We start from the raw sequence: 144,179 nt of genomic DNA on the forward strand, positions 1-144,179 counted from the left end.
CAAATCTGGAAACTCCTGACACAAAACATCCAAGAAATTAAGGACACCATGAAAAGAAGAAATCTGAGGATAATAGGCATTGAAGAAAGAGAAGACATCAGACTCCAGGGCCCAGAAACTATTCTCAACAATATCATAGAAGAAAATTTCCCCAATCTAAAGGAAGAAATGCCTATAAACATACAAGAGGCCTACAGAACACCAAATAGAATTGACCAGAAAAGAAAAACTGCCTGCCATGTAATAATCAAAACACAAAACAGGCAGAACAAAGAAAAAAATATTAAAAGCTGCAAAGGAAAAGGGCCAAATAACATTTAATGGTAAACCTATAAGAATTACACCTGACTTCTCAGCAGAGACCACAAAAGCCAGAAAGGCCTGGACAAAGATCCTGCAAACCCTAAGAGACCACAGATGCCAGGCCAGACTACTTTACCCAACAAAATTATCAATAACCATTGATGGAGAAAACAAAATATTCCATGACAAAAACAAATTCAAACAGTACCTATCCACAAATCCAGCTTTACAGATGGTACTAGAAGGAAAACTCCATCCCAAAGGGTCAAGCTACAACCAAAACTACCCAGGAAATAGATAACTATCCCATGGCAAAAACACAATTACACAAATGCTCGACTGGAAACAACATCAAAATTAAGACTCTTAACAGTCACTGGTCATTAATATCTCTCAACCTCAATGGCCTCAATTCTCCAATAAAAAGACACAGACTAACTGAATGGGTACATAAACAAGATCCAACATTCTTCTGCATTCAAGAAACACATCTCACCCATAATGAAAGGCATTACCTCAGGGTAAAAGGTTGGAAAAAATATTCCAAGCAAATGGTCATAAGAAGCAAGCAGGCATAGCCATTTTAGTATCGAACAAAATAGACTTTCAACCAAAATTAATCAAAAGGGATGAGGAAGGACACTTCATACTCATCAAAGGTAAAGTCAACCAAGATGACATCACAATTCTGAACATCTATGCTCCCAATACAAGGGCACCCACATTTGTAAAAGATCTCCTAAAAAAGCTTAAACCACACATCGATCCCCACACAATAATAGTGGGGGACTTCAACACCCCACTCTCACTGAAGGATAAGTCATTGAAACAGAAACTAAGCCGAGAAATAACATCATTAACCAATGCCATGGGTCAAATGGATCTAACAGATATCTATAGAACCTTTTCACCCAACAAGAAAGAATACACCTTCTTCTCTGCACCCCATGGAACCTTCTCCAAAATTGATCACATCGTAGGTCACAAAGCAAGCCTCAATAGATACAAGAGGATTGAAATAATACCTTGTATCCTATCAGATCACCATGCTCTTAGGCTGCAATTCAACAACAACAGAAATAACAAAAAGCCTACACGTACGTGGAAACTAAACAACTCTCTGCTAAATGACACCTGGGTCAGGGAAGAAATAAAGAAAGAAATCAAGGAGTTTCTGAAATTCAATGAAAATGAAGAATCAACATACCCAAATTTGTGGGATACATTGAAAGCAGTGCTAAGAGGAAAATTCATAGCACTAAGTGCCTTTAAAAAGAAATTGGAAACATCGCACATAAGCATCTTAACAACACAACTGGAAGCCCTAGAAAAAAAAGAAGCAGAAACACCCAAGAGGAGTAGACGCCTGGAAATAATCAAAGTCAGGGCTGAAATTAACAAATTAGAAACTAAGAAAACAGTCCAAAGAATCAACAAAACCAAAAGCTGGTTCTTTGAGAAAATCAACAAGATAGACAGACCGTTAGCCAAACTAACTAAAAGGCAGAGAGACAGTATTGAAATCAACAAAATCAGAAATGAAAAGGGAAACATAACAACAGACACTGAAGAAATTCAAAGAATCATAAGATCCTACTTTGAAGGCATATACGTCACAAAATTTGAAAATCTAAGGGAAATGGACCATTTTCTTGATCAACTTCACTTGCCAAAGTTGAGTGAAGAACAGATAAACAAGCTAAATAGTCCCATTTCCCCTACAGAAATAGAAGCAATCATCGATGGTCTCCCACCCCAAAAAAGCCCAGGGCCAGATGGTTTCAGTGCAGAATTCTACCAGACCTTCAAGTGTGAGCTAGTACCGATACTCTTCCAGCTACTCCAAAAGATAGAAATGGATGGAATATTACCAAATTCATTCTATGAGGCCATAGTCATATTTATACTTATACTCCACAAAGACCCAACAAAGAAAGAGAATTTCAGACCAATTTCTCTTATGAACATCGATGCAAAAATACTAAATAAAATACTTGCAAAACGAATACAAGAACACATCAAAGATATCATTCACCATGACCAGGTAGGCTTCATTCCAGGCATGCAGGGATGGTTTAATATATGGAAATCCATCAATGTAATCCACCATATAAACAAACTGAAGAGAAAAAAACACATGATCATCTCCTTAGATGCTGAGAAAGCATTTGACAAAATCCAACACCCATTCATGTTTAAAGTTTTAGAGAGATCGGGGATACAAGGCACTTTCCTCAATATACTAAAGGCTATATACAGCAAGCCAATAGCCAAAATCAAAGTAAATGGTGAGATATTCAAGGAAATTCCTCTAAAATCTGGAACAAGGCAAGGCTGCCCACTCTCTCCATATCTCTTCAATATAGTACTCGAAGTTCTAGCCAGAGCAATAAGACAACAAAAGGAGATCAAGGGGATCCAAATGGGAAAGGAGGAAGTCAAAGTTTCCCTATTTGCAGATGATATGATAGTGTACATAAGTTACCCTCAAAATTCCACCAGAGAACTCCTAAAGCTGATAAATACCTTCAGCAAATTGGCTGGATACAAAATTGACACAAAAAGTCTGTAGCCTTCCTATACACAAATGACAAGTTTGCAGAAGAAGAAATTAGGAAAGCCACACCCTTCACATTAGCCACAAGCAATATAAAATATTTAGGCGTTACTCTAACCAAAGAAGTGAAGGACTTGTATGAAAAAAATTTCAAAACTCTGAAGAAAGAGATTGAAGATGACCTGAGAAGATGGAATGATCTTCCTTGCTCATGGATTGAGAGAATTAACATAGTAAAAATGGCCATCCTGCCAAAAGCAATCTACAGATTCAATGCAATCCCTATCAAAATACCTACACAATTTTTGAAAGACATTGAAAGTTCAATTCTGAACTTCATATGGAAAAGCAAAAAACCCAGAATAGCTAAAACAATTTTGTACAATAAAAGATCCTCCAGAGGAATCTCCATACCTGATCTCAAGCTGTACTATGAAGTAACAGTAACTCAAACAGTATGGTACTGGCACAGCAAACGGCTGGTTGGTCAGTGGAATTGAATCGAAGACTCAGATATGAATCCACACACATATGGTCACTTGATTTTTGACAAGGAAGCCAAATCCATTCAATGGAAAAAGATAGCATCTTCAACAAATGGTGCTGGTCTAACTGGATGTCTATGTGTTAAAAAAAAATGCAACTGGACCCATATTTGTCACTTTGCACAAAACTCAAACCCAAGTGGATCAAAGACCTCAACATAAAACCAGAGACACTAAGTCAGATTGAAGAAAAAGTGAGGAAGAGCCTGGAACACATTGGCACAGGAGACAACTTCCTGAACAGAACACCAACAGCCCAGGCCTTAATGTCAACCATTAATAAATGGGACCTCATGAGGCTGAGAAGCTTCTGAAAGGCAGGAGAAACTGTCAACAGAGCAAACCGACAGCCTACAGATTGCAAAAAGATCTTCACCTACCTTGCATCTGACAAAGGTCTAATATCCGAAATATATAAAGAACTCAAGAAATTAAACACCACCAAATCAAATAACCCAACTGAGAAATGGAGCTTGGATCTAAACAAAGAATTCTCAACAGAGGAATATCAAATGGCTGAGAAACAATTAAAGAAATGCTCAACCTCCTTAGTCAAGAGGGAAATGCAAATCAAAACAACTCTGAGATTCCATCTTACACCCATAAGAATGGCTAAGATCAAAAATTCAAGCACACCACATGCTGGGGAGAATGTGGAGAGAGGAACACTCCTTCATTGCTGGTGGGAATGCGAACTAGTACAGCCACTTTGGAAATCTATCTAGTGCTATCTCATAAAAATGGGAATAGGGTTTCCTCAAGACCCAGATATTCCACTCCTTGGAGTATACTCAGAAGATTCTCCACCACACAACAAGAACATTTGCTCAACCATGTTCATAGCAGCCTTATTCATAATAGCCAGAACATGGAAACAGCCTAAGTTTCCCTCAGTAGAATGAATAAAGAAACTGTGGTACATTTACACTATGGAATACTACTCAGCTATTAAAAACAAGGAATTCCCAAAATTTGCCAACAAATGGATTGAACTAGAAATGATCATAATGAGTGAGTTAACCCAGAAGCAGAAAGACTCACATGGTATATACTCATTTATATCTGGACCACTAGCCCAAGGGGCATGTCCCATGAAAGTCTTCACTTACCAGGAAAGTGGGAGAGAGGGGAGAGCATCCTATTGGGACTGTAGGTAGAGAAGCATGGGACAATGAGGAAATAAAAGGATCCAGATGGTCCTAAAAATTTACATGAAGAATATTATGATGGGCGGATCTGGGCCCAGGGGTCCTGCTCAAACTATGGCACTAGCCAAGACAATACATGCAGTGAACTTTGAACCCCTACACAGATATAGCCAATGGACAGGACATTCTCCTGTGGATAGTGGGGACTAACTTTCACAAGAATTCTGGTGCCCCATATTTGAAAATGTCCCCTTGATGAAGAGGCCTGGTGGCACTCAGAGGAAGGATAGCAGGTTACCAAGAGGAAGAAGATACTCTATGAGCGTATACAGGGGAAGGAGGTCCCCCTTGGTCACAGTCAGAGGGGAGAGGCGTAAGGGGAAAGCGGGAGGGAGGGAGGATACAAGGGATAACAATTGAGATGTAATATGAATAAATTAATAAAATATATTTTTAAAAATTACTTCAGAAAAAAAAACCTCATTTTTTCCTCCCAATGGTCAATTCTAAACATTCTTGACATCAGGCAGTCCAACCTAAATGAAAACTCAGTCATACAATTTTCTCTACATAATTGACAAAAAATAAGAGAGAGAAACAAACAAACAAACATTCCTAAACACACACAGTGCACAAATCCCAGGAGTTTAAAACTTGGTATTATTTCCTACACTGCATAGTGTTTTAAAAGACGCAAAAGTATATTCACAAGCCAAATCATTTTTTAGAGACAGGGTCTTACTGTGTAGTCCTTGCTTGCCTAGAACTTGTTATGTAGAGCAGGGTGGATTTAAACTCAGAAAAGTCCACCTGCCTTTACCTTCTGGGTACTAGCATTAAAGGTATGTACTGGCCTGTCTGTAACCACCATTATTTTAACCCCCTCCCCCGCCTCAAATTACAAGAAATGATTTATTACAGCTCCAAATTTTGCTTTTTAAGCAGAAAACAATCAGGATTACTTCTTTATTTCTTTTCATATATGGCATGAAAGAGATTCATTCTCACTTATTAGTTTTTAAAACTTTCCTCTTGGATTGGTGAGCCTTCTTGTGTGCTTACAGCATTTTCTCATTGTATCTATGAATACTTGCACAGCCATGATAGGACAATGGTCTGGGCATTGCAGCAACTCTTGTGATGATACTTGTCTCAGGATCGTAACAGAGAACAGTGTCTGTGGCTTCTCCGTTTTCTCCTCTTCCACCCAGGATATAGATTTTATCATTACACACTGACATACCACAGTTTTCCTGTCTGCCTAATGTGTTTTGAACATGCATCCAGTAGTCTTTAACTGGATCATAACAATAGACTGCTGAGGTCAGTCCTCCAGCAACGTAGATCAGGTTGTTTAAAAGACACAGCCATTATGAACCTCTTGGCCACTGGGATAGGTGCACGAAGCAGCCATGAATTGGTTTCTGGATCATAACACTGAACCTTATCAGAAGAAGTAGTATCCTTAGGTCCTCCACCAATCACAAACAGCTTCCTTACACAGCTGGTCACTGCAGGGGATCTCATTGCTTCCTTAAGTGGAGCAACTTCTCTCCAGCGATTTGAAAAGGAATCATAACACTCGACACTTCTAAGTCTGTTTTGCCCATCATAGCCTCCAACAGCATACACTTTTCCAAGAAGGACCGCCATCTTGTGACGCCACCTTCCCTTATTTAGAGAGGCAACTCTGATCCAGATATTTAACTTTGAGTGATAAACCCAGACATCTTGGCTGTAGATTCTTCCACCTGAAATAAGAATATCGTTCTTTAGTGCACAGACGGCATACTCTGATTTGGTAAATAGTGGAAGCTTCGCCAGGGACGTCCATTTCTCTGTTACTGGATCATAGCACACAGTGAATGGATTATTAAATCCTCTGACTTGTTCACCTCTTCCAACGGCAACTATCACCTCTGAGTAGCCAGTAGACCTGCGTGGCCTTGGGGACCTCATCTCATTGCCGTATATGTGATACCTTCTTGCTTCCTGTAGGAGCTGGTAACCTTCCGGGGAATTCTGGATCAACTCGTCCACCTCAACTGTCTGAAGAAAGAAGCTGGGATGCGAGAGGGGGAGCCTGATGTGGGTCAGGACGTCGTGTAACAGTGGTCTTCGAAGATGGACAGCTTGGTAGACCCAGTGCATGGCAGCCTCGAAAACCACCTCTTCTTTCTGAATCACAAGGTCGTCACTGCGCATGTAATCAGTAAGTTCATCTTTGTCAAGTTCAAGAAACTTCTCGTGCTGGGACACATCCTCGAAAGTCTGTAAGGCCATGGCCTTACATTTTCTAAGGAGATTCTCGAGCGCGTGGGTGTCAGCAAAACGCTGGATTCCTAAGCAATTGCAGGGATCGAGCTGCTCCTCTAAGAAGGCAGCACAAGCGTCACAGAGAGCTCTAATCTGAAATAGGCTGGAGGACTCGAAGAGAGACTGGACGTTCTTTGTTGTGATCTTCACCTTCAGGGTATATAGATACTGCAAAATACATTCCATAGCTTCAGCTAAAATGCCTTTGATCTCGACCAGCGTTTCTTGGCTCTCCCTGTGGTCGTTACAAAACATGAAGTAGTTGCAACAGCCTGAGAGAACAGCTCGGTGGCACAGGAACTCTTTTCCTTCCACACGGATGATAATATCTGTGAAGAGGCAGCTGTCTCGGAACTCATTAAGTAACTGGAGTATGTTTTCAGCATGGGAGGATCCTGAAGAGAAGGGAAAATTCTCATGACCTCGCAGAGATTTGTGGTCCATTTCAAACACTTTAAGCTTAGTTGCTGGGGAATCATGTACCCCAAGAGCCTCTCTGCTTAGTTGCGTCCTAATATTAGTACCATTGTTACATCAGTTGACTGTGAAATTGTTGAGAAATGTCTCTTTAGGGATCTTCTTTAGGTGGCTTCTCAGTATTTGCTTGACCAAAGCCCCAGGCAAAATACTTGTGTTGTTAACATTTCCACACCTCTAGGGGAATGCTGGAAGCTGCACAAGAGCAGCAACCCTGTGATCTTGGTGGTCTCTGTTGCGTGTCTGGGGTGTCCTCCTAGAGCTGCTAATCCCAGCCACTGCCCTAATGTTTTTCTTAATCTCTTTGTTAAGTTCTGAAGATTTATTGTAGAGATTCTTTACCTCCTTGATTAGATTTATTTCAATGTATTTTATTGTCTTTGATGCTATTGTAACTGGGAGAGTTTCATGATTGTTTTCTCAATGTGTTTGTTGGTGGTATATAGAGAGATTACCTATTTTCCAAACTTGATTTGATAGTCTACCACTTTACTGAATTAGTCTGTTGTTTCTAGGCATATTTGGGTAGAATTGTTCTCTTATGTATAAGTATAACTATTTAACTTCTTCTTTTTAACTTATATCTCTTTAATTTCCTTCTCTTGTCTTATTGCTCTGGTTAGCTCTTTCAGTATGACACAGAAAAGGAGTAGAGATAGTGGATAGATCTGTCTCATTCCTGATTTTGATAGGACTGATCAAATTTTCTCTCTCTCTTTTTTTTTTTTTTTGTAAAGTGTCTGTGGATTTCTTGTATATAGCTGTAAGTGTTTATTGATTGTACGAGCTTCTCAGTGGAATTTTAGGGTCACTTTTGTATACACTTATATCATCTGCAGAAAAGATACTTTGACATCTTTCTTTCTTATTTTTATGTGTTTGATCTCTTTCCTGTGTCATATTCGGCAAGAGAAGACTTCAAGAAATATAGTAAATAAATAGGTAGAGAGTGAACAACTTTGTCTTATTCCAAATTTTAGTGAAATTGCTTTAAGTTTCTTTACATAAGATTGCTGTTGCTTTGGATTTTCTATAATCACCTCTATTATTTTGAACCATGTTCTTTGTATCTCTAGTCTTTTCAGTACTTTTGTTTTATGTTTTGTTTTTGGCTTTTAATACTTTTTATTGTTATTATATAGGTCGTTTATTGTGTACTAGCTTAAGGACTTTTCTGAAAATTTTAATCCCAAGTACATAACATAATACAGACATGTTCATTTATCTTTCAAACTATTATATTTGGCCTTTAATTTTTCCATGAGTAATTTTGTTGTTACCTCAATGACCAAATCTAAATTTTGTCTTGACTATTCTTGATGCATTTCTGACCCTTAAACCATTGTGTCAAGCCACATGTGATTGTGTACATCAATAATCCTAGCACTTGGGAGGTGGAAGCAGGAAGATCAGGAGGTTAAGCCAAGGCTCTACTCAATATAATACACACCCTCACAAAACAAAACAAACAAACAAAAAACAACCAACGACTAACCCAAGAAACAAACCTGTAGAGTCAAAGAGGACTAGGGACACAGAGCATTTCTTTAAGTGTTTTTGAGCCATTTGATATTCTTCTGTCGAGAATTGTCTGTTAAGTTCTATGTCCCATTTTTTTATTGAATTTTTTGGTTTAGTGCTGTTTAATTTCTTGAGTTCTTTATAAACTATGTCAGACGTAGGTTTGGGGAATATCTTTCCTCAGTATGTAGGCTGTTGTTTTATTCTGTTAACAGTGTCCTTTGCTTTATAGAATCTTTTCAGTTTAACAAGTCCCATTTCTTAATTGTTGATCTTAGAGCCTGAGCTGTTGATGTTCTCTTCAGGAAGTTGTCTCCTGTGCCAATGAGCTCAAGGTTCTTCCCCACTTTTTCTTCTAACATATTTAATGTATCTGGTTTTATGTTGAGGTCTTTCACAAAATTGGACATGAGTATTGTGCAGAGTGATAAATAAGGATCTGTTTGCATTTTTCTACATGTAGACATTCAGTTAGACCAGCACCATTTGTTGAAAATGCTGTTGTTTTTCCATTGTTTTTGTTTTGTCTTCTATGTCAAAAATCAAGTGTCCATATGTGTGAGGATTTTTCTGAATCTTTAGTTCCAGTACATTGATCCACCTGTTTGTATTTATGCCAGTACAATGCCATTTTTATTATTGTTGCTCTATAGTACAGCTTGAGATCAGGGATGGAGATATCTGAAAAAGATCTTTTGTTATATAGAATTGTCATAGCTATTCTGGGTGTTTTTTTTTAATATGTAGTTGATAATTGTTCTTTCAAGGTCTATAAAGAATTGTTTCGGCATATTGATGAGAACTGCATTGAATCTGGAGATTGCTTTGGTAGCGTGTCCATCTTTACTATGTTAATCCTAACGACTCATGAGCATGATAGATCTTTCCATCTTCTGATATCTTCTTCAATGCCTTTCTTCAAAGACTTGACTTTTTTCATACAAGTCTTTCACTTCCTTTGTTAAAGTTACACCAAAATACCTTATAGATTTTGTTTTATTTTGATTTTGTTTTAGTTTGTGTGTGTATGTGTGTGTGTGTGTGTGTGTGTGTGTGTGCTATTGTGAATGGTGTTGTTTCCCTAATTTCTTTCTCAGCCTGTTTGTCTTTAGTATAACAGAAGTATAATGATATTTTTAAATGATTTTTTAATTAATTTATTCTTGTTACATCTCAATATTTATCCCATCCCTTGTATCCTCCCATTCCTCCCCCCCCCATTTTCCCATTATTCCCCTACCCTATGACTGTTCCTGAGGGGGATTACCTCCCCCTATATATTCTCATAGGGTATCAAGTCTCTTCTTGGCTACTTGCTGTCCTTCCTCTGAGTGCCACCAGGTCTCCCCCTCCAGGGGACATGGTCAAATGTGAGGCACCAGAGTACGTGAGAAAGTCATATCACACTCTCCACTCAACTGTGGAGAATATTCTGACCATTGGCTAGATCTGGGAAGGGGTTTAAAGTTTACCTCCTGTATTGTCCTTGGCTGGTGCCTTACTTTGAGTGGGACCCCAGGGCCCAAATCTGCCTATCATATTGTTCTACTTGTAGATTTCTAGGACCCTCTGTATCCTTTATTTTGCTATTCTCCCATGCGTCTCTCATTTAGAGTCCCAATAGGATGCCCTCCCCTCTGTCCCAGATTCCTGGTAAGTGAAGGCTTTCGTGGGACATGCCCCTTGGGCAGATATAAGTGAGTATATACCATTTGATTCTTTCTGTTTCTGGGTTAACTCACTCATTGTGATCATTTCTAGCTCAATCCATTTATCCACAAATTTCGGGAATTCCTTATTTTTAATAGCTGAGTAGTATTCCATAGTGTATATGTACCACAGATTCTTTATCCACTCTTCTATTGAGGGACACTTAGGCTGTTTCCATGTTCTGGCTATTATGAATAAGGCTGCTATGAACATGGTTGAGCAATTTTTCTTGTTGTGTGCTGGAGCATCTTCTGGGTATATTCCAAGGAGTGGAATAGCTGGGTCTTGAGAAAGCCCTATTCCCAGTTTTCTGAGAATAGCACCAGATAGATTTCCAAAGTGGCTGTACTAGTTTGCATTCCCACCAGCAATGAAAGAGTGTTCCTCTCTCCCTACATCCTCGCCAGCATGTGGTGTCACTTGAGTTTTTGATCTTAGCCATTCTGATGGGTGTAAGATGGAATCTCAGAGTTGTTTTGATTTGCATTTCCCTGATGACTAAGGAGGTTGAACATTTCTTTAAGTGTTTCTCAGCCATTTGATACTCCTCTGTTGAGAATTCTCTGTTTAGTTCCAAGCCCCATTTCTCTATTGGGTTATTCGGTTTGGTGGTGTTTAATTTCTTGAGTTATTCATATATTTTGGATATTAGACCTTTGTCAGATGTAGGGTTGGTGAAGATTTTTTCCCATCTGTAGGCTGTCGCTTTGTTTTCTTGACAGTGTCTCCTGCCTTACAGAAGCTTCTCAGCCTCATGAGGTCCCATTTATTAATGGTTGACATTAAGGCCTGGGCCGTTGGTGTTCTGTTCAGGAAGTTGTCTTCTGTGCCAATATGTTCCAGGCTCTTTCCCACTTTTTCCTCTAAGTGGCTTAGTATCTCAGGTTTTATGTTGATGTCTTTAATCCACTTGGATTTGAGTTTTGTGCAAGGTGATAAATATGGGTCCAGTTTCATTTTTTTACACATAGACCTCCAGTTAGACCAGTACCATTTGTTGAAGATGCTATCCTTTTTCCATTGAATGGATTTGGCTTCTTTGTCAAAAATCAAGTGACCATATGTTTGTGGATTCATATCTGGGTCTTCGATTCGATTCCACTGATCAACAAGCCTGTTGTTGTGCCAGTACCATGCTGTTTTAATTACTATTGCTTTACAGTACAGTTTGAGATCAGGTATTGAGATTCCTCCGAGCACCTTTTATTGTACAAGATTGTTTTAGCTATTCTGGGTTTTTTGTTTTTCCATATGAAGTTCAGAATTGAACTTTTAATGTCTTTAAAAAATTGTGTAGGTATTTTGATAGGGATTGCATTGAATCTGTAGATTGCTTTTGGTAGGATGGCCATTTTTACTATGTTAATTCTCCCGATCCATGAGCAAGGAAGATCATGCCATCTTCTCAGGTCATCTTCAATCTCTTTCTTCAGAGTTTTGAAATTTTTTTCATACAAGTCCTTCACTTGCTTAGTTAGGGTAACTCCTAGATATTTTATATTGCTTGTGGCTAATGTGAAGGGTGTGGTTTTCCTAATTTCTTCCTCTGCAAGCTTGTCATTTGTGTATAGGAAGGCTACAGACTTTTTTGAGTTAATTTTGTATCCAGCCAATTTGCTGAAGGTGTTTATCAGCTTTAGGAGTTCTCTGGTGGAATTTTGAGGATCACTTGTGTACACTATCATATCATCTGCAAATAAGAATAATTTGACTTCCTCCTTTCCCATTTGGATCCCCTTGATCTCCTTTTGTTGTCTTATTGCTCTGGCTAGAACTTCGAGTACTATATTGAAGAGATATGGAGAGAGTGGGCAGCCTTGCCTTGTTCCCGATTTGAGAGGAATTTCCTTGAATATCTCACCATTTACTTTGATTTTGGCTATTGGCTTGCTGTATATAGCCTTTATTATGTTGAGGAAAGTGCCTTGTATCCCCGATCTCTCTAAAACTTTAAACATGAATGGGTGTTGAATTTTATCAAGTGCTTTCTCTGCATCCAAGGAGATGATCATGTGGTTTTTTCTTTTCAGTTTGTTTATACGGTGGATTACATTGATGGATTTCCATATATTAAACCATCCCTGCATGCCTGGAATGAAGCCTACTTGGTCATGATGAATGATATCTTTGATGTGTTCCTGTATTCGTTTTGCAAGTATTTTATTTAGTATTTTTGCATCTATGTTCATAAGAGAAATTGGTCTGAAATTCTCTTTCTTTGTTGGGTCTTTGTGGAGTATAAGTATAAATGTGACTATGGCCTCATAGAATGAATTTGGTAATATTCCATCCATTTCTATCTTTTGGAGTAGCTGGAAGAGTATCGGTACTAGCTCACACTTGAAGGTCTGGTAGAATTCTGCACTGAAACCATCTGGCCCTGGGCTTTTTTGGGTTGGGAGACTATCAATGATTGCTTCTATTTCTGTAGGGGATATGGGACTGTTTATCTTGTTTATCTGTTCTTCATTCAACTTAGGCAAGTGAAGTTGATCAAGAAAATCATCCATTTCCCTTAGATTTTCAAATTTTGTGGCATATATGCCTTCAAAGTAGGATCTTATGATTCTTTGTATTTCTTCAGTGTCTGTTGTTATGTCACCCTTTTCATTTCTGATATTGTTGATTTCAATACTGTCTCTCTGCCTTTTAGTTAGTTTGGCTAACGGTCTGTCTATCTTGTTGATTTTCTCAAAGAACCAGCTCTTGGTTTTGTTGATTCTTTGGACTGTTTTCTTAGTTTCTAATTTGTTAATTTCAGCCCTGACTTTGATTATTTCCAGACATCTACTCCCTTGGGTGTTTCAGCTTCTTTTTTTCCTAGGGATTCCAGTTGTGTCATTAAGATGCTTATGTGTGATGTTTCCAATTTCTTTTTTTTTCTCTTTATTAATTTATTCTTGTTACATCTCAATGTTTATCCCATCCCTTGTATCCTCCCATTCCTCCTTCCCCCCGCCCCATTTTTCCATTATTCCCCTCCCCTATGACTGTTTCTGAGGGGGATTACTTCCCCCTGTATATTCTCACAGGGTATCAAGTTTCTTCTTGGCAACCTGCTGCCCTTCCTCTGAGTTTAAAGGCGCTTAGTGCTATGAAGTTTCCTCTTAGCACTGCTTTCAATGTATCCCACAAATTTGGGTTCGTTGTTCCTTCATTTTCCTTGAATTTCAGGAACTCCTTGATTTCTTTCTTTATTTTTTCCCTGACCCAGGTGTCATTTAGCAGAGAGTTGTTTGGTTTCCACATATGTGTAGGCTTTTTTTAATTTCTGTTGTTGTTGAATTGCAGCCTAAGACCATGGGGATCTGATAGGATACAAGGTATTATTTCAATCCTCTTGTATCTGTTGAGGCTTGCGTTGTGACCTACGATGTGATCAATTTTGGAGAAGGTTCCATGGGGTGCAAGAATATTCCTTCTTGTTTTGGTGAAAGGTTCTATAGATATCTGTTAGATCCATTTGATGCATGGCATTGGTTAATGATGTTATTTCTCTGCTTAGTTTCTGCTTCAGTGACCTATCCTTCAGTGATGTATTCTCTACTATGTATTGGATGCTTGTTTTTTAGCTGATGGGCTTTGGGAAAGTATTCGGATCCTGAGGGTTTTGACCTAACCAATGGATTAAACCCTTGATGGCATTATTGAGAATTGGGAAAAAACCAGAATATGGTGCCAAGTTGAAGTGAGTAGGATGTTGTTATTAAAGTTTTAAAAAATGCCCAATCATTCAATTTTACCAGTGAAGACTCAGGAGCCAGATATTGGATGAAATGAAAATCTACTAGCTTAGAGAGGCAGAGAAAGCAAGCAGATGATCTTCCTACTCAGCTGCAATGACTACCTTAGTTTATGCTTTTACTATGCATATATAAGGGTTCCTTTATCCTCTGTAAAATTGGTTATATATAATTTCAGTAATGCTCATCCTGATTGGTTTGAGAATGAGTCTGAATATAGGTTTGATTTGCAGTTCCCTGATTTGTGTATTTCTAATTTGCCAATTGTATACTGCCATTTTCCCTGTTCTATTTCAAATTTCCACCGTCTCCCAAATGAGATTCATAGCATCTGTTCATGCTGCTTATTATGATGTAGGAGCATTATTAATTAATTCTTGGAATTCTCAGTGATTTCTGTTTACATCAATATATTGCTAGAGCAATGTCTCTTTTTATCTCTATCTCTTGAAAATGGCAAGGCTTATATTAGCTGATGGTTACAAATATATATGTAAACTATTAATGATTCATCAAAGTGAATACTTTATAACTTTCAGGTTATTAATTATAATATATATGTAAGTGAAACAGTTTTATTGAGAATTGTTTTTATGATTATGTATTGGTCCTCTTTAGATCTTAAAATGATAACACGGCATAACTCTGACATAAAAGACTATGTCTAGATAATAAGGTTCATTAATACTGAATATCCACATTTAATGTCGTTATTCTAAAGATCATTCGAGTGAAAACTCAGTAAATAACTACCAAGAATAGCAGCTAATGTCAAATTGAGTGGTCTTTGTTCTTAAAGTAAAGTGACTATCTAAAGTGTAGGTAAATGATGGTGATAAATGGAACTTGACAAGAAGGATTATGGGAATTTTAGGTTCTCAGGTTTTTAAATGGTGTCTTACTTCCAAAAACTAGAGTTACTTTCACGAAAAACTACATGGCTGTCTTGAAATTTCATGCCTATAATCCCAGCCCTTGTGGTGGTAAAGGCAGGAGGACTAGGATTTGAATTAGAAGCCTAAGCCACATGAAACCTTGTCTTATCTTCTTCTCCCTCCACAAAAGTACTACTGTTGGGGATATCAAAATCATATGTACAAGCTGGATATTGTAGGAACTGTTACCCTATTATTTGAGGGCTGAGGGAAAAGGATTATGAGTTGGCTATAAAGTTTCTTACCAGTCTTGGATACACAGTGAATCTCTTATTTAACAAACAAACAAAATATAAAAATATGCATTGGAGAATCTGTTTCTTGTTTTACTAAAACTGTATAATTTATTTATCATTAACTGTTAGGTTAAATGATGGTTAGGCAGCTAAGAAAAATGGGTCATTGATTTATGCAGTAACCTAAGGCTCCACCATTTTAATTACCAGTGTTTTCTGTGACTAGCCTTGTGTTACTCATTTTTACCTTCATTCCCTTTGTTTCCTTCATTCTTCTTCCTTCTACCTCTATGTTTGTCCATTATCAGAAAAGTAACACCTACTTTTATTGAGATTCAAGATGTTCTCAGAAAAGTAACACCTACTTTTATTGAGATTCAAGATGTTCTCAGGAAAAGGTTTTTGCATGTTTACTTTGCGATTTTGCAATGTTCTAAAAAATGGTGTCCTATTCTGCTCTCTTTACTTAATTTTAATTTTATTTGTTTTCTCTTGTGAGACAAAGTTTCACTCTATAGCACAAATTAATCTGGAACTCAACTTGTAACTTACTGTTGCCTTAAACTCAATATTCCTCCTGTGCTGCAATTAGCATCATGATGTGCCATGCTCATCTTGGTGTGCTTTAATTTTAGAAGCTACAAACATAACATATTTATAGAAAAGAGATCATATGAATGTCAGCTTTAAAGTAATTCATGACAAATATTAAAATATATTATGACATACAATTTTCTGCAAAAGCCAATATCATTGTCATCATATATATATATATATTTTACAGCTTAACCCAATCTAAAAACGTGCAGAGGACGACTACAGTCAATGCAAACAAAAAACACACTAAATCCTGGGGATTAGCAAGGGATTTCCCACTTACTATCCCATATAGTCCCTCAAAACCTAATCTACACCTAAGATAGAGAGGTTATGAGATGGAAGGTCTGTTTAGTTTTCCTCAAACTGGAACTTGAATAAGTCAGTTTCCTTTAGTTATCCCTTTCCCCTGTTTTTCAGTGGAGAAATATGCAGTAGAAAACCTGCTGGTTCAGTACAAATAAAGAATTTGCAAATATTCTAAATGTTAGCCTCTCCATAAAATTTTCAGTGAACTTAGTGTTCATCAAATCAGTGCATGTCAGTCACAGTGAAAACAAGGAGCCAAGCAGTGGAGTTCGTCATCAAAGCTTTTCCTGTCAAGTCTTAACAAGGGAAATGCTCTGTGCAGAGGCATTAATAATTTTTGACTGATTTAGGTATACTCCCTGCAAACCTTTTCAGTATTTAAAGAATGAAGATGTATTACTGAAACAAAAATATGAGCAAAATATATTGTATGGAAATAATTTAATTTTAAAAAAGAAGGAAAAATCAGATTTCTCAGTGAAGAGAATCCACTTCCCAGTGATTTTTTTCCCCTTTCTTGATAGATGTGACTAAGGCTAAAATCCTTTTCCATGTCAATCAATGGATTTCCCACTACTTTCTTTCTTTCCTGGATCCTGGGTCTAAATCTCATGCCAGAACAGAGCATCCTATGATTTTTCTGCAAAGACAACAGTGAGGTACACTCTTCTGCTAAGTTCTAGCCAGCAGGGTGTGTTTGTTTAATTTATTTCTAATTCATTCTCCTTTTAATGTGGACTTTAATAACCACAAGATTGTATTAGCATGTTAGTTCTAAAAGAAACCATACTTTGCACCCCAAACTCTTAAGTAACTTTATAAAAAATTAGAAATAACAGAACATATGATTCAGTTTGAAACAATGCTTATAGATACACAACATGCTGAGAGAGTGTCAGGGAAAGGAAACCAATAGAGACCATTGTCATGCAATCTTTTCATTTTCATCTATTGTTCTCTATAGATAGCACATTTGAGGTCCAGGGAGAGATGATACCTTGGCACATTTATGGCTTGATAGTGCTGTTCTGACTCATAAACCACAAATCATGAATTTTGAGTGCAAACAAATAGCATGTATGAATAGTTGTTTTTTATTTTTATGTTTTGCAGAACTAGATATACTAATTATAAGAAAATGGTAATGGTCAGAACATAGGTCAAAGGGGAGCACCTAAGAGATGCTCATCCATATTCACTTAAATGGAACTGAAATTCTATTAACCTTAGACAGAGAATGTAATTGTTATTAATTTATTTATCTTATATATATATGTACTCTATCTGCGTACACACCTGCAGGCCAGAATAGAACATTAGATCACATTGTAGATGGTTATGAGCCACCATGTAGTTGCAGACAGCACTCTTAACCACTGAGCCATCTCTTTAACCCTGAGAATGTAAATTCTAAAAGTTTAAAAATAGAAAACAATCTGTTATCATTCGTTAACTCATCCATTTCTTCAAAGATATTTTCTGAGCACATTTTGTATATGAAATACTGTTAGGCCACTGGGCTATAAAATTAATTATCCATTTTTATTATGAAGAGTATTAGAATAACCAGAATAAAGAAACATTTCTGTGGATGAGGAGGAGGGAAGTTATGTGTTATGTGGGAAAAATAGAATTACTTTTGGTATTTTTGCCTATTTAAGAATTGGTACCTAGTGCATGGCAGATTGTCAATAAATATCCATTCAGTTGACGAAATGTTTTTTTCCCCATTCTTATAATTCAAAAATCAGGTTATCAGGGTATGGTTTATATTGGTGTACTAAGAAAATTAAATGGGAGGATAAATTTGAAAATAGTTCTTTCAACCATTGAGAAATTGAATATCTTTTTGAAACCAGCTGGGATTTATTTCTTAAAATGTATTTATTACTTGCTTGATATATGTCTGTTCAGATATTTTCATGTTCCAGCATTTTGCTAAGGGATGAGTAGCAGTGTTAGTCTCAACACATGAAAAATAACTGCCATTATTGAAATGGTTTCCATAGTATGCTGGTCAGGAGTAAGTAACAAGGAAGGGAATGGCTATCTTGATGGGTTTTAAGGTCTAGCTAAAAGAAAATTTGTCATAATTAGTGTTATTATTTGTGGGTTTAATGTAAGCTAGCACACAGAATATAGGGAAAAGGTGAAAGAATACAAATAAAACAGTGAACTTCTGTCAAGTAACCTGGTAGAGGTAGCTAGATTTCCCACAGAACTTAAAAGACTCATGTGCTTGTAAGAGAAACAACTTTATTATTACAGATACTTTTTTATACTTATTATTTATTGAAGAGGGTTGTGTGTACTATAGCATATGTGAAGGGCAGAGCATAACTTGAGGGACTTCTCTCCTTCCATCCTGTGGGCCCCTGTGACTGACCTCAGGCAGTCAGGCTTTACAGCAAGCACCTTTACCTACTAAGTCCTCTCACTGGCCCTGGAATTCCACTTTTATATCACACCAGTGAATACTTATTTACTGCATATCTGTAAGTAGAAAGAATTATCTTTCTTCCCTGGTGTCCATTCCTTCATTAGTAGTTGTATAATTCTTTGTCAGTGAAGAATTAGTTATGATTACCAAAGATATGTTCATATTTTCTGACTCAAAGTTCACATTTGGACAGCTATGCTACTTTTTAAGCCTTTAAAAAATATTCTTTAAGCTACTAAATGTGTATCACTGTGATTATGAGAAAAAGCAAGGAACATTTTCAGGTGACAAATATGTTGTCTTTACTTTAAAATATATGCCATTTTTGAAAATGAGTCAGTGGGCACACAAATAATCTTATTATCTGTGAATATTTTTATTCTATTAGTAAATATTTTTCTATTATAGAGACAAATGTCTCTGTTCATGCCTATGCATCTTTAAACCATTATAAAAATGGAAAATATCAAATGACTGAGAAGCTATTTTCCTGAAGTCATGAGGCTTGACATAAAGGATGATATATAGAGATGACTGATAATAAAGTAGCTTTTTTTGTTTTCAGGATTTCACATCCATGATAAGATGTTTACCATTGTACCTGAAAGCTGCCTCATTATTGTAGGAGTGATTTGCATTGTAAATAACAAATACCAATCATAAATAGAAAGAATATATTTTTTCTTTTTTAAAAATTTATTTATTTATTAATTCATTCCTATTATATCTCAATTGTTATCCCATCCCTTGTATTCTCCCATTCCTCCCTCCCTCCCACTTTCACCCTATTCCCCTCCATTATGACTGTGACTGAGGGGGACCTTCTCCCCTTGTATATGATCATACGGTATCAAGTCTCTTCTTGGTAGCCTGCTGTCCTTACCGTGAGTGCTACCGTGCCTCCTCATCAGGGGGATGTAGTCAAATATGGGGGCACCAGAGTTCATGTAAAAGTCAGTCCCCACTCCTCACTCATCTGTGGAGAATGTTCTGTCCCTTGGCTAGATCTGGGTAGGGGTTCGGTGTTTACTGTACATATTGTCCTTGCTTGGTGCCATAGTTTGTGCAGAACCCCTGGGCCCAGGTCTGCCCATCATAATGCTCTACTTGTAGGTTTCTAGGACCCTCTGGATCCTTATATTTCCCCATTCTCCCGTGCTTCTCTAACCGAGAGTCCCAAAAGAGTGTCCTCACACCTATTCCACTTTCCTGGTAGGTGAAGACTTTCATGGAACATATTTCTTGGGCATGTCTAGTTATAAGTGAGTATATACCATTTGAGTCTTTCTGCTTCTGGGTGAACTCACTCATTATGATCATTTCTAGTTCAATCCATTTGTCCACAAATTTCGGGAATTCCTTGCTTTTAATAGATGAGTAGTGTTCCATAGTGTAAATGTACCACAGTTTCTTTATCCATTCTTTTACTGAGAAACACATAGGCTGTTTCCATATTCTAGCTATTATGAATAAGGCTGCTATGAACATGTTTGAGCATACGTCCTGGTTGTATGCTGGTGCATTTTCTGGGTATATTCCAAGGAGTAGAATCGCTGGGTCTTGAGGAAGCCCTATTCCCAGTTTTCTGAGATAGTGCCAGATAGATTTCCAAAGTGGTTGTACTAGTTCGCATTCCCACCAGCAATGAAGGAGTGTTCCTCTTTCTCCAGATCCTCACCAGCATGTGGTGTTGCTTGAATTTTTGATCTTAGCCATTCTGATGGGTGTAAGATGGAATCTCAGAGTTGTTTTGATTTGCATTTCTCTGATGACTAAGGAGGTTAAGCATTTCTTTAATTGTTTCTCAGCCATTTGATATTCCTCTGTTGAGAATTCTCTGTTTAGTTCTGAGCCCCATTTCTCAATTGGGTTATTTGGTTTGGTGGTATTTAATTTCTTGAGATCTTTATATATTTTGGATATTAGACCTTTGTCAGATGTAGGGTTGGTGAAGATCTTTTCCCAGTTTGTAGGCTGTCGGTTTGTTCTGTTGACAGTGTCTTCTGCCTCACAGAAGCTTCCCTGCCTCATGAGGTCCCATTTATTAATGGTTGACATTAAGGCCTGGTCTGTTGGTGTTCTGTTCAGGATGTTGTCTCCCGTGCCAATGTGTTCCAGGCTCTTCCCCACCTTTTCTTCTAACCAGTTTAGTGTCTCCAGTTTTATGTTGAGGTCTTTAATCCACTTGGACTTGAGGTTTCTTTTTTGTTTTTATTTTTTAGTAATTTATTCTTTTTTAAAATTTTTATTTTTTTATTAATTTATTCTTGTTACATCTCAATGTTTATCCTATCCCTTGTATCCTCCCATTCCTCCCTCCCTCCCATTTTCCCATTATTCCCCTCCCCTATGACTGTTCCTGAGGGGGATTACCTCCTTCTGTATATGTTCATAGGGTATCAAGTCTCTTCTTGGCAACCTGCTGTCCTTCCTCTGAGTGCCACCAGGTCTCCCCCTCCAGGGGACATGGTCAAATGTGAGGCACCAGAGTACGTGAGAAAGTCATATCCCACTCTCCACTCAACTGTGGAGAATGTTCTGACTGTTGGCTAGATCTGGGGAAGGGGTTTAAAGTTTACCGCCTCTATTGTCCTTGGCTGGTGCCTTACTTTGAGTGGGACCCCTGGGCTCAAATTTGCCTATCATAATGTTCTACTTGTAGGTTTCTAGGACCCTCTGGATCCTTCTACTTTGCTATTCTCCCATGCTTCTCTCATCTAGAGTCCAAATAGGATGTCCTCCACTCTGTCCCAGTTTCCTAGTAAGTGAAGGCTTTCGTGGAACATGCCCCTTGGGCTAGTATGCAGATATAAGTGAGTATATACCATTTGATTCTTTCTGCTTCTGGGTTAACTCACTCATTATGATCATTTCTAGCTCAATCCATTTGTCCACAAATTTCGGGGATTCCTTGTTTTTAATAGCTGAGTAATATTCCATAGTGTATATGTACCACATTTTCTTTATCCATTCTCCTACTGAGGATTTGAGTTTTGTACATGGTGACAAATATGGGTCTAATTGCATTTTTTTTTTACACATTGACTTCCAGTTAGACAGCACCATTTGTTGAAGATGCTATCCTTTGCCATTGAATAGATTTGGTTTCTTTGTCAAAAATCAAGTGACCATATGGGTGTGGATTCATTTCTGGGTCTTTGATTCATTTCCATTGATAAACCAGCCTATTGCTGTGCAAGTACCATGCTGTTTTAATTACTGTTGCTTTATAGTACAGCTTGAGATCAAGTATGGAGATTCCTCCAGAGGATCTTTTATTGTATAGGATTGTTTTTGCTATTTTTTGTTTTTTGTTTTCTATATGAAGTTGAGAATTGATCTTTCAATATCTTTAAAATATTTTTTAGGTATTTTGATAGGGATTGCATTGAATCTGTATATCTCTTTTGGTAGTATGGCCATTTTTACTATGTTAATTCTCCCATTCCATGAAAAAGGGAAACACCTCCATCTTCTGATGTCATCTTCAATCTCTTTGTTCAGAGATTTAAAGATTTTTTTCAAACAAGTGTTTCACTTGATTGGTTAGAGTTACTCCTAAATATTTTACATTGCTTGTGGCTAACGTGAAGGGTGTAGTTTTCCTAATTTCTTCCTCTGCATGTTTGTCATTTGTATATAGGAAAGCTTATGACTTTTTTGAGTTAATTTTGTATCCAGCCACTTTGCTGAAGCTGTTTTTCAGCTGTAGGAGTTCTCTGGTGGAATTTTGGGGGTCACTTATATACACTATCGTATCATCTGCAACTAGGGATAATTTGACTTCCTTCTTTCCCATTTGGATACCCTTGATCTCCTTTTGTTGTCTTATTGCTCTGGCTAGAACTTCAAGAACTATGTTGAAAAAATGTGGAGAAAGTGGGAAGCCTTGTCTGGTCCCCGATTTTAGAATTTCCTTGAGTATCTCTCCATTTAATTTGATTTTGGCTATTGGCTTGCTGTATATAGCCTATTATACTGAGGTATGTGCCTTGAATTCCTGATCTCTCTGGAACTTTAAACATGAATGGGTGTTGGATTTTGTCAAATGCTTTTTCTACATCTAAGGAGATGATCATGTGGTTTTTTCTTTCAGTTTGTTTATATGGAAGATTACATTGATGGATTTCTGTATATGAAACCATCCCTGCATGCCTGTAATGAAGCCTACCTGGTCATAGTGAACGATATCTCTTATATGTTCTTGTGTTCGTTTTGCGAGAATTTTATTGAGTATTTTTGTGTCAATGTTCATAAGAGAAGTTGGTCTGAAATTCTCTTTCTTTGTTGGGTCTTTGTGGGGTTTAGGTATCAGTGTGACTGTGGCCTTATAGAATGAATTTGGTAATATTCCATCCATTTATATCTTTGGAGTGGCTTGAAGAGTATCAGTGTTAGCTCTTCTTTGAAGGTCTGGTAGAATTCTGCACTGAAACCATCTGGCCTGGTGCTTTTTTTGGTTGGAAGACTATCAATGATTTCTTCTATTTTTATAGGAGAAATAGGGCTATTCAATTTGTTGATTTGGATACTATTTCTCTGCCTTTTAGTTACTTTGGCTTCTTCTTTAAGCATTTTCTTTCCTGTTTTTCTTCTGTCCAGGTCTTTACCATTGTTTCCATTTTTATCTTCAGATTTTAAATGGTTTTATTGATTTCCTTCAATTGATTGGTTGAGTTTTCCTTGATTCCTTCCAGTGACTCTATAGGCTTCTTTTATGTCTTCTACCTGTTTGGCTGCCTCTTCCTGCATTTGTTTAGGGATTTTATTTGTTTCCTCCATTATCATATTAATTACTAGGGATTTGAGGTCTTTTTCTTGTATTCTAATTGTGCTTGAGTTCTCTAGGTGGCTTTCTTTGCGATAGTTGGGATCTGGAGATGCCATATTGTTTTGGATTTTGTTCATGTTTCTACACTGGCCTTTAGTCATCTTGATGTGTCTGGTGTTGGGAGGTATCTTTTGGGTTCTTTTACTGGTCGTTGAGAGCAGTTTGGTGGTGAGTACTTTTAGATTGAGGTCTTTTGCTTGTGGTGGTCAGGAAACTATTCCCTGAGTGAGGCAGACGCCCTGGTTTTGTCTCCTGAAGTCTTTATTTCACACCCTGGGTTCCCCACTGGGTCAGCCAAGGTAGGTGCTGGTGCTCTGCAGCTCCAGTATCAGTTTGAGGTAGAGTATGTAGAGCCAGTTGTTCTATGTTTGGCTGAGCTTTGACTATCCTGCCCTCGGGCCCTGGGGCTTGGGCTCCTAGGCTCAGGCCACCTTAGACTGCCTGAACCCCTGTTGGCTTCTAGAAGTTATTTAGGTTTCTGCCAGCTCCAACCAGGTAGTGGAGCCTATGTTATGCCTGCCAAGGAGACAGCCACTACTGCCTTTTGATTGTTGTTGGTTGGCTAGATATTTGCTCTATCTCCTCTGACCTGCCCAGCCACTCACAAGAGTATGTGAATCCCAGCTAGGCTGTGGAGCCTGGCTAGGCTGGGACAGTTATGACCAGTTGTGCCAGGGTAGTCTTCTGGGGCTGGCTGTTTGGTTTCTGCCCAGCCCTGGTCAGAGGGCTGTTGCAGTCCTTGACTCCTGGCAGTGTCTCTGGTCTCAGATCACACCATTATGGAGGTGTATCCCTGATTTCAGCAGCTTGCAACTTGCAGGCAGGGTCCAAATCAGGTTCTGGGGGCTGGATTGCTGTCCATTGAGTTTCCTTCTCAGAGCTTGCAGCAGCTGGGGACTGTACCCACCGCTGACTGGGTGCCCGAATGGCGCCCAAGCTTTCTGTGGGCTTGCGTGGGTCAGGGAGGTCGTTCTGAGGGTCCAATCCACCCTTGTAGCTTTCCCTAGTCCAGGAAGTTTCAGGCACCCCCGTAGCAGATTCAGTCCCAAAACTGAGTTCACCCGCCAAGCAAAGCTGCCGAGTTTCCTTTTGGGGCACGCAGCAGGTGGGACCATACCCACTGCAGACTGGGTGCTCAAATGGTGCCTAGGCTTTCTGTGGGCTGTGTTGGTGAGGGAGTGGGTCGGAGGCCCCAAACCACCCTCATAGCTTTCCCTAGTCCAGGAGGATTGAGGCACTGCCACCGCAGATTCAGTCCAAAATACTGAGTTCACCCGCCAAGCAAGGCTGCCACTCAGAACTTGTCACTTAGAGTCTGGGTCCTGTCTTGGCTCTGGGGGACTAGTCTGACATCCTTCCTGGGATGCTGGATGACCGGAGGTCTAACTAACCTGTGGTCCTAACTGTATGGATATCTCTCAACCAGTTATCAACAACACCTGTGGTCCGTGGGTCCAGTTAGCGTCTGTGGTCTCTTCTCTGCAAATCAGGCAGCATGTGTATTCATCACTACCATCTTGTGAAACCACATATATTTTTCTTATATTTACTTCCACCAATAGTCCTTGATGCATGATAGTTTATGGCCAGTTGGCCCTTTTTTGAGAACATAGGCAACTTTCTGTTACATGATATAGTACGAATAGTGTTGAATGCATTTGAGATGGGCTATTCTTTTTGTGGTTGGAAAGTGAAACACTTCAAATTTCAAGATGTGTCATTGCTCTGTAACCTTTGTTTTACAGTTTGATTGTTGATGTAAATCATGTAGTTGTGATAGCTATATTTGAAGAAATAATATGCATGAGAAGTTTTCTAATTTGGTATTGGAGGCTCCATTCTTAATACTTTCAGGTAAAGAATTGAGTTCCTTTAAACTTATCCTACAATTTAGATAAGAATTGAATCCTGGTTTAGGCCATTATTGACAAGATTCGCCTTAGAATTAAGTATACAGATTGAGAGAATATGGTACAGCAGCTATCAAAAGTTATAGTGAATTTTGTTACCATATTCATATGTGAATTCATTGGTTGAAAATTGCGATACATCTTCTAAAGAGTGTTGTCTTTGTAGTCATGGCAGATAAGTGTATCTAATTCATGAAGGATATTTCCCTAGACCAGCAGAAACTTCTTATATAAAATCATGGGACTCTAAGTAAGAGAAATAGAGGAGATGGGGAAATAGAAGGACCCAGAAGGTCATAGAAACCTACAAGAAGAACATCATGATGGGTGGATTGGGGCCCGGGGGGTGTGTCTGCTCAAACTATTGCATAAACATTGAACCCCTACTCTGATCTATTCAATGGACAGGGCATTCTCCACAGTTATGTGGAGAGTGGGGACTGACTCTGACACAAACTCTGGTGCCCCATATTTGACCACTTCCCCTTGGTGGGGAGGCCTGATGACACTCAAAGAAAGAATAAGCAGGCTACCAAGATGAGACTTGATAGCCTATGAGCATATAGTGGGGGAGGAGGTCCCCCTTTGTCTTAGACCTAGGGGAGGGGAATAGGGTGAAAGTGGCAGGGAAGGACAAATGTGAGGATACAAGTGATGGGATAACAATTGAGTTGCAATCTGAATAAATTAATTTAAAAAATTAAAAAAGTATGCATAATTGGAAAATGATTTGCATAAATATAACTTGTTATGGGAGAGGTTTCCAATGGTCTTATGTTGAGGAGGAATAGAGAGTTAGAGGACTTGAGAGATGAGGACCAGCAAAATCAAAGGGTGATAGACCACAACTGGACACTTCTCTGATTGTTACAATGGCTCTGTCTTTCTCAAGCAGGCGCTCTATAAGGAGTTCAAGTCTTTCAGTGAACTGTCATAGATAAAACTGGCAGATATTTTTGAAGTGATAGGAAATTCTTTTTAGCTAGAATGAGAAGAGTTTTAATTGGCCTCTTATTTGACGTGTCTGCCGCTTTTACCACTTCCTTCACCAAAACCATCAAGATCACTGAATCCCTCTTCATATTTTAATATAGTTATCCTTCTTATCTGACCTCTGAAACATTCCATTTCTCTGGCATTATAACCTAAGTGTCTGAGCAAGTCTCTAATATACATAATTTCTTATATATATTAGTCTCATTTTCCCACTGTAAGTCTTCTAGATATAGGAGGAAGGTACTTTTTATGTTTTATTTTTCTAGGATATTCTGTAATAGAATCCCACATTATAACAGGTGTGATTTATTTGTTTTTGTTTTTCAATGTAGGGTTTCTCTGTGTTATCTTGGCTGTCCTAGACTCACTTTGTAGACCAGGCTGGCCTTGAACCTACAGTGATGGACCTACTTCTGCCTCCCATCTGAAGGGATTAAAGGCGTGCGCCACCATACCTGGCTACAGGTGTGATTTATAATCAAACTTATGGGCTCCATATAAAGGTTGAATTGCTACATACTGATTACCTTGCCTACAGTGGGAAGAAGAAATATGGATCCTTCACTGCATGATGAAAATTGTGTGAAATTGGCATAGTGCTCTCTAAACCAACATTTTTTTTTCTAACAGATTACTGTGTCTAAGCACAATAGAGTTCCTGTGGTAAGTAGTTTGATGACATAGCACCTCTGTAGTTTTACCATCAAATATTCTTATATGGATGAATTTTCTGCCGTAACACTAACAAGACTTTATCACTTAAAAACCACACAGAAGAAGTTTTTTTTTTCTAAATTACCCCTGGCATTTAACCAGTGAAGGAGAGATAAACCTGTTTTTTAGGATCCCAAGTGCGGGATTGGAACAGACTCGTGAGAGAACAGGTAAGGTTAATTCACTAGAAGAGCAACCATCTCATGCAGGAGCTTAATTGTTGCCAGCTGAAAAGAACCCATGAACTGACTCTGAAAGGAGATATATAAATAAGCTCAAAACTGGAGGCGGGGTTTTTGGAGACTTGGGATAGATTTGGCTGTTCATCGCTGCACTTCAAAACGCTCCTAGAGAGCCGCTCTAGGGAAGGCTTTGGGGCTTCGGTTCCTGCTGAGGTTCTGGGTTTTGGTTATCCCAGGTTCCAGCAGAAGAAATCCTGCGGCTCACTCCTGGAGAATTGTTCCTTGGAACTGATATCCTTAAGGATTTGCTGTTGTGTCCATTAATCCTCATTTCCTATTGTTTTGGTTAGTTGGGTTGTAAGTGACATAGGCTCGGTCACTAAGTTGTTAATAAAATATATTGGTTAAGAAAATTGAGCCTACAAACCAGTGATGATGAACACTCATTGTAAAAGTAAATATTTAAGACTGAATGGCCATAGAGTAACCTAAAGTGTGATAACGTCCAAATGCTATGTTATGGTTTAGAAAGTAGATCTCATTTTGTGTAATAGAAATTAAAAATGATGTTTTCAAATGTTGTAGGCTTTCCAGAAGTTTAGAAATGTGGATTAGGATTAATTTAATTTCCAAGGATCTAATGCCTTTAGATTAATCTAACTTCAAAAAGGATTTGCTGTGAATAATAAATATCATGGCATAGTGATGTGAATTTGTTTTAGGTTGAAATATAGTAGACTGAAAGCAAGTACTCAGTGCCTAGATGGTTATATCTAAAGTTGTTAATAAATATAGTTTGGTCTTTAAATAAACTAGCCTTTACTGTCTGCATTTACAGACACAAAAATTAAGATTAACAGATCATAGTCTCAAAGGAATCTTATAAAACTAAAGGAATAAAAAAGATGCTACTCTTTTAAAAAAGATAAGCCTGGGGAGATTTACTTTTCAGAGGAATAAAATAGACTTGACAACCATATTTTCCATATATTACATTCTCTGAAACTCAAAAGAGAACTACTAATAATCTCTACACTGCCAGATGCTCAAAAGATGTAAGACACTTAATAGATAACACTTTTAACACTCTGGATCATCCCTTGGAGTAGGAGGACTTAATTCAAATTGTTACATTCAAGTCCCCAATGGAAACATAATGACTCTTCTCAGAGCTTCAGTTCCTTTATCTTTAAATGTCTATAAAATAAATATTTTCAGTATAAGAGTAGACGACAAAATAAAATATTATAGGAGCTGAATGGCATTATATATGAAAAATAATTTTTTGATATTTTTAGTCTCATTGGTTGTTTTTATTTTTTTGTTATGTTGAGAGGGAGGAGAGCATGAAGTTGGGATGGTAAAGTGAAAAGAAAAAGGGGAAGATCTGAGAATAGTTGCCAGGAATGAAAAATGGGGTCAAAATATATTGTATGAAAAATGTTTAAGTATAATGCAGCTGTAATCTTTCTTTGAAAAGAGTTTCTCTGCCTTTCATTTTTTGAAGCATGAATCACCTGCACTTATTTAAACATTGATCACCTTTTCAAAAATGAGTTGTGCATGCATTAGTTTCTACCTGGAGAATTATTAGTTTTGAGACTAGTCAATAGCATGATTGATTTGTAGTTTGGTGTGTGCTAGAGGATAAGGATGAAGCCACAGTACTGCATGAAAAGTAATTAAAACTTTATTAGGAGAACTGTGAGACTGAACACTGTTTTCAGCCTAAGACTGAAGTGTCCAGACATCAAGAGAGCTGTGTTTAGCAGTGCCATATTGCCTTCATTGTGGAAACAAATTTGTCCCTTTTAAATGATTAATTGTTTCTAAAAACAGTAAGTCCAAATTTAGTTATATTTCAATAGCAGAGTATATTAAATAACTTCCTACTTTAGACATTTTTTGAGAAATAAATTTATTCTCCAGTACCATAAATTGCTACAAATGCAATTTATTTATGAAAATTTGTTTTTATAATGAAAATGACATTATATACATATATCTTCAAATTATTAATTACTAACTGTGAGAATATTTTTAGATTAATATCTGAGGTTAGGTTTCTATTTAGAAACTTGAATATAATTTTTAAGCACCTTGAAATTTTGTTTTAAGCTTCTACAAAGCATGGACTTTTTTCAACTGGTTTTCAAATTGTTCTGTATTTTAGACAGAAAACTTTGCTATTTTGCTACTGTTGTCTACTAGAATAAGGAGGAGAACATTTGCTAAAAATAAGCTGGAATCAGAGTACAAAATAAATAAAACTAGAAGTTAGAGCTGTAGTATATATTTAATTTTAATGATAGATATTTCTAGTTAAGAATATACTTAAAGCTATCAAATATAATCATGGAATATCACAAAAATATATCCTCATGTTTTCAGCATTGGTGAAACCTGTCTGTCTTTTGAGTAGCTAAAGGAATAATTTTACATTTATAAAAAAAAAGCAGTTAAGCTAGCTTTATGTAAATTTGACATAAGTTAGGGTTATTTTGGAAAAGGAAACCTCAGTTCAGAAAATGCCCCAAACTAGACTGACTTGCAAGGAAGCCTGTGGCAGATTTTCATAATGGATGTGCTAGGGCCCGGCTCATTGTGGGTATTGCCATATGAGTGCTATAGGAAAGCAGGCCGAGGAAGCTATAAAGAGCATCCCAGTAAGCAGTGTTCCTCCATGCATCAGTTGCTGCCTCCAGATTCCTGCCTTGTTTGAGTTACTGCCCTGACTCCCTTGGATGATGGACTATATGCTGTGAAATGAAATAAACAATTTCTTCTCAAGCCGATTGTGGTCATGGTGTTTCATCAACAGGAATAGAAACCCTAACTAAGGCAACAGGTAATCACAAGATTACTCTTGCTCGCCAGTCCTACTTTTCAATTAAAACTTTCCAAGACCAGAATAGTATCTATTTTTTAAAAAAGTTTAAGTGTATTCTTATCTCATATATTACATTCCAACTGCAGTTTCCCTTCCTTACTCTCTGCCTAGTAGTGTCATCCTGCCCCACTCTTCTGCTCCACTCCTTGTCTCTTCAGAAAAGGGCAGGCCTCCATGGATATCAAACAAATATGATACACCAAGTTGCAACAAGACTAAGCACCTACCTTTCCTTGTATTAAGGCTGGAGGAGCCAACCTAGTAGGAGGAAAAGGGAAAGTATTGCTTTTTTGGTCCTTGGTAAAGACTTTCAGTTAGTAAAGAATTAGGTTTGCCCAACTCTTTCAGTAGTTGAACTTGTAATGCCAATGATGCTCTGAAGAAAAAAAGCTGCTGTTTTTTTCTAGAGCACAGCACAAAAACATGATTTGGAGCAAGACTTTCACACAGTAGGTAATTTTTGAACTTTCTTTGGTGCATTTAATTATTTGTGTGTGTGTGTGTGTGTGTGTGCCACATAATGGGTGTGGAGGTTACAAAACAATTGTAGGAGGAGGTTTTCTCCTTCCATGTAGGTCTCTGGGATTGAAATCAGATCATAAGGCTGGGCATCATTGCCTCTAGCCATTAAGCCATCTCAGATCTACACAGTGGGTCTTAATTGTCATTTTTAAATGAATGTCAAAGTAAGTGTATGAATGACTAGGGGAGTTCTTAATAAAATGCTATGGGGCCACTTTTGTGAAAGAAATTACTAATATTACTCATGATTCTATGACTCACACATCCCACAATATAGAAAATAATCCTAAGAACTTATTAGATGGCCTATGTTTCTATACTTAAGGAAGAAGGTAAAGGGAATTTCCTAAATATCTGCAATGAGTCAATGTCAGACATGACCTTTTATTTTAGAATTTAATTACTAACAAACACTTTTACTCATATGGCAAGTCAATACTTGCAACTTTAATTAAAATTCAGTCTAGTCTTAATGAGTCTGATAATCAATAAGAAAAAAACTTGAAAAAATTAAGAATGCACATAAAAAAATAAAAGTTAATTTTATTAGGAGAGGAAGATGCTTAAACATTTTATTTTTTAAAATCATATTTGGATGTTAGAGTTGTCACCAAGGAATGATCTAGAGAAATCATATATGGGTACAACTCTACAGAAAGGGAACTGTGATAGATTAATAAATTGTGTTTTGACAGTGTGAAATATTTTGTTGTTATCTAAGTCAATGACATTTAAAGTGTGGGGCATAGACATGGGTTGGTTCACAAACTGTTGGTTACCATAGAAATAGAAAACTTTTATAGTATTCAATATTCTGCTAAGCATAAAAATGAATTGGAGTTTGTTTTTTATGTCTCATTAAATCCATGTTTTTTCAATAATTCATTCTTATTAATAAATAAAATCTGATATGTTAGGGCTCTCTCTAGGCCTGTGAGGATCATGGCCATTGTTCCTGATGGAAATGAACTTCGAGGATCAGCTGTGGGGAGGCAGATCAACTTTATTCTAGGAGTGGTGGGAATATATGGAACTTTGTCGAGGTAGTAGGAAAACCCAAGGTGAACAAAGGTCATTGGCTGAGGGGCTAGGGTACTGAGATGTCCCATTAGCATAGGGTGGAGTCATAGGTGCTTGCAGAACAGATTCTACCAGAAAAAAGGGAGCTGAACCTGTAATTTCCTTGAGGGCTACATGAGATTTCTCAGATTGAGGCTGTGGGGTCTGGGATCTACCCCAGGGAGAGAAGAGGAAGCCTCTTTGACAAAGGGAGTCCACCATTTCTCAGTAAGCTCAAGGCTTCCCAGTAATGCTACACTTCTGCCTTAGCAGCAGCGTTTCCCAACACTGATCTTTCAGCTAGTTTGAGCAGCTGTTGTTGAAAAATTTCATTTGGGAAATAGTTACTCAACATCTTTATTGGGCTTTACAATGCACAATGCATCATATTTGGAAATGGTCATATAAACAAAAATAAGGCTAAGTTGTCTTTGAAGTGAAGGTGAAATGGATGGTAGGTGCTTGATTGTATTGTTTTGAAATAGGCTCTTGGTTGATAACTCAGTAAGGCCTGCAACTCACTATGTAGCCCAGGCTGGTCTTAACCCAAGGATTGTGATTATAGGTATGTGCTTCCACACATAGACTATAGGAACATTCAAGAGACTGAATCCTGTAGGAAGAGTAATATGACTATAAAACTGCTGTTTGAGGTTTCAGTCCTCCCTGTCCAGATAGCCATTCTGAGCTCCCTTTGGTGTAAGACTCCCTCTCTACAGCAGGGCCTCTGGATCTCTGCCTGACTCCATCTGGACAGTGTCTTTAGACATAGATGCCACTAACCACATTTGATGTATGGCCCTTGACACAGCTCCATGCTAGCTCCTCCTTCCCAGTGGCTATAGAATAATTAGGTATTTTGTTCCTGTTCATACGTTAGGAGCATTCTGCCAAATGTAAAACAAGCATCCTTAAAGTGCCTGGTTTCCACCAAGTACGAAAGCCTATCATGGGAGCCCTGAACCCACTCACCAAAGGCTATATAGCTTTTGTTCTACCTGAATAAAGTTGAACTATCTCCTGAAGTGATTAATGGAGTCTTTGATTTCTGTTGTGCTTATAGCCTTTGAGGCACTGCATCTCATCTTCTGCTCCTCTTGCCTCTGTGGGATGGTGGACATAGCCCTTCAAGGAAAAAGATATCCACAAAACTTTTTTGATTATTGTTAGGGGAAAATTATTTAATTGCTATGATATGTAAAATGGGCACAATACATAGTTCTTTGCAGTTGGTCTGAAAATTAAGTCAGTGTTTTTATAATGACATGAATAATGTCTGCTATACAAGACATATTTGGTCAGTATTACTTGTTAAGGATGATAACCACCTAGCTGTATGAGTAATTATATACAGGGCATATGTGACAAGACTCTTGTAGCTACATATACATTTCTATGAGTAATACAAGTGTCACAAACAAGAAAACCTTTGAATTGACCTTTGAAGAATAAGTATCGTCTGGGCACAGAATTATATGAGACTCCAGAGTGCTTAATTTTGTAAAGCTATTTTAGCATTATAATTCTCTAGAGGAGCTCTGTCGATTATGAGTAATTATTATCTTGAAGAATTTTTCATAGTAAATGGTACTTGATGAAAAATTGTGAGACCCAGAGGGGATGAATGGCACCAAGGAAACAGTTTTCCAGACACAACAGGACTGATGCCCATATGAACTCATGGAAACTGTGGCAGCATGCACAGGGCCTTCACAGGTTCATACCAGACAGAGTCCCAGCACTAAAAGAGGGAAGTAGACACAACTTTCATCCCTAACCAAGAATCTGTCTCCAATTGATACTCTCTTGCAATGGAAAAAATCGTTTACTCCAATGGAGTCTCACTGAGTATAGTAACCACACTTCAAGGTAGCCCCTTTCCCAAGAGTAAATGACCAACACAAGTTCAATGCTGTAATTTTTTTGTCTCATATTACTATGTCTTATCTTTTTTTAAACTTACCTTACTGATCTTTTGTTTGCATATTATGATTTTTAATGTGTTTTGGTGTGTGTGTGTGTGCATGTGTGTGTATTTCCTGTGCTTTCTTTTTGTTATTATTCTTTTTAAATTTTTGATTTGTTTGATTTTTTGTTTGTCTTGTTTGATTTCTAAAGAGAACGGAAAAGAAGTCATGAAGTTGGGTGGGTGAGGAAATAGGGAGTATCTGGGAGGCGATGGAGAAAACCATGATCGAACATATTGTATAAAATACATTTTCATTTGTGTTTGACACCTTGAAGAGAACACGTATGGATGTAACATTTATGTAATTCCTGATTGTTTCATGGTGTTTCTTCTTGCTGTAGGAAGTATATATATGTGTAATGATATAAATGTATACATAAAAAATATAATAAAGGACAGACATATGTCTTGAGGGGAAATACATTTTCAATAAATAAAAATAAATGATACTTGAAATTTACAATTTTACAACCAATTTGTTGTAACTTTAGTGTTTGGTTCTTCAGTTTTGTTGAACTATATTGCTGAATTACCATCATTCATGAATGCACTTTTTTCACCTCTTTAGTTGAAATTATGAAGTGCAACTAAGGAAAGTGTATTTTTTATGCAAAAGAAGAATAATTATTAACTGTTTGTATTGTACTAGTCTGTGCTTCACTTATGTGTCAATATATGCATATATATATATATATATATATATATATATATATATATATGTATGTATTTGTGAGATCAAGTTTCAAAAGTGGCAACAGTATATATGGTATATAGGGGCTTAGAGATATTAGACCATTATAACTGAAGTAAGTATTGCAAAACAAAGTTGTATTTCTGTTACTGTGTTTAAGAAACATTAGTTTAAGAAAGTAGTTCATCGTATAATATAATTAAATTCTTTCAAGTATCATGAGCTTAGACTATTTAAATGAGGTATAGTTGTTTTTTTAAATTTTTTATTATTAATTTATTCTTGTTACATCTCAATGGTTATCCCATCCCTTGTGTCCTCCCATTCTTCCCTCCCTCCCCATTTCCCCTTATTCTCCCCTATGACTGTTCCTGAGGGGGATTATCTCCCCCTGTATATGCTCATAGGGTATCAAGTCTCTTCTCGGTAACCTGTTGTCCTTCCTCTGAGTGCCACCAGGTCTCCCCCTCCAGGGGACATGGTCAAATGTGAGGCATAGAGTATGTAAGAAAGTCATATCACACTCTCCACTGAAGTGTGGAGACTGTTCTGACCATTGGCTAGATCTGGGTAGGGGTTTAAAGTTTACCGCCTGTATTGTCCTTGGCTGGTGCCTTAGTTTGAGCGGGACCCCTGGGCCCAAATCTGCCTATCATAATGTTTTACTTGTAGGTTTCTAGGACCCTCTGGATCCTTCTACTTTGCCATTCTCCCATACTTCTCTCATCTAGAGTCCCGATAGGATGTCCTCCCCTCTGTCCCTGTTTCCTAGTAAGTGAAGGCTTTCATGGGACATGCCCCTTGGGCTAGTATGCAGATATAAGTGAGTATATACAATTTAAGTCATTCTGCTTCTGGGTTAACTCACTCATGATCATTTCTAGCTCAATCCATTTATCCACAAATTTTAGAAATTCCTTGTTTTTAATAGCTGAGTAGTATTCCATAATGTATATGTACCACAGATTCTTTATCCATTCTTCTACTGAGGGACACTTAGGCTGTTTCCATGATCTGGCTATTATGAATAAGGCTGCTATGAACATGGTTGAGCAAATTTTCTTGTTGTGTGCTGGAGCATCTTCTGGGTATATCCCAAGGAGTGAAATAGCTGGGTCTTGAGGAAGACCTATTCCCAGTTTTCTGAGATAGCACCAGATAGATTTCCAAAGTGCTGTACTAGTTTGCATTCCCACCAGCAATGAAGGAGTGTTCCTCTCTCCCCACATCCTCGCCAGCATGTGATGTCGCTTGAGTTTTTGATCTTAGCCATTCTGATGGGTGTAAGATGGAATCTCAGAGTTGTTTTGATTTGCATTTCCCTGATGACTAAGGGGGTTGAGCATTTCTTTAAGTGTTTCTCAGCCATTTGATATTCCTCTGTTCAAAATTCTCTGTTTAGTTCCAAGCCCCATTTCTCAATTGGGTTATTTGGTTTGGTGGTGTTTAGCTTCTTGAGTTCTTTATACATTTTGGATATTAGACCTTTGTCAGATGTACGGTTGGTGAAGATCTATTCCCAGTCTGTAGGCTGTCGCTTTGTTCTCTTGACAGTGTCTCCAGCCTTACAGCAGCTTCTCAGCCACATGAAGTCCCATTTATTAATTGTTGACCTTAAGGCCTGGGCCGTTGGTGTTCTGTTCAGGAAGTTGTCTCCTGTGCCAGTATGTTCCAGGCTCTTCCCCACTTTTTCTTCTAAGTGACTTAGTGTCTCTGGTTTTATGTTGAGGTCTTTAATCCACTTGGATTTGAGTTTTGTGCAAGGTGAAAAATATGGGTCCAGTTGCATTCTTTTACACATAGACCTCCAGTTAGACCAGCACCATTTGTTGAAGATGCTATCCTTTTTCCATTGAATGGATTTGGCTTCTTTGTCAAAAATCAAGTGACCATATGCGTGTGGATTCATATCTGGGTCTTTGATTCAATTCCACTGATCAACCAGCCTGTTGCTGTGCCAGTACCAAGCTGTTTTAATTACTATTGCTTTATAGTACAGTTTGAGATCAGGTATGGAGATTCCTCCGGAGCACCTTTTATTGTACAAGATTATTTTAGCTATTCTGGGTTTTTTGTTTTTCCATATGAAGTTCAGAATTGAACTTTCAATGTCTTTAAAAATTTGTGTAGCTATTTTGATAGGGATTGCATTGAATCTGTAGATTGCTTTTGGTGGGATGGCCATTTTTACTATGTTAATTCTCCCGATCCATGAGCAAGGAAGGTCACGCCATCTTTTCAGGTCATCTTCAATCTCTTTCTTCAGAGTTTTGAAATTTTTTTCAAACAAGTCCTTCATTTGCTTAGTTAGAGTGACTCCTAGATACTTTATATTGCTTGTGGCTAATGTGAAGGGTGTGGCTTTCCTAATTTCTTCTTCTGCAAGCTTGTCATTTGTGTATAGGAAGGATACAGACTTTTTTGAGTCAATTTTGTATCCAGCCAATTTGCTGAAGGTGTTTATCAGCTTTAGGAGTTCTCTGGTGGAATTTTGAGGGTAACTTATGTACACTATCATATCATCTGCAAACAGGGATAATTTGACTTCCTTCTTTCCCATTTGGATCCCCTTGATCTCCTTTTGTTGTCTTATTGCTCTGGCTAGAACTTCGAGTACTATATTGAAGAGATATGGAGAGAGTGGCCAGCCTTGCCTTGTTGCCGATTTTAGAGGAATTTCCTTGAGTATCTCACCATTTACTTTGATTTTGGCTATTAGCTTGCTGTATATAGCCTTTAGTATGTTGAGGAAAGTGCCTTGTATCCCCCATCTCTCTAAAACTTTAAACATGAATGGGTGTTGGATTTTATCAAATGCTTTCTCTGCATCTAAAGTGATGATCATGTGGTTTTAACTTTCAGTTTGTTTATATGGTGGATTACATTGATGGATTTCCATATATTAAACCATCCCTGCATGCCTGGAATGAAGCCTACTTGGCCATGATGAATGATATCTTTGATGTGTTCTTGTATTCGTTTTGCAAGTATTTTATTTAGTATTTTTGCATCGATGTTCATAAGAGAAATTGGTCTGAAATTCTCTTTCTTTGTTGAGTCTTTATGAGGTTTAGGTATCAATGTGACTATGGCTTCATAGAATGAATTTGGTAATTTTCCATCCATTTCTATCTTTTGGAGTAGCTGGAAGAGTATCGGTATTAGCTCACCCTTGAAGGTCTGGTAGAATTCTGCACTGAAACCATCTGGCCCTGGGCTTTTTTTGGTTGGGAGACTATCAATGATTGCTTCTATTTCTGTAGGGGAAATGGGACTATTTAGCTTCTTTATCTGTTCTCTACTCAACTTTGGCAAATGAAATTGATCAAGAAAATTGTCCATTTCCCTTAGATTTTCAAATTTTGTTGCATATATGCCTTCAAAGTAGGATCTTATGATTCTTTGTATTTCTTCAGTGTCTGTTGTTATGTCTCCCTTTTCATTTCTGATTTTGTTGATTTCAATACTGTCTCTCTGCCTTTTAGTTAGTTTGGCTAATGGTGTGTCTATCTTGTTGATTTTCTCAAAGAATCAGCTCTTGGTTTTGTTGATTCCTTGGACTGTTTTCTTAGTTTCTAATTTGTTAATTTCAGCCCTGACTTTGATTATTTCCAGGCGTCTACTCCTCTTGGGTGCTTCTGCTTCTTTTTTTTCTAGGGCTTCCAGTTGTGTTGTTAAGATGCTTATGTGCGATGTTTCCAATTTCTTTTTAAAGGCACTTAGTGCTATGAATTTTCCTCTTAGCACTGCTTTCAATGTATCCCACAAATTTGGGTATGTTGATTCTTCATTTTCATTGAATTTCAGAAACTCCTTGATTTCTTTCTTTATTTCTTCCCTGACCCAGGTGTCATTTAGCAGAGAGTTGTTTAGTTTCCACGTACGTGTAGGCTTTTTGTTATTTCTGTTGTTGTTGAATTGCAGCCTAAGAGCATGGTGATCTGATAGGATACAAGGTATTATTTCAATCCTCTTGTATCTATTGAGGCTTGCTTTGTGACCTACGATGTGATCAATTTTGGAGAAGGTTCCATGGGGTGCAGAGAAGAAGGTGTATTCTTTCTTGTTTGGGTGAAAGGTTCTATAGATATCTGTTAGATCCATTTGACCCATGGCATTGGTTAATGATGTTATTTCTCGGCTTAGTTTCTGTTTCAATGACTTATCCTTCAGTGAGAGTGGGGTGTTGAAGTCTCCCACTATTATTGTGTGGGGATCGATGTGTGGTTTAAGCTTTTTTAGGAGATCTTTTACAAATGTGGGTGCCCTTGTATTGGGAGCATAGATGTTCAGAATTGTGATGTCATCTTGGTTGACTTTACCTTTGATGAGTATGAAGTGTCGTTCCTCATCCCTTTTGATTAGTTTTGGTTGAAAGTCTATTTTGTTCGATACTAAAATGGCTACGCCTGCTTGCTTCTTGTGACTATTTGCTTGGAATATTTTTTTCCAACCTTTTCCCCTGAGGTAGTGCCTATCATTATGGGTGAGATGTGTTTCTTGAGTGCAGAAGAATGTTGGATCTTGTTTATGCACGCATTCAGTTATTCTGTGTCCTTTTATTGGAGAATTGAGACCATTGATGTTGAGAGATATTAATGACCAGTGACTGTTCAGAGTCTTAATTTTGATGTTGGTTCCAGTCGAGCATTTGTGTAGTTGTGTTTTTGCCATGGGATAGTTATCTATTTCCTGGGTAGTTTTGGTTGTAGCTTGCCCCTTTGGGATGGAGTTTTCCATCTAGTACCTTCTGTAAAGCTGGATTTGTGGATAGGTACTGTTTGAATTTGTTTTTGTCATGGAATATTTTGTTTTCTCCATCAATGGTTATTGATAGTTTTGCTGGGTAAAGTAGTCTGGCCTGGCATCTGTGGTCTCTTAGGGTTTGCAGGATCTCTGTCCAGGCCCTTCTGGCTTTTATGGTCTCTGCTGAGAAGTCGGGTGTAATTCTGATAGGTTTGCCATTAAATGTTATTTGGCCCTCTTCCCTTGTAGCTTTTAATATTTTTTTTCTTTGTTCTGTATGTTTTTTGTTTTGATTAGTATGTGACGGGCAGGTTTTCTTTTCTGGTCAATTCTATTTGGTGTTCTGTAGACCTCTTGCATGTTTATAGGCATCTCTTTCTTTAGATTGGGGAAATTTTCTTCTATGATTTTATTGAGAATAGTTTCTGGGCCTTGGAGACTGATATCTTCTCTTTCTTCAATGTTCATTATCCTCAGATTTCTTCTTTTCATGATGTACTTAATTTCTTGGGTGTTTTGTGTCAGGAGTTTTACAGATTTCACATTTTTCTTAATGGTTGCTTCAAGATCTGTGATTGTATCTTCTAGCTCTGAGATTCGTTCTTCCATCTCTTGGATTCTGTTAGAAAAGCTCACCTCTGTGTTGCTCGCCTTCTTCTCTGAGGTCTCACGTTCTCGTTTTTCTTCTGTCTGTGTGTTTATCATTGAATACATTTCTGTCTTCAGATCTTGAACTGTTTTTGATTTCTTTCATTTGGTTGTTTGCATTTTCCTGAAAATTTTCCAGTTCTACTCTATGTGCTTCTTTTATGTCTCTCACCTGTTTGGCTGTGTCCTCCTACATTTGATTACGAATTTTATTTGTTTCCTCCATTAATATCCTCATTACTATGGATTTGAGGTCATTTTCTTCTATTTCCCTTGTATTTGAGTTCTCTGGGTTGTTTTCTTTGGGATAGCTGGAAACTGGAGACGCCATGTTGTTTTGGGAGTTTTTGCGTATGCTTTTACGCTCTCCTTTAGACATCTTGGTGCCTTTGTTTTTGTTGGGTAGCTTCCAGAGTTGGATGGAGGGAGTCTGATGATAGATTCACTTGTTTTCTCACGATTTCCATAGGCTGGAAGCTCTGATACTTCACTGGTGTGGATGGCAGGAGGTTAGCCCTGTCGTTTTTGTCTCTCACAGCCAGTGATCCTCAGCTCTCTTGTGTTGTGGGTCCTGCAATTGTTCCAGGTCTCTGAATGAGCGCTGGGTCAGGCCAAGGTATCCACAGCCTTCTGGGTTCCCTGCCAAGTCCAGCCAGGGACTCTGGGCCCGAACCACATGCCGAGCTCAGGTAGATTTTCAGGGCCTGAACTGTCTGCCGAGCTCAGTAGGGATTCTGGGCACAAAATGCACACAGAGTCCAGCCAGAAATTTGGGGGCCTGAACTGTCCGCCAAGCTCAGCCAGGAATTCTGGATTCAAACTGCACACTGTGTCCAACCAGAGTCTTAGAGCCGGGACTGTGCCAAAAGCTCCACTAGAGTCTCTGGGCCTAATCTGTCTGCTAAGCACAGTTAGGGACTCAGGCCCCAAACTGCACGCTGAGCTCCACCCGAGGCTCCGGGGCGGAATTGCGCACGGAGCTCAGCCAGGGACTCTGGACTTACCCTGCAGGCTGTATTCAGCCCGGGACTCCAGGCCTATACTGCGTGAATAGTCCAGCCAGAGTCTTGGAGCCGCCAAGCCTGTGCGCATAGCTCAACTAGAGTCTCTGGGCCCAATCTGCCCGGCAAGTCCAGCTAGGGCCTCTGGGCTGAATCTGCGTGCTGACCTCAGCCTGTGTTAGTGCCCCAGAACTGCCCGCTGAGCTGTGCTAGTGTCTTGGGCAGAACTGCTCGTTGATGTGAGCTAGTGCCTCTGGTGGAGCTGAGTGCTCCGCCCAGCCTGCGTCACAGCAGGAGAACTGCGGCTACGCTGAGCTGGTGCCTAGGGTGGAAATGAGTGCTCCACCCAGCCTGTGTCACAGCAGGGGAACTGTGGCTGAGGTGAGCTAGTGCCTAGGGCAGAATTGCTTGCTGAGCTGAGACAGTGTCTCCAGGGCACTACGCACTGAGCTGAACCCAGGACTCTGGTGCTGAACTGTACGCTGAGTCCAGTTTGGGTCACAAAGCACCACGCGACCCAAATCCTGTCCAGAGTCCCCTCTCCCGCAGCAACTTCCACCGGCCACCACACCAATCGCCTCCACCGGAAGGCTCAGAGCTGCAAACCTCAGCCACTGCCACTGCTGACGCTGGTGGCGCTGGTGCCGCCGCTGTTGCTGCTGCCTCTGCCGCTGCTGCTCCGATCCGAGAAAATCTGTGCTCCTCCCATGTGCAGGGGCATGCAGGTCCTCCGCACCCTGGTCCCTCTGAACCATGGAGCACTCCCGCTGCTGTGGTGTGGGGACCCTGGTGTTCCTGGCTCAGAAATCTGTGCAATTCCCTGAATTGTTCACTGGAGCCTCCAAACACGGTCCACACAGCTTGCCACCATCTTGGATCCTCATGAGGTATAGTTGTAAAGGTTAAGATCATAGGAGGTCTGTCTCAAATCCCAGTTTTACTATATATTAGCTCTGTTACCTAGTTGTGAGAATCAAGCCTTAGTATAGTACCTGACTTTTTATGAGTCAATTATTTGTATATGGCTATTTAATTATTTTTCACATAAAGAATATTTTAATCTTTTATTTTATTTAAACACAATGAGGAGCAATCTTACTCATTTGACCATTCACATTTTTTTAAATTTATCTTAGACTTCTGTGGCACTTGCAGCCTATAGTTATGATAACTATATGTCATATTAAGTAAAAATGAAAACTGATCATTTTTATGTCATGCACACATATCTCAAATATTCAGAAAATTGAAGTTGTGTGTGATGACTCTTTGCCATAATCAAAATATTCTGGAGGCTGGTCTTGGAAATCAAGGGCTCTATCTAGATCAAGTTGGTCCATGGGCGGAAGTCAAGAAAGACCACAAACAAAGAAACAACAAACAAAAACAAGCAAGCAAACACAAATCAAAGAAAATTAAATACTAAAAAGAGATAAGAGCAGAACAAAACAAGAAATCATTTATAAATACACATGAAAAGATAAAACTACAAGCAACATTGTTGTGAATATTTCTATAGGATTTTTCTATATATATTTGTAGCATTTAAAAAGAAGGGTAAAAATCCTTTACTATAGGGGTTAGTTAACTTTACCTTTAATTTCAGAAGACCGAAGCAGAACCACCAAGCTTTTATTGAGGTCAAGTACATCATCATAGTGGTCTTTCTTCAGTGTATAGTGTCCTATCCATGCACACCCCTAAAATTACATTTCTCCTGTGGCCAGTAAGTTCTTTTCCAAAAGACTGAAAAAAAACAATATGCTTATCACAATCTGTTCAATCAGGCAAGTCTTGTACCGTACTTGTGCATTATTAAAAACTTTGGTTAAACTACTTTTAAGTAGTATGCTTACATCCCAGTGAAGCCACTTACACTGTTTACATTGAGATTGAATAATTTCTGATGAACTTTTTTAACCCTCAGAGTTTTATGTATTATTAATATGGTTAAAATCAGGTGGGAATTATATATATATTTCACTCTTCACAGTTCATTTGGTGTTTTCATTGGCATGACACTTGCATAGTTGGTTGCATCATCCATATTCAGATCTTACTTTTTTTACATGATATTGCAATGTACACTACATACATATGTAATACACAAAATAGTATCCTTTAGACAGCTATACACAAGATATTCATAATGGACTTAACACACTGGAGCTAGGTTACTACTAATTGGGAACAGGGCCTAAGCCTGTTTGGTGAGGGTGCATGGTAGTGACACAGCCAACTCTCAGGATTACTGAAGCCTGTACACAATTGGCTGTGTGTCTTGGAGACAGTGGGACTGTTACACTAATCAGGCTACAACTACAGAAGTACTACTTAGCATCAGGGTAGAGCTGTGGGAACTGAGGTTTACCCCAGTCCACCTTAACACAACTGCACTAAGAATAGCTCAGATGAGGAGGAGACAGTCTGTTGTCTCCACAGAAACCCTGCTGTAACCTGGAGAGTGAAGTGTTAGGACATGGGGTGACTTTCGAACTGCAGTTCTTTCTGGGTCGACCATTGGGTATCGGCACTCTTCTTTAGGCGGGCCTCCTCTACAGAAGTCAGAGTAACCTTTACAACATCTGAGATTCCATTTTAATCCAGGACACAAGGGACACTGAGGAAGACATCACCCTTGATCCCATAGAGATCCTTAATCATGGTGGAGATGGGATGTATTTTTCACGACCTGCTTGTGGACTTCCTTCCATTGTTCCTTGTCTGCATCAGTGCCCAGTTCTGGGTTCAGATTCTTCAGGGAGATGCCACCAACATTCCTGCCACTCCATACATGTGCACTGGAGTCTCCATGCTCCCCTAGGATGCACACATGACAGCGGGTGAACTCCCAGCCTTTCTCCCCAGCTAATGGAACCACGTAGAATCCAGATTGCAACCACTTCCCAGTAACTCGGTTTTTGAGAAAACCACTTATTTTCCAAGCCACATAGGTCAAGATAGCCACTGGGTTGGAAACAATGAGCAGCTTGCAGTTTGGCCTGTACTTCACACGTTGGGAATGATGACATTTAAGATGTTGATATTTCGCTGGACCAAATTGAGTCGGCTCTCATCCTCTTGCTGATGAGCTCCGGCTGTGATGATACCCAGCTTGGCGATTGCAGTCACACTGTAGTCTTTGCTGGAGACAATTTCTGGTGTTCTAAGGAAAAGGTTGCCATGCTGGAGGTCCATCATCTCTCCCTTCAGTTTGTCTTGCATGACATTAACAAGGCCAAGCTATCTGCCAATTTGTTCATTAAGATACTGATGGCACAAGCCATACCAACAGCAGCACCACCACTGTTCTCTTGTTCTGGGGGGCCTGTTTTTCCTTAAGATTCACAATCATATCTGGTCCTTGAGAGTTGCCATCTAGACTTTGAACATTTTGGGAACACTAATGTACAATGTAGGGCATTGAGTGTGGCCTGGACTTGGCAACAGTGGCTCAACCACCTGTTCTATAGCCATTTTCTATCTTGTTCATTAACTGGTTTATTACAGATCATCAACAAATACTTACAGAACAGTGGATCTCAACCTTCCTAATGCTGTGACCTTAATACATTTCTCCATGTTGTGGTAACCACCATCCATAAGATTATTTTTGTTGTTACTTCAAACTGTAACTTTACTACTGTTATGAATCATTATATAAACATCTGTGTTTTCTGATGGTCTAAAGCAACCCTTGTGAAAGGGTTGTTTGATCCCTAAAAGGCTCAAGACTCACAGGTTGAGAACTGCCGCTTATAGAAAGTATATTTTGTTCTGTTTTTGTATGTGTATGTAGTGTGAGTGTGTGTATGTGCATGTGTGTGTGTCTGTATGTGTGTTGGTGCACATATATGGAGGCCCATAGTTGATGTCAGTGTATTCCTCAAGTGCTCCCCACTTTATTTATTGTGGTAGAGAGATACCCTGAAGCTGGAGACCACCAATTTGTCTATCTTAGCTAGCCAGCTTGCCAGGGAACTCCATAGATGATAGAACTAAAGGCAGGCCACTACCCCTGCTTGGATTTTATTTGAATTCTGAAGATCCAAATCCGAGTGTTTATGTGACAAGTGCTAAAGCACCACGTGATTTACCTAGTCCCAGAAGGTATATTTTAGTTGTTAATTTATTAGCATTATTTGGCTTATTTGTGTCTTGTAGGGGTGTTATATTAGTAAACTTTTTGGAGGGCTTACATATATCATCATTTTGTATCTTAGTTTAGTAGCTAGTAGTAGAGAAACATAAAAGGGAAGCCGTATGATATTATTTTATTATAAGAGAAACATGTAAACACAGTAATCATTAAGTAAATAAATTGTCTAGATTTATGTTATAATAAATGATCTAAAGAGAAAATTAAATTATTTTCACTGTCATTTTAAATTTTTTCATGGCATTTAAAAACAATAAAATTTTTAGAATTTGACTGTTGTATGGTTTCACTTAAAAAATAACATTTATTCATTCCTCTACTTTCTTAAACAAAACTAACAGAAATAACATTTTTGGAACTTTTTAGTGCAAAGAAAAAGAAATATAAGTGGAAAAGGGCAACTGAAGCCCAAAACACGATGAATGGAAATGCCCTTTTATATATGGCAAAAGTAATATCAGGTCTAGTCTTTCTAGGCCTGTAGATCAGAATGTATATCTCTTCTAGGGCTGAGAGCCTTACATACTGCCATGCTCAATGCTGTGGTGATAATAAACCAAAGCTCCCAAGCAACTCCCTAGTCACTTTTCTTTGTAAGAGTTGCCTGGGTCATGGTGTCTCTTCATGGTGATAGAACAGTTACTAAGACAGTCTGGGTGTTTGTAACATCAAATCCTACCCTAAGAGACATACCATCTCCAACAAGGTGACACCTTCCCCAAGACCATGTTTCCCAGTCCTTACCAAACAGTCTACCAAGTGGGAACTAAACATTTAAATATATGAGCCTATGGAGGCTGTTCTCATTCAAACCACCACATGGTAATAACAAAATATTAAGGAGAGAGTTTTAATTACTTAACTCCTTTCAGATATTCAGGGCTCGATAAAAGATGTTAGCCACAGAAGCCTGTCACATGAGCTTCATCTGAGAATGCATGTACAAATCCAGATATAGTGGGCCAGCTAGGCTGGAGTAAGTAAGCCATGTAGTGGAAGAAATGATAAGAGAGACCCTGCTACAACATGGTGAATGGCAAAAACTGACCCCTGAATGCTGTCCTCCAACTTCTACATGTGTACTATGGTATGTGTGCACATGCCATGAATGCTCTAAGATTGGAAAAAGATATTTTAAAGTGTAAAACAGAAACTATGCTGAGTTAAGGCAGCTTGTAATATTTTTAGAATTTTAGCAGTTGTTCAGTGTGAAGCTGGCTTCCTGAGAATGTAATTATAACATTTATCTTAAAGAGTGACAAGTTGACCCAAGGAACAACAGTTGTTGATATCACATTATGGTGAGCATCAAAAAACATTTATAGGGAAAACTATTACAAAGAGGTTGTTGAGAGGCATGTTGGCACATGCCTTTAATTCCAGCATTCAGGAACCAGAGATAGACATATTTCTGTCATTTCAAGACCAGTCTGTTCTACAAAGTGAGCCCAGGACAGCTAGGGCTACACAGAAACCCTGGAGAGAGAGAGAGAGAGAGAGAGAGAGAGAGAGAGAGAGAGAGAGAGAGAGAGAGAGAGAGAGAGAGAGAGAGAGAGAGAGAGAGAAGAGAGAGAGAGAGAGAGAGAGAGGAGATAGAGAGAGAGAGGAGAGAGGAGAGAGAGAGATGAGAAGAGAGAGGAGAGAGAGAGAGAGAGAGAGAGAGAGAGAGAGAGAGAGAGAGAGAGAGAGAGAGAGAGTGCACAGAGAAAAGGTGCTTAGTTTTGCATGTCGATTTTGTATATTGATACTTTGCTGAAAGTGGTTATTTCGTCTAAGGATTTTCTTGTGAAATCTTTCAGGGCCCTTATATGCAAATACAGATACTTTGGCTTTTTTCTTTCCTATCTGTATCCTTTGTATTTTCTTCTCCTGTTTTATTGCTCTAGCTGACTAAGACTTCAAGGACCATATAGATAAAGAGTGTAGAGAAGTTGGAGAGATGGTTCAATAGTTAAGCATGTTTGCTACATTTCTGGAAGACCCAAATTTGGCTTCCAGTGCTCATATTAGGCAACTCACAACCACTTGAAACTCCATCTTGAGGGGTCCAAGCTCTTCTGGCCTGTGTGAATACATAAATCCACATGCCATACATCCACATAGATACATCCATATAAATAAAAACAAAAATGAAACTTTATAAAAATAATGGGGATCTCAAGCTGTACTACAGAGCAACAGTAATTAAAACAGCATGGCACTGGCAAAGTAATAAACTGGTGGATCAATGGAATAAATTGATGACCCAGAGATGAATCCACACACATTTGCTCACTTGATTTTTGACAAAGAAGCCAAATCTATTCAATGGAAAAATGATAGCATCTTCAACAAATGGTGATGGTCTAACTGGATGTCTACATGTAGAAAAATGCAATTAGACCTTTATTTGTCACCATGCACAAAACTCAAGTCTAAGTGGATTAAAGACCTCAACTTAAAACCAGAGACATTAATTCAGTTAGAGGAAAAAGTGGGGAAGAGCCTGGGACACATAGGCACAGGAAACAACTTCCTGAACAGTACACCAACAGCCCAGGCCTTAATGTCAACAATTAATAAATGGGACCTCATGAGGCTGAGAAGCTTCTGTAGGGCAGGAGACAATGTCAGTAGAACTAAGCGACAGCCTACAGACTGGGAAAAGATCTTCACCAACCTTTCATCTGACAAAGGTTTAATATCCAAAATATATAAAGAACTCAGGAAATTAAACACCACAAAACCAAATAACCCAATTGTGAAATGGGCTTGGAACTTAACAGAGAATTCTCAACAGAGTAATATCAAATGGCCAAGAACACTTAAAGAATGCTCGTCCTTGTTAGTCATCAGAGAAATGCAAATCAAAATGACACTGAGATCCCATCTTACACCCATCAGAATGACTAAGATCAAAAACTCAAATGACACCACATGTTGGTGAGGATGTGGAGAGAGAGGAACACTCCTTCATTGCTGGTGGGAATGCAAACTAGTACAACCACATTGGAAAGCTATCTGGCGCTTTCTCAGCAAAATGGGAATAGGGCTTCCTCAAGACCCAGCTATCCCACTCCTTGGAATATACCCAAAAAATGCCCTACCACACAACAGGGACATATGCTCAACCATGTTCATAGCTGCTTTATACATAATAGCCAGAACATGGAAACAGCCTAAGTGTCCCTCAGTAGAAGAATGGACTAAGAAACTGTGGTACATTTACACTATGGACTACTACTCAGCTATTAAAAACAAGGAAGTCCCGAAATTTGTGGACAAATGGATTGATCTAGAAATTATCATGAGTGAGTTCACCCAGAAGCAAAAATAGACAAACGGTATATACTCACTTATATCAAAACACTAGTCCAAGGGATACGTACCATGAAAAACTTTACTTACCAAGAAAGTGGGTCAGAAGAAAGGACATCCTATTGAGACTTTAGGCGAGAGTAGCATGGAAGAATGGGGAAATAGTAGGACCCACAGGATCCTGGAAACCTACAAGAAGAACTTTATGACAGGCAGATCTGGGTCCTAGGGTCCTCCTTAAACTAAGGCACCAGCCAAGGAGAATATAGGCAGTAAGCTTCGAACCTCTACCAAGACCTAGCCGACGAACATGATATTCTCCACCGTTGAGTGGAGAGTGAGATCTGACTCTCACACGAACTCTGGCACCATTTTTCTGACCACGTCTCCTGGATGGGGAGACCTGGTGGCACTCAGAGGAAGAATAGCAAGTTACCAAGAAGAGACTCGATATTCTAAGAGCATATATAGGGGGAGGAGGTCTCCCTCAATCACAGGCATAGGGGAGGGGAGAAGGGGGGAAGTGGGAGGGAAGGAAGAATGGGAGGAAACAGGGGAAGGGCTAACAATCGAGATGTAACATGAATAAATTAATAAAATTAAAAAAATAAAAAAAACAAAAAAAAGAAAGGAAGTAAAAAATATAAAATAAAAATAATGGGGAAAATGTACACCATTTTCTTGTTTCTGATTTTAATGGAAACACAGTGGACATTCTGTTTTTTCAGGTGTTTTATCATGTAGATAAAAGATATTTCCTATCTCTACAGAGACCGCCATTTCCCTCCTTGAATCTGTTAATATGATATGTTGTATTTACTGGTTTGTATATATTCTATACTTCCTAGAATAAAAAACACTGTTCATGGTGAAAACTGGTTTTACGTGCTGTACAATATTGAGAAATTTTGCATATGCCTTCATCAGACTGGCCTGTGATTTCATTATTTTAATTGTTATGTTCTTACCTGGTTTTATTTCCAGAGGACTATTAACTTCATAAAATCAGTTTAGCGGCATTTTTCTATTTTCTAAAATAAATTTGAAGGCCATTAGTGATTTTCTTCTTTTATAGTCTCATAAAATTCAGAAAAAAATATGGCCTTGAGTTTTTGGTTGGGAGAACTTTTTATGTTACTATCATTCCTTATATATCTATTAAAGTTGTCTAGGTTAATTTTCATATGCAACATGTTTCTGAAAATTTATTTATTTCTTTTGTATTTTTCAATTTACCATAATATGTTTGCATAGTATGCTTCAACAATCCTCTGAATGGCATTGGTTTTTGATGTAATGGCTCTCTTTTCCTTTCAGTCTTGATTGGTTTTACTGTCAACTTGACACATCTCAAAAGAGGGACCTACATTTGTTTTAGGTAGGCCTGTGGAGATGTTTGTAGGGCTTTTTCTTGTTTGTTAATTGGCATATTAGGGCCCAGAACATTGTTGGCTGTACCATTCTTAGGCAAGCAACCCTGGGCTACATAAGAAAGATAGCTGGGTAGACTAGAGAAAGACAAGCAACAAACAATATTTCTCTCTGGTCTCTGACTCATTCAGGTCTTGCCCCTAGATTCTTACTCTGACTTCCATCAGTGACTGACTGTTACTTAGAAGTGTAAGCTAAAGTAAAACCTTACCTGTCCAAATTGCTTTTGGCCATGGCATTTATAACAGCAAAAGAAAAGCAAACATGGAACATTTAATATTTTCACTAGTTTAGGTCTTTCATCTTTTGTTTAGTTTGGCTAAGTTTATCTCTTTGAACAATGAACCCTCTGCTTTGATGATTATTTGTGTTATTCTTTTACTTTGATTAACCTCTTCCTTGATTTTTATTATTCCTTCACATCTATTGGGTTTTTTGGCTATTATGCCATTTTTCTAAGACTTTCAAGTTCATCACTAAGTTACTGATTTCAGATTTCTTTATTGGAGAATTTGTTGCCATGAACTTCTCCAAGAGTCAGGTTCTTTGTCTCATACAAGTTTGGATAAGTTGTATTTTCTTCTTCTTTTCTTAAAGTTAAGTTTATACAATTTATTAGTCATTTCTTTAGACATTTGCATAATCATGACAGACAAAAGTCACTACAGATTATGTAGTCCTTTCTACTGCCCACCAGAAGCCCACCACAGAAGCCCAGACACAGTTTACAGCCAATTTAAAGTCTTTATCCCAGCTGTCTAGGACCACACACAGGTATTCAGGGACCTAGGTGTATCCTTGAAAGTCCTAAGCATGGTGTTTTAAATGAAAAAACCATGTCCTGGGGACTTGTTCTCAGCAGCTGTAAAAGTATAGAATCAGTAGTTTAACAGAGACTAAGATAAGCAGTTAGCTGGAGAAGGTGCCATACAAACAGGCAGTTTACAGAAGTCAAGGTAAGTTCGCTAGGACATCTTGACCCTTTGTTCTAGAAGAGTGTTTGGTATTTTCTATGGGTTGCTCCATCATGGATCAAATTTTAGTTAAACTTGAAATAGCCTCAGCAAGAATACAAGAAGGAGGAACCTCTGCACTGTCTTTCCCTATTACATTATCAAATCTCTAGATCATAAGCATTCACTTTTGCTAGCACTAATGTTGGCCTTTGTAATTTCTTCATTCTGCTCTTGTATTCTCTTTGCTATTTTCCTGAGTTTTTTTTTTTTTTTTTACTTTTCTTGCAGGTTATGTCTTGCATGTCTCTGCTTACAATTATATAATCCCAAAATATTATGTATACAAAACATTACTTTTTATATATATAATATGTTATATAATAATAGTAATAGTACTGCTCATAGTTCAAATAACCAGTTTTTTGCTTGTTAGACATGCTGAATGTAGTCATCTGGGTTCTCAGCTATTGTCTTTGAGAGCTTACTTTGCATTTTCATTTGATTCTGATAATTTTAAATTTCCCTCCTGATTTATTTGATCTCTCATTTATCATTCAACAATATGCTATTCAATGTAGATGACATTACTCTTGCCTTGAATGATTCCCTTTATATGTGATTACAATTATATATCCATGAGTCCCTTAAAAATTTTGAAGTAGCCTTATTTATCTCTCCTGAGTAATTTTGGTTTGAATTCTATGCTGTTAAAATATTAGAACAGCAATATCTGCTTGCTTTCTGCCTCCATTTGTTTGAGATATCTTTTCCCATTCTGGCACCCTAATACTGGATTTGTAATTTCCAGGCAGGTACATTTTGTGTAGGTAATAAGTAGATGAGTTCTGTTTTTCAATCCAATCTGCTGGCCTGTGACTTTTGTTTGGATAGTTATGATTATTATCATTCATAGTTGTTATTGAAATGTATGTATTACTTTCTATAATTTTGTTCATTATCTGTTCTGGTGCAGCTTATTCATTCCTATGGTATCATAGGTGTTTCTTTTTCTTTTCAGTGTGTAGGATTCATTAGTTATTTTCTGTAGTGATGGCATAGTCATCACAAATTCTATAGTATGCATTTATCATAGAATGACTTCTTTTTCTTCTATCAATTGTGGTTAGCCATGCTGAATGTAGCTTTTGTCTTTGAGATCTTGAAATATATTGTTTCTTGTCTTCCTGTGTCTCAGGGATTTTGTTGAGAAATTTACTGTAACTGTGATGGATTTGCCTTCATATATGACTTGGTGCTTCCTTTGTCCTACTTTTAGTATTCTTTGTTATACCTACATTTTAACAGTAGTATGTGACATAGAGTTTTTTTCCTGATCTTGGTTGTCATTCTAAATTTCTTACATATCTTCATGGTCATCATGTTTTCTAGGTTTAAGAAATCTGTTATGATCTTTATTGAATATATTTTCTATGTATTTAGCTTGAAATTCTCCCCTTTTATGCACAGATTTGTGGTATATATGTAAGTATCAAAAAAAAAAAAGCTTCACAAAATAATTTTGAGTCAGTTTGTTTTCAACTGAATTTTGTGAGTAAAATAAATGCCAACATATACTGAAGCAATCCTTGAAGATATGCAATTTTAAAGAAAACTGTCAGTAAAAACCATTGTTGATACTTTAGAAATTGAGAGGATTCCATCATATCCCTAAAGCATCCCAGCTGGGGGATTGAATAAAAAATATACAAAATCCACAGGAAATAATTATTTTCTTGGTATGCTTTGTGATCTTGGGCTTAAGTACTGCTAAATTTAAACCTAGAGGCTGGAGAGATGGCTCAGTATATAAAAGCTGTAGCTGCTTTTTCAGAGGATCCAAGTTCAATTTTCACCACTACAGGGCAGTTCACAGCTATCTGTATCTCCAGTTCTAGAGGATCTAACACCTTCTTCCAGCCTTCTATGGCATCAGGTATATATTCAGTGCACATATGTACATGCAGGCAAAACACTGATATACATAAAATAAAAACATCTTTTAAAATAATAGGATAAATTTAAACCTATTTAGTTTTTGATAAAAAGCATCATATCTTATGTTGATTTTTGCTTATCATAAGCCTCTGGTCACATCCAGGGTAGAATATATTAAACTAAGTGTCAGCAGCTGATCTTCTTAAGTTATAAGTTTCACAAATTTAGAGAGGATTATTTATCTTTTGAGTATTTTGTGCAAAACCGATGCCAAATGTATACCTTTAACTATATTTCAGTTTCTAAGTTTTACTTCTCTTATTTTTAATGTGGATTGTTTTCTGGGAATTTTATATTTTAAAATTGTTATAATAGAGGTGGAAAAACTTTTTTCCTTTCAGAATATTTTCGTGGGTTACTTGGGAATTTTACATTATGAACCCCTTCACCCTCACTTCACAGTCCTCTCAGGTTTATGCCCCCTCCAATACTTATGACCTCACAGAAGAAGAGGAAGAAGAAGAAGAAGAAGAAGAAGAAGAAGAAGAAGAAGAAGAAGAAGAAGAAGAAGAAGAAGAAGAGGAGAAGGAGGAGGAGGAGGAGGAGGAGGAGGAAGACAAAACAACAAAAACCTAAAATAAAAAGTTATAAGTCTAGTTTGTGTTGTCCATATAGTTACAGAAACATGGTCAAACTCTCAGTGTCTAGACCCTTAAAGAAAACTGAGTCCTTTCTTACCTGCTTCCAGAAGTCATCAATTGTGGACATCTACACTTCAGCATCCTTATCACAGTTTTTAAGAGTTCACTTTGATGCTTCCTGTATAGACTGTTGCTTTTTGGAGTGAGGTGGGTTGGGGGAGGGGTTGCCACAGACGCCTTCTATGTACCTCTTTCTCAACTGCAACTCTTCAATCATTAATACTATGGCAAAGTGTAGGTTTTTTCCCCTTTATCATCAGGGGAGGCATGGATCATAGAGTTCCACACACTCTCCTGCACATGCCATGGACCTCAGCATGGTGTCTGATGGTAATATTGACCATGGACATCAACACAGTCTTCTGCAGCATCATGGGCCATGGACACTATTTTAACCCTTGCCAGGTAGCACAGGTCAAGGACATTAATGTGGCAGCGCAATGCCACTTACTTCACCATGGTTTCAGGCAGCAGATAGTCCACTGAAAGCTGCATGGATTCAGGTAGCAGCACAGGCCACAGGCATGTTCCTCACAGCCTTCAGTGGTAACACCAGCCACAGACATCAACATGTACCTCTGGCTACAATAGGACCACAAATTCAGACATGACACTCATTGGCAGTATGGACCACAGACGTGAACATGGCCTCCTGTGGCAGCGTAGTCCATGGACATCAATATGGCCTCAGGCAATGGCACAGACAACCAACATCCACACAAACTTTTTTTTTACCATAGCTTCTGAAATGAATAATTCTATGGAAATGATTATTATTCCTCACATATTCAGTAAAGAATGGTCTAAGTATCAGTTAGTATGGGTACTGACAGGGTGCTGTTCATTTGCTATACAATGTTTTTTCTGTTTCTGCCCTTTGCCGCTTCTCTTCAAGGTGTTATCTAAATATCTGATCCCTTAATGAACAAAAATAGGAAAAATCTTGCACCCTTGCAGGCTCACAACCATTTTGTGTGATGGGTAAGTGTGTTAAAAGGCTCTTGAGGAAAGCCTGAAAGAGTTCACCGAGAGGATGACATTTGTAATTTTGAAAGGACAGTTGATAAAGTAAAAGTAAAATCTTCCCTAAACATTTAGTAGTATCTTCATTCTAGTTCCACAGTGCTTTAGAGGCAATGGCCTCATGCTTGTCACCTACCTATCAACAATTTGTTGCCAACTAATGATTAGAGTCTAATCTATTCAGAAGGACATATTAGGCCATGTGAAGGATGCTAAAGCAGGGAGGCAGTTATCAGTACACCAAAGGGCATAGAAACTGCCATTTATTTTGAAAACTAAGCATTTGAGGGTTTTGGAAATGTTATTGTATAAATTCTAAGAAAATGACAAGTTTCACACTCAGCAATAGCCCAAGGTATTTTAAGTAATAGAAATCCCAATTTAGCCATCAAAAAATCATTGTCTTTAAACGTGTATGCTAATACTAGTCTCACAAATTTGCCACTTCTTTTGAATTATTATCTGAGATATAAACATGAAATGCTCTTTTGAAGATAATATTTTTTAAAAAGTCCCATACTACTGCAAAGTGTTCTATGAACATATAGAGTGGTATAAGTGACACTTCATATTCCTTGGTATTTTTGCTGTTGAAAATAACAGTGAGTAGGATTGGCTTTATGCTTATTTCATTGTCAGTTTTTCTTCTATCTGGAGAACATTATTTTGTTGTTTATATAAAATTATGAAATAAAACTTGTGCTTGTATTATAAGGAAGAATAAAAATTGTAGGGACTGAATTGCTGCACAAACATGAGGACCGACCTGAGTTCTAATCACAACATGTACTTAAAAACCCAAGCATGGGGGGGGGGTTAAATACAAGATAGCGGTACCAATAACACATTGTGTCTGATCAGTATGACAGCAGTGACTGCACAGTGATGGAAGGATCAAACTGTGGGCTCCAAAACACTAGTGATTGTTTTTCTCAGGTGAGAGGGGACCACACAGTGTGGAATACAGTTGGCTTTGGCTTCCCGTCAGCCAGCTAATCCAGAGAACAGTCCCCAGGTCTTGTGTTCCATGGTGTGGGACATAAGTAGATATGACCCTAATCACCCGGCCAATGCACCAAAGTTTCAGGGTTCCCACAGGTACACAGTCTCCAGCTTCTATTCATATATCTGCATGCAGCATGCTTTGCTCAGTGTCTCAGACTGAACTGTGGGCCACAAAACACCAGTATCTGACTCTTCTTTCTGAAAGGAGGCAGCTCAATGAGAAACACAGGTAGATCAGGCCTCTGGTTACCTGGCTGATCCACAGAGTGGTTCCCTGGTCCTTCCAAGGGCAGGGAATCTTCAGCCTATAGCCACTCACTTACAAGCTGCTCTCAATGGCCAGTGAAGTACACCAGAAACTACCACAAAATGCCAGAGACAGTCAGATGGTTAAAGGCTAGTATAAAAACACAAAGAAGAAAAGCCAAAGCAATATGACATCTCCAGAAATTAGTTAGCTCAAAGTAATCTGCCATGGACACTCTAACACAACTGAAACACAAGATGTTGACCTAACATTTATCCTTATGAAGATGATAATGGAGAAAATGAATAAAATCCATAAAGAAATACAAGAAGATATACTCAAATAGATTGAAGCCCTTAGAGTCATCATGACAGAGACCTATAGAGAGAAAATTAATAAATCACTGGAAGAAATCCAGGAAAATGCAAACAATCAGATTAAGGAAATCAACAAAACAATTGAAGATATGAATGTGAAAATGGAAACAATAAAAAAGCACAAACGGAGGAAATCTTGGAGAGAACTTAGAGAAAAAAATAAGAACTTCACAGGTAAGCATTAACAACAGATACAAGAGATGGAAAAAAGAATCTCAGATGTGGAAGATAATACAATGGAAGAATTTGATACAGCCATTTTCTTCGAAATGTTAAATCTAAAAAATTCCTGACACAAAACATCCAAGAAATCAAGGACACCATGAAAAGGTAAAACCTAAGAATAATTGAGGAAAGAGAAGATTCCCAGCTTTAAGACCCAGAAAATATTTTCAACAAAAATCACAGAAAAAAATTTCCCCAATTTAAAGAAAGAGATGACAGTACACATATTAGAGTATCCCAGTACACCAAGTAGAGTAGACCAGAAAAGAAAATCCTCCCACTGCACAATAATCAAAACACTAAGTATACAGAACAAAGAAAAAATTTAAAGGTATGAAAGAATTTTCTCTGGAGACTGAGATTGTAGACATTAAGTCCTCCATTTTTATATCAACGTTTTCCTCTAACAGTTCCTGCCTTTATAGTACACAAAATAATCCAAAGCACTAAAGAGAATGGATCAGTCTTTAAAAATACAAGAAAAAGACCTGGACTTTTGAAACATCAGCTTTTATTTATCTCAAGTTAGTTGTGCTTATTATAATAACTAGACTATAGTTTCATTTTTACCATGTAAGTGTGTTTTATTTAAAATGTTTCTTAAAAGTAGAATAATAGCCCAGTCTCCCTATGCCCTGCTCCTTTCTGCTCTGTAAAGGCATAGCCTCCCTAAAGACATACTGCATCATCCTGTGGCCTGGGAAATGCAAAGGCTTTTAGATAAGCCACCCAGGCTTTATGCTACACTTTTTCAAGTCTTCTGTCCATTCTCAGAGGACTCACCATTGGTCTTCCTGGGAACTTTTCTGAGCTCTCCTTTGAGCCTGAAGCTGAGGAAGGCTCCAACCAGGCTGAAGTGTGGGGGTCCCAGGAGACTTCCCTTGGCACTTGTCCTAGCCCTTTTCTGCTCTTCTTGGAAAAGACTTCAGCAATCTCCAGTAATGTCCATTGACAGTGTTGGAGACTTCTTCTTTTGTCAAAGTAGGAAATTGCCCTTGGACCTTTTAATTGTCCCCATTGATCCTCCCAGGAGACTACTGTTCTGTGGGCTTAGTTGGAGACTTGGAGTTTCTCTGCCTTGGTAAGAGACTATTCTCAGTTGTTTTTGCTTTTGTTTTTTCCTATTTTTTTGTTTGTGCTTTTTTTGTTTTTGTTTTGTCTTTGGTTTTTCAAGACAGAGTCTCTCTGTGTTGCCCTGGTTATCCTGGAACTTGCTTTGTAGACCAGACTCTCCTTGAATTCAGGGACTGCCTGCCTCTGCCTCCCAAGTGCTGAGTACTGAGATTAAAGGCATGTACCACCTCTGCCATGCTCACCTTCATCTTTTTAAAAAGTCCCCCATAACACAACTTGGAGGCTACCACTGACCTACCCATCTCAAGCTTTTCTCAGTCCTGGTCAGAGCCTTTTTCTATGCTTTTCAGAGACTCACTCTGTCTTGTTCAAGTCTCACTCAAATATCTTGTATCCTCCATCAAGGTCTGGCGGGAGACAAACCATCTGTTAAGAGCATCTCTATAGCCTCTTAAGAGACTGCCCTTGGTCTCATCTTGAGATCTCCCTCTGCCTTGATGCAAGTCTTCTTAGACTCTCAATAGAGACCCTTTTTGGCCTTCATCAAAGACCTCTCTTTGTTGTGGTCAGAGACTACCTGGCATTGGCCCTCCTCAGCTCTTGTCAGAGGATAGCCTGAGGCCTTGGCAGAGACTTCCTTCATTACCCATCAGATTCTGATTTCTGCCCTGGTTGAAGCTTCCATTCTGGACAGAGACCATCTTTGATCCCACTACAGCCTTCGTTAGCTCATGTCTGAGACAACATTGGACCCTCTAAAGCACCTTCCTTGACTCTGGTCAGAGATTGTCTTCCATCTCCACCCAGAAACCTGCTCACCTCTGGTTGCTGCCTTCTGATTGCCCTCATGTCCTGACAGACATTCCTCATGGCCATAAGAGACAAGATATTGCTCCAGTTTGAGCTTCCTTCTGCTCTGGTCAGAGGCAACCTTTGATCTACATTAGAGACCATCATAGACCTAGTGGGATTTCCTCCACCCTCATCAGGGACTGCCCATAGCCTTGGTAGGCCTCCCTTCAGCCCTTTTGTATGCTCCCACAGCTTTGGATGCAAACAGCCCTATATATCCATCAGAGACCTCCCTCTACCTGGTCCAAGCTTTCCTAGACCCTTGTTAGGACCCTCCTAGGAGCTCATTGGATATATCTTTTTGTCTTGGCCAAAGATTGCTAACCTTTGACCCTCATTTAAGCCTGCCTCTATCATCCCTTAAGAGCCTCCCTTGACGCTGATAGAGACCACTTCTTCCTTTTGCCCTGAGAAGAGTTTTCCTGGGACTTTCTCAGAAAATGTCTTCAGTACCTATCCAAGACTCCTGCCTCCATCAAAGAATTTCCTTGACCCTTGTTAAAGACTTTCTTGTCATAGCCTTCCTTTGCTTTGCCCTGATGAAAGTCTTCATAGATCTTTTTAGGAAACATCCCATTACTCTGATAGAAGTTGCAATTGGTCCTGATCACAGAATGCCCTGATGTCTAATCACATTACTCCTGCAGAACTTTCAGAGATATCCTTGGTCCTAGCCCGAAACCACTTTCGGACACTCAATGAAGTATTCTCGTGTACTCACCAAAGTACATCTTGGGCCCCTTAAGAAACATCCTTCAGTACATGTAGACCTTCCTCAACCCAGTGAGAGCCTTACTAAGCATTGGTGGGATAGTACACTAGGCTTTCTTAAATACTCCCTTGACCATCATAAGAGGCTCCATTGACTTTGTTTAGAAACTGGGTAGATCCACTATTAAATACTTCAACTGACCTTGTAATGAGCCCACCACTGTCTCAGTAAAAAAAACAAACCAATACACAAACAAGCAAACAAAACTATCTCAGACTTGGTTACATCACACCTCATAAGTTCTGCTTAGGCAGCCCAGGTCAGAAAGGACACTGAGGCCTGGTCAGAGAATGTCCCATAATCTTGTCTCACTCTTGCTCCTAATTAGTAGAAGACTGACTTGTGCTCCTGTTGAGGACCACCCAATCTCTTTATCAAAGACTCTCATGGCCTTGATTAGAGAAGAAATTGTCCTCTTCTCATAGCCTCACCCTAACCTAGTCAGAGATTGTCCTATGGGAACTCTCTAATACCCCTTGAATCCTCCTCGTCAGATGTTCTAAGTTTACATGAGAGCTTCCTTTTCCCCTGTTCATAGCCTTCTACCTGATCTATTCAGGGCTTCCCTTGAATATAATGACAGTTTTCTGCCCTGCTTGACAGCCCCTATGATCACTAGTCCCAGATATTCCTGAGCCCGTGATGGAGAACATTCATGGCTTTGTTTTCAGCCTCCCTTCTCCTGATCAGAGACACTCCTCTGCCTGGTGTGAAAGTCCACAAGTCCTAGATAAAGTCTCCATGGAATGTTGTCTGAGAATGGTTTTACTGTTTTTGGAGCCCTCTAGTGCTCACACCTGGGACCGGCCTCAATCCCACTTGAAGGCTTTCTTGACCCTGATTAGATCCTGTTTTTGAACATCCTTATAGACTCCAAGGACTGTGGTTGGAGAATTGTCTTGGCAACTGGGACAAGCTTCCATTTTCAGAGACTTCCTTGAATCAGGCTCTCTTTTCCCTGGTGGAAGACTTCCCTGTGCCCCTGACAGAGACCACCACACTAGTCGCTTGCCAAAGTTCCAATGCCTTTGGTTAGAAAATACACAGGGCCCTACTCTACTCTAATCAGAGAATATCTTCTACCTTCCTGGAGCATCTTAGAGCAACTTTGAAACATCATCAGTCTTATTATGAGACATTCTTGGCCCATATGAAAGCTTCCCTTAACCCACATTAGAGTTTACCTTCTTCCTTGCACATGGCTTACCTCATCTCTGGTCAGGCATGCACTTCTGTTTTGATGGCAACTTTTTAAGTTACTAGTCCCAGATCCTGAGTTAATCCTTTTCAAGAACCCTATTAGCCCTATTCACAGCCACCCTCAGGCCTGGGAGACAGCCATCACACCATGCCTGTCTAAAGGCATGGACTGGGAAAAGATCACCTTGGTTCATGTGCTGGGTAGCCCATGACATGATCAGATCATGCTCTAGGCTCTCCCTGATCATAGATTCTGTCTTACTTAGGGTTTCTAATGCTGTGAAGAAACACCATGACCATGGCCACTTGTATAAAAGAAAACATTTAATTGGGGCTTACTTACAGTTTGGAAGTTTTGTCCATTATCACCATTGTGGGAAGCATGGTGGCATGAAGACAGACATGCTGCTGGAGAGGGAGCTGAGAGTTCTACATCTAGATCTAAATGCAGCAGGGAGAGAGAGAGAGAGAGGTGAGGGGGGGAAAGTACCTTAGCCTGGCTTGAGCATTTGAAACCTGAAAACACCCTCACACCCTCCCAGTGGCACACTTCCTCCAAAAGGGCCACACCTACTCAAAAAGGCCACACCTCCTAATAGTGCTACTCGATGAGTCTGTACGGGCCATTTTTATTCAAACCACCACAGATAAGCAGAGTTTGAGCCTGAGAATACATTGGGCCCATATTAGCATGCTTCTTTTGCTCTGGTAGATGCAACTTATGGTAAGAGCATGCCTTTGCCTTCTGAGACTCCTTCTAATCCCAAATCACCAGCCATCCCTGTCCACTTAAGTACTGTACTGGACCAAGCTCCAATCCTAGCATATCCTCCCTCTCTGACTTTTAAGTCTTCCCTGAACCCCACTGAAAGAGCTCCATGCTCTCTTAAGAGATTCCTTTAATAATATTAAGAGGTGGCTCTTTGCTTTCTGTGTATTCTCCTTGATCACTGGTCACAGATCTCACTCCACATCTATCACAGTGATTGCCTGTACCAGTAGCAGACCTTCTCCAGGCCTTGTTGGAGACCAACCACCTTTGGAACCAGTTCTGCCACCTTCATGTGATCAGGTCCTAGTCCTTGATCAAAGTATCTCAGGTTGGAGTTACAGAGTGTCACAGGCCCAGATCAGAGTATGCCTTTGACACTGTCAGAGGCCATACTTGGCCTTGGTCAAAACACTTTGCCTTTTCCCAAGTCCCCCACAATACCCATCACCAAAACACCTCAAGTCACCTCACTTCACTGGTATCAAGTTCCAACTCTCTCAATTCTCACTTTTTGCCTTGTTTCTGGGCCTTGTCACATAGTTCATTCCACACTTATTAAATCCTTGTTCTGTACAAGAAGCAGACCCCCTTTGGCCCTTTTTAGAGAATGCCTTTGGTTCTAGTCAGAATTCCTCTAGTCCATGTATCCACTAACATTGTTCTTGGTCCCACTCTGAGTTTTCTTTAGGGCATAGATGAAACTTTCACCAACACTGCTCTGAGCATGATTTCTGTCCTCATCCATACGTTAATCTGTCCTCAACAGAGATCATCCACGTAGGCCCAGGTAAACATTTCCCTTCACAGTTAGACTCCTGGACACTTTCTCACTCAGGTCTGGTAGAAATCTTCTGTCAGCTCATGTAAGAGCCTCTCTTTAGCTTTGTTTAGAGACTTCCCTCCAATTTTTTTTAGGGCTTACCTTGGTGCTGGTCAAAGTTAAACTTCCACTTCCTGGGTGGAACCCCCATAGTCACCAGTCATAGACCTTGTTCTGTCTCTGTTGGAGAGCCCTCTTAGTCCTATTTATCACTGTCTTCCCCAGCTCTGTTGAAAGACAACACTCATACCTTCTCTCAAGCTCTATTTACTTTGGTCAAAGCCTTCTATGCCAGGGTAAAAGATCTTCTTGGTCCCTGGTCCTTTTATCTCTCTACCTCGACATGTGTAGGCTACAGGCCTTAGTTATTGCTTACCATGACTCTGGTCTGAGACTACCATGAGGCTAGATCAGAGTGCTCTATTGGATCTTATAGAAGTCTCCTTTTGCCCCAGTTGAGTAGCACTTTGTACCTTCCCAGAAGCCCCTATTCTTCACTCTCTAACTATCCCTTTCCATTTTAGAGACTTTAATTTATACAGGGACTCCATTTGTCCTTGAATGCCTCTAAAGCTCCAGTAAAAGTTCTCTAGCCCCTCTTTAACACCGTCTTTTGATGCTGTTTAGAGTTGGCTATTTGTTTATAGTCTCCCTTGGCCCCAATTATATACCTCATTACATGTTCATCAAAGTTACCTTCTTTAACAGTAGCAGATCTCCTCTGACCATTTTTGGAGTCTTATTTTGGCTCCACTTAGAGCTAAAAGGCAAAGATGAAGCTTACATTAACACTAGTTTGCCATCATCATCCATGCCTTTCTATGACTTCAACAGAGAAGGCCCCTAAGTTCCAAGTAGACATAGTTGCAAGAAAGCTAAGTCCTTTGGATCTAGCCAGATTACTAGGCCTTGGTTATTATACTTCTAGGATCCTGGGTAACAGTTTTTGTCTGCCTGCATAAGGGATTTTCTTGGGTCCTGTTCTGAGATTCTCAGATATTCAATAGTCTAATACTGCCCTAGGTTCATCAACTAACGATTCTCTGGTTGCCCCTGGAGTTGCCCACAGTCCCATGTAATCCTTCTGATGGTCCTAACCATCACTTCAAAGACTTCCTTGGGCCCCATTGAAAATGCCCACCCGTATCACCCTGATTAGAAGACACTTTCTGCCCTCGTCAGTCTCTAGGGCTTGGCTGGAGACTCCTCATAACCTTGTCTGAGACTGCTTTCTACTTCCTTACAGCTTGCCAAGGCCAACATCCAAGACAAGCCTCCTACTCATCAGAAACAGATTTCCACCCTAGTGGCAGCCTCCCCATCAGTGGTCACAGACCATGTTCTGTTTCTGAAAGAGAGCCCTCATAGTCCTGTTCATAGCCTTCCTCAATCCAATTCAGAGATAGATCTTGCCCCAGGCTGGACACCTACATTCAGCATGTGATCATCCAAAGCATCCATGTCCCTGGTAAGAGATTGTCTTGGTTCCTAGACCCAATATCTCTTTGCCTTTATCTGAAAGGTCCATAGCACTGATCATATTTTCCTGTAGCATGCATCAGAAAATGTTCTAAGTCCTGGTCAGAGTGCTCCTTTGTCCCTTAGAGAAGCCTTTACTGGCACTGGTAGAGCAACACTTTTTACCTTCTCACAGTTATCATACTCTCAACCTCTAAGTACACCCCAAAACCAAGTCAACTAAGAGCTTCCTTCATTCCTCTTAAAGCCTCTTTCAAGCCCTAATCCAAGACCCTTTTAAGATCTTCCACTGACCCTATTCAGTCAGCTCTTTGCTTATTTGTAAATATACCTAGACTCCAGCCAATTTCTTCAGCAGTAGCAGACCTCTCATAGCCCCATTTGGAAACTGCCTTTGGCCCTCAACTCTACCAGGAGCTTTCTCTAGGCCAGAAATGAAGCTAAAGATGAAGCTTCCACAAACACTGGTCTGAGGCCATTTTATGTCCTCATCCATGCCTTTCTATGCCTTCATTAGAGAGATCCTCCTAGGCTCCAAGTAGACACTTCCTTTGGCCCTGGTCAGTGTTTCCTGGGCAATGGTCACATCCTGGTTCCCTTGGAGCAGTTTCAGTCACACAGTCAGAGATTCCTCTCAGTTCTCTCAAAAGTCCTTATCCCTAATTAGAGATACTGTTTTGCCTAGTTTGAGAAGTTCTAGGCCCAGTTTGTTGCTTCTCTAGCACCCTGTCTGAAGTAGGTCTATTCGTTTTTGCAGTTCTCTAGTGCTCACTCCAGAGACTGGCCTCTTTAATATGATAGCTCTCTCTTGACCCTTATCAGATTCTATCTTCAACTATACTAATAAGCTTCAAGAACTGTGTCAGAGAACTTCTTTTTATCTGGATGGAGCTTCCTTAGCTGTGGTCAAGGCCTACTTTTGCCCTGCTCAGAGATTGTCTTGTTCTCTTGTCTAAGGCTTCCTCTGCTCTTTTGGAAAACTGCCTCCCTTTTGAGACCATCCTATCCTTGGCAAATGCTGCATAGCCCACACCAGAGAGTGTGCTGGTCCCTTTTCACACCCTCTCTCTATCCTTGTCAAAGTGTGCACTTTGTCTCTCTGGATCCCTTTTCAGTCCCTTTGAAACTTCCTCATTTAGGCCTGGTGGGAGACTGTCTTATGGTCACTTAATACTTGCCCTTGTGCCACTTTAGTCTCTGCTATACCCTCTGCCCTTCTTTCCTGCTTGGAACTCTGCCTTGAGTCAGAGATATGTTTCTGCTTTGGTGGCAGTTATTTCTGTTTGTCTGTCTTTGGTTCTAGATCTTTCTCTAGTCTGCTGTTGATTTCTTTTGTCCCTATGCAGTGGCCCCCCCCCTTTCTCTGGTTGGAGGCTGCCTTTTGCCTTTTTTCAGTCTTCCTTCATGGTCATCAGAGACTGCCGAATTGTCTTTTCTTAGCCTCCCTATCTTTCACAGTGTTTGAGACTAGCCTGGTTCCATTTCTGAGACCACTATGTATTCTAGTTGAATCCTTCTAGGGTCCTTGTCAGAGATACTTGAGTTCCTTGGCCCTTGTTCCTCTGCCATTTTCTAAGACCCATGGGTCTTATCACAGTTTCTCAGACTTCGGTCAGAGAATGTGCTTAGTCTCTATAAGAGTCCTCCTGTGGTCCTGGTAGAAGCTACCCTAAGCCGTGTTCAAACATTCCTTGGTGATTCCTCACAGCCTCATTCTTCCTGACTCAGACATCATCTTTTGTCTCATCCCCAACCCCTTCAAAACTCCCCTTATTGTCATATAAACATCCCTCAGCCCTGGTTAGAGAACATTAGGTGCAAGAGTTTACCTTTACCCTGGTCATAATCTGGCATCTGTTCTCGTTGGAGCTTCTCTATGGCCTGGTAAAACATGACCTTATACCCTCATGGGAGAACTCCTTTGAATCTTGTCAACATTCCCTGGACACTGCTGATTGCTTCCTGGGCCATGGTTACAGATTTCCTGTGTCCTTTATAGCAGTTTCTGTTTTCCTTGGTGGAGGTCTCCCTTGCACAACAGATTCTCAAGCTCTCCCAGTCATGCTATGATTAGATTATTCTCCTAGGGCTATCATCAGGGATGTTCCTCAACCTGTTGCATCCTTCCTCAGTTCCACTCTCAGAGGGGCCCTGCCTTTCTTAAGATCATCCCTTGACATTTATGAAAATATCCTCTCTGCCCTTCTGGGTGCTTCTGTGGGTCCTGTTCATCGATCAGCTATGGTACTCATCATAGTCCCACTCTGCGCTTCTGGAAGCCTTCCATTTACCCTAATTGCATCCTTCCTCAGTTTTATTTAGCGAGATTGCTCTCAGCCCACAAAGAGATCTTCCCAAGCACTGGTTGAAGCTTCCCTCATCTCTGTTCGGAGATTGCCTTGGTCATTGGTTTTAGACTTCCTCTGACTTCCTTGAGGACTACCCTAGGCCTTTGTACCACATTTCCAGGGCTTTGGTAGAAGACAACCCTCAGTTAGGGTACAGTGTTCCTTTGCTCACAGTAGAAGCCTCAAAGAATACTTTGGTCTCTCCTCACTGTGTCCCTTTGTTTGTTGGGTTTGGGGTGGAAACCAAGAAAACTCACTTTTGATACAGAAGTTTAAAATTAAAACATTATTTTCTGAGCTCAGGGAGGCAACCAGTTTGGGATCTGAACTGAGTCCTTGAAGAGAGATTGTACAACATTTTTAAAGGATGGGAGCACAAAGTGTATGTGTGGGGGACAGGGCTGTAGCCTTGTCTATTCATATCTTAACTCAAAGGGTTGAGCAAGGGAGTTTTCATCAATCAGGATAGGAGTAGGTCTGTAGGCCTGGGAATAGAAACTTGTTTGAACCTGACAACAGATTGCCCTTGAGTACCCAGGCTTCTCAGGATGTAAGCAGAAGTGATAGTAAGGAGGGAACCCATGGGAAGGGAAGTGCATTTTTCCCTTCAAAAACAATGTAGCAAGTTTTATCTTCACTTTATTGGCCAATACATGTTTTTCCTTTAACTTGGGAGAATCTAGTGTAGGAGGCTTCCAGCAGAATGAGGATGTCATGGGGATGCTCTAGGCCCTTCATGCCTGTTTAAATAGAGTCTGAAAACAAAATGATAGTACTTAGAATAATTTTTTTGTTTTGTTTTGTTTTGTTTTGTTTTTCTTGTTCCCAATATGGTCTTGTTAGAAGAGATCAACAAAGGAACTTTGGCAGCTGGGACCTCTCTTCCTCAGACCCTTTGAATCCTTCCTTTAGCCCTTGTCAAAGAAATGCCTACGCTCTCTTTAAGAACCATCTTTGACACTGTTCCAAGACTGTCTTCTGCTGAGTTGGGAGCTTCCTTGTGAAGGTACTATTTTGATCCTCCTTGGGTCCTGGTCAGAAATTGCTTTTAAGTATTTCCCAAACTTCCATATGACCTCATCAGACATTACCCTCCTAAGTCCCAACTGGGAGACCTCCTTTGGTTCTGGTTGATGCCTTGCTTTGACATAACACTGCCTTGGAACATTATAGCTTCCTCCCTTTTCCCTTGTTGGAGACATTTGTAGGACATGTTCTGGTGGAAGATTGACTTTGACCCATACTTAGAAGCCTCTCATAGTTCCCTAGGATTCCTTCCTTCTGCATTTGTTAGACTTTTATCTAACTTCTCTGGAGAATTTGGCTCTATTCGTGACCTTCCCTTGTCCCATTGGTGATAGTCTTTGGGCCTATGCTTGGGGACACCATCTCTAGGCTTGGATCAGAGACTTCAATGGCCTCAGGTAGAGAAGTATATTTAGTAGAATACTGCCTTTGTGAAATGTCAGAAACCACGCAGGTCCCTAGTCAATGTATTCCCCAATCCCTTGCCAGAAAACACATTGGTCCCATCTCACTCTCTCATTATGGCCAATTAAGGACTATCCTCAGACCCACTGATACCATTCTCAAGCTCTTTGAAGACTCCCTCAGATCTGGTGGAAGATAACTATAGGCCACCTTTTATTTTTTTACAATATTTATTGAATATTTTTACATATACATTTATATTATTACACATATATACAATAGAATACCTATAGCAATAAGAACCCGGAAACAATCAGGAATTATATAAATGTTACATTCATAGTCTTTTGGCTATTTGTGTTTGGTAGCCTTGAAGAAGACATCTTTCCTATCTTGGTGCATCTAATATTAATTCTGAATGTAAATCAATCTCCATCACATCTTGTCGTTATCAACTTAAAACATCTATCTAGACCTAAATACATCTTAACCCCTAAACTATGCTTCGTTGTAAAACTAGGCTATCTGGGCTTCAACCCCATCATAGAAAACATTTAACTGGGGCTGGCTTACAGGTTCACAGGTTTAGTCCATTATTGTCATGGCAGGAAGCATTATAAATGTATAAGGTGTGCATGATGCACAGAATAATTAAGGCTGGTTCTTTGCTCTTTGTATGAGCAAAAAATTACATCTTTAAATCTTCATTCATGCCATAGAAAGAATAGCATCTCATCCTAAGTCAGAGGGATTCTGTAACCAACAAGAAGCATTGTCTATGCATAGACATTCATGTCACAGTCAGTCTCAGAGCTATTTCCATGTAGTGGAATTAGCAATATAATTTACCTGCTTCTTCTGCAGTTTGAATTCTTCACATCCTGATTGTATTCCCCTTCTGATCTCCCTTTCCTTCTTCATCCCCTCCTGATCCCCCTTCCTCCCTCATATCCTCTCCCTCCCTCCCCTAGTCCTCAGAAAGGGGAACCTTCCTTCCCTAACATCTGGCCTCTGCCTATCAGGTCTCATCTGTACTACCTGTATCCACTATAGGTTCCTCAAGATCCTCCTATGTACTCTGCCCTGGTTGGGGCCTCCTTCATCCCTGGTCATAGGCTGCCTTTGGTCCTCATCCAAGCCGGGGAGGACATTCCTTTGACTCCATTGGAGATTTGCCTTGTTCCCAATTGTGGCCACACTCTACCCTTTTTGGAAATTGGCTCTGGATCCCGCTTGGGGAATGGCCTGTCTCTTATGGGGAGGGAGGGGGGAAGCTTCAGGAATTGGTTGAAGCTTCCTCTGGCTCTTGCATTTTTTGTTTTTTTTTTTTGAGACAGTATTTCTGTATGTAGCACTAGCTGTCCCAGACTCATTTTATAGACCAGGCTGGCCTCGGACTTATAGTTGGAAACCTCCTCTGGTCCTTGATCAAAGCATCCTGCAACCCTGGCCAGAGAATTCCTTGGTCTCTCCTCATACTTTCACTCTGGCCTAGTCAGAGACCACACTCAGCCCCAATAGCACCTCTCTCATCCCTTTTGAAGCTATTTGCAGGCCTGGACTGAGATAATTCTAGTCCCTGTTAAAAGCCTGCCTGATCCTGGTCTGATTCTGCCTTATATACTGCTTGGGTCTTTCCTTGGCCATCATTCTTCCCAGGTCCCTAATCAGAGACATTCCTGTGGCTTCTTTCAAGATCTCCCTTATTCCCAATCATTGCCATACTCTGCACTTTCAGAGAAAGGCCTCCAGACCACATCTAAACCATTGTCTCCAGGATTCGATAGTAGCCTTCCCTAGTTTTGGTCAGAGACCATCTTTGTTCCTGGCCACAGTCTTCCTCTGCCATCACCAGACACCAGTCTAGGTCCTTAATCACTGTTTCCTAGGGAGTTTGTTGGAGAATACATTTAGCCTCATCACAGTGCCCTCTTTCCACTGGTGGAAGACTCCCTCTCCCTGCTCAGAGGGTACGTTGGTTACTTCTCACAGCCACTCTCTTCCCTAGTCATAGAATGCTCTTGGTCCCAGTCCCAGCCCTATCAGAGCCTCTCTCAGTCTCTTGAAACCTTCCTCTGCTCTGGTCAGACACTTCAGAGACTTTCCTAGGCCCTCTTACAAACTCTTTGTGAACATATTCAGAGTCTGTCTTTGGGTCTGCTTAAAGCCTCCCTGGATTCTGGTCAGAAATTGCCATCTGCTGGTACAGTTCAGCCAGAACATCCCTTAAAGTCTCCCTGGAACCTGATTGGAGAACTTCCATGAACCTTTCCTTAGTTAGATAAAGTCCTAAGTTCCCTTGGGCCTTGTAGGAGACTGTACTTGGTCTAGTCAGAAACTACTCTAGACTGGTCAAAGTCTCCCTCTTTATTGGTCAGAGATTGGCTTGGTCTTCTCACTCTAGCCCAATAGAGACTGACTTCAACCATATTGGAGCTTCTCTCAGGGTCTGATGGGGGACTCCCCTAGGGCCACTTGAGAGCCTCCCTTGACCCTTGAAAGCATGTGCCCAATGTCTTGATTGGATCTGCCCTGAGCCCTGGGCAAGAGACAGCCTTTGGCTTTCATCACATATTTTACTCTCAGTGGTTGGGGACCTTACTTGGTCATATTGATTGCCTTGCTCTGTCTTGTTTGAAGATGGCCCTCAGACCCCATCCAGAAACAACCCTCTAAGCTCTGGTTGAAGACTTCTTGGTCCCTGGCCCAAGTATCACTCTGCTTTAGATTGAAATCACCCTCAGCTTTCTGGGTCTTTGATTGGGGAACACCCTCCACCTCCACCAGAGTCTTCACTAGGCTTATTTGGAAGGCTCCCTTCTCCCTATTCAGAGGACACTTTGGTCACTTCTTGAAGCCTCCTTATGCCTATCTCAGAGACTTCTGTTAGCCCCAGATCTGACCCTCTTAGAGCCACCCACCCTCCAGGCCCTATGGTGCCTCACTCAACCCTGATCAGAGACTACCTTAGACCCTCTTAGGAATATCCCCTGACTCTGGTCAGATTTTACTTTTTGGCCCACTTGGAACCTCACTGGCCCTGAGTCAGAGACTGCCTTTTGACCTCATGGAAGTCCATCATTTCCCTCATTGGAGGCTTCCTCTAATGCTGATAAAAAATTTGTGGGCTCTGGTCACAGATATCCTGTGCTCCTTCCAGCAACTTTGTCTTCCCTAGTCAGAGATCTCCCTCAATGTATTTTTAGGTTCTCTTTATTGGTTACTCATGCCAAATCAAGGATCAGAGAACGTCTTCCCTGTGGTGATCAGGGACTCTTTTTGTAAATGTTATCCTATAAACTTTGTAAACCCTCAAGGCATTGAAGTGGCCAGACCCTGGACAGTACTCTCTTCCCCTATTTTTCTAACAGTTTTAATCTAGCACCTATTTCCAACCCCGAGGCAGGAGAATGGCCAGAAAAAAAATCATCAATCTCTTTGTTTGCCTCAAGATCAGGCCACATAATCTCTCCAATCTCAGGCTACCTTGGACATCCCCCACCTCAAGAAACCCTATATAAACACTGTTCTACCCAATACACTGCTGCTTCTCAACCAAGCAGAGGCAGCTACTCTTCTGGGTTTTTCCCTCCTGATAAGTCTTGTGTGAGGTTTGTTGTATGTTGTGACTTTGTGGTACTCCTTGGTTTCTGACTACCAGGGTACCTTTCTATCCAAACTGTAACTGTAACACTCACACTTTTGTTCATAATATGATCAGACACTCCCATAGGGGCATCTTTGTTATAGACATCCTTTTGTCTCATTGGAGCCTACTTCAGATCAATTGAGTCCTCCCTCAGTCCCAGTTTTAGAGAGTTCTCAGCCCTCTTAAGACATGTAGTGAGACTTTGCCCTTTACCCGGTTAATAATCTTCCCCTGTGTTCTGGTCACAGATTGACTTTGGCCCTTGTCACTATCTCTAAAAGTATTGGTTGCAGCCTTCCTCACTGCATTAGGCCCCTAGTCTAGCCTCTCATTGTGTCTTGTGTAGATCACTCTAGGCCATGGTTCAAGTTTCCCAGGTTTTGGACCATGACTTCCATAGCCTACAGTAGAGTTCCATTTAGGCTCTTGTCAGAGAACATTTTGGTTGCTCCTCACACTATCTCTTTACCCTTTTCAACATGTTGAATCCTCCCTCAGCTCTGACTGGGAACCTCGCTAAGTACTCTTAAAAGCTACCCATGACCCTGGTCTGAGACTATCCTCTACTTGGGTAGGAGCTTCCATAGGTTGGAATCTCCCTGTATCTCAGCTAAAAACTTATTTTCACTAGTATCAAACATCCCATTTTCCTCATTGGAGACTTCATTTGCCCTGGTATAAACCTCTAGAGATCCCAGTTAGAGATTTTCTTGATGTCTCATGGCACTCTACTTTTGCCTTGGCTAGAGACATCTGTAGGCCATGTACTGGTGAGAAACTTTCCTTGGGGCACAGAGACCTTGCTTGTATCTCATGGAATTTTTCATAACCATGTTAGAGCCCCCATCAGTCCAAGTCAAAGACATTGACGTAGGCCGTGTTAAGAGCTTCTATTGACTCTGGTGAGAGACAGTAGCCTGTCGTGATTTGAGCATCCCCAAGCCCTGCTTGGGCAGAAATAGCTTTCTCCTCTGTGTAGCTTCACTCTGCATTCATCAGAGACCACCTTTGTACCCCTTTAGAGACATCCCTTGAGCCTGGTCAAAGTGTGTCCTCAGCTCTCCTAAGAGGCTCTCTGGACTCTAGTCATAGAGCTCCATTGTTCCTAATCAGAAGTTCCCTTAACCTTCTGTCTTGGTCAGAGAAATTCTTCAGCTCTAGGTACAGACTGCCTTGATGCTTTGTCCCATATTCTTTCATACCTTGTAGGAGACTGCTCTTGCTTCCAGAGAACTTTCTAGGCCCTGTCAAAAGCCTCCATATGCTTTGGTCAGAGAATACACTGGTCCTGATTTAGTCAAAGACCATATCCAGACATGTTGGAGACTCATCTTGGCCCCTATTGGAGACTTTTAAAACCTTGGTCAAAGCCTCCTTTGATTCTTGTTAGAGACTACTTTTTTTGTCCTTGTCTAAATCTTTTCTCTTTCTTGCTGAACACCATATGGTTAGAACTTCCTGGGAGGTTTTGTTCAGAGACTACCCTAGGTCTACATTAAAACCTTTCTTTGTCCCTGATTAGAGCCCATCCACTGTCCTGGTCAGATCTTCTTTTGGTCCCCAGACATTGGCCAGAGATTTCCTTTATACCTTATCACAGCCTGCCTGGGCCCCTTTTGGAGACTTTCTTTAGTCATTGTACCAACCATCTCTTTCTACCTTTGTTGGAGACCACTCTTAGCCTTGGTGGGAAGCCTGCTTCAGATCCATTGAAACCTCCCTTACCTTGGGTCCACATTGGGAACATACCTTGGCCTTGGTGCAGAACTACCCTTATTCTTATTAAATGTTTCCCTTAGTCCCTGTTGAAGGTCTGCACTCCCTGCTTCCTTTAGAGATTAACCTTTGTCCTTATCAGAACCTCTCTTTGCTCTGGGAATGGCCTTACATGTTACTAGTTAGAGACTATCCTCATCTACTTTGGGACTAAATATGAAGACCTCTCTTCACTGAAGTTGGTAACTTTCTAGGCACAGCCCTCTTTGCAGTCTCTTTTTGCCTTCATCAGAGACCATGTTTACCCTGATTAGAAACTTTCTCATCCTCAGTAGAACACTGCCCTCATTCTATTCAGAGACTAAAATACCTTTGGTTCTGGATTGACATAGTGTCTGTCTGTTTCTATCAGAAGCTAGGCCTAGATCCATTTGCCTCTGCCTCCTGAGTGATAGCATTAAATATGTAAATTTTTATACAACTTAATTTACTTGCCCAGGTTGACACCATGTACAGTGGGATGGGCCCTCATAGATCAATCATTACTCTAAAAAATGTCCTACATACTTGCTCATAGGACAATTTGAAGGAGGTATTTTCTCAGTTATCTTCCCCTCAATTCAAATGCTTCTAGCTTGTTTTATGTGAACAAAAAATCCATCTGGCACAGTCAGAATACCCCAAATATATTTTATATCCATGTTTATTTGCTGTACTATTCATGATATCTAAGATATTGGATCTGTCTAGCTATTTATCAACTGATGAATGAACAAAGAATATGACATATATATACATATATGCATGATATCTTATTTAGTCATAAAAATAATGAAATTATGTCATTTACATAAAAATGGGTAGTTTCAAGTGTTCATGTCAAGGAAATAGGTCAGACTCAGAAAGACTAATATAATATCAGATATATGCATATCTTTATATGTTTGTATATATGAAGCAGAAGGGAGACTATAGATGGAGGAAAAAGTATAAAGAGAGAAGGGAAAAGAGAATGTTATAGAAAGGCAACAAAGGCAAAATATTTATGTTTTCTTCTCATGTAGAAGTGGTGTGTGTGTGTGTGTGTGTGTGTGTGTGTGTATAAATTGAAAGATAACTATCTGAGAGTAGTTAGGAACTCAGCAAAAGGGGGAATAAATATGAGGTAAAGTAATGGTGATGGGGATAAAAGCAAGGCACAATGACACATTGTTATGAAATTGTTGTAACTGAAAGCATTATTTGGTACTATTAACAGAAATAATGGAAAAGATAAAAGTAAGATCTAAGTGTATAAATAAGTATGGTAAAATGAAGAAGTGGGAGTTGAGTTAATAAATAATGGAAAATTTTCATTGCTACACAAGTTTCTATCAAATTTCCAGTTCCCTTTAATTTAGTTATGCAAAACTAGACTAAAAATATTAGAAAACATAAAGAAATTTATTAAATAGCTAAATGAAAGTGTATGCAAAAATTGCGCTTAAAATTTTATTTTAACAAGAATATTTAGACCAACAAGTGCTAGTTCAGTTTCACATCTTTACGTTGTGTTAATCGAAACAGTGGACCTTGAGTGTAGTCCATTACTGAGATGGGTAAAGCATGATGTTTGTGGAGCTCCAGATGCCTTAGTAATTTCAGAGGAAACAGTGGACTTAGGGTAGTACAATATTTGACTCTGCTTTAGGACCGTAAGTACAAATGCTACATCTTGGTGCTATTTCAGCATTGTTTATTAAGATTTTTCTAAGTAGTTGCAGTTCCTTCACTTTTTAATGTTTTGCAATTTAACATATTTTGATCATATAGTACTTTATCCATTCTCTTTATTTTGCATATATAATTTTTATCATTACTTTTTATTTCATTTTTCTTTCACAAGTTTTGCTTCCATTAATCATTTTGTATATGTCTCCCTTTTCAGTCTATATATTAATATATTATATATTATTCTTATTGGTGTCCTCCTAGTTAAAGTTACTACCATTTTTCTCCTAGTAGGCTTAAAAGTTGAGTTTTCTTTCCTTTTACCATCCCTACAGGGTCAAAGCACCAATTTTATTTATTACCTTCCCTAAATATTTCCATTACTTCTTTTTTAAGTTTTAATAAAACCCAATCTTTTTTTCCTTTTTTTTTATTAATTTATTCTTGTTACATCTCAATGTTTATCCCATCCCTTGTATCCTCCCATTCCTCCCCCCCCATTTTCCCATTATTCCCCTCCCCTATGACTGTTCCTGAGGGGGATTACCTCCCCCTATATATTCTCATAGGGTATCAAGTCTCTTCTTGGCTACTTGCTGTCCTTCCTCTGAGTGCCACCAGGTCTCCCCCTCCAGGGGACATGGTCAAATGTGAGGCACCAGAGTATGTGAGAAAGTCGTATCACACTCTCCACTCAACTGTGGAGAATATTCTGACCATTGGCTAGATCTGGGAAGGGGTTTAAAGTTTACCTCCTGTATTGTCCTTGGCTGGTGCCTTAGTTTGAGCGGGACCCCTGGGCCCAAATCTGCCTATCATATTGTTCTACTTGTAGATTTCTAGGACCCTCTGTATCCTTTTATTTTGCTATTCTCCCATGCGTCTCTCATTTAGAGCCCCAATAGAATGCCTTCCCCTCTGTCCCAGTTTCCTGGTAAGTGAAGGCTTTCGTGGGACATGCCCCTTGGGCTAGTATGCAGATATAAGTGAGTATATACCATTTGATTTTTTTCTGCTTCTGGGTTAACTCACTCATTATGATCATTTCTAGCTCAATCCATTTATCCACAAATTTCGGGAATTCCTTGTTTTTAATAGCTGAGTAGTATTCCATAGTGTATATGTACCACAGTTTCTTTATCCATTCTTCTACTGAGGGACACTTAGGCTGTTTCCATGTTCTGGCTATTATGAATAAGGCTGCTATGAACATGGTTGAGCAAATTTTCTTGTTGTGTGCTGGAGCATCTTCTGGGTATATTCCAAGGAGTGGAATAGCTGGGTCTTGAGGAAGCCCTATTCCCATTTTTCTGAGATAGCACCAGATAGATTTCCAAAGTGGCTGTACTAGTTTGCATTCCCACCAGCAATGAAGGAGTGTTCCTCTCTCCCCACATCCTCGCCAGCATGTGGCGTTGCTTGAGTTTTTGATCATAGCCATTCTGATGATAAAACCTAATCTTAACATAGCAATGAGTTGAAAACAAATGACTCATGTCTGCTTTTGAAATTTCAATTTTTGGACCACAATTGTCCACTATGAAATATACCCTTCTATCACCTACTCAAACATGATAAACATTTTTCTATTTTGAGATTTTCAAACATTTCATTCTTCTCCTTAAAAATAGCTTCTCATAGATGAATAGGACTTTAGTTGCTTCCCTCTTTGGGAAATATTGCAAAAAAAGGAAGAAATATTGTAAGAGTCAGAAAATTAGGTGTTGCTGTGAGATTATGTCTCCTAGTAATTTCAGAAGCTACACCCATAATATCTCATCAACAGAACAGCATAAACATAAACTGGACAACTGCAGCAACAATACGAATGTCAAAGTGGAGGGGGAAAACCCATAAAATCTCAGTTCTATACAAGGAACTACAGGCAACTGAGGAAAATGGAGAGTGGGAGAAATAGTCTTCCCCAGGGAAGAACACACTGACTGGTTGTCTAATACCAATTTGTTATTACAGAAAAGATATACACAAGTAGCATTACTGAGACTGAACATATATATATGCATATGTGTGATATGCATATATGTATATATGTGTGTGTGCGTTTACATGTGTGAATACCAAATAAATTAAAAAGGCTGATTAATTTGAAAAAGAGCAAGAAAAAGAATATATGGGAGGGTTTTCAGGGAGGAAAGTGAGGGGAAGTGATGCATGATAACCTCAAAAATAAGAGAAGAAAATGAGAAAAAAACTCTTCATAATATCTCCCTTATGTGGCTTCCTCTGATCCTTCAATACTCTGTTAAGTGAAACCCTCATATTCTTTAATTTAAAGGTAATACCTTCCACAGAGAAGCTTTTCTGATCATTGTAAGTGGAGCTTCACTTCCTTGTGTTTTTTTTTAATACTTTACCTTTGATTGATTTTTCATATTTGGAACATGCATAACTTTTTCTAACATTATCTATCTATCTATCTATCTATCTATCTATCTATCTATCACCTATTACTTATTTTGTTCTCCGCATATGTACTGTCACTCTCTTGTATTAGGCAATAGATTTTTAGTACATGGATAAAATGTAATATGCAATAATCATTTAAGAAGTAAGTCTGTGGGTAAAAAATTTATATAGGAAATATAGGAAAATGAGATACTATGGTCTATAAAGTATAGAGTCTATTAATATATTTCATATTAAAACTACAGAATTTACATATACATATAATAGCTTTGATCTCATAAACACTCTTTTTAATAGATTTTTAAGATATTACAGATATCAACCACAGGGAGTAATATTTTGTTTCATGGCTGCTTCTTACATCTTTAAGTAGAGAGTATGATATTAATAAGTACATACTGTTAGTTATGTGAAGAAATGTCACTGTGTCTTGTTGGTTTGTCATCTTTAAGTTTAGGAGGCATTCATTATGCTCTCTTCCAGGTAGACCAAGTGGAATGAATTAAGGCAAGTAAAGATGGAGTATAGAATGGATAGGTTTAGAAACAAAAATAAGTTGCCCTTTTAAAAAGGATCAGGTTATTATGCAGATGTCCTTAAACTGTGAAGCTTTTTGTCTTTGATGAGCATGATTAAAATAATGCATTTCCCATGAAAACATTGGATGATATTTTTTTTAAATGTCAGAATGCATTTAGTGGAACCTTACGACTTAAATGTCACCCAATATGCAAGAAGAGCGCAAATCGCTTCAAAAAACAATAGAATAGAATAGAATAATCTCTTGACTTTGAGCAATTCAAATACATTTTAAAAAGCTATGCAGTTCTAAATCAGAAAGGATGTTTTGGGAGTGACTTGTACTTTTTGTATGTCAAAGAAACTTGAGGTACAAGAGGCATTTCTTTCATTTTAAAGGAACTTAAAAGCTGATAAAGGGTTAAGACCCTTTTACATTTCTTTTAAGTTTTAAAATTAATAACAATAGAAATTATCATTTGCTTCTTTCCACATTTCTGAAATAAGATAAAAATAGCACCTCCCTCAGTGGCAATGGCTCTAGAGACCACAGGGTTTTTGCTCTTGCTGCACCATGGTAACGCTTGCAGAGCTCCTGGTGCTGCTAGCCCAGCTGCTGGTTATGAGCTCAAGCTATTTTGTCAATTCAATGTGCATGCGGAGGAGTGGTTCTTCTATTGGGTTCCCTCAGGCACAAAAATGGACCTAATCTTTGAGGTGACTAAGAGTGGCTTCCTGGACATTGACATGAAGATCACAGGACCAGAAAATAAAGGAATCTAGAGACCCAGAGACGAGATGGACATACACATTGGCAGTCCATATGGATGGGACATTCAAGTTATACTTTAGTAATAGGATATCCACCATGACTCCAAAAATAGTAATGTTCATCATTTGACATTGAGAAGGCTCCCAAAGGACAAGACATGTAGGCAGAAGCTCATCAGAACAAGCTAGAAGAAATGATTAATGAGCCACCAATAATAACAGAAACAGCAGAGTGGTTGAGTTGTCTTTTGGGCCTCCTTTGAAGCTCTTGTTCTAGTTGCCATGGCATTGTGATTGATCTACACCTTGAAGAGATTTTTTTTTAAGAAGTCCAGTGGAGATTCGTTTAAAATGCCATTTCTTGTTGATCCCAATTCACGATTGGCTTGTTTATCAAACACCTTGGTCTAGTAATGCGTTTATGCATTTTTTCTGAATGTTCATGACTTATGTTTATTTATGATTAGTAGGTGTTAGAGAAAGCCTGTTTAAGAAAGTTGGAGTGAAAAATTGACATTTGCTTGATATATATATATATATATATATATATATATATATATATATATATATATATTAGACCAGGCTGGCCATGAACTCACATCTATTGCCATGCCTCTACATCCCATGTGCTGGGATTAAATGGCATGGGACACCAGAGCCGGCTTGTTCTATAATTTTTATTTGAAAGTTGCATGATTATATAGGTCCTTGCAAGAGTTCAGAGGCCGGACAGGCTATGCCTTCCAGAAAACCAGAGCCCAGCTATCCTGCCTCAGCATGCCCCGAATGTTCTAACATAGCTGAAGTACAAGAAAAAGAGCTCAAAAACAACTATATGAAGATAATGGAGTCCTTAAATGAGAAATGAATAAATCCCGTAAAGAAAGCCAGAAAAACACAAATAAACAATTAGAAGAAATGAATAAATCTCATAAATAAATCCATTAAAATATAAACAAACAATTTGAAGAAACAAATAAATCCCATAATGAAAGCCAGTAAGACACAAACAAACAATTGGAGGAAATGAATGAATCCCTTAAACAAAGCAACAACAACAACAAAAAAGAAAAACAGTTGAACGAACCAAAACTGTTTAAGACCTGAAAATGGAAATAGAAGCAATAATAAAAGAGATGAAAGATGAAAGATGAGAGAATCTCAGTCAAACAACAATAGAATAAATGCATATATTGGTCAAAGGAAATGTTATATCTAAAAAGTATTCCTGTCACAAAACATCCAGGAAAATATGGGACATTATGAAAAGATGAGATCTACAAATAATAGAAACAGAGGAAGGAAAAAGAATACCAGCTCAAAAGGCCAGAAAATAGTTTAAACATAATCATAGAAGAAAGAAATTCTAACCCCATAATGGATAGGGCATACAAGAAGTATATAGAGAACCAAACAGATTGAATTAGAAAAGAATGTCCCCTTGCCATATAATAAACAAAACACTAAGCACACAGAACAAAAATTATTAGAAACTGCTAAAGAAAAAGGCAAACACAACACATGAAGGCAGACCTATTAGAATTATACCAGACTTTTCAGTGGAGATCAATAATTTAAATAAGCCTTAGTAAGATAGAAGCAGCCATTAAAAGTATCCCAGTGAAAAGAAATCCCAGGGCCAGATGGTTTTAGGGCAGAGTTCTACCAGATTTTCAAAGAAGAGCTAACACCAATACTCCTCAAGTTATTCCACAAAATAGAAATAGAAAGAACATTGCTCAGTTTATTTTATGAGGCCATATTTACCCTGATACCCACTATATAAAGTCTCAACAACAAAAGAGAATTACAGACCAATTTCCCTTATAAACATAGATCCATAAGTACTCAATAAAATACTTGCATATGAAATCCAAGAGCATATTAAAAGATTATCTACCATGACCAAATAGGCTTCATCCCAGAGATGCAGGAATGGTTCAACATCATGATATAAATATACTGAAAGAAAAAAATCCACATGATTGTCATATTGGATGCTGAAACAGCCTTTGGAAAAATCTAACATGCCTTCATTATAAAAGTTCTGGAGAAATTAAGGATAAAAAAGACATACCTAAATATAATCACGGCAATTACAAGCAAGCCAATATCTAACAACAAGTTAAATGGAAAGAAACTCAAAGTCATTCAACTCAAATCAGGAATAAGACATGGCTCTTTCATTCTTTCCATATCTACTTAGTATAGTACTTGAAGTTCTAGCTAGAGCAGTAAGAAAGTTGAAGGAGATGAAGGGGATGCAAATTGAAAAGGAAAAAGTCAAAGTATCATTATTTTCAGATGATATGATAATATACATAAGTGACACTAAAAATTCCTCTAGGGAAGTCCTAGAGCTGATAAACACTTTTTATCAAGATGGCAGGATGGCAGGATTCAAGATTAACAAAAAAATAAAAGTACTAGTCCTCTTATATACAAATGAGAAGTGACTAAGAAAGAAACTAGGGAAACTATGACCTTTACAATATCTACAAAAAAAAATATAACATATCTTGGAGGAAATCTAACCAAGCAAGACTTGTATGATAAAAACTTCAAGCCTTTGAAGAGAGAAATTGATGAAGATATTAGAAGGTGGAAAGATCTCTTATGCTCATGGTTCGGTAGGATTAATAGTAAAAAATGGCCATCCTACCATAAGGAATATACAAAGTCAGCACAATCTCCATCAAAACCCCAACATAATTCTTTACATACCTTAGACAATATTCAACTTCATGTGAAAAAAAACCTCTCAAGATGTCTCAAACAGTCCTGAAAAAATAGAAGAGCTAGTATTATCATCTTTGAGTTGAAGTTGTACTACAGAACTATAGTAATAAAATCTTCATGGTACTGGAATAAAAACAGACACTCTAGTCAATGGAATTGAATTGTATACCCATGCCTTAATCCAGAAGCCAGAAATACACACTGCAAATAAAAAAGAATCTTCAACAAATGGTGCTGGTCAAACTAGATGTCTGTATTTAGAAGAATGCAAATAGATTCGTATTTATTACCCTTCACAAAATTCAAATCTAAATAGATAAAAAAAAAAAATTAAAGATAAAACCAGATACACTGAACCTGATAGAACAGAAAGTGAGGACATATTGAACATATTGACACAGGAGACAACTTTCTGAACAGAATACTGATAGCACAGGCACTGAGATTAATGATTAATAAATGGGACCTCATAAAACTGAAAAGCTTCTGTAAGGCAAAGAACACTGTCAATCGTACCTAGAGTCAGCCTACAGGATGGAAAAAGATGTTTACCAACTTCACATCTGATAGAGGCCTAATATTAAAAAAAATCAGGAAATTCATTATCAGGAAACCAAGTAACCCAATTAAAATGAGTCATAAATATAAACAGAGAATTCTCAATAGATAACTACAAATGGCTGAGAAACAAAGAAATGTTCCACAATTTTAGCCATCATGGAATCCTAACATTGGGAAAAAGGGTGTCTCTGACTTTTTTGCCTACTCTTGAGACTATTTTCCTCCTATTGGGTTGCCTTGCCTTGCCTTGATATGAAGACACTTGCATTGTCATATTATAAGCTATATTTGAAGTGTTTGGTTGTTTTGTCTTTTGGAGGCCTGTTTCATTCTGAAAGGAGATGGAAGTGGAGTAAATCTGGGGAAGAAGGGAGGTGGGAGAAGGGAGATGAGAACAGCGGAGGGAATGGTAACTGTGGGGTTGTATTATATGAATGAAGAATCTATTTTCTTTCTTTTTTTTTTTGGTTTTTCGAGACAGGGTTTCTCTGTGTAGCCTTGGCCATCCTGGACTCACTTTGTAGACCAGGCTGGCCTCGAACTCACAGCGATCCGCCTGCCTCTGCCTCCCGAGTGCTGGGATTAAAGGCGTGCGCTACCACGCCCGGCTCGAAGAATCTATTTTCAATAAAATATTTTTAGTTGTTTAAATTTTTGTTTTTTTACTATTTTTATTAGTATTTATAACTCTTTTTATTTTTTATTAAATATTTTTACATACAGATTTTTATTATTAAATATATATATATAATAAACTACCTACAGAAAGAAGAACCAGAAACAATCAGGAATTATATATATGCTTATTCATAGTATTTTGGCTATTTGTATTTGACAGCCTTGAAGAAGCCTGAAGTATAAAATTCTGAATCAATATCTATCATATCTTGTCATTATCAACTTAAGACATCTATCTAGACCTAAAAACATCCTAACCCCTCACCAACTAAGCTTAATTGTAAAAGTAAACTATCTGATCTTCAATCCCATCAGAGACTTGTGAGGGAATAAAATTAATTACCTGAGTATACAGGGAGTACAGGTTAGCAGCTTCCCAAATGAGAAGATGACAGAGACAGTTTGCTGCGTAAACAGTCACCCCATTGGAGCATAATATTCAACCTTCTGTTCCAATATATCTGAAAGACTTATTTGTGAAGCAGGAACTTATTGAGGACTTGCTTACCCTGTCTAGGCAGAGCTTGGCCATCAACTCTGACTGCTGTTAGGGTCTGGAACATGCTGAAGAAAAGACCCCAGACTCAAATAGTATGCCAACAACAAAGATCATTTATTCTGCAGAATCCAACATGTTGGAGTGACTATTCATATACGATGGAGATCCCCCTAGTGAGCTTGTGGGCTCTTTTTAAAGGCTTTTAGGGGAATTCCTAAGGGGAGCTAGGTAAACATTAGCATGTTGGGATTACCACTCAGACAGGATGGTGACCCCTGGTGAGCTTGAAGGTTCTTTTTACAATCATTTAAATTCCAAAATGGGGTTAAGTAATCATTAAGCTAGAGAGCCCAGGCAAACATGGGCGACTCTGGCCAGGTCATGAGTTCACCATAAGGTGAAAGATTTCCAGACTGGCAGTATATCTTTCTTAACCAATTATACCAGCAGTAAGAACCCATCTTTAAATAACCTCTTCCTCTGGCCAGGTCATGCCTGGCTCTGATTGGCCGTCCACTCTTTGCTGCACTTCCAATGACTGAGGAACTCACTTCCAAAGACTGGAGGTCCAGGCCTGCTCTGGACTAACAGAAACTGAAGCCTGTTGCTAGACTTATTTAGCCAGATCTCTTACTGCATCCAAGGTTGCCCATTTTCAGGCAGAATTCTGTTTGTGGTACAAATGAGGACATTTTGCCCAGTGGCTGGTTTGCCACATTTGAGGCCATCTCCAGAAGGAGGATCTTTGATGCTCATCATCTTCTTTGAGGTAGGATGGGTGTTGCCAGGGGTTAACCTGTCTCATTGTAAATGTATCTTTGAAGTAACAAAAACAGTGTTCAGAGGCTGTTAATTCTGTATGGGACTGTGGTCTTTATTTTGCTTTCATTTTTGGTTTTCATAATAAAATGCAGTTTGTTCTGGAAGTAGCTCACTGTGTTCTAGAGAGTCCCTGAGCTGTGGTTCATTATTAGAAGTTCATTTTGTTGAGCCATTACAGGAACAGTGATCTGGATCTTGACCCTTTTGACCTAGCCTCAGGGCAGAGTGACCTGATTGGAGTATGTTACCACGGCTGACACATATTCCTTTTTTTTTCTGACACACATTTTTTCTCTTGGGTTTCTTTAAACTAAAGACTCATCCCAACACTTTCCTTTTAAAGTTTTATATTGAACCTCAGAACCGAATAAGCTCATTTTGAATGGACACCTGTAGCTGATAACTGTTAGAAATCTGTTGAAGCCAGGCTTCTGGGGGTTGGGACAGACTGCTGTGCTTTCTGTGCTGCCACATGCTCTGCCCATTTTTTGCCACATAGGAAGAGAGAATTCCCTCAAGTGAAAACCTCTGTTTCTCAGGCCAAAGGATTTAGCCTCTTGGATTTCTTGTAGTGATAGGCAGCCACTGTTGTCTTTGTAGTCAGTGGCCTTGGAACCAAGCTCTTTAGTGTCAGCATTATTGTTCTGTTTGTTCTCTGTTCTCTCTCTCTCTCTCCGCATTTGTCAGTTTTGTTTATATAAAAGAGGAGATTCTGTTTCTGATGATGTGTTTAATAAAAGGCTCTTTGCTTTGGGTGTGGGTGATCCAGGATTATGGGGTGACTGATGTCTGTTAGTTACCTAGATATTTTATTTTCCCTCTTGCATCTCACAAGGGGAAAATTACAAGTGACAAGTTTTATAAAATGAATTTAAATTTGATATGGGTTTTCATGTACAGGAAAAATAAATTTTCAGTCTTGGATGAATATCTCTATGATAGTTTGTTGATAAGGTGACTCACCTTAGGGCAGCTCATGGATGCCAGTTTGAGTCTCTCTCTCTCTCTCTGATAGAGAGTGTGTGTTTGAGTGTCTGTGTGTGTGAGAGAGAAGCACTTCAGACATGAATTAAAATATGTCAATTTAAAATTGCTTGTGTATCTAATATGCCTCAGGTTCAATAAATAAACAGTTCATCGTATCATATCTATCTGTCTGTCTATCTATCTACCTATCTATCTATCATCTATCTATCTATCCATCTAAATACGCCATCAATTTGAGAGAGGTTGATTGTGGAAACCAATTCTTCTGAGGTTAAGCTGTCTTTACATCATCCAGATGAGCATATGGACTGGAACTAATCCTTATATAAAGGCATTTCTATTCTGGGATTACTTCTATTATAAAATCAGACATAACTTTCTGATTTTCAGGTTGATGTTTACTATCTTTATTTGGAAAATCAAAACATCAATTCAGACTAGAGAGAATCTGAATTCTAGCATTTTTTGTATCATGACACAGATCCCAACATTTTTACTTCTTTATGACATCTTTGGTTTCTCAATCAACAAATTATACTTTTGTCCACATGAACTTCAAGGCCTATTGAGATTGAATAATCATAGTTATAATTATTTTTACACAACTTTATTGTGAGGGTTCTTATTTATTTATTATACTAAGTCATAGTACTAAACTTATAATAATTTTTTAACTTGTGACTTTTTGGCATTATATAATTATTGTTTATATAGTAAACTCTAAAAATGCATATTATTGGAATTTTGGGGGAATATTTCATTATTTGATGGAGGTTTTGGTAACAGTGGTAGTTGGGAGAGTGGGATTTGAATAATTTAAATGTAAAATCTGGTCTTTAAAACTTATTTTCAAAAGCACTCTGAAATAAAAAATATTCCTTCTTTCCATATTAAAATTTTGAAGTGTAGAAAAATAGAAAGTATGAAAAATTTAAATATGTAAATTTAAAAATAGTTGGTTTTCTTTTTTTTTTTATAAAAGTGGAATTTAATACACTGTATTTTATGTATAGGCTAAAGTAAAATATAACAGCATGTCCCATGAAAGTCTTCACTTACCAGGAAACTGGGACAGAGGGGAAGACATCCTATTGGGACTCTAGATGAGAGAAGCATGGGAGAATAGCAAAGTAGAAGGATCCAGAGGGTCCTAGAAACCTACAAGAAGAACATTATGATAGGCAGATTTGGGCCCAGGGGTCCCGCTCAAACTATGGCACCAGCCAAGGACAATATGTGCAGTAAACTTTGAACCCCTACCCAGATCTAGCCAATGGACAGAACATTCTCCACAGTTGAGTGGAGAGTGGGGTCTGACTTTCACAGGAACTCTGGTGCCCCATATTTGACCACGTCCCCTGGATGGGGAGACCTGGTAGCACTCAGAGGAAGGATAGCAGGCTTCCAAGAAGAGACTTGATACTCTATGAGCATATACAGGGGGAGGAGGTCCCCCTCAGTCACAGTCATAGGGGAGGGGAGTAGGGGGAAAATGGGATGGAGGGAAGAATGGGAGGATACAAGGGATGGGATAACCATTGAGATGTAACAAGACTAAATTAATAAAAAATTAAAATAAAAAAGAACTATTGAAATAGAGGTAATATTAAGAATGATTTCAACACAGACATGGAGGCACATACTTTTAATCTCAAATTGTCGAGGCAGAGGCAAGTGGATCTCTGAATTTCAGGCCAGTTAATGCTACATAGTGGAACCTCTCTGCTAAACAAAACAAAACCACACAAAATTTTTCTTAAATTTATTAATGTTGGGAAAAACTGTGAATTTTAATCAAAGATAGAAGAGTTTGGTGACTATTCACCTATTCAGCATATAATATCAATTTGGAACAATTCATAATGTCTGGGACACATTTTTAACATGCAAGATAATTTTATATTTATAAAACATGTTTTATTAGTAGTCATGCATATAAGCATATATGTATATACATATATATGACATAACTTATACATCTCTGATTTTTTCACTTTTAATTTTTGATTGATCAAGATATAAACAGGAAATTGGATTATTTTTATTGAAATTTAATGAGAAGAGTTGAGAATTTTAGTTAAAGATGAGACAGTTTAGTGACTATCCAACTATTCTGCCTATAAAATCAATTTGGAAAAATTCATAATTTTAAAAGTTTTTACTCCTTTGTAATTTGGAAAATGAAAACATCAATTCAGATTAAAGAGAATCAGATTTGCAGTTAAAAATAAATATTTGCACACCAGACTTGAATAAGTCTGGTTATTTGTTTGTTTTCTCATAAAAATTTAGGTTGTATGATTTTATAATGTCATATAAAATTATGTGTTTTATTTTAACATTTAAATCCATTGTTAATTACTCTCTTTCCCCCAACTTTTGCTCTTTTTTTTCATAATTTGTTTACAAAGTTCTTTATTTTCTACCATGCATTTCATTCACGATGTTTATATTATATATTGAGGCTTCATTTTTCTATGCTTATTGCCTCTTTATTAGAGACAGTGTGACAGTGAACATTTTCACCCAAGCCTTCTTTTACTCCGAATTTTCCATTTGTATGCAAAGTTTGTTTTTCTTGTAACACTTATGGAAAGTTTGAAATTTATCTTTACTTCTTTATATCATGCTTCTCAGTTCCCCACATGACTGAAATATCTCTATTATTTCTTTTTCTTTCTTTCTTTCTTTCTTTTAGTTTTTTTTTTTTTTGAGACAGAGTTTCTCTGTGTAGCCTTGGCTGTTGTAGACTTGCTTTGTAGACCATACCGGCCTCGAACTCACAGCAATCAGGCTGTCTGTGCCTCCTGAGTGTTGGGTTTAAAGGTGTGTGCCACCATACCTGGCTATTATTTCATCTGTAGTGCTAAGTTCATATATTTGGTAGATGGCTGAATGCTTTATATGACAGCAGTAGATATAAACTTTTGAGCAAGGTGACCATTTCAAATGCTTTTATTAGATAATAAACTATCCATATGAAATCAATAATTTCAGTGATACTATTGATATATTATTTTTAAATTAATTTTTAAAATTTAACATACAAGTAATATTTTTCATTGTGACACTTCCATGTATCTGTGTCATTATACCTTTTTCTAATTTATCTTCTGTCCCTGATGGTGTTTTTGTTTGTCAGTAGTGGATAATGATTTTTATGTATGGTATATATTTAGATACATATTTTACTCCATTTGTTATGTTCTTATTGGGTATCGTTCACTTTTATTCAGCCACATAAAATTTAAAAAAAAAAACATGGCTGGTCAAAACAAAGGCAGGCATTTATCTAACCTTCCTCTTTTACATGCCATACAAAACAACTGATACTAAATTGAGATTTGCACAATAAGCATGTGCCTTAAAATTCTCAGGGTATCCTTTTCTTTTGCATACACTATGCACAGGCTCTCATAACATTCTTTGTCATTTTCAATACTGCAGCATATTCATCTGTATTTCTTTAACCCATTAAATGCAGTATTTTTACCTTAATGTATGTTCATATTGATCCCTCTCCCAGGTAATTGTGTGCCTATACTTTCTTGTCATTTATATTAGCTTAATGACATGTTTTTAGATCTCTTCTCTTATTGCTTAATATTTGTTTATGGTGTCAAGTACTATATAAAATTCTCATAATTACATACAACTATCAGGTATTTTTTGTCTAGTGTTGTTTATTGATTAATTGATGGATTGCAACACTAGGGATTAAAATCATGATTTCATGTTAGGTAAACACTCTAGTGGTATGAACTAATTATATTACTATTTAAATATAATTTATGTGGTTTCATGCAGTGAATATTGTTTGTGAAGAACTACAATGCCTTTGAAAACTTCATGGATGAACAGATTTTTTAGTACCTCCTTTTCATTTTATCTCCTGTGTTTTTATCCTTTATATAATATCACCAACTCATAAAATTATATCTCTTTAAAGTACCATAAATTTTTATGTGAATTTATTTTTCTTTTAAATACAAATTGCTACGGCAACAATTTAGACTCATTTTATTTTTGAGCCAAATACTGCCACCTACTGTCTTTCCAAATTCATTTCAGGCTGAGAGCTTGAGTTTAGATGACAAAGAATTCTGAGACCCTTGGGACATCTGGATGTGCTGCTTAACTTGCAAAACATTTATAGATGTAGATATTGATAAAATCTTTCAGAATACATTACATTTTTATTGTGGTACTTAGTACCTACAAATATATACTTAGTAAACATTTTCACATGGGGATTGTGAAGCTGAAAATTACCATGATGTTTCTTTCATTTTGTGTTTATTTTGTAAGCTTAAATTCAGGTTCTTGAAGCAAACTCTTCATAAAAGTGCCACATTCCCCCCATTGTTTGAATATAAATTGTGTCTAGTGTACTTTTCCTTCCTGGATTCCTCTGTAATATAGATACTATTTGACTAGTAGGTTTGACTTTTTATTCCCTTTTGATCTGATTTGCTTTCATCTTGTTGACTCTATTGTGTTCAACTTGCTTAAAATTTCTTTTTTTTTTTAAAATTTTTTAATTAATTTATTCTTGTTACATCTCAATGTTTATCCCATCCCTTGTATCCTCCCATTCCTCCCCCCCCCATTTTCTCATTATTCCCCTCCCCTATGACTGTTCCTGAGGGGGATCACCTCCCCCTATATATTCTCATAGGGTATCAAGTCTCTTCTTGGCTACCTGCTGTCCTTCCTCTGAGTGCCACCAGGTCTCCCCCTCCAGGGGACATGGTCAAATGTGAGGCACCATAGTACGTGAGAAAGTCATATCACACTCTCCAAATTTCTTTATTGGCACCTACTGAAAATCAAATTAGAATTTCTTATGAGTTTTAATTTTCAAAAAAAGTATCCATTAGATTCCCATTTAATTGAAATAAAGTTGAAATAAATAGTAGGACTCCAACTTTATACTGCAGTCTGAGGTCCATCCTCAAATTAATTCCTGGATTTCTGTCTTTTTGCTTCTTTAATAGATTAAAATTTTTATTTTTAAAGATGTTTTATTAGCTGAGAGTGGTTGCACATACCTTAATCTCAGCACTTGGAAGGTAGAGGCACATGCCATTTATCCCATCATTTGGTGAGTTCAAGGCCAGCCTGATCTACATGGTGAGATCAAAGATGGTTAAGGCTATGTAGAGAGTCCTGTTCCAAGAAACCCAAAACATTTTAAAGTTATTTTGTGTATATGAGTGTTTTGCTTGCATGTATGTTTGTTGGCCATGTACACAAAATAGGTGTTTCCTGGCTGTATGACTATCAGCAGAAAAAAGAGAAGCCTTAAAAGAGGAAAATAAAAACACAAACAAAAGGCAGGGCAATATGACACCACTAGACCCAGCTGATATGCTACAGCAAGCCCAGGATATCTTAATACTGCTGAAACACAATAAAATGGCATTAAATCCAAAATTATGAAGATAATAGAAGTCTTTAAAGAAGAAATTAATAAATAGGAAAATACAATTAAACAGGTAGAATTATTTAAAGAAAAAATAACTAAATCCCTTAATGAAATACAGCAAAACATAATTAAATAGGTGAAGGAAATGAATAAGATTATTCAAGACATGAAAATGCAAGTAGAAGCATTACTGGAAACACAAACGGAGGGAATTCTGGAGCTGGAAAACCTAAGGAAGAGACAGGAATAACAGACACAAACATCACCAACAGAATACAAGAGATGGAAGACAGAATCTCAGGTATAGAAGATACAATAGAAAAACTGATATATCAGCCAAAGAAAATATTAAATCTAAAAAAAAATTCTTACACAAAACACACAGAAAATCTGGGATACCATGAACAGACCTAACCCAAGAATACTAGCAATAGAAGAAGGTGGAGTCCCACCTTCAAAGACCAGAAATTTTCAACAAAATCATAGAAGAAAATTTCCCCAACCTAAAGAAAGACATGCCTATAAACATGCAAGAAGCATACAGAACACCAATTACATTGGACCAGGGGAAAAATCCTCCTGCCATGTAATAGTCAGAACATAAACTGTAGAGAATAAAGAAAGAATATTAAAAGCTGCAAGGGGAAAAGGCCAAGTAACTTACAATGACAGACCTATAAGAATTATATCTGACTTCTCAACGGAAACTGTAAATACTAGAAGGGCCTGGCAAGATGTCTTGCAGCCTATAAGGGACCACAGATGTCAACCTAGACTACTATACAAAGAAAAAAACTCAATCACCTTAGATAAAGAATAGAAGACATTCCAAGACAAAACCAAACTTAAGCAATATCTATCTACAAATCCTGCTCTACAGGAAATATTAGAAGGAAAACTTCAACCCAAGGCAGTTAACTAAACCCAATATCAAAATAACAGGACTTAAAAATCATTGGTCATTAATATCTCTCAACATCAATGAACTCAATTTTCCCAATGAAAAATACAGGCTAATAGAATGGATGTGAAAACAGGACTCAACATTGTCCTGTATTCAGGAAACACACCTCAGCAACATAGATAGCCATTACCTCAGAGTAATGGGCTTGGAAAAAAAGGTTTCCAAGTAAACAGACCCCAAAATAAAAATAGAGTAGCCATTCTACTAATAAAATAGTCTTTCAACCAAAATTAATCAAAAGATATGGGAAAGGACACTTCATATTTATCAAAGAAAAAAATCTATAAATAGGACATCTCAATTCTGAACATCTATGCCCCAAATGCAAAGGCAACAACATTTTTAAATAAAACATTACTAAAGATTACATTACATATCGAACCCCACACATTGTTAGTGGGAGACTTCAATACTCCACTTTCACCAAAGGACATGTTTTCAAGGAAGAAACTAAACAAAGAAATAATGAAACTAACCAGCATTATAAATCAAATGGACCTAACTTATCTACTGAACATTCCACGAAACACAGAAGAATATATGTTCTTCTTGGCACCTCCTGGAACCTTCTCCAAAACTGACCACATAGTTGTTCACAAAGAAAGCCTCAAAAGATACAAGAAGATTGAAACAACACCTTATATTCTATCAGATCACCATGGATTAAAACTGGACTTCAACAACAACAGAAACAACATAAAGCCTACAATCTCATGGAATCTAAACAACTCTCTACTCAATGACTATTGGGTCAGGGAAGAAATAAAGAGAGAAATTAAAGACTGTCTAGAATTCTACAAAAATGAAAGCACAACACACCCAAACTTATGGAACACAATGAAAGCAGTGCTAATAGCAAAATTCATAGCACTAACTGCCTTAAAAAAGAAATTGGAAAGATCTCATAATAGCAATTTAAAGACACACATGAAAGCTGTAGAAGAAAAAGAATCAAATACACCCAAAAAGAGTATACTGCAGGAAACAACAAAACTCAAGGCTGAAATAAATAAATTAGAATAAAAGAGAACAATACAAAGAACCAACAAAACCAAGAGCTCGGTATTTGAAAAATCAACAAGATAGACAAACCCTCAGCCACGCTATCTAAAAGGCAGAGAGACACTATCCAAAATAGCAACATCAGAAATGAAAAAAGGCATAACAACAAACACTGAGGAAATCCAAAAAATCATTAGATCTTATTTAAAAAATATGTACTCCACAAAATTGGAAAATCTAAAAGAAATGGAAGATTTTCTTGATATGCAACAATTACCAATGTTCAAATTAAGATCAGGTAGTGAGGTTAAGTAGACCCGTAACCCCTCAGCAGTCATTAAACCCCCCTCCAACTTAACAAGCCCTGGACTTTTATCATAAAGAAATCTACCAGACTTTGAAAGAAAAGTTAATATTAATATCCTCAAACTATTCTACAAAGTAGAAACAGAAGGAACTTTGCCAAACTCATTCTATGAGGCCATAGTCACAGTGACACCCAACCACACAAAGACTCAACAAAGGTAAAAAACTTGAGGACATTCTTCCTTATGAACATTAATGTAAAATACTTAATAAAATACTCATAAACTGAACCAAAGAATAAATAAAAAATATCATACAATATGATCAAGTAGGCTTCATCTCAAGGATGCAGGGATGATTCAATATAAAAAAAATCCATCAATGTAATCCATTATATAAGCAAGCTGAAATAAAAAAAACATGATCATCTTACTAGATGCAGAAAAAGACTTGGGCAAATCCAACACCCCTTCATGGTAAAAGTCTTGGAGCAATCAAGGATACAAGGCACATACTTAAGACAATAAAGGCTATATACAGCAAGCAAGCCTGTTACCAACATCAAATTAAATGGAGAGAAACTTAAAACAATTCCACTAAAATCATAGACAAGACAAGGCTGACTACTATCTCTATACCTATTCAATATACTACTTGAAGTTCTAGCTAGAGCAATAAAACAACTGATGTAGATCAAGGGGACACAAATTGGAATGGAAGGAGTCAAAATTTCTCTATTCATGATGTTATGATACATACATAAGTTACCTCTAACACTCTATCAGAGAATTATTACAGCTAATAAATACCTTAAGCAAAGTGGCTGGATACAAAATTAACTAAAAAATTTAGTATCCATCCTTTATACAAGCAATGAATGGGCTGAGAAAAAATTAGGGAAACAACTCCCTTCACAGCAGACACAAATAATATAAAATATCTTGGTGTAATTCTAACCAAGCAAGTAAAAGTCTTGTTTGACAAGAACTTCAAGTCTCTGAAGAAAGAAGTTGAAGAAGATATCAGAAGATGGAAAGATCTCCCATGCTCATGTATCCATAGGATTAATATAGTAAAAATGATCGTCTTACCAAAAGCAATCTACAGGTTTCATGGAATTCCCATAAAAACCCCCACACAAATTCTTATAGACCTTGAAAGAGAAATCCTTAACTTCATATAGAAAAATAGAGGTATCACCATCTCTGATTTTAAGCTGTACTACAGAGCAATAGTAATGAAAACTGCATGGTATTGGCATAAAAGAAACTGTGGTACATTTGTACAATGGAATACTACCCAGCTATTGAAAGCAAAGCATCATGCAATTTTCAGGCAAATGGGTAGGTAGAAGTAGAAAAGATCATTCTGAGTGAGGTAACCCAGACCCTAAAAGGCAAGCATGTTATGTACTATTAGCCATCAAATACAGAATAACTATGCTACAACCCACAGACCAAAAGAAGCTAAGGAGGGCCCAGGGGAGGATGCTTAAATCTAACCCAGAAGAAGAAATAAAATAGACATCTGAAGTAGATGGAGTGAGGAAACTTGGTGGAAGAGGGGGTGTGGAGGGCAACTGGGTAGGGATCCGATGTGAGGAGAGTCGGGGTGGGGCGTGGGAGAAGACCAAGAGAGAATGGAAATCAGTGAGGCGTGGACATTTCTGGAAGTGGTCATGATGATGACGATGATGAAAGCATATTTTTGACTGAGATCAACATAGTATTTAAGTTAATAGAAAACATGCTTCTATTGAAGAGTGTTTCTGCCAAAATTTCTGGATTCTGTACAAGTCTGCTTTTATTTTGGAAAAAAAATATGCTATTGAGAGACTTAAATATTCATGTTTTCTCTCTTCTTTCACTTGTCTGCATTCAATTGTGAACCTCTGGGTATATTTAAATAAAAGAGGAAAATATATTGAGAAAAAAGTAATAAGTGAAGAATAATATTATATTCATTATACTGGCATTTTTATAGAAATGTGATTTTTGAGTGGGAATGCATTGTTTTCTGGATTATGACATAATCTAGAAGGAACTATTTTGATTAAATTAATAGAATATTTAGTATCTCAGGTATAATTGATTTTAAATGATATGAATTCACTGCAATCACATATTTAGCTCAAGATAAAATAATTCTATAATTTTTATTGTGTCTATTTTTCTAAACTGATCAATAATTGATTTGAACATCTCATTTCTCTAATTCCAGAAATCAATGCCTAAAAGTCTAGTACTTGACCAGAAAGAATTGTCTATAATTATATAACAACTCATAAAATGATTTATATGTATGGAATAAACATTGATATGAAAATTTATGTAGGCTACACTGTTGAAGGAAATGAGAATTTTGGAAAATAGAAGGTATAGCATGATCATTTTGTAGAAACCAATTTTGTTTTCAGAGTTAGAGTCCTATAGAATATACATTTTTTATATCTATGTCCATATGTCTGTATCAAAATCTCTTTAAACACCATGTTTTATTATAGTTTCAATAGTTTTTTCCTCATAGTGAAATAAATTTAACTCATATATATTTAACTCATATACTCAGTTGTTATTAAGAATATATTAATTTAAATTTTGTAATAAGAAAACACATAAAAGCATTTAGAAAGGAAATTCTAAGAACTGAAGTAAGGAGACTCGAAGCTAAAAGTGAACAAATTCAAGACTGAGAATATTTTTAAATCTCTAAACAATTGTCTGACATAAAGGGTGGTCATTTCAAGAACAAGCAAATTTAAGTGGTGTAATAAGATACTAAAATACTTTTAATTAAGATTAAAAAAGCCTTTTATTGGGTAATTATTCACCCTTTAAATGTGGACTTCACCAGTGAAGAGAGACTATTTCTGTTACAAATCATCTCACCAGCATCTTTGACACAGGGAGCTGTTAGCTGTATGAGAAAGATAAGTGGGTATTGATTGCATGCTGTCTGATGTAAAAAAGAGTAAATTAGGCTTTGGATGTACTTAGGATGATCAATCATCATTAATATTTTTATTTATCATGCCAGACTTATACAATTAAGACATAATAGAAGGCATAATATAATTTTGATGTATTTGTGAAATGTACGTAGCAAATTTACTAAAAGACTATATATGAATTTTATTTCATCTAAGTTATACAGATTGTCTCTCGCCATTGCTTCAAGTGGCCATGGAATTTATTGTGTCTGATTTAATAATATAAATTTGGCATTAACATTAAGATAAGAAATAAATTTTATGATGGCTGGTCTTGGTTGTCAACTTGACTACAGCTAGAATGAACTACAATCCGGAAATGGATGGCACACTTGTGAGATTTTTTTTTTTTTTGGCTTGGTTTGAAGTGGTTAGATTCACTTTAAGTCCAGACCTGTGAACTGGGAAGACACACATCTTTGATCAGGATCTTGAGATGGAAAGAAACTCCTTTAATCTGGGCCATATCCTCCACTACAAGTCTACATAAGAACATAGAAGAGGGAAGCTTTTGTTCTCTGCCTGCTTGCCCTGTCCTTGCTTGCAAGTCCATTCCTTCACTGGCATTAGAGCCTACGTCATTGGGGTACCAGCATATATTGAAACCCAGGTGAGATATCCAGCCTTGTGGACTGAGAAACTACTGGATTATTGGACTTTACAATTACAACCATTGTTGGATTAGCAAATGTGCATATATGTCATATATGTATACCTATTTGTTACAGTTACATTTATAAAAATGTATATAAACTTCATATATATGTTGAAGGCATATATATAAATTTCACACACATACAAACAATATATATACACACATATATACATACATACATACGTACATACACACACATATGTATGTATGTATACACACACACACACACATCAGGATATATGATCCAATTGTGAACCCCAAGATTGTGAACTTTAAAAACCTGTTTCTTTCTTGGTGTGGCTCAGCCCTAACACACACCTTTAATCCACATATATACAGATACACATATATAAACAATTTATATAATATTATATACATATATAAGCTTAGAGTATATATATACATATATAAGCTTAGAATATATATATATTTCCTCAGATTAGGGGGTTAGATGAGATCCATACTCAAGCTTAATGAATACACAGATACACAGCTTGAGCTGAACCCAGAGCATTTCCATTTAACTATACCTAGGCCTAGGGAGGCTTCTAGCATCTATACAATCTAATCTTCTGTAAGACTAGACCTTGAAGGCTTCAGTTTCAGGCCTCAGTAAGACTTGTAAGACTTGTAAGACTTACTGCTGAATAAGCTCACCCTTTCTAGTTCTTCCTGAGCTCTGGCTGGCTGGTTCAACTGTTCTGGCTCAAACTCCTCTCCAAGATGACTGATTCAAATTGGTTTCTCGATGAATTGCTGTGCTTGGAAACCTGCCTCTGAACTCTATGAACTAAGTTGCATGTACTGTACTGACTCCATGAACCAGTGGATCTGAATAGAACTGAGTGGACTCAACTGACCTCCACTGCATTCAATTGAAATACAGCAAACTCAGCCCCACCCCACCCCTGCTCTACACTTCTCTTAAGTAGTCCATATTTCTTATCTCTTTTTGTGAGACTTGGAGGTATCCTATCTTTCACTGATTCTGTCAAATCTTTCTCTGATACATTGCTTTGTTTTCCCCTTAATTAGGTGTTTATTTGGGATTAAAGGTGTGTATAAAGGTCTGTATTTGAGCTGGATCACACAGACCTAGTTCTTTGGATATGATTTCTTGCCAGAGTAGCCATGTTGCTGGATTAAAATTCCTCTACACATCAACATGTTGCTTATGGTTCCCCTTGGAAAGGAATTTTTGCAACACTTGGCAGTCAACAGTATATAACAGAACCAAGGATAATTTAGAATGAGCAATAATGTCCATGAAATGGGAAATGAGATAAACATGTGACGTGAAGTTACATGAGGGAGCGAGGCTGTTTGCAGAAGAATATTTGACATGGTAGTTTGTTACTCTAGGATTTGTGGAGGTAGTAACTGGGATATGGATAGTGCAGAGTACATGGAGACATGTAACTAGGGATGGTCACCAGGACAGGAGCTGTCAGTGGGGCAAATCCCAGGATGACCTATAGTCTTCTTCCAAATAGTATGGAGTAGTGTGCCTGATTCATTGGTGGAGGATGGAGATATTTTAAGAACTGCCAAACATCTAGAGCAGACATTCCAAACCTTGGAACTAACACATCATGGGCTGAGGTGACAATGAAAATCTGTAGGGGCAGCCTGCTTTCTGATGCTATGGATGATAAGATATTTAGCCTAGACCCATGGGGAAGCCCAGAAAGAGAATGTGGCTATTATGTGGCAATTACAGCAAGAAAAGTGACTTCAGTACTGGCTTCCAATTAAGAGGATAAATTGGATAAAACACATGGAGAAAGAAATGTTGGCTTGCCAATTTTTATTGCTAGGGTGCCAAAAGGAGAAGAGGTCCCGCCTTAGATCAGTAGTATATTTTGATGATGTAGGAAACAGGAAGGAGATTCTAAGTGACTTAGACCAGTCTGTAAAGGATGTCCATAACATGGTAGAGCAGCCTAGAGATAAAAGAAAGGCAACTGAGAAGGAGGTCTGTCTGGGTTACTTGAAGGCAAGTATAGCAAGATTTTTGTCACATATAAATTTCCAAGGAAAAAATGACAGAAAGTAATTTCTCCACTACTAAACTTTTAGAAAGCTTTAAAGCTGGAGGAGTAGTCCACAAAAAGGATTCCATCATAAAACAATACAGGTCCAGAAGACCAAGCCTGTCTAAGGGGTGGGCAATGATCCCTCTAGACTGAGCAGGGTATCTTTCTCTCCTCGACAAAAGAGTATGCTTGGGGTAGAGATGATTTATTTAGAAGCCAATTGTGGTAGATAGAGAGGCAGCGGTTGCAGTTACAGCCACTGTTCCAGTCCAGAGTCCCTTCCCAAGGAGCCAGCCTAAGCAGCAACTGCAGCAAGGGAAACCAGGGCCTGCTTCACCAATAGTACAGGAGAGGGCTGCGTGTCACCAATCTCATCAGGAGTAGGACAATGCTGGGAGGCTCATGGAAGAACTTCAGGGTATGGAAGTAGAATGGCTTAGAGAGAATGACTGAGGGTTGTGAAAAGCTAACCTACTCCCACCTATTCATGCTAATATACACAACATAGATCAGTGGAGGAAACATTAATGTGGCATTACTGGACACAATCTTATCAAGCTGTGTTTGATGTTGCTTATACTTGACTTGATTCTCTCCTTGGCTGTGACTTTCTGTGACCATCTAACATTTAAAGCAGTTGACAGTGGGGCTTTCAAGTTCCCTCACCAATGTTATCTACACAGACACCTTGTGCATTATGAGATGGTGGCTTGGAGCTTTCCATCATTGTTCTGTCTATCCTCTGTATAATGGTTTTGCTCCATATAGATAGTTGAATGTTTTCAGATTCAGAGATTCATTTACAAGACAGGAAAGTGCCTTGAAAGAAACAGGCATAGGAAATTAGTTCACAAAGGGAGCAAATGCCAGGTGTTGCTGTGGAATTCTTGGAAGATTTGTTGTTGAGTAAGACACAAATGGTAACTACCAAGGTGAGTGTGGATAGTTTGCAAAGACTGAGGAAAAATAACCTGGGCCTGGAAATGTTAAAAAGGATCCCTAATACAAAACGGATATTCCTGGGAACCATAGGTTGGTTAGTTGGGAATCCCAATGCTAGCAGTGGGTTACTTCCCTAGGAGTTGTTGGTTACAGTGGCTCTAGATGCCTCTAAAACAATAAAGGGTATGGCTACAGTTGTTGCATTACAGAACTGAATAAGTCCTTACTGCTGAACTGAGGAAGTCGTATCCTTTCTTTGGCTTTTGGGTGGGATAAATAAAGCTGAGATTCAGCCTGCAATGCTCCCTTTCTGAAAGCTAGTCCTTAGAGTGCTAGAATTTGCTATTAAGGATGCTGGGGAGAATCAAGCCGAAGAGTCTTATTCCTCTCTGGATCCAGCATGAATAATGAAAGTGCTAGTCAAGATGCTCCAGCTAGTGAAATTGCTTTAGTGATTGTGGATAAAACCAACTTTCTGATTAGACTTAAGGCCTACTTCACAGGGGAATTTTCGTCTAAAACTGGGAACTTAGACAAAAGTCTGTGCCCAGGGAAATCATAAGCCCTAGTGGAAGAGTAACTACTGTTGAATAGTTAAATGATGTATCAGCTAAAATAGTTCCCCATACTTGTGTTTGCAATCACAATTTCTTTCATCTGTGTTTGGATAGTTTTCCATTTCCTGTTTTTTGTTATTGTTCTTATTTTTTTGTTGCTATTTTCTTCACTCGTGTTTTGTGATAGAAAAAATATATGCTAGAGTCACCAAGCACCATATCCTGAAGATGGAGGGACAAATAGAAAGACACAAGGATACAGCCCTTCACAAAGCAGAAAAAAATATAGTCACACATTATGATGGCTCTTCTTGGTTGTCAATTTGACTACATCTTGAATTAACTAAAACCAAAGTGGCTGGGTATACTTGTGAGGGATTTAAAAATATTAAATCAGTCGAACTGTGAAGACCCAGTTCTGCTTCTTTAAAGAACCTTCACTAATAGATACATTAATGTTATGCCCTCCACGGATAAGGAATCATTGTGGAAGAGGGGGAAGAAAGAATGTAAGAGCTGGAGGAAGGTGGAGTGGGTTCTGTGTGTTGGTTCTCTGAGCCAAAGCAACTTCTGTAATAGGACATTCATCTATGCCCCCTTTTGGAAAAAGTTCATCCAAGCTGTGCTTATTGACAGTTTGCCAATCCTCCAGTATCCAGCTGCTCCCTACCAACTCTGCATCTGTCCTGGGGGAGGAACTAAAGTCTATATAGACCTTGGAATGCTAAAGTGTAGGGCTCCATTTATATTGCTATGGGGGAAGCCCTCATTCCAGCTGTATAAGGCTCTCTAGACACAGCAGGTTGTCAGGGAGAAGGGTTTACATTCCTGTAAGGAAAGCCAAATAACTGATCACTTGCACAGAGTGAACTTTGCTAGCATCATATGCTGGTTTGTTGTTGGGATCATAGGAGAAGAGGTAAACATTGCTTACATCTCCCTCTTGGGAAGTAATTTTAGCAGCAGCATTTGTATTAAAATTGTTTTGGGCAATGCATTATCAGCACTGTATATACGTCTTTGATTTATATGGAGTATTCAGTACTTCAAATTACAATTTTTGGCACTCATAAAAAGAACTGCTCTCTGAAATGTGTTTGCTCATTTATTTATTACAATATATTTTAATATTTCATCAATATCTGAATTCATTATGTTTAATGCTTTTTAAACATTTTTAATTTTGAGAAAGGGGTGTGCTTTGGAGTCCAGAGTGGCCTTGAACTCAACTTTCTTGTCTGAAGTTTCAGGCATGTATCATCCTGCCTGAAAGCGAGATTGTCTCCCCCCGCCCCCCATCAGAACAGGGCATAACTAGACCACAAATTCTCAGCACAAAGGGAGGTTTTGATTATTCCAGAGGGGCAAGTGTGTGTGTGTGTGTGTGTGTGTGTGTGTGTGTGTGTGTGTGTGTGTGTGTGTAGGTGAGAGCTGCAAAGACAGCAACAGGAAGCACAAGCAAGAAAGAAAAGCAAGAAAGCAAGAGAGAGAAGAGAAGGTATTTCTTTAGGAGTGGGTTTGTAAGGAAGAAAGTGGAATCTGTGCTAGGGTGATTTCACATGTTAGTCAAATAATGAATTTTGATTGTTGGACCTTGGTGTTTAGTATCAGGAATGAGACAGTGGTCAAATAGAAGAATGGACCTTGGGGGCTAACATTAGGAATGTAATCTAATCACTTTTAGCAAAGGAGAGGAAAATTGTAAAGGGCAAAACATATCTGTCATGTTTGCATGCCTGGGTCTATGTTTGTCATGCTTGGGCCTATTAGAGCCCCTTCAATGTCCATCATACATATGCCTTTTGTTTGTTTGTTTTTTTTCTTTCAGAGCTGAGGGCCAAACCCAGGGCCTTGCACTTGCTAGGCATATGCTGTACTACTGAGCTAAATCCCTACTCACATATGTTTATGCTTTTCCTATACTTTTTATTCCCTATTTTAAGCTCAATAAGCCTTTTAAGTCTTCGCTGGAGGACATTCATTTGTTGATTATTTAGGTCTGGTGTTTATTAAATTTATATATTTGTGATTAATATAAGTGGCATAGATTTTTTTCCTGGCCATGAAACAGCAATTAATTCCACCCCACCCCTCAGATTCAAGAACTTACAGTTAATATTCATGAAACACTGATCATAAATCTTTATAAAATCAGAAGTGTTAATATTTGTCAAGTAAACATAAGTTTATTACATAAAAGGAGTGAGTCTAGTTACTTTTGTTTTTGATAGTTCCAAACTAACCTAGGCTCATACATGTTGCAAGAATGTTGACATGGAATAGAAAATGAAAAACACTCATGGGAAAGTGCTATAAGAGTTTCTAATTAAATGCTAGTGCACAATATCCAAAGGTCCCGAAAGATGATGACATTTTCTTAAGTGTTCAGGTTTTTACAGGAAACCCTATTTTACTTTATATATTACAAAAACTGGCTGTTTAATACTGAAGTATTTTTATTATCAAGGGACTGTGGAATTCAAATTTTAATAGAATGAGAAATATACCCACTATATATATGGGACTTTAGATAGTATTTCTATGCTATTTTAAAAATACAGAGAGACCTAAGTAACATCAGAATCCTACCTTTCCATATTCACTGAAAAAAAATGTATGCCAATAGGTAAACTAAGTCACATTTTGACATATAATTTTACTTTTATCCTAGGAATTCGTGATTTCAGCTTGTACTTTCTAATAGTTTGCTCTAAAGCCCCACCATGTTTTTCACTGTTGTGCAGTTTGTAGCCTTGCATAAAGATACGTGTGATGGAAGCACAAGATAAAATAAATATGGAAAATTTGTTGTGGTAGTATGTTGGCAGAATCTCTCTGATATAGAAACATATAAAGAATATATCCAATAGTTATGAAAATCTCTTTGATCTTATGAAGGAAAACCTGAAATATAAATATTTAATAATAGTAATAGTATTTTAATGACAATTCACACAAAATACAATTCATTTTCTCCAACTGGACTAAAAATGCAATATTTTATGAATTAGATGTCTATAAATACTAATTTTTATACTAGCATATGAAATAATTATGATATGCAAAGCACTGTGAAGTAATATGACTATACTCTGTCTAGCTTTATCTTTAAGCTTAAATAATATGTGGAAGAAAAGGGAAGGATATTATGGGGAAAACAGAGAAACAAATTATACAAGTGAAATAAGATAATTTTTATATTTATATTATTTGTGCTTCTATCAATGGAGAATTCTTTCTGATGAGCTAGGTGTCAAACTATTTAAAGGTACCAGATAATTTCTGCAGATCATATATGGCATTAGAACTCTATGATGTTACAAAGAGTAATTTGAACATTCATCTCTTTCTTGAAAATGGTGCCTTAAACTGAAGATTAAAAAAGACAATTAACTTTTATTGGACGTTATCTGTGCACCATACAATATACTAACATTTTATAAACATTATTTAAGTTATATTTTATTATACCTCCATGAAGTTATTACCATTTTAATTTCCGCTAAAACACTGAGAAGGAGTAGGTTTGCTAAAGTTATATAACTTTCTCAAGGTTGAACAGTTAGTAATCAAAAATTTATCTGCTAGTCTTAGTCCAGAGATGTTATATCATAACTTGAAAATTCATTATCAACCAAACTGTTTTCCACAGTGAAAATACTTTCCTAGGTGTCTCATAAGTGCTAGTGTGAGGAGGCTTCCTATTCTCCATAGGCATATCAATCAAATTGTTCATTTAAATTTCATCCTTTTATTTTCTAAAACATAAAATAAGTGATGAAATGAATCATTACCCAGGTTAAGTAATTACCAATGCTTTGCAACCTTGAATATACCTATTCCACTGTATTTCCTACTCACTGTTAACTTTTTCTTCTGTAGAACTTCAAAACAAACTACAGACATATTATTTATTCATACTTTAGCAGGTTGACAGCATCATTATTAAATCTACTACATCACCAAATTAACAATGTGTACTTATTGTTATCCACCAAGATTTTATATTCTGTTTCCTTGTATCATTCAAAACTGTCTGTTCACGTTTGCTCTGTCTGAAACAAACCTCATCAGGTTTACATAAGATTTTGATTCAGACATTTCTCCAAGGTTCTTGATAATTTTAGAGTACAATGACACTCATCGTAACAAGATGAAGATTGTTATACATATTTTGATAAAACTATAAAAATGTATAGTAGGTAGATCTAGAAAATTGTAATCATACACATGAAAGAAACTCTGGGAGCTTACATGTACTTTATAATTATCAAAATATGTTTCAGTAATTATATCTAAATCCTTGTTTAAATTTGAATAACTTTTAAGGCTCAAGGAATGGCTTAGCATTAGCAAATAAACACCGAGTGCTCCTCCAGAGAACTCAAGTTTGATTCCTAGCACAAACATGATGCTTTACCATTGTTTGTAACTCCAGTTCCAGTAGATTCAACACCTGTTGTGGCCTCTGCAGTCACCAGGTATGCACACAGTACAGGCACAATACCCACATATATAAGATAAAAACAGAATTTTAAAGTGAACAATTTTCTTTTAAATTACAACATATTTATAATTATATAATATAGTTGAATGTAAAGTTATAGATAATTTTCATTATTTGACAGTCTTATGCATGCATATATTGTGTTTTGCTTACATATAATCCCCATTTCCCTTTCTTATCTTGCTCCTACTTCAACTGAAACACTTTTCCCCTACAAGCTGTTATTTTAACTTTCATATCTTCTTGTGAACAGATGGAAAGTTGTAAGATCCTGATGACTATGAGGAAAGTATAAAATGCTGTTTCGTGGATGTGTCATTGCAATTATGAAATCACGGGAGCCGTGGTTACCTTCACAAATCCTGCATGAACATGAGCTCCTTAATACTGCATCTTGAATGGGTGATGGGCTTGGGAGGTTCCACCACTCCTTGAAGAGGCTTTAGCAATTAATGACTACTGGGGAAAAGGGAATCATTTCCTACAGTAGTTGTAGTCACTGGTTAGTTGCGGTGCTCTAGTAAGTAATCTCCAATCATGTTAGTGCAAGCAAGCTGAGTTTTTTTTTTTTTTTTTTTTTTATTAATTTTTTTTTATTAATTTATTCTTGTTACATCTCAATGTTTATCCCATCCCTTGTATCCTCCCATTCCTCCCCCCCCCCACATTTTCCCATTATTCCCCTCCCCTATGACTGTTCCTGAGGGGGATTACGTCCCCCTATATATTCTCATAGGGTATCAAGTCTCTTCTTGGCTACTTGCTGTCCTTCCTCTGAGTGCCACCAGGTCTCCCCCTCCAGGGGACATGGTCAAATGTGAGGCACCAGAGTACGTGAGAAAGTCGTATCACACTCTCCACTCAACTGTGGAGAATATTCTGACCATTGGCTAGATCTGGGAAGGGGTTTAAAGTTTACCTCCTGTATTATCCTTGGCTAGTGCCTTAGTTTGAGCGGGACCCCTGGGCCCAAATCTGCCTATCATATTGTTCTACTTGTAGATTTCTAGGACCCTCTGTATCCTTTTATTTTGCTGTTCTCCCATGCGTCTCTCATTTAGAGTCCCAATAGGATGCCTTCCCCTCTGTCCCAGTTTCCTGGTAAGTGAAGGCTTTCGTGGGACATGCCCCTTGGGCTAGTATGCAGATATAAGTGAGTATATACCATTTGATTCTTTCTGCTTCTGGGTTAACTCACTCATTATGATCATTTCTAGCTCAATCCATTTATCCACAAATTTAGGGAATTCCTTGTTTTTAATAGCTGAGTAGTATTCCATAGTGTATATGTACCACAGTTTCTTTATCCACTCTTCTACTGAGGGACACTTAGGCTGTTTCCATGTTCTGGCTATTATGAATAAGGCTGCTATGAACATGGTTGAGCAAATTTTCTTGTTGTGTGCTGGAGCATCTTCTGGGTATATTCCAAGGAGTGGAATAGCTGGGTCTTGAGGAAGCCCTATTCCCATTTTTCTGAGATAGCACCAGATAGATTTCCAAAGTGGCTGTACTAGTTTGCATTCCCACCAGCAATGAAGGAGTGTTCCTCTCTCCCCACATCCTCGCCAGCATGTGGTGTCGCTTGAATTTTTGATCTTAGCCATTCTGATGGGTGTAAGATGGAATCTCAGAGTTGTTTTGATTTGCATTTCCCTGATGACTAAGGAGGTTGAGCATTTCTTTAAGTGTTTCTCAGCCATTTGATACTCCTCTGTTGAGAATTCTCTGTTTAGTTCCAAGCCCCATTTCTCAGTTGGGTTATTCGGTTTGGTGGTGTTTAATTTCTTGAGTTCTTTATATATTTTGGATATTAGACCTTTGTCAGATGTAGGGTTGGTGAAGATTTTTTCCCAGTCTGTAGGCTGTCGCTTTGTTCTCTTGACAGTGTCTCCTGCCTTACAGAAGCTTCTCAGCCTCATGAGGTCCCATTTATTAATGGTTGACATTAAAGCCTGGGCCATTGGTGTTCTGTTCAGGAAGTTGTCTCCTGTGCCAATATGTTCCAGGCTCTTTCCCACTTTTTCTTCTAAGTGAGTTAGTGTCTCTGGTTTTATGTTGAGGTCTTTAATCCACTTGGATTTGAGTTTTGTGCAAGGTGACAAATATGGGTCCAGTTTCATTTTTTTACACATAGACCTCCAGTTAGACCAGCACCATTTGTTGAAGATAAAGTCAGTGTGCAGAGGGATTTTAATCCAGCAGCATGGCAATGTTGGTTGGAATACAGACATTTTCTTAGCACACACCTTTAATCCCTCTGTTTGGAATACAGACACACCCTTAGTACACACTTTTCATCCAAAACAATAAAGGTAAAGTTAGTTTGTAGAAGGAAACACCTATATTTGAAAGTGCCATCTAATTGAGAGACAGACAAAATGACAAAGCAGAGGGAGATTTTCTTTAAAACAGGATTGCTCTGTTCTGCACTCAATTTGAAACTAGCCTGCCTCTACTTCCTGAGTGCTGAGATTAAAGCCATGCACCACCAACCCTGGCTTTTCAGAGAAAGATTTAACAGAATAGGCTACTTAAGAGAGAGCAGTGCAGAGAGAAATGTAGGCATAAGGTTATTGTGCAATTCAAATGTTGATTCCTGTATGTTCATATCTGGGAGCAATTTTTGTTCTGAGAATTTCATATCTCAATATTTTGTAAACAATGCTCCCCAATTGTCATCTGATATGCCAATAAAGCAGCTAATAGCCCATCTCTGAGCAGGGGAGAGAATAAGGCTGGACTTCCTGCCAGGCAGGGGAGCCAGAATTAGTGGAGGAAGTAGGGGATTTAGCCATGGGAGATGTCCAGGAGGGACCAGGAGAGAGAGCTCAGCAAGGAAAACTACTAAGTGCAAGTATTTCTGGGGTGTATCCTGGAAGAAAGCAAAATTAGCTTAGAAGGTTAAGAATAAAGTAATAACTGCTCAGTTCTTATGCTGTAAAGCTTGTTTAAATAATATAATAGAGTCTCAATTATTTGCGTGATAGCTGGGTTAAGAGAGAAACTGAGAAACATAGTTTTATAAAAATAACTCTAACAGAGAGAGGAGGAGGAGGCAGTTTTACCAGGAGAGTTTTACAGAGACAGGTTGAAGGGAGAACAAGCTAGACACAGGTGAAGACAGAATGAGCCAAAGAATGAGGAGACAGAAGATTAGAACAGACTGCTAAAGTTAATATGAGGCCAAGCAGAGCAATTCAGTCAGAAATTGAGAGAAGCCACTTTACATCAATGAGCTTGGAAAGGAATTTGAGCCAGAACAGTGAGTTGAACCATCTAGATAGAGTTCAGAAAGAGCTAGAAAGGGTGAGCTTATTCATCAGTAAGTCTCAGAGGCTGAATAGATTCTAGGCCTAGGTTAGACTGTATGGAGGGTAGAAGCTTCCAGGACTAGGCCTAGGTTAGCAGACTGAGGCAGTAAGCTTTTAAGATGAAAGGGCAAATAAAGGATACTTTTATATCAGTGAGTTACAAAATAGTGATCATTATTTTTATTATATAATTATTATATTTGATTATATAATTCTTATAGTATATGGCAAGACACTATAGAAATAAGTATGGTATGTTTTCATATGATCCAGCTTAGCATCTCTGGTTAGTTTACCTGAAAGAATCTAAGTCATCATACAACAGAGCTGCCTGTGCTGCCATATTCGTTGTGGAACTGGCCCCAGCAAAAATAAAATATATAATGTATGAAAGTAGATGTTATTTAAACTTAAAGGTTCTGAGATATATTCAATTTTATGTGAATTAGATGACATTTATTGAGCAAAGTCATAGGTTTTATTATGATATTTTTCATCCATGTATAGCATGCCATGTAATCATATTACCCTATCACTTTCATTTCCCCTCCCCCCTTATGATGTCTCATTCTTCTTTCCAAGTAGTCTTTTCATTTTATGTCCTATTTTCTTTTTAAATTTAGATTCCAAATATGAGAGAATATGTAGTGTTTGTCATTTTCAGATTGGCTTTTTCCACTTAGTGTGATTATCCGTAGTTTCATATATTTCTCTATAAATTAAATGATTTGTTCTTAAAAGCTGAGTGAAAACTTCATTGAGTTTACATACACTTGCTTTATTTATTAGCAAATATATAATGATTTTATAACTTGGATAGTCATAATAATGACTCTATGAACATGAATGTCCACTTGAACAGTTATGCATATGGAAAATTCCTTTCTATAATGTATGAAAGCAAACATCATTTAAACTGAAAGGTTTTGAGATAAACTCAATTATTTGTGAATTAAAATACATATTTATTGAGCAAAATCACACAGAGCATAGAATGGGACAAGGGCAAAAGAAACACCACAAATCCTCCTCATAATTTTAAGATGCCCTTCTATTAATTCATAATTTAGTTTATTATTATCAGCTTTCAATTATTTTATAGAATTCCAACATATTTCATTTTAATGTTTTGATTTTTTAATCTCCTTTTGGAGCTATTTATGCTGCTATCTTTCCTGATATCATTCAGATTAGTGGAACTTGGTTTTATTGCAGATAATTTGGAAAGAAGTTGGAGATCAACAATACCAATTCCTTTCAATTATGAAAGTGGTGGTGTCATCATTATCTTTTCCCAGTGACATCTGAGCCTTCTTCTTTTCCACCAAGGTGGTGACTGTATTGACCCCCTGCTCAAAGAACAGATAGTCTCTTAGTTGGGAGGTCCTGTTTCCCAGTAGCTTTCTTCTCAGCATGCACCTGTAGCCTTTTCCTGCTGTCTTTGGCCTGTACTTGTGAGAAAGCTTAAGCAACTGGATAGCTGTTTCCCGGTCCAGGGGCTGGGTGAACTGGTTAATGGCAGGAGGTACTTTAAGCTGCTTATAGAGGATGGCCCTTTATTGCTGCAGCCTGATATAGTGGGGCCATTTAATGAAGCAAGTGAGATCTCTTTTGGGCTGGATGTCCTGTCTGACGCAGAAGGGCCTCTTCTCAAACAAAGAATTGACCACCTTTTTGAGATTTCATTCATGTATACAATAGTATATTTGCTTCTCCATTTACCTTCTACTACTTCTCCCATATTACCTCATCACATTCCCATCACAGTTTTATATCTTGTTTTTCTTTTATGATAACCCAATATATCCAAATAGTGCAGTTCATGTATGCAAAGGTGTGGGTCATCTACTGGAGCATCAGTTGCCACACCCTGAATAAAGTATTATCCTTCTCCCAGCCAACAATATGTCTCAATAGCTCCTCAGTATAGAAATGAGGTTTGGACATCATCTACTTTATCAATGCCAGGATTTTAGGTGACTTGATGTTACATGCTAGTTGCTGTGAGATCATGAGTATGATAGTCATGCCATGTGATGAAGCCATCTCACAGCATTCTTTACCATCCTATAAATTTTACATTCTTTCTGCCTCTTCTTCCTTCATGTTTCCTGAGTCTTAGTTTAGTGGGGTTAGTGTAGGTGTCCTAGTCAGGGCTGAGCACTGAGTCTTTTATTCTCAACACTTTGATGAGCTAGTTATATATCTCTCTATTGACTACTGTCCACTGCAAGAACAAATAAATAAATAAATAGGAATATCTGACCAAACTTTAAAACAGCCCATATCTATGGATGTAACCACAAATAATTAGGAAAGAATTTGATGGCATGACCATTAGCAAAATAATAATAGGAGATTATATCCAAGGGCCTATGATTTAATAGGATACAAGCTGTTTACTAGGATTATAGCATCAGATATGAAGTTCTTTGCTGTGGATCATACCTCAAATCCAATCAGAAAAAATATAATTACCCTGTAATGGTCCTGCCATTATTGAACCAGTATGCACATAAGTATTGCAGAATGTAGGGTCCAACAGTGGGTAAGGTCATTAATGTCTTTTCTCCCCTAGCCATACCACTTTCCTTAGATATCACTTTGAGGCACCGTGAAAGCTAGTCAGTAAGGAGGCAGTTTCACAGTCTGGGAATTCTCTCTCTTATGTTCTGCCTCCAGTTTGTGGCAGAATCTTACTATGTAGTTATGATAGCTAACAAAGGCACTGGAAATAATCTGTTATTTTGGAGACCTCATAGATCTCCTTGACCAATTAGTTATTGGGAGCTATCTTATGGCTTGTACTGCAAATTTTGTCAACACTACCCACCCATGCAAGATAATTATGTCTAAACTCTTTAAATTTTTTATTTTATTGTTAATTAAAATATAATTATACCATTCTCCCTTCCTTCCTCCAGCCCATCTCATGGCCCTGCCCCCATACCATCCCTCTCAAATTCATGGTTTTCTTTTATTTAAGTATTATTGTTACTCATACACACACATCCATATACATGCACACACATATAAACAAATACATGCATATAATTAGCATTTAGTGGTGCTGACATTTATGTTTCTAGGGCTGACCAATTAGGTTTTGAAATTTCCTTACTAACTAGTGAGTCTCCACAAGGCTTTTACATACAATTTTAGTTTTAGTTAACTCATCCGCTGCCTCCCTCCTGTCTTCCATTCTTTAGTACAATACCTGCTTGTCATTAGCTGATAAGTGACAGAAAACTAGACATACTAGCAAAGAGGGAATCTCAACTGAGGAACTGCCTCCATCAGATTGGCCTAGGCAAGTCTGTGGCTTATTATCTTGATCAGTGATTGATGTGGGAGAGTTCAGGTCACTGGGAGTGGTGCCACCCCTAGGCAGATGGTCCTGGATGGTAGAAGAAAGCAGGCTTTTGTTTTGTGGAAAAAACCCTGCAAGGGGGGACATGTCAAGTCCCAGCATCCACTTGAAAGGCATGTGGTGTTGAAATGTTCTTAAATTTCTCAGTGCTAAAGCTGCAGTGGGTAAAATTTAGATTTCCCCTTTTTAAATAGTTATAGGCCAATCTTAGAAATTTTCCCCTATATACTGGCTTATTGTCAGCCCACAAATTTGATATTCCTATGTAAAATTTTAATTTACTTCAAAATAATATGTTGTCTTTTGATATTTTATTTCCCTTTTGATATACCTCTTAATTAAAAGTTAAACATTAATGAATTAATTAAGTTTATATCCCAATCACAGCTTCCCCTCTCTCCTCTCCTTCCAGTCCCTCTCTCTTCCCTCCTCTTCCTCCATCCTCCCTTTCTCCTCAGAGTAGGGAGGGCTTGCCATGGATATCAATTTACCTTGTCATATCAAGTTACACTAGGACTAGGCTCATCTCATATAGAAAAGGTCGACCAGTTAGGGCGAAGGGTCCCAAAGGCAGGCAACAGAGCCAGAGACAGCCCCTGCTTCTGCTGTTAGGAGTCCCACATGAAGACTCAGCTGCACAACTGTTACATATGTGCAGAGGACCTAGTTCTGCGCTATGTACATTCTGTTTGGCAGTTCAGTCTCTGTGGGTACCTATGGTCCCAGATTAATTGATTTTGTACGTTTTCTTTTGGCATCATTGACCTATCTGGCTCCTTTGGTTTTTTTTCTTCCCCGTCTTCTATGAGATTCCCCAAGCTCCATTCAATGTTTAGCTGTTGGTCTTTGTATCTGTTTCTATCAGTTGCAGGGTTAAGCCTCTCAGATGACAGTTATACTAGGCACATGTCTGTGAGTATAGCAGAATATCATTTTGTCAGGGTGGGCTTTCTCTCATGGCATGAGTCTTAGGTTGGGCCAATCATTGCTTAGTCTTTCCCTCAATTTCTGCTCTATATTTACCCCTGAACCTCTTGTAGGCAGGAGAAATTGTGAGTTGAGGGTTTGTGGCAGGGTTGGTGTTCCAATCCCTCCATTGGAAGACTTTTCTGGTTATAGAATATGGCTAATTCAAGTTCCATATTCCCTATTGCTAGGAGTCTTAGCATCACCCTCATAGATTCCTGTGAGTTTCTATTATCTGAAGTTTCAGGCTTGTTCCCCTCCCATTCTAGTTCTCTCTCCCAGTACTCTCTCTCTCTCTCTGTCCTGCTCTCACTTGATCCTTCCTGATCCTCTTCTCAACCCTTCCCATACACAGTTTCCTCCCTCCCTCTAACCCACATGTTTATTCTATTTCCCCTACTCAGTGAGTTCAAACATGTCCCCATGGCCCTCCTTGTTACTTAGCTTCTTTGGGTGTGTGGATTGTAGTATGCTTATCCTGTACTATATGGCTAATATCTGCTTATCACACTCAGGATGATCTTTTCTAGTTCCATCCATTTGCCTGAAAATTTCATGATGTCATTGTTTTTAAAAGCTGAGTAATACTCCATTGTCTAAATGTACCACATTTTCTTTATTCATTCTTTGGTTGGGAAACATTTATCTTGATTGTTTCCACATTCTGGCTATATGAACCTAGCTAAGCAAGTTTCCTTGTGGTAGGATTAAATGTCCTTTGGGTATATACTCGGGAGTGATATAGCTCAGTCTTGAGGTAGAACTATCTCCAATTTTGTGAGAAAGTGCTTATTTTATTTCTAATGTGGTTGTACAAATTTGCACTCCCACAAGTAATGGAGGATTGTTCTTGATCCACATTCTCACCAGTATGTGCTGCCACTTGAGTTTTTGATCTTAGCTTATTTGACAGGTGCAAGATAAAATCTCAGTGTCGTCTTGATATGCATTTCCCTGATGACTAAGGGTGTTGCATATTTGTTTAAGTGCTTTGTAGGCATAAGGTCATTGGGTAGTTTAAATTTTGATTTCCTGTTTAAATGTTATAAAAACTGCTTGTCACTTTTCTCTCTGACACGTTAGTAAAGCAGCTTACAGACAATTGATGAGCAGGGAAGAGAATAGGGCTGGACTTACTGCCAGCCAGGGGAGGAGGAGTTAGGAGAGTCAGCTAGGGGATGGGAGAAGTACAAGGAAGGTCAGGAGGAAGGAGCTGGAGCCAAGGAAAGGTATAAAGTACAAGTATCACTGGGATGTTTGCTGGAAATATGACAAAATAACATAGAGGGTTAAGAATAGACTGGCTGGGTGTGGTGGTGCACACCATTTATCCGAGCACTTGAGAGACAGAGACAGGCAGATAGCTATGAGTTAGAGGCCAGCCTGGTCTACAAAGTGAGTCTAGGACTGCCAGGGCTACACAGAGAGACCCTGTTTTGAAAAACCAAAAAAAAAAAAAAAAAAAAAAAAAAGACATAATTTTTTTTCCTGACTTGGTGCTGAAGGTATTTATCAGATGTAGGAGTTCTCTGGTAGAATTTTTAGGGTCACTTCTGTATACTACCATATCATCAGTAATAAGTGATACGTTGACTTCTTCCTTTCCAACTTTTCCTTTCTTTTTTTCCCTTAATCTCCTTTAGTTGTCTTATTGCTCTAGCTAAATCTTCAAAAACTATATTTCTTAGATAATGGAGAAAGTGGGCAGCTTTTTCTTATCTCTTATTTTAGTGGAATTGCTTTAAGTTTCTCTCCATTTAATTTGATGATGTCTATTAGCTTGCTGTATGTTACCTTTATTGTGTTTAGGTATCTGTCTTGTATCCCTGATCTCTCCAACACCTTTATCATGAGGGGGTATTGGATTTTGGCAAAGGCTTTTTCAGCATCCAATGAGATAATCATGTGATTTTTTTCTTTCAGTTTATTTATATTGTGGATTGCACAATCTACATGTTGTTCATTTTCACTATACTCTAGTGTATAACAGAGAAAATCTTCCAGGGTAGATTGATATACCATAACAGGCAAAGGATATACCTCATTTACAGATCTAAGGGCATCACACTCAGAATTTCTCCACATGACTCTGTGTGACTCTAATATAACTCAGACAGAGGTATGCTTCAATTCTGATCTTTTACTTTCTTTTGCAATTTTCTACTATTTGTCCTATTTCCTTGTCTTGATGTACTACTTAGTAGGTACCATACTTATTGAAGATGTATGTTTGGAGGAGAATTTTAGAGAGAGAGCCTGAAAGTTCACAACACAGAGTGGCAAAACCTAGAGGCTACATAGGCTTTTCTATTTGAAAATTAAGTTATTTATTTTAAGCCATTAGAAGATGAGAACTGGGGGAAAAGTGTAATATTTTTTCATTAGCTTTAATGTGTAGTCAAACTGGGTTGCATTTTAATTTTTGTAAAGTAAGAAACTGTGATTATGTTTGTTTTACTACTCTATCTCTAGTACCAGCAATACTGAAACATACATAGCTATTTTTATGCCCACTTTATACATGAAAAGCTGAAAATAAGAATGGTATGGTAATTCATCCAAAGAATTGGAATTCAAATACATTCATTCTAAATGTTTGAAAAATATCTGACAAAACCAAGACTGTGTGAATGAATGGACAAATTTGACTGTTTTTTTTTTTTTTTTTTTTTTTTTTTTTTTTTACAATGCCTGCTCACTGCTATTAAAGTGAATTACTTGGCTCCCAGTCATAGTAATGCAGAGGATGACTTTTCTTTTGATACAGTGCTGGGAATTGAACCCAGACTCTTTCAAATGATAGGAAGATACTCTACCATTATGCTTAATTTGAAACCCCAGAAATTAATTTTAAATGGTGATATATTCCACTGTATATCTTGCTATGTATTCCATCAGGGAGTAGCTGGCAGCATAAGAACAAAAATAAACATTCCCTCTTGCTATGAATTCAGAGGCCAAAGATGCAATGGAAAAATGAAGAGACATTTTTTCAGTTTATCATTTTTAGAAAGATGACACCATACTAGACCACTAGGAATGGTGTTGTCAAGATAGAATGCCTGCAAGCAATGCAATCTGTATTGTAGATAGAAGCACCACCGTTGGTGGTCTGCCCACATTGAGAACCTCATGACGAATTAGTGAGTGGAAAGGTCTTTATAATTTAGTTTGTAGCTAAAGGGTAAACATGAGTAAACATGGTTTATGAGTACATGAAAATGGTGGTAGAGGTTTCCAAAACTTGATATGTATCTCTAAATGGAAAAACTGTGAAGTTTTTGAAATAGTTCATAATCAATGAGTTCACTATCTGTCCTGTTCCAAATTCAAGTTAATATAATTGGATGTATTAAATAGACATGTTCTTGGATGCCCAATAGCCCAACAACAACACCATTACAAAACTACTAATAAGGAATTAGAGACTGCAGACCAAGAGTTATACTACAATGTAAGGCACAAAAAAAGCATGAAATAATATAGGTGAGAGATGAGATTAAAGGAAAAGGGAAATTTGATAGATAACTCATATATCTATGATACATCTATGATATATTTTTTGTAAAGTTGAGTACTCATATTTAATCAGTTTCAGGAAGATGAATCCAAACTACTTAATGGAAGTGATAAGTTAGTGACACCTCACTTTTTAAAATTTATTAGTGCTTTGTCAACTAATAGTTAATGGTTAAGAAAGATTATATAGTTATCTATCTATTTATCTATCTATTTATCATCTGTCAAATTGATTGAATTCAAAGTCCAATGACTTGGAGCACAGTGTAATTAAGTTAACTCTTGTTTTATTTATTTGAAGAACAAAACAATCCTATTATTTGGACAAATAATTTGATAATTCCTTAAATTATTTAAACCATCATTTCATGCATTCTAAGGATTTTTTTCTCAGTGAATTACAAACAAATTTCTTAGCATTGTCCTCTCAGTTTTCCAATTTTCTTGTTCCCTTTTCAGTGCCCATCACACTTTATTATGACTGCTAATACTTTTATATTTAAATTGATAAAATGATTGTTTATTAAATTTATAATGGATAAATTATCATATTGCTCTATTTTTTGGTCAACTTTATTTAGTCAGGGTCATTTTGAAAAGGGGAATTTATTTGGGAAAATGGCTCCATTAGATTAGCTCATAGGCAAGTCTGTGGGGGAAAATTTTTGACTAATGACTGATGTGAGAGGGCCAAGCTCACATCAGGCAGGTGGTCCTAAGTGGTGTAAGAAAGCAGGCTAGAAATCTGTGGGGAGCAAGGCAGTTGGCATTTTTCCATGGTTTCTGCTTCACTTCCTACGTTCAGTGTCTTTCCTACTTATATTGCCTATCTTCCCTTCATAATGGACTACAAACTGTAAGCTGAAATAACTGCTCCTTCCCCAAGTTACTTTTGGTAATTTTTAAATTTTTCTAGACAGGGTTTCTCTGAGTAGCCTTGGCTGTCCTGGTACTCACTTTGTAGACCAGGCTGGCCTTGAACTCAAAGATCCTTCTGCCTCTCCCTCCCCTGAGTGCTTGGACTGCAAGCATATATGCCACAGCACCTGGCTGGTAAATGTTTTATCACAGCAATAGAAACCTAAATAAGAAAAAAGTATCTTCCTTATGTAGTTTCTATTTACTTTTTTCTTTATTATGATAAGTTCTATTCATTAATTTATTCATATGAATATGTCAAACATACTTATTTTAATGCTGTTTAATATTTTCTTTCGAATAAGACACCATTCTTCACTCCTTCAGTTTTTACCTTTCTCTTTAAAACAGGATTGAAGGGCCTGAGTATTACCTCCAAATTCTCTTAGTCTTTATTTCAAGGCTATTCTTAGGCACATTAATTCCTAGGCATTTCTGCCTTAGCATATGCATATTAAATGGGGCTTCCAATGCAGAAAATACTTTTGAAAACATTTAAATATTTGGAAGCCAGATCAATGTGGAGCACACACAGTGTTTGCTATACATATGAGTGGTTCTATGTTTGTTGTTTAATGGTCATGTTGAGGCTGAAGTGCCAGGAAAAGTTGTAGACCACCTGCCTAGCAGATACAAGAGTAAGCACTAGGAAAAAATTTGCATAGTCATGTTGAACATGTTTTGGATTCAGTCACTTAGTCTATAGGGGTTTTTGCCAGTGATTCTGTGGTATGCATTCTTGGTGGTTCAGTCTCTGTAAGCTCCCTTTGGCCCAGGTTTGTTTACTCTGTAGGTCTTCTTGTGGTGTTCTTGACCCCTCAGTCTCCCTCAATTCTTCCTCCTCTTCCACAAGACTCCCAGAGTCGACCTATTGTTGATTGTTCATCTCTGCATTTGCTTCCATCAGCAGCTGAATGAAGCCTCTCAGAAGACAGTTATGATAGGCACCTGTCTGCAAACAAAGTGGAGTATCAGTAACAGTGTCAGAGGTTGTCTCTTTCCCATTGGATGGGTCTCAGTTTGGCCATCTTGACTTAGAAGATATTTCCTTTTTTTTTCTTTTTTACCTGAATGCATGTCAATCATTTACATTTTATCTAATAGTATTTTGTAGTACTTCAAAGGGTAAACTTAAAATACCACATAGATTGGGAGTGGGAGCTCTGTTTTTCTTCCCAATACCCAATTCAACAGCTATTTATTATCTTTAGAAAGTGTCCAAGGTACTTCCTTTTCTCCTGTTTCTATGTTTTGTTCCTTATTGAAATATTTTTGGATATATGTTCTTTGTTTAGCTCTCTAGCTTGAATCCTGATATTTGCATTAACTCACTATCTGCAGTTTTGAGGGCTTATTCTTCATTTTTTAAAAATAATGATTTCTAGCATTTGCTTTCTCTATTTATGTAAATAGAGATGTGGTCCAGCATCCAATCCAGATTCCGAAAGATAATCAAATAGTTTATCATCTTATATTATGATAAACCAAATATTTATCATATTATATTATTCCTGGTGCTCCTTATAGTCAAAAATTGAAAAATATTAGCTATTTCCTATGTGCCATTACTACCCCTTGATTAAACTTCTTTTTACATGTATGTTGTACTTTACTGAATTACTTGTCTATGCTGCTGCTAGTTATGGATTACTTGAGGTAAGGAAACTATTCAGGCATCTATGGAAAAACATAATCTTTTAACTTTTTTTGCTGTGGATTTTATAAGCAAAAAGAGTAAAATAAATAAAAGCACAAAGTGCACAGAACCTATTCTGATTTTCACCACAAGATGGAACCATTAGAGTTTGGATCACAAAAAGTAATAAATAAATAATTTGAAACTGAGTGTAGGAGAACTGCATGGTTTTAAATCTACTCAATTAAAGATATCTTGAATAAGAATTTACTGCTCATTATATGAGGCAGAAAATATATTTATAATTTACACATTAAAGGTTCAAGTTTTTTGTGTTTCCAGGGAAACTTCTTTTTAAGAGATTGATGTGATTTTGTATAAGGTAAGCATTTAGTATGTTCCTAAAAAATAAAAGCATCTCTATAAATTGTACATTATGTTTTATTTTTATTATCTGGATATATAAAAGAATAAAGTTTATTACCTATTCTTTTAGCATAAGAAAACACAAGAAAGCTAAAAGGGCTGCCTTTTTAAAAGCCTTGTTAAAAGCACCATTATCTTAATTGATCAAATAAGAATATATGAATTAATATATTTTCTTTTCATATGTTATACTCTACAAACATTAATGACCTACTAATTGCAATGCATTCTTTAAAATGGCACAAGTAAGGGTAGGAGAGATACCTTAGTTGTTAAGAGTGCGTACTGCTCTTTCAGAGGACCTGGGTTCAGGTTCTAGCACCTATATTGTAGATTACAAACATTTGTAGCCCCAGGTCCAGGGGATTTGATACCATCTTTTAGCCCTCATGCTTTCCTGAATGTATATGGTAGAAAAATGATACAAATAGACACATACAAAACAAATAAAGTAAGCAATAAATACTACATTTTATTTATTTATTTTGGTTTTTCTTTTTTATTTGTTTACCTAACTACTTTACAGCTTGATCTTACACACTCTCTCCTTTCCTTCCAGTCCCACCTTCTTGTCCTCTCCCCTCCATTCCTCTCTCTCCTTCTTATCAGAGAAGGGAAGGCTGCCAAGGCTTACCAACCCATCATGACATCTCAAGTTTCAACAGGACCAAGAACATCCTTTTCCACTAAAGCCAGACAATGCAGCCTAGCTAATGGAAAGGGATGCAGAGGCAGGCAATAGAGTCAGAGACAGCTCCTACTCCTATTGTAAGGGACCCACAAAATGACCAAGCTATACATCTGCTACACATGAGTAGGGAGTCTAGTTCCAGCCCATGCATGCTCTGTAGGACATCTTCTAGTGTCCTTGACCTTTCTGGCTCCCTCAATCCTGCCTCTCACTCTTCCACAAGACTCTCCAAACTCTGCCTATTGTTTGGCTATGGGTCCCTGCATCTGTTTCCATCAACTGCTAGATGAATCCTCTCAGAAGGCAGTTATGCTAGGCTCCTCTCTATAAGCATAACAGAGTATCATTAATAGTGTCATATGTTAGATCTCTCCTGTGGGGTGGGTGTCATATTGGGCTAGTCCTTGTTTGTCATTCCCTCAATCTCTGTTCTATTCTTATCACTATACTTGTTGTAGGCAAGACGAATTTTGGGTTGAAGGTTTTATGGTGGATTGTTTTTACCCTCCCTCCATTGGAAGACTCACCTGGCAACAAGAGGTTATTACTTCAGGCTCCATAACCCCTGATGCGAGGAGTCTCAAATAGAGTCAATCCCATAGATTCCTGAGAGCTTCTCCTGTTCCAGAGATACACCTTCCCACAGATTCCCATTCTCTTTCCTGGTTCTTCTCCCTTCCCACACCTGACCCCTATCCCTGTTACCCTCCCCATGGAAGCCTAAAGAATGGGAAAAGATCTTCAACAACCCTCCATCTGACAGAGGGATAATATCCAAAGCATATAAAGAACTCAAGAAATTAAACACCAACAAGCCAAATAACCCCCCAAAATGAGGTACAGAGCTAAACAGAGAATTCTCAACAGAAGACTCTCTAATGGCCTAGAAGCAGTTAAAGAAATGCTCAGTGTTTTTAGTCATCAGGGAGATGAAAATCAAATTAACTCTGAGATTCCATCTTACACCTATCAGAATGGCTAAGATAAAAAATTCAAGTGACAGTACATGCTTGCAAGAATGTGGAGAAAGGGGAATACTCCCCCATTGCTGGTGGGAGTGCAAACTTGTACAACCACTGTTGAAATCAATGTGGATTTTCTCAGAAAATCTACCTCAAGATTCAGCTATACCACTCCTGGGCATATATCTAAAAGATGATTTACCATACCACAAAGATACTTGATCACCTATGTTCATAGCAAATTTATTTGTAATAACCGAAACTGAACAATCCAGATGCCCCTCAGTTGAAGAATGGGTAAAGAAAATGTACATTTACCCAAAGGAATACTATGCAACTATTAAAAACAAAGACATCATGTAATTTGCAGGCAAACGGATGAACTAGAAAATATGACCATGAGTGAGGTAACCCAGGTCCAGGAAGAGAGGCAAGGTATATAATCACTTATAAGTGGATATTAGCAATAAATTACGGATAACAGTGCTATAACCCACAGACCCAAAGAAACCAAGGAGGATCCAGGGAAGGATGCTTGAAACTCACGCTGATGTATAAACAAAATAATATATTTTTTGAAGATACAAATAAATAACTTTGCACCATTGAACTTCAATTTTCATTGACAATATTTATTCTTTGATTTTTGGGTATTTAAATTTTAAATTAAAACTATACTGAATTTCTATATAAAACACAACCATTACATATGTTACCTTAGCAAATATTTCTGTTTTTATTACCTTTTATAGTTTCCTTTTGTCTTATTGCTCCAGGTAAGACTATAGTTTATAAGAATTGAACGTGTCACATTCTTGTCTCATGCCAAAATTTAAAGGAAATGGTCTTACTCTTTTTCCTCTTAGTATAGTGTTGCCTATAGGTTTGTAGCATATAGCCTAGATTTTGTTGAGGCATGTCCTATTTATTTTAAAAGATTTATTCTCACAGCTTCTATCACAAATGCATGCTGAATTTTGTCAAATGTGTTTTTCTGTGTCTATCTAGATGTTCATGTGATTTCTGCTTTTAAGTTCATTAATGTGATGATACATTTATTAATTTACATGTATTGAACCATGCCTGAATCCCTACTATGAAACATATTTGCCAATGATTTGAGAATTTCATATATTTATACAATAAAATATAAACCTATAAGCCCCAATTTTTTCTTTTAACTCTCCCAACATGTGTCTTTCCCAAATTCACTCTTCCTCTCTTCCCCTTTTCCTTCTCTTCACATTCTTGTCCTTTCCTTCTTTATAACTCACTAAGTCGAATTAGTACTGCATATATATATATTGGGCCATCTACCATACGAACAGGAACTTATTAGTGTCAACATCCACAAAAAAGAATGATTTTCTTTCCCCAAATAGCTAGCTAGCTATCAAGTGCTAATAGCTCCTCAGGTGTGAGGTCTTGGAAACTCCTCTTCCTCTGAGGTAGAATTTGAATGGGTTGGCCTTATGCAAGAGATTTTCCTAATGAGATCTTGAATTCCATTTGTATGTACTTCATTTGGAACTTTTGTGTCTGTTGATCAGAGAGCTTGTTCTGTAGTTTTGAAAACTTAAATAATTATGCATATGAATACTTGTCTGCATATATAAATGTGTACTACATATACTTCATCTCTTTGGATATATTTTCCTGTAGTTCTTTATAGGATTTATTCAATTTCCTCATGTGTTTGAATGTATTTTCCTGTATTTCTTTGAGTGATTTATTTTCCTCTTTTAAAGCTTCTATCATTTTCATCATCTCAGATTTAAAGCCTTCTCCTTGTGCTTCATGGGTGTTTATATCTCCAGGGCTTGCAGTAGTAGAATCACTTCCAGTGTTGTTATATGGCTCTGAGTTTTGTTGCTAGTCTTCTTGCACTGTCTTCTAGGCATCTTGTTGTCTCTGGTGTTAGGAGAAGTAGAGGTTCCTCCAATGAGGTTGATGTCTGTGTCCCACGTGGGCCCAGAGGGTTGGGAGCAAATAAAGAGAGCTCCAAGCTGAAGGTTGTTTGCTATTGCTCTCTAGAGATCCCCTCAGGATGGTGGAAAGTGGGTGTTAGAGCCTGCACTCAGCTCAGCTCAGCTGGGTTCCCTGTCTGTATCCTAGTTGGCTCTGGCAGGAGAGGCATAGGCTGATAGATTTCCAAGCCTAGAGCTGCTCAAGAGCCTTACAGTCCTTTTTGAGATGGCAGGGCTCTGCCTATCTGCTGTGTTCCAGATGGGCTAAGCCAGTAAGCAGCTAGGGAGCTGTGAGAGATTCAAGCCTGAAGCTTCTCAGGTGCCCCACAGACCTTCTTCAGATGGTAGCAAATGTGATTCTTGGTCCACGCCAGACTCAGCTCTGCCTATCTGCTCTGTATTCCAGATGGTCCAGGCTGGTAAGTAGCTAGGGGCCTGAGGGGGACCAGAGCCCAAAGTTGCTGCAGTGCTTCACAGGCCTTCTAGAGATGACAGGGCTCTGCTTATCTGCTCAATGCCCCAGTTGGTCTAGGATGGCAAGCTGCTGGCCAGCAGAGAGAGATCAGAGCCCAAAGCTGCTCACAGAATGCCAGCTAATGTGGAGTGTAGTCTGCACAGGTCTCTGTTCCATCTGTCTGCTCTGTGACTTAGCTGGATCCTGCCAATAAGCTGCAGTTGGGCAGCGAGAGAACAGAGCCTGAAGCTAGCAGAATGGCAGCTAATATGGATTGTGGCCCACACAGGTCTCTGTTCATCCTGTCTCCTCTATGTTCTAGCTGTGTCAGAGCAGTATGCTTTAGGCAGGTGGGCAGAGATAGACTGAGGCCTGAAGCCACTCACAGGATGTGGATTGTGACAGATATTTGGATTCAGCTCTCCCTGTATGCTCTGTGTCACAGATGGGCCAGGCTGGTAAGCGGCTGGGGAACTGAGAGAGACCGGAACCCAAAGTTTCTTGGATGCTCCACAAGTCTTTTTGAGATGGCAGAGCTCTGCCTATACACTGTGTGACCCAGCTGTGCTAGGCTAGTAAGCAGCTTGGGGGCTGAGAGAGATCAGAGCCCAAAGGTGCTTGGGTGCCCGGCTCTCTCTCTTGGGATGGCAGCTAATGTAGATTGTCCCCTGGGATTTTCCTGTGGGTTAGTTGGGTGGACAGGGGTCAAATGCACCCGTGCTCCATGGGAATCATCAGCACTGGTGTTCTGTAGGTCTCAGTTTGGTCTTTAGGTCACTGTGCAGTCCTGGTTGTCCTGCTGATCAGAAGCAGTGTGTGATTGGTGTCGCCATATTTAATCCTAGTATCCAAATCTTTATTATTTCTTGTCATCACCTGAATTTGGGGTTGAGTGCTTGATTTTCTAGAGATTTTCAAAAAGTGTGTTATTAGTTTGTATATATGTGTTTGTGATATATGTATGCAAACTTCGCTTTTGCATATGGAAGTCAGAGCACAGCTTTTGGAAGTCATTTTTTTTTCTTTTACCATGAGTTTAAGGCTTCAAACTCAGTTCATCAGGGCTGTACAGCAAGTACCTCTATTCACTGTACCATCTTTCTGACCCCTTTCTAGAGATTTGGTGTATATTACTAAGTTATTTATATGGGATATGTCCATGTTTTGTTGTTGTAGTTTTTCTTTTTAATTGTGAGCACTTACATAAGGCATGACAGGGGTGATTGAGGGCTGCACTCTCAGTTTCACTCTCCAAGATTTGAAAACTTTCTCCAATTTCTTCATTTCTTTCAAAAGCATATTATGCAGTCTCAGTATTTGTGTCATATTTTTTAGTTAAGTCTTGCTGTTAATTTCTTGTGTTATTCTACTGTAGGCCTCTAGGATGTGGAGAGAGAGTTATTGTGATTTCCCCCACATTTATTAAGGTTTGTTTTGTAGCCTATAACATGACCAGTTTAGAAAAGATTCCATGTTCTCCTGAGAAGAATGTATATTTCCTATCTGTTTGATGGACTGACCTGTAGATACCTGATAGATCCAATTGATTCATTGCATGGTTTAGCTCTGAGGTTTCTTTGTTATTTTTTGATGTGGAGAACCTCTTTGTATATGAAAATAAGATATTGATGTATCCTATTATTACTGTGTTCTGACATGTTTTGTCTTTTTACATTTTAGTGAATACTTTATGAAATTGGGAGTCCTAAGTTTTGGTGCATTAATAATTAAGATACTATGTCCTCTTGATGAAACTTAATTACCTGAGTCAACTGGAAGTGCATATTAGCAGCTTCCAAAATGAAAAAATGACAGAGACAGTTTATTGCCTGAACAGTCACCCAAAACTCTCTATAACGTTGGAGCATTATCTTCAGCCTTCTAGCCCAATATATCTGACAGACATAGTTGTGAGACAGGGACTACTATTGAGGACTTGATTATACTGTCTTGGCACAGATTAGCTGTTGACTCTGCTTGCGTCCAAGCTTGCCCATTTTTAGGCAGAATTCTGTCTGTGGCAGAAACTAGGATGTTTTCCCCCATGGCTTGATTGCCATATTTGAATCCAATTCCATAAGGAGGTTCTTTGATGCTCATCATTTTCTTTGTGGTAGGCTGTGTGTTTCTAGGAGTTAACTGTCTTGTTGTCAAAGAATCTTTAGAATAATAGAAACATTTTAAATGCCATATTCTGCATGTCTCAGAGGCTTTTGAAGACCTTATTTAACTATGTTACCTTATATATCTATAGAATCATATCTATCTGTTAGATCTAGGATATATTCTTGTGATAAAATTAGACTAGCATTTGACATGACCATGATTTGTTCAAGTAATAATGACCTTCTATTATTAATTAATTATCCTTAATAGCCAGAAGCACCACTTTCAAGGTATTGGAAGTAAACTTTGTATTATAACCAAGTTGTATGGATAAAATACCTCATATTTGAGTATATATATGTAAATATATAATGTGTATGAAGAATAATCTTAGATTTGAACTCTCTTCCAATGTATCAAAAGTACACTTATTTTGCATCAATATACAAAATTCTATACCAATAAATTAAAGATAACCTTATTTGTGAGTAACAAGGCCTTGAGCTGAGGAGTAGATTCAATAATCTACCTTTTGTTTTATCATTCCTCTATATTTCTGTATCCCCCTTTCTTTCTTTACATCTCCCATCTCCTTACCTATGAAAGAAAGATAAAGGAAAAGAGAGATATCCCTGAGTTCAAGCTAGTTTTTTTTCTCTGTATAAGACCAATAATAACTTATAATGAACTCCTGATTCATGATTTTATTTTTATTTATAGATGAGTAGTATTTCATTGTGTATGTGTGCTGTACTTTCATTGTGTACTCATGTGTTGAAGGACATTTAAGTTTTTTCCATTTTTGTCTTTTGCGAATAGAGCAGTAGTGGACATTGCTGAAGAAGTGTCTATGGAATAGGATATCAGTTCTTTTGTACATATGCCAAGGATTGGAAGAGCTGAGATATATGGTATATTTAATTTTTGTTTTGAGGATTTCCATAGTGATTTGCAGAGTAGCTAGACCAATTTACAGTCCCACCAGTTGTTAGAGAGGGTTCCTCTTTTTGTATAACCATGCCAGCATTTGTTGTCAGTTTCTTTCTAATCTTAGCTGATCTAACCACAGTCAGATGGAGCCTCAAAATTATCTTAACTCCCATTTGCCTAATTCCTAAGGTTAGTGATCTCTCTTTGAAGTATTTCATAATCATTTTAATTTCTTCTATTAAAACTTTTATTAGATCCATATCCCATTTTTAAGTTGGGCCATTTGTTTATTTGGCTCTTATATTTTTAGTTCTTTATAGTCTATGCGTGTTAATCTTCTGTCAAACGCATAACTGGCAAAGATTCTTTCACACTCTGTGGGTTTATTCTTCAGTTGATTGTTTTCCAGGATGTATAGAAATATTTTCATTTTATGAGATAGTGATTGTCAATTGTTGTCATTAATTCTTGTGCAATGGGAATTCTACTCAGAAAGTCCTTTCTTGTGATCAAATCCTGTAATATTGCCTTATTCTAGTAGTTTTGGCATTCTAGGTTTCAATTTGGCGTCATTGATCCACTTGGAGTGACTTATTGTGCAGGATAATAGATAGTGGCTAAGCTCATTTTGCTCATGGACATTTAGTTTTTCCTGCAACATTTGTTGGACTCATGTTGGGTCTTCTTTTTTGTTCTCACTACATGTCTGTTTTTGTGCCTCCACCACATTGTTTTTATAACTATAGCTCATCGTATATTTTGAAGTCTGGAACAACAATCCCTCCAGTATCATTCTTTTTACTTAGGACTATTTTGGCTATCTGGGACATTTTCTGGTTCCACACAAATTTTAGGATTATTTTTATAATTCTGTTATGAATGTTGTGTGTTTTATTTGGACTGCACTGAGTGTGTAAATTGCTTTTGGTAAGATTTTGCAACATTAGCACTATTATATAGTATTATCACAATGATAACATTACTGATCGATGAACATAGAGTGTTTTAACCAGTTTCTAATGCTTTTCTTTTCTTTCTTTCTTTTTTTTTGAGCAAGTCTTTTATATGGCATATTTATGAATGGTCATGATCTTACAAATATACATGGGAATAACAATGATAATTTGTAGAAATCTAACCATTTACAAAACACCTTTGTTCACACTTTACTGTTAAGAATTTCTGAACTAAACAGTTTCCATTATATAACAAAATATAATGCAGATATTTACTCCAAAATTATGGTATCCATCCCTTCAGTTATAAATAACTGTCTCTCCATTCACAGATAAAGTTTTTCTGAATTGCTTGTACAATTAACAGATCATTTAAAATTTATGACTTGAAAATAATTTCCTAAGTGTATTTTTTTAGCATTTTCCCCAGAATGTAGGTTCCAATTATGCATGAGTCTTAAGAAATGTTTGGGTTATCTTAAGATAAGGAAGAAAAAGTTTGCAATGTTAGGCTTTTGATGATTGCCTTAATTTGAGCAGAAATCTGATGACACTACCGTGATTGACAAAGAGTATATTATAGTGAGAGAGACAATGGTGACTGGGAAGTTAAAAACAGCAAGCTACTGCTACAGCCTACAGCATTGTAAATTGTCTATAGATGTTACAATAATTATCATACTAACTCCTGTTGTATCCCATTTTATTTCTAAGAAAAAAACTTTCACATTACTTTTGAAAACTGGTAAGCTATACAAAATGCAGGTGAAAAACCTAGAAGAAAACACTTAAGTAGAAAATTGACAATGTTGTACAAGTTTGTACTCCTACCAGCAATGGAGGCGTGTTCCACTTTCTCTGCATGCTCACCAGCATGTGCTGTCACTTGAGTTTTTGATCTTAGCTATTCTGATAGGTGTAAGACGGAATCTCAGATCCATTTTGAATTGCATTTCCCTGATGACTAGGGATGTTGAATATTAGTGTTTCTCAGCCATTCAATATTCCTCTGTTGAGAATTCTGTTTAGCTTTGTACCCCATGTTCTAATAGGGTTATTTGGTTTGATGGTGTTAAATTTCTTGAATTCTTTATATATTTTGCATATCAGCATCTAAATAAAAGATTTCTCTCAGAAGACTTGACTGCTACTGGCCAGAGTGGCTCAGAGCTAACTTACAAATGGCCCCTCTAAGAATAGTGGCCTCTGCTGTAGGCTATTAAGGTAGCAGTAGACATTCCTAGTCTGGTATCTGCTTACAAGACAGCCAGGAGGTACTCAACAAAGCATTATCCTCGTAAAATCAACCCTGCTGGCATGGGTATGTAGTAAACATATTCTTGTTTTCCTTACAGCAGTATTATTACAAAGCATATTTTTGTTTTCTTAAGATTTGTTTCTTTTATGTATGTTTGCCTGTGTGAATTCATGTGCACCACATGCATGTAAGGTGCCAGACGGTACTGGATTCCCTGAGACTAAAATTATAGGCCTTTGTGAGCCACCTGATAGGGGTGTAAGCCAAACGCAATTCTCTGCAAGAACGTGAGTGTTCTTAAACACTGAGCCATCTCTTCAGCCCCAATTTGGTTTCTTTTGATGCACCTGCCAGATACTGGATATATGTGTATAATACCATTCTTGGGTTACAGATCCTGAATACAGGTGTCTCTGGCTCTATAAAAGAAATTTCAACTCCTCTGTTAGTTTTAAAGGCAGAACTTCTTTAGTAGACACACAGATGATTTGTTAAATACCCTGAGAACCAAAGTGAATCACGTTTTTTCTTCAATAGTTATTTTAATTTTTTTCCTTAGAGACTAATGTATAATTTAAATCCCCTACATAAGCTCACAAAAGTATTTAATATCAGAGAACAGTCTATAAAATTATAAAATTTGGTATTTTATGGTAGCTGAATTGTAATTACATCTTTACAATTAAGAAAAAACAGAGAGCCAAAAGCCTTCAAAATAAAATTAACTACTATGAATAAGTCAGTGGCAGAGATGTTTAAAACTCATTTCTTGTGCTCACTTTAGCAGCCCATATACTAAAATTGGAACGATACAGAGAAAATTAGCATAGCTACCCACCGTACAAGGATGACTCGCAAATTCATGAAGCATTCCATATTTTTACACAAAATGTACAAAACAAAGAAAAAATATTAAAAGCTTCAAGGGAAAAGGGCCAAATAACATTTAATGGCAAACCTATCAGAATTACACCCAACTTCTCAGCAGAGACCATAAAAGCCAGAAGGGCCTGTACAGAGATTCTGCAAACCCTAAGAGACCACAGATGCCAGGCCAGACTACTTTATCAGCAAAACTATCAATAACCATTGATGGAGAAAACAAAATATTCCATGACAAAAATAAATTCAAACAGTATCTATCCACAAATCCAGCTTTACAGAAGGTACTAGAAGGAAAACTCGACCCCAAAGGGACAAGCCACAACCAAAACTACACAGGAAATAAATAACTACACCACCACAAAACACAACCCCACAAACTCTTTACTGTAACCAACATAAAAAATTAAGGGACATAACAGTCATTGGTCATTAATATCTCTCAACGTCAATGGTCTCAATTCTCCAATAAAAAGACACAGACTAGCTGAATGGAGGCATAAACAAAATCCAACACTTCTGCATTCAGGAAACACATCTCACCCAGAAAGATAGACATTACCTCAGGATAAAAGGGTGGAAAAATATTCCAAGCTAATGGTCACAAGAGGCAAGCAGGTGTAGCCATTTGAATATCTAACAAAATTGACTTTCAACCAAAATTAATCAAAAGGGATGAGGAAGGACACTTCATACTCATCAAAGGTAAAGTTAACCAAGATGACATCACAATTCTGAACATCTATGCTCCCAATACAAGGGCAACCACATTTGTAAAAGATCTATTTTACAAAGCTTAAACCACATATTGATCCCCACACAATAATAGTGGGAGACTTTAACAGCTCATTCTCACTGAAGGATAAGTCATTGAAACAGAAACTAAGCTGAGAAATATCATCATTAATCAATGCCATGAATCAAATGGATCTAACAGATATCTACAGAACCTTTCACCCAAACAAAAATGAATATACCTTCTCTGTACCCCATGGAACCTTCTCCAAAATTGATCACATCGTAGGTCACAAAGCAAGCCTCAATAGATACAAGAGGATTGAAATAATACCTTGTATCTTGTCAGATCACCACGGTCTTAGTCTGCACATCAACAACAACAGAAATAACAAAAAGCCTACACATACATGGAAAGTAAACAACTCTCTACTTAATGACACCTGGGTCAGGGAAGAAATAAAGAAAGAAATTGAAGACTCCATGAAATTCAATGAAAGTGAAGGAACAACATACCCAAAGTTGTGGAATACACTGAAAGCAGTGCTAAGAGAAAAATTCATAGCACTAAGTGCCTTTAAAATAAAATTGGAAACATCCCACATAAGCAACTTAAAGACACAGCTGGAAGCCCTAGGAAAAAAAAAAAGAAGCAGAAACACCCAAAAGGAGTAGACGACTGGAAATAATCAAATTCAGGGCTGAAATTAATAAATTAAAAGCAAAGAGAACAGTCCAAAGAATCAGCAAAACCAAGAGCTTGTTCTTTGAGAAAATCAACAAGATAGACAAATCGTTAGCCAAGCCACAAGGCAGAGAGACAGTATCCAAACCAACAAAATCAGAAATGAAAAGGGAGACATAACAACAGACACTGAAGAGTCATAAGATCCTACTTTGAAGGCATATATGCCACAAAACTTGAAAATCTAAGGGAAATGGATGGTTTTCTTGATCTATTCCACTTGCCAAAATTGAATGAAGAACAGGTAAACAAGCAAAATAGTCCCATTTCCCCTTTAGAAATAGAAGCAATCATTTATAGTGTCCCAACCAAAAAAAGCCCAGGGCCAGATGGTTTCAGTGTAGAATTCTACCAGACCTTCAAGGGTGTGCTAATACCAATACTCTTCAAGCTACTCCAAAAGAAAGAAATGGATAGAAGATTACCAAATTCATTCTAGGTGGTCATAGTCACATTGATACCTAAACCTCATAAAGACACAGCAAAGAAAGAGAATTTCAGACCAATTTCTTTTATGAACATTGATGCAAAAATACTCAATAAAATACTTGCAAAATGAATACAAGATCATATCAAAGATATCATTTACCATGACCAGGTAGACTTCATTCCTGGCAGGCAGTGATGGCTTAATATACGGAAATCCATCAATGTAATCTACCATATAAACAAACTGAAAGAGGAAAACCTCATGATCATTTCCTTAGATGCAGAGAAAGCATTTGATAAAATCCAACACCCATTCATGTTTAAAGTCTTGGAGAGATCGGGGATACAAGGCACATATCTCAACAAAATAAAGACTATATACAGCAAGCCTAAGCCAAAATCAAATTAAATGGAGAGATACTCAAGGAAATTCCTCTAAAATCGGGAACAAGGCAAAGCTGCCCACTCTCTCCATATCTCTTCAATATAGTACTGGAAGTTCTAGTGAGAGCTATAAGACAACGCAAAGAGATCAAGGGGATCCAAATGGGAAAGGAGGAAGTCAAATTATCCCTATTTGCAGATGATATGATAGTGTACATAAGTGACCCTCAAAATTCCACCAGAGAACTCCTAAAGCTGATAAACACCTTCAGCAAATTGGCTGGATACAAAATTAACTCAAAAAAGTCTGTAGCCTTCCTATACACAAATGACAAGCTTGCAGAGGAAGAAATTAGGAAAAACACACTCTTCAGATTAGCCACAAGCAATATAAAATATCTAGGAGTCACTCCAACCAAGCAAGTGAAGGACTTGTTTGAAAAAAATTTCAAAACTCTAAAGAAAGAGATTGGAGATGACCTGAGAAGATGATGATCTTCCTTGCTCATGGATCGGGAGAATTAACATAGTAAAATTGGCCAGCTTATCAAAAGCAATTTAGAGACTAAATGCAGTCCCTATCAAAATACCTATGTAATTTTTTTAAAGACATTAAACACTAAGTTCTCAACTTCATATGGAAAAACAAAAAACCCAGAATAGCTAAAACAATCTTGTACAATAAAAGATCCTCAGGAGGAATCTCCATACATGATCCAAGCTGTACTATAAAGCAATAGTAATTAAAACAGCATGGTACTGGCACAGCAATAGGCTGGTGGATCAGTGGAATCCAATTGAAAACCCAGATATGAATCCAAACACATATGGAAAAAGGATAGCATCTTCAACAAATGGTGCTGGTCTAACTGGATGTCTACAGGTAGAACAATGCAGTGGGACCCATATTTGTGACCATGCATAAAACTCAAGTCCAAGTGGATCAAAGACCTCAACATAAAACCAGAGACACTAAACTGGTTAGAAAAAATTGGGGAAGAGCCTGGAACACATTGGCACAAGAGATAACTTCATGAACAGAACACCAACAGCCCAGGCCTTAAGGTCAACAATTAATAAATGGGGCCTCAAGAGGCTGAGAAGCTTCTGTAAGGCAGAAGACACTGTCAAGAGAACAAAGCGACAGCCTACAGACTGGGAAAAGATCTTCACCAACCCTATATCTGACAAAGGTCTAATATCCAAAACATATAAAGAACTCAAGAAATTAAACACCACCAAACCAAATAGGCCAATTGAGAAATGGGGCTCAGAACTAAACAGAGACTTCTCAACAGAGGAATATCAAATGGCTGAGAAACACTTAGAGAAATGTTCAACCTCCTTAGTCATCAGGGAAATGCAAATGAAACAACTCTGAGATTCCATCTTACACCCATCAGAATGGCTAAGATCAAAAACTCAAGTGACACCACATGCTGGCGAGGTTGTGGAGAGAGAGGAACACTCCTTCATTGCTGGTGGGAATGCAAACTAGTACAGTCACTTTGGAAACCTATCTGGCACTATCTCAGAAAATTGGGAATAGGGCTTCCTCAAGACCCAGCTATTCCACTCCTTGGAATATACTCAGAAGATGCTCCAGCACACAACAAGAACATTTGCTCAACCATGTTCACAGCAGCCTAATTCATAATAGCCAGAACATGGAAACAACCTAAGTTTCCCTCAGTAGAAGAATGGATAAAGAAACTGTGGTACATATACACTATGGAATACTACTCAGCTATTAAAAACAAGGAATTCCCAAAATTTGTGGTCAAATTGATTGAACTACAAATGATCATAATGAGTGAGTTAACCCAGAAGAAGAAAGAGTCAAATGGTATATACTCACTTATATCTGGACCACTAGCCCAAGGGATATGTCCCATGAAAGTCTTCACTTACCAGGAAAGTGAGACAGAGGAGAGGACATCCTATTGGGACTCTAGGTGAGAGAAGCATGGGAGAATGAGGAAATAGAAGGATCCAGAGAGTCCTAGAAACCTATAAGAAGAAAATTATGATGGGCGGATCTGGGCCCAGGGGTCCTGCTCAAAGTATGGCACCAGCCAAGGACAATACATGCAGTGAACTTTGAACCCCTACACAGATATAGCCAATGGACAGGACATTCTCCTGTGGAGAGTGGGGACTAACTTTCACAAGAATTCTGGTGCCCCATATTTGAACACGTCTCCTTGATGAGGAGACCTGGTGGCACTCAGAGGAAGGATAGCAGGATACCAAGAAGAGACAAGATACTCTATAAGCATATACAGTGGGAGGAGGTCCCCCTCAGTCACAATCAGAGGGGAGGGGGTAAGGGGAAAGTGTGATGGAGGGAGAATATAAGGGATGGGATAACAATTGAGATGTAATATGAATAAGTTAATAAAAGATATTACAAAAATAAAAAATAAATTACCTGAGGGAAAAACCTCATTTCTTCCTCCAAATGGTCAATTCTAAACATTCTTGACATCAGGCAGTTCAACCTAAATGAAGACTCAATCATACAATTTTCTCTACATAATTGACAAAAAATAAGAGAGAGAAACAAACAAACAAACATTCCTAAAAGACAGTGCACAAATCCCAGGAGTTTAAAACTAGATATTATTTCCTACTCTGCATAGGTTTATAAAAGATGCAAAAGTATATTCACAAGCCAAATCATTCTTTTTAAGAGACAAGGTCTTACTGTGTAGTCCTTGTTTGCCTAGAACTTGTTATGTAGAGCAGGGTGGATTTAAACTCAGAAAGTCCACCTGCCTTTACCTTCTGGGTACTAGCATTAAAGGTATGTACTGGCCTGTCTGTAACCACCATTATTTTAACCCCCTCTCCCACCTCCAATTATAAGAATGATTTATTACAGCTCCAAATTTTGCTTTTTAAGCAGAAAACAATCAGGATTACTTCTTTATTTCTTTTCATATATGGCATGAAAGAGATTCATTCTCACTTATTAGTTTTTAAAACTTTCCTCTTGGATTGGTGAGCCTTCTTGTGTGCTTACAGCATTTTCTCATTGTATCTATGAATACTTGCACAGCCATGATAGGACAATGGTCTGGGCATTGCAGCAACTCTTGTGATGATACTTGTCTCAGGATCGTAACAGAGAACAGTGTCTGTGGCTTCTCCGTTTTCTCCTCTTCCACCCAGGATATAGATTTTATCATTACACACTGACATACCACAGTTTTCCTGTCTGCCTAATGTGTTTTGAACATGCATCCAGTAGTCTTTAACTGGATCATAACAATAGACTGCTGAGGTCAGTCCTCCAGCAACGTAGATCAGGTTGTTTAAAAGACACAGCCATTATGAACCTCTTGGCCACTGGGATAGGTGCACGAAGCAGCCATGAATTGGTTTCTGGATCATAACACTGAACCTTATCAGAAGAAGTAGTATCCTTAGGTCCTCCACCAATCACAAACAGCTTCCTTACACAGCTGGTCACTGCAGGGGATCTCATTGCTTCCTTAAGTGAAGCAACTTCTCTCCAGCGATTTGAAAAGGAATCATAACACTCGACACTTCTAAGTCTGTTTTGCCCATCATAGCCTCCAACAGCATACACTTTTCCAAGAAGGACCGCCATCTTGTGACGCCACCTTCCCTTATTTAGAGAGGCAACTCTGATCCAGATATTTAACTTTGAGTGATAAACCCAGACATCTTGGCTGTAGATTCTTCCACCTGAAATAAGAATATCGTTCTTTAGTGCACAGACGGCATACTCTGATTTGGTAAATAGTGGAAGCTTCGCCAGGGACGTCCATTTCTCTGTTACTGGATCATAGCACACAGTGAATGGATTATTAAATCCTCTGACTTGTTCACCTCTTCCAACGGCAACTATCACCTCTGAGTAGCCAGTAGACCTGCGTGGCCTTGGGGACCTCATCTCATTGCCGTATATGTGATACCTTCTTGTTTCCTGTAGGAGCTGGTAACCTTCCGGGGAATTCTGGATCAACTCGTCCACCTCAACTGTCTGAAGAAAGAAGCTGGGATGCGAGAGGGGGAGCCTGATGTGGGTCAGGACGTCGTGTAACAGTGGTCTTCGAAGATGGACAGCTTGGTAGACCCAGTGCATGGCAGCCTCGAAAACCACCTCTTCTTTCTGAATCACAAGGTCGTCACTGCGCATGTAATCAGTAAGTTCATCTTTGTCAAGTTCAAGAAACTTCTCGTGCTGGGACACATCCTCGAAAGTCTGTAAGGCCATGGCCTTACATTTTCTAAGGAGATTCTCGAGCGCGTGGGTGTCAGCAAAACGCTGGATTCCTAAGCAATTGCAGGGATCGAGCTGCTCCTCTAAGAAGGCAGCACAAGCGTCACAGAGAGCTCTAATCTGAAATAGGCTGGAGGACTCGAAGAGAGACTGGACGTTCTTTGTTGTGATCTTCACCTTCAGGGTATATAGATACTGCAAAATACATTCCATAGCTTCAGCTAAAATGCCTTTGATCTCGACCAGCGTTTCTTGGCTCTCCCTGTGGTCGTTACAAAACATGAAGTAGTTGCAACAGCCTGAGAGAACAGCTCGGTGGTACAGGAACTCTTTTCCTTCCACACGGATGATAATATCTGTGAAGAGGCAGCTGTCGCGGAACTCATTAAGTAACTGGAGTATGTTTTCAGCATGGGAGGATCCTGAAGAGAAGGGAAAATTCTCATGACCTCGCAGAGATTTGTGGTCCATTTCAAACACTTTAAGCGTAGTTGCTGGGGAATCATGTACCCCAAGATCCTCTCTGCTTAGTTGCGTCCTAATATTAGTACCATTGTTACATCAGTTGACTGTGAAATTGTTGAGAAATGTCTCCTTAGGGATCCTCTTTAGGTGGCTTCTCAACATTTGCTTGACCAAAGCCCCAGGCAAAATACTTGTGTTGTTAACATTTCCACACCTCTAGGGGAATGCTGAAAGCCGGACAAGAGCAGCAACCCTGTGATCTTGGTGGTCTCTGTTGCGTGTCTGGGGTGTCCTCCTAGAACTGCTAATCCCAGCCACTGCCCTAATGTTTTTCTTAATCTCTTTGTTAAGATCTGAAGATTTATTGTAGAGATCTTTACCTCCTTGATTAGATTTATTTCAATGTATTTTATTGTCTTTGATGCTATTGTAACTGGGAGAGTTTCATGATCATTTTCTCAATGTGTTTGTTGGTGGTGTATAGATTACCGATTTTCCAAACTTGATTTGATAGTCTACCACTTTACTGAATTAGTCTGTTGTTTCTAGGCATTTTTTGGTAGAATTGTTCTCTTATGTATAAATATAACTATTTAACTTCTTTTTTTTTTAACTTATATCTCTTTAATTTCCTTCTCTTGTCTTATTGCTCTGGTTAGCTCTTTCAGTATGACACAGAAAAGGAGTAGAGATAGTGTCTCATTCCTGATTTTGATAGGATTGATAAAATTTTCTCTATTTTTTTGTAAAATGTGGGTTTCTCATACATAGCTGTAAGTGTTTATTGGTTGTAGGAGCTTCTCAGTGGAATTTTAGGGTCATTTATGTATACACTTATATCATCTGCAGAAAAAGATACTTTGACATCTTTCTTACTTATTTTTATGTGTTTGATCTGTTTCCTGTGTCTTATTGGGCCAGAGAAGACTTCAAGGAATATAGTAAATAAATGGGTAGAATGTGAACAACCATTTCTTATTCCTAATTTTAGTGAAATTGCTTTAAGTTTCTCTCCATTAGATTGCTGTTGGTATGGATTTTCTATAATCACCTCTATTATTTTGAAGCACATCCTTCATTTTTTTTACGGTTTCTTTTTAAAATTTTTATTTAATTTATTCAGGTTACAACTTTATTTTTAATCCCTCATGTGTATCTTCCTGTTCCCACCTCCCTCCCTCTTTCATCCTATTCCCCTCCCCTCGGTCTGTGACGGAAAGGGACCATGTCCCACACTATGAGATCACAGCCTATCAGGTCTCATCCTGGTAGCCTGCTTACTCTTCATCTGAGTGTAACCACATCTCCCCACCAAGGGAAGTGGTCAAATAGGGGGCACCAGAGTTCATGTCAGTCCCTGCTCTCCACACAATTGTGGAGAATGTGCTGTCCATTGGATAGATCTGGATAGGGCTTTCAGGTTTACTGCATGCATTGCCCTTGGTTGGTACTGTAGTTTGAGCTGACCTGACTGGGTCCAGATCTGCCAGCCTTAATGGCCTTCTTGTAGGTTTCAAGAGCCCTCTGGATCCTTCTATTTACCCATTCTTCCTTATGTCTCTCATCTAGTGACCCAGTAGGAAATCCAAGTATCTATTCCAATTTCGGCTAAATGAAGACTTTCAAGGGACATCACTGCTGGGTTAGTGTCAAATTATAAGTGAGTATATACCATTTGATTCTTTCTGCTTCTGGGTTAACTCACTCATTATGATCATTTCTAGTTCAATCCCTTTGTCCACAAATTTTGGGAATTCCTTGCTTTTAATAGCTGAGTAGTATTCCATAGTGTATATGTAGCACAGTTTCTTTATCCACTCTTCTACTGAGGGACACTTAGGCTGTTTCCATGTTCTGGCTATTATGAATAAGGCTGCTATGAACATGGTTGAGCAAATTTTCTTGTTGTGTGCTGGAGCATCTTCTGGGTATATTCCAAGGAGTGGAATAGCTGGGTCTTGAGGAAGCCCTATTCCCATTTTTCTGAGATAGCACCAGATAGATTTCCAAAGTGGCTGTACTAGTTTGCATTCCCACCAGCAATGAAGGAGTGTTCCTCTCTCCCCACATCCTCGCCAGCATGTGGTGTCGCTTGAGTTTTTGATCTTAGCCATTCTGATGGGTGTAAGATGGAATCTCAGAGTTGTTTTGATTTGCATTTCCCTGATGACTAAGGAGGTTGAGCATTTCTTTAAGTGTTTCTCAGCCATTTGATACTCCTCTGTTGAGAATTCTCTGTTTAGTTCCAAGCCCCATTTCTCAATTGGGTTATTTGGTTTGGTGGTGTTTAATTTCTTGAGTTCTTTATATATTTTGGATATTAGGCCTTTGTCAGATGTAGGGTTGGTGAAGAACTTTTCCCAGTCTGTAGGCTGTCGCTTTGTTCTCTTGACAGTGTATCTTGCCTTACAGAAGCTTCTCAGCGTCATGAGGTCCCATTTATTAATTGTTGACATTAAGGCCTTGGCTATTGGTGTTATGTTCAGGAAGTTGTCTCCCGCGCCGATGTGTTCCAGGTTCTTCCCCACTTTATCTTCTATCAGATTTAATGTCTCTGGTTTCATGTTGATGTCTTAGTACACTTGGACTTGAGTTGTCTGCATGGTGATGAATATGGATCTACTTGCATTTTTTTTTACATGTAGACATCCAGTTAGACCAGCACCATTTGTTGAAGATGCTATCCTTTTTCCATTGAATAGATTTGGATTCTTTGTCAAAAATCAAGTGTCTGTGTGTGTGTGTGTGTGTGTGTGTGTGTGTGTGTGTGTGTGTGTGTATTTATTTCTGGTGTTCAATTCAAAGCCATTGGTCAACCAACCTATTGCTATGCAAGCACCATGCTGTTTTAATTACTGTTGCTGTATAGTGAAGCTTGAGATCAGGTGTAGCGATTTTTTTTTAACCTGAGAGAAAGGAAACGTTAATATTTTTTTTGATTTTTTTTATTAATTTATTCTTGTTACATCTCAATGTTTATCCCATCCCTTGTATCCTCCCATTCCCCCCCCCGCCATTTTCCCATTATTCCCCTCCCCTATGACTGTTCCTGAGGGGGATTACCTCCCCCTATATATTCTCATAGGGTATCAAGTCTCTTCTTGGCTACCTGCTGTCCTTCCTCTGAGTGCCACCAGGTCTCCCCCTCCAGGGGATGTGGTAAAATGTGAGGCACCAGAGTACGTGAGAAAGTCATATCACACTCTCCACTCAATTGTGGAGAATATTCTGACCATTGGCTAGATCTGGGAAGGGGTTTAAAGTTTACCTCCTGTATTGTCCTTGGCTGGTGCCTTAGTTTGAGCAGGACCCCTGGGCCCAAATCTGCCTATCATATTGTTCTACTTGTAGATTTCTAGGACCCTCTGTATCCTATTATTTTGCTATTCTCCCATGTGTCTCTCATTTAGAGTCCCAATAGGATGCCTTCCCCTCTGTCCCAGTTTCCTGGTAAGTGAAGGCTTTCGTGGGACATGCCCCTTGGGCTAGTATGCAGATATAAGTGAGTATATACCATTTGATTCTTTCTGCTTCTGGGTTAACTCACTCATTATGATCATTTCTAGCTCAATCCATTTATCCACAAATTTCGGTAATTCCTTGTTTGTAATAGCTGAGTAGTATTCCATAGTGTATATGTACCACAGTTTCTTTATCCACTCTTCTACTGAGGGACACTTAGGCTGTTTCCATGTTCTGGCTATTACGAATAAGGCTGCTATGAACATGGTTGAGTAAATTTTCTTGTTGTGTGCTGGAGCATCTTCTGGGTATATTCCAAGGAGTGGAATAGCTGGGTCTTGAGGAAGCCCTATTCCCAATTTTTCTGAGATAGCACCAGATAGATTTCCAAAGTGGCTGTACTAGTTTGCATTCCCACCAGCAATGAAGGAGTGTTCCTCTCTCCCCACATCCTCGCCAGCATGTGGTGTCACTTGAGTTTTTGATCTTAGCCATTCTGATGGGTGTAAGATGGAATCTCAGAGTTGTTTTGATTTGCATTTCCCTGATGACTAAGGAGGTTGAGCATTTCTTTAAGTGTTTCTCTGCCATTTGATACTCCTCTGTTGAGAATTTTCTGTTTAGTTCTAAGCCCCATTTCTCAATTGGGTTATTCGGTTTGGTGGTGTTTAATTTCTTGAGTTCTTTATATATTTTGGATATTAGACCTTTGTCAGATGTAGGGTTGGTGAAGATCTTTTCCCAGGCTGTAGGCTGTCGCTTTGTTCTCTTGACAGTGTATCCTGCCTTACAGAAGCTTCTCAGCCTCATGAGGTCGCATTTATTAATTGTTGACATTAAGCCCTGGGCCAGTGGTGTTCTGTTCAGGAAGTTGTCTCCTGTGCCAATATGTTCCAGGCTCTGTCCCATTTTTTCCCTAAGTGGCTTAGTGTCTCTGGTTTTATGTTGAGGTCTTTAATCCCTTTGGATTTGAGTTTTGTGCATGGTAACAAATATGGGTCCAGTTTCATTTTTTTACACATAGACCTCCAGTTAGACCAGCACCATTTGTTGAAGATGCTATCCTTTTTCCATTGAATGGATTTGGCTTCTTTGTCAAAAATCAAGTGACCATATGTGTGTGGATTCATATCTGGGTCTTCGATTCGATTCCACTGATCAAACAGCCTGTTGCTGTGCCAATACCATGCTGTTTTAATTACTCTTGCTTTATAGTACAGTTTGAGATCAGGTATGGAGATTCCTCCGGAGCACATTTTATTGTACAAGATTGTTTTAGCTATTCTGGGTTTGTTGTTTTTCCATATGAAGTTCAGAATTGAACTTTCAATGTCTTTAAAAAATTGTGTAGGTATTTTGATAGGGATTGCATTGAATCTGTAGATTGCTTTTGGTAGGATGGCCATTTTTACTATGTTAATTCTCCCGATCCATGAGCAAGGAAGATCATGCCATCTTCTAAGGTCATCTTCAATCTCTTTCTTCAGAGTTTTGAAATTTTTTTCATACAAGTCCTTCACTTGCTTAGTTAGGGTAACTCCTAGATATTTTATATTGTTTGTGGCTAATGTGAAGGGTGTAGTTTTCCTAATTTCTTCCTCTGCAAGCTTGTCATTTGTGTATAGAAAGGCTACAGACTTTTTTGAGTTCATTTTGTATCCAGCCAATTTGCTGAAGGTGTTTATCAATTTTAGGAGTTCTCTGGTGGAATTTTGAGGATCACTTGTGTATACTATCATATCATCTGCAAATAAGAATAATTTGACTTCCTCCTTTCCCATTTGGATACCCTTGATCTCCTTTTGTTGTCTTATTGCTCTGGCTAGAACTGCAAGTACTATATTGAAGAGATATGGAGAAAGTAGGCAGCCTTGCCTTGTTCCTGATTTTAGAGGAATTTCCTTGAGTATCTCACCATTTACTTTGATTTTGGCTATTGGCTTGCTGTATATAGCCTTTGTTATGTTGAGGAAAGTGCCTTGTATCCCCGATCTCTCTAAAACTTTAAACATGAATGGGTGTTGAATTTTATCAAATGCTTTCTCTGCATCCAAGGAGATGATCATGTGGTTTTTTATTTTCAGTTTGTTTATATGGTGGATTACATTGATGGATTTCCATATATTAAACCATCCCTGCATGCCTGGAATGAAGCCTACTTGGTCATGATGAATGATATCTTTGATGTGTTCCTGTATTCGTTTTGCAAGTATTTTATTTAGTATTTTTTGCATCTATGTTCATAAGAGAAATTGGTCTGAAATTCTCTTTCTTTGTTGAGTCTTTGTGAGGTTTAGGTATCAATGAGACTATGGCCTCATAGAATGAATTTGGTAATTTTCCATCCATTTCTATCTTTTGGAGTAGCTGGAAGAGTATCGGTATTAGCTCACACTTGAAGGTCTGGTAGAATTCTGCACTGAAACCATCTGGCCCTGGGCTTTTTTTGGTTGGGAGACCATCGATGATTGCTTCTATTTCTGTAGGGGAAATGGGACTATTTAGCTTGTTTATCTGTTCTTCATTCAACTTTGGCAAGTGAAATTGATCAAAAAAAAATCGTCCATTTCCCTTAGATTTTCAAATTTTGTGGCGTATATGCCTTCAAAGTAGGATCTCATGATTCTTTGAATTTCTTCAGTGTCTGTTGTTATGTCTCCCTTTTCATTTCTGATTTTGTTGATTTCAATACTGTCTCTCTGCCTTTTAGTTAGTTTTGCTAATGGTCTGTCTATCTTGTTGATTTTCTCAAAGAACCAGCTTTTGGTTTTGTTGATTCTTTGGACTGTTTTCTTAGTTTCTAATTTGTTAATTTCAGCCCTGAGTTTGATTATTTCCAGGCGTCTACTCCTCTTGGGTGTTTCTGCTTCTTTTTTTTCTAGGGCTTCCAGTTGTGTTGTTAAGATGCTTATGTGAGATGTTTCCAATTTCTTTTTAAAGGCACTTAGTGCTATGAATTTTCCTCTTAGCACTGCTTTCAATGTATCCCACAAATTTGGGTATGTTGTTTCTTCATTTTCATTGAATTTCAGAAACTCCTTGATTTCTTTCTTTATTTCTTCCCTGACCCAGGTGTCATTTAGCAGAGAGTTGTTTAGTTTCCACGTACGTGTAGACTTTTTGTTATTTCTGTTGTTGTTGAATTGCAGCCTAAGAGCATGGTGATCTGATAGGATACAAGGTATTATTTCAATCCTCTTGTATCTATTGAGGCTTGCTTTGTGACCTACGATGTGATCAATTTTGGAGAAGGTTCCATGGGGTGCAGAGAAGAAGGTGTATTCTTTCTTGTTTGGGTGAAAAGTTCTATAGATATCTGTTAGATCCATTTGACCCATGGCATTGGTTAATGATGTTATTTCTCGGCTTGGTTTCTGTTTCAATGACTTATCCTTCAGTGAGGGTGGGGTGTTGAAGTCTCCCACTATTATTGTGTGGGGATCGATGTGTGGTTTAAGCTTTTTTAGGAGATCTTTTACAAATGTGGGTGCCCTTGTATTGGGAGCATAGATGTTCAGAATTGTGATGTCATCTTGGTTGACTTTACCTTTGATGAGTATGAAGTGTCCTTCCTCATCCCTTTTGATTAATTTTGGTTGAAAGTCTATTTTGTTCGATACTAAAATGGCTACGCCTGCTTGCTTCTTGTGACCATTTGCTTGGAATATTTTTTCCAACCTTTTACCCTGAGGTAATGCCTTTCATTATGGGTGAGATGTGTTTCTTGAATGCAGAAGAATGTTGGATCTTGTTTAAGTACCCACTCAGTTAGTCTGTGTCTTTTTATTGGAGAATTGAGGCCATTGATGTTGAGAGATATTAATGACAAGTGACTGTTAAGAGTCTTAATTTTGATGTTGTTTCCAGTTGAGCGTTTGTGTACTTGTGTTTTTGCCAGGGGATAGTTATCTATTTCCTGGGTAGTTTTGGTTGTAGCTTGACCCTTTGGGATGGAGTTTTCCTTCTAGTACCTTCTGTAAAGCTGGATTTGTGGATAGGTACTGTTTGAATTTTTTTTTCATGGAATATTTTGTTTTCCCCCTCAATGGTTATTGATAATTTTGCTGGGTAAAGTAGTCTGGCCTGACATCCGTGGTCTCTTAGGGTTTGCAGGATCTCTGTCCAGGCCCTTCTGGGTTTTATGGTCTCTGCTGAGAAGTCGGGTGTAATTCTGATAGGTTTACCATTAAATGTTATTTGGCCCTTTTCCCTTGCAGCTTTTAATATTTTTTCTTTGTTCTGCCTGTTTTGTGTTTTGATTATTATGTGGCGGGCAGTGTTTCTTCTCTGGTCAATTCTATTTGGTGTTCTGTATGCCTCTTGTATGTTTATAGGCATTTCTTTCTTTAGATTGGGGAAATTTTCTTCTATGATTTTGTTGAGAATAATTTCTGGTCCCTGGAGTCTGATGTCTTCTCTTTCTTCAATGCCTATTATCCTCAGATTTCTTCTTTTCATGGTGTCCTTAATTTCTTGCATGTTTTGTGTCAGGATTTTCCAGATTTGGCATTTTCTTTAATGGTTGATTCAATATCTGTGATTGTGTCTTCTAGACCTGAGATTTGTTCTTCCATCTCTTGGATTCTGTTAGAAAAGCTCACCTCTGTGTTGCTCGCCTTCTTCTCTGAGGTCTCACGTTCTCATTTTTCTTCTGTCTGTGTGTTTATCATTGAGTCCATTTTCATTTTCAGATCTTGAACTGATTTTTTGATTTCTTTCATCTGATTTTTTGTATATTCCTGAGTTTCTTCCATTGCCTCTTTATAGGTCTTCAGAGCTTGAACCGTTTTATTTATTTCTTTCATCTGGTTGTTTGCATTTTCCTGCAATTTTTCCAGTTCCACTCTATGTGCTTCTTTTATGTCTCTCACCTGTTTGTCTGTGTCTTCCTGCATTTGATTACGAATTTTATTTGTTTCCTCCATTATCATCCTCATTACTAAGGATTTGAGGTCATTTTCTTGTATTTCCTTTGTATTTGAGTTCTCTGGTTTGTTTTCTTTGGGATAGCTGAAAACTGGAGACGCCATGTTGTTTTGGGGTTTTTTGCGTATGCTATTTCGTTGTCCTTTAGACATCTTGCCATCTTTGTTTTTGTTGGGTAGCTTCCAGAGTTGGATGGAGGGTGTCTGACGATAGATTCAGTTGTTTTCTCACGATTTCCCTAGGCTGGGAGTTCAAAGCTTCACTGGTGTGGATGTTAGGAGGTTAGCCCTGTTGTTCTGGTCTCTCACAGCCAGTGATCTTCATCCCCCCTTACCTGTGGATCCTGCAATTGTTCTGGATCTCTGAATGAGCATCAGGCCAGGCCAAGGTATCCACAGCCTTCTGTGTTCCCTGCCAAGTCCAGCCAGGAGCACTGGGCCCAAACCACGGGCTGAACTCAGCTCGATTCTCAGGGCCTGAACCGTCTGCCAAGCTCAGCTAGGGATTCTGGGCCCAAAATGCACACAGGGTTCAGCCAGAGTTTTTGGGCTGGGACTATGCACCAAGCTCTGCTAGGGCCTTTTGGCTCAAAGTGCGTGCTGTGGTCAGTTATTGACTCAGGGCCCGAACTGACCACCAATCTCAGCCAGGAATTCTGGATTCAAACTGCACACTGTGTCCAACCAGAGTCTTAGATCTGGTGGAACCAAGCGCTCTGTTCAGCCTGTGCCACAGCAGGAGAACTGCGGCTGCTCTGAGTTAGCGCCAGTGGTGGAACCAAGTGCTCTGCCCAGACTGTGTCACCGCAGGGGAGCTGCCGCTGAGCTGAGGTGGTGCCTAGGATGGAACTGAGCACTCCACC

At 38.2% G+C, this 144,179-nt stretch overlaps 2 protein-coding genes, 1 non-coding gene and 2 pseudogenes across 3 annotated transcripts; 2 read left to right on the forward strand and 3 right to left on the reverse strand.

Moving 5' to 3' along the window:
* Positions 1-5,611: 5,611 nt before the first annotated feature.
* On the reverse strand, positions 5,612-7,396 carry LOC127185299 (kelch-like protein 24). Its single transcript, XM_051141813.1, is given in 3 exon segments — positions 5,612-5,911; positions 5,913-7,375; positions 7,378-7,396. Coding segments are annotated over 3 exon segments (1,782 nt in total).
* A 36,072-nt stretch (positions 7,397-43,468) lies between these two features.
* On the reverse strand, positions 43,469-44,374 carry LOC127185300 (L-lactate dehydrogenase A chain-like; annotated as a pseudogene).
* Positions 44,375-77,695: 33,321 nt separating this feature from the next.
* Positions 77,696-78,303, forward strand: LOC127185301 (transmembrane emp24 domain-containing protein 2-like; annotated as a pseudogene).
* Positions 78,304-127,808: 49,505 nt separating this feature from the next.
* On the forward strand, positions 127,809-127,919 carry LOC127185976 (U6 spliceosomal RNA). Its single transcript, XR_007830241.1, has one exon. It is a non-coding gene; the product is annotated as a U6 spliceosomal RNA (small nuclear RNA).
* A 5,314-nt stretch (positions 127,920-133,233) lies between these two features.
* LOC127185302 (kelch-like protein 24) lies at positions 133,234-135,018 on the reverse strand. The gene is given in 3 exon segments (XM_051141815.1): positions 133,234-133,533; positions 133,535-134,997; positions 135,000-135,018. Coding segments are annotated over 3 exon segments (1,782 nt in total).
* Between the last annotated feature and the right edge of the window lie 9,161 nt (positions 135,019-144,179).

The sequence above is a fragment of the Acomys russatus genome, chromosome X, assembly GCF_903995435.1.
Source record: "Acomys russatus chromosome X, mAcoRus1.1, whole genome shotgun sequence".
NCBI lineage: Eukaryota > Metazoa > Chordata > Mammalia > Rodentia > Muridae > Acomys > Acomys russatus.